Source organism: Crinia signifera, chromosome 6 (genome assembly GCF_055691185.1).
Source record: "Crinia signifera chromosome 6, ASM5569118v1, whole genome shotgun sequence".
In the NCBI taxonomy this organism is placed as follows: Eukaryota; Metazoa; Chordata; class Amphibia; order Anura; family Myobatrachidae; genus Crinia; species Crinia signifera.
Genome location: NC_139222.1, coordinates 285,452,852 through 285,597,030, shown reverse-complemented (window position 1 = coordinate 285,597,030; position 144,179 = coordinate 285,452,852).

Genomic DNA, 144,179 nt, shown 5'->3' with positions numbered 1-144,179 from the left:
GCTGCCAATTGCCCCCTTACTTCTGAGCCAATGGAGTGTGATACAGCCAGGCGAAGCTCTTTATATGCACGTTCTGTTTTCTCTGCTGAGACTGTGTCAGAAACTGGACAGCAAATATGTCATGTAAAGGTGGATGGTTATCCCGGGAGGGCTCTTCTGGACTCTGGGAGTTTAGTTACTCTCATCCATGCCAGCTTGGTAGACCCTGGGACACTCACAGGACATTACATAGGGGTCTTGTGCATACATGGGGACACCAAGGAGTATCCCACAGCTTTAGTCCAGCTAAAGAGTACTTGTGGAACTGTGTCCCATGAAGTGGGCGTGGTAAAGACCCTGATGCATAGTGTGATCCTGGGAAGAGACTTCCCATTGTTCTGGGACTTGTGGAAACAGAGTGTACACTGCACTAGAAATGCTGTTAATAATGAGAATGTGTGCCCTGTGATTAGTCCTGAGCCTTTTGATCAGGATACTGAGGTTCAAACGGTAGGGGTGACCACTATTGAATCTGACCGTTTTCCCCTAGCTGTTCTTGCAGGTGAAGCTGAGGAGCAGGAAGAAGCAGGTGACATGCCTGAGCTAGAGATGTCACATGATAATTTTGGGACTGCTCAACTTAGAGATCCCACCTTATTAAGAGCTAGGGAAAATCCTAAAGTCATAAATGGTGAGCCCCAATACCCCAATGCTGACAAAGAGTTCCCAAAGATGGCCATTAACCAGGATCTACTGTATCGGGTAGATAAAAAAGTGGGAAGTGTAAATTATAAAGTGTATCAACCAGGTAAACGGAAGCCAGAACAGTTGTACCATGTGAACTTAATTAAACCCTGGAAAGACAGAGAGACTCTGACAGCTGTAAGTGCCCCCTCTAGTGATAGCCCAGAGGTGCGGGTGTCAGAGACCCTGTCCAAATCCCAGAAGCAGGAAACTAAAGAGTTAGTACAAAGGAATTATGATGTGTTCTCAGAACTTCCAGGGCGCACCACAGCCATAAAACATGACATTGTCACCGAACCTGGAGTTCGGGTACGCTTAAAACCCTATAGAGTACCAGAAGCGCGTAGACAGGCCATATCTGGGGAGGTCCAAAAACGTTACCTGGGGTATGTTATCGGGAGAGGTATAATAAAGCCACAAATAAATAAAGTGGAGGCTATCCAAGACTGGCCTCGTCCTTCGACAAAAAAACAAGTCAGGGCTTTTTTGGGAATTCTGGGGTATTACCGTAGGTTCATTCCCCAGTTTGCAACCATGGCAGCGCCCCTAACCGATCTTACCAAAGGAGGTAGGGCAGTTATGGTCAGCCGGAACCCAGAGGCTGAAAGGGCATTCCAAGAATTAAAAGTGGCCCTTTGTAATCAACCAGTCCTGATCACTCCAGATTTTAAAAAAGAGTTTGTCGTACAGACTGATGCTTCTGATGTGGGACTAGGTGCTGTCCTCTCCCAAGAAGTTGGTGGAGAGGAACACCCGGTAACATATTTGAGCAGGAAGCTCACACCTACGGAGAGAAACTACAGTATAGTCGAGCGGGAGTGCTTAGCAATCAAGTGGCCCTTGAATCCCTAAAGTACTATCTCTTAGGATGCTCCTTTAGATTAATCACTGACCACTCCCCACTTACATGGATGTACCAAGCCAAAGAGAGAAATGCAAGGGTCATGAGATGGTTTCTCAATTTGCAAAATTTCAAATTTACAGTGGAACACAGAGCAGGAAGGCTTCAGGGTAATGCCGATGCCCTATCCCGAACAAACTGCCAGTTGGCAGACAGTGTCCGACCCCACAGGTTCGAACAGAGGGGGAGGGTATGTAAGACAGTGGCAGGGAAAGTCATAGACGGCAGGTACTTTTCCCCTAGAATCCTGTCTTATGGCATATAGACTGCAGGCTATTTCAATCTGTGTGGTAAGCTCCGGCTTACAAAGGGTGTTCTGTCCTGGGCTGGTAATCAGGAGAGCACCTGATTCTTTAAAAAGGAGTCAGCCCTCTCCATAGTGCTCTCTCTCTCCCTGGGTGTTGGAGGCAGTAAGCTGCTGCTAGAGAGAGACAAGGCTGTAAGTACTGCATTACTTGATCTATATCTGCTGTATGCGTCCAGTGTCACATAGTGTGGCCCTGGTATAGAGAGGGACGTTTATTCTGTTTAGTTAGAGCTCAGACGAGCAGGTTTTTGTTTTCTGTTTTGCCTGAAGTGTAAAGGCTGTTGTTAGTTTCTTGCTCTGAGTGCTGCAATAAAACTCAGGCAAGCCCTGTTTTGGACCCAAGCCGTGATGTCACTGTCTAAGTCTGTGCCAAATCCTCACCTGTGCCTACCCGTTTGATGCTAAAACCCCACAATATCTCCTATATATTTGGCTACATCTGTCACTCAAAGTGGGTGTCTGTGTCTATAACGCTCTGTTCCTGGACTTTCCTCTTAATGTGTGATTGTATTCATCTGTGCTGAACACCTTTCTGAGAAATTAACCTGTTTAAAACAGGTGATGGCAATCATACATTAAGGGGAAGTCTAGAAACAGAGCATTGTTTCCCTCCTGGAGAGGGTCATGTTGGGAGGTATGTGACAGAGAACCAGCCCAGTGAGCCCACAGACAGTGCCAGACACCCTCTGCCTTCCCGTGTTGCCCAGCACTGCTACTCCACAGCCACCAGGTGAGCGCCCCCCCTCCCGCGATTTGCATCAAAACCTCCCCCCCCGCGCGCTGCTCCCGCGATTCGCGGCAAAAACACCCGCTCCCCCGCGACCCCCCCTACCGCGATTCGCAGCAAAAACACCCCCGCGACCCCCCCTCCCGCGATTCGCTGCAAAAAGAACCCCCCCACGACCCCTCCTGCAATTCGCGGCATAACCACCACCCCGCGACCCCCCCCTCCCGTGAATCGCGGCAAACCCTCCCCCGTGACACCACCCACCCCCCCCCCCGATTCGCGAAAAAAGCACCACCCCACCCCCACCCCGCGACCTCCCTCCCGCGATTCGCGGCAAAAAGAACCCCCCCGCGACCCCCCCCCCCTTGCACGATTGGCGGCACCCCCCCCCCCCGCAATTCGCATGAGTTTTTGAAGATTTATTTTTAATTTTTTTAATTTTTTCATATTCATTGTCATGTGTCGACATGGACACCAATGAAGTGCCACACTTATGTCAACATTTACATGTGTTGACCTTTCTGTGTTGATTTTTTTCTTGTGGCGATTCGCGTCACACCCCCCGCAACCCCCCTCCCGCAATTCGCGGCAACCCCCCACCGGAACCCCCATGAACCCCGCTCTCCCGCGATTCGCGGCACCCACCCCCCGCAACCCCCCCCCCTCCCGCAAATCGCGGCACCCCCCCCGCTATTCGCGGCAGCCCCAGGATTAAATGGCACATGCAAAACGCTGGCACGGCTATGGTCGACAATGAAAAAGGTTGACATGAGTTTTTGAAGATTTATTTCATTTTTTGAATGTTTTCATATTCATTGTCATGTGTCAACATGGACACCAATGAAGTGGCACACTTATGTCAACATTTACATGTGTTGACCTTTCTGTGTTGATTTTTTCTTGTGGCGATTCGCGTCACACCCCCCCGCAACCCCCCCTCCCGCGATTCGCGGCACCCCCCGTGACCCCCCACCTCCCGCAATTCGCGGCAACCCCCCACCGGAACCCCTGTGAACCCCGCCCTCCCGCGATTCGCGGCACCCAACCCCGCGACCCCCCCCTCCCGCAATTCGCGGCACCCCCCGTGATTCGCGGCAGCTCCAGAATTAAATTGCACATGGGAAAACACTGACATGGCTATGGTCGACAATGAAAAAGGTTGACATGAGTTTTTGAAGTTTTTTTTTTTCATTTTTTGAATGTTTTCATATTCATTCTCATGTGTCGACATGGACACCAATGAAGTGCCACACTTATGTCAACATTTACATGTGTTGACCTTTCTGTGTTGATTTTTTCTTGTGGCGATTTGCGTCACACTCCCCCCACCCCCACTCCCGCGATTCACGGCACACACACACACACACACACCTCCCCCGCGATTCTCGGCACCCCACCCCGTGACCCCCCCTCCCGTGATTCATGGCACACCCCCGCGACCCCTCCTCCCATGATACGCGGCACCCACCCCCGCGACCCCCCCTCCCGCAATTCGCGGCAGCTCCAGAATTAAATTGCACATGGAAAACACTGACATGGCTATGGTCGACAATGAAAAAGGTTGACATGAGTTTTTGAAGTTTTTTTTTTCATTTTTTTAATGTTTTCATATTCATTCTCATTTGTCGACCTGGACACCAATGAAGTGCCACACTTATGTCAACATTTACATGTGTTGACCTTTCAGTGTTGATTTTTTCTTGTGGCGATTCGCGTCACACCCCCCCCCCCCACTCCCGCGATTCTCGGCACCCCACCCCGTGACCCCCCCCTCCCGTGATTCACGGCATACCCCCCGCGACCCCCCCTACCATGATTCGCCGCAACCCCCGCCCCCGTAACCCCCCTCCCGCGATTTGCGGCAACCCACCCCGCGACCCCCCTCCCGCGATTCTCTGCAATCCCTCCCCTCCCGCGATTCGCAGCATCCACCCCCCCACAACCCCCCCTCCTGCAATTCGCGGCACCCCCCCGCGACCTCCCCTCCTGCAATTCGCGGCACCCTCCGCGACCCCCCCTCCCGCGATTCGCGGACACCTAAGTTGCAATACAGGGCATCTTTCATACAATTCTAACCATATTTCTCATATACAAACGTTCACAAATTAAGGGGGCGCAGCCCCTTACGACGGTGTGAAGAGCGCCCGTAGGGCGCGATGAATCACCTAGTATATATATATATATATATATATATATATATATATATATATATATATATATATATATATATATATACTTTATAACCTTTAAATTCTAACGGCAACACTGAAATGATTGCACACCAACAGAACCTTGTAAAAAATGTATGACAAATGCAGACTAACACAAGAAACCTTTCAAGGACATTGATCAGCCATGGTTAAACCTCATTTCATAGTTACCTCCAGCCCCCTGTTGAATGTTCTTCCTCAACTGCCTTCCTCCTTCCTTCTCAATCTCTGATATTTAAACCTTAATCACATTAATTAATTAATTACTCATAAGCATTGAGTCTTATTGGCAAGCTCTGCTTTCAATCATGATGTCATAATTAACCCAACACCCAACTTCCTTGTTACTAGGCAAAGATTCAGTGGCCTTGGGGTCTACGCATGTGTGGCCCTGTTCCCATATTATTGATACGTTTGTGGAGACTAGCTGGATGTCCTCACTCTCTGTAGTGTCAACACCACATTTTTAAGCTCTAAAACCCAAAACAATTCTCTATAAGAAATCACTTCTAAAGCACTGTTCTGAATCTTCAGCCATCTTATGTTTTTCTGCAAGTCATAATTGACAAAATGGGGTAGGCCTCATACGCCGTGGCTAGTACCTTGTGCAACAAGCTAACGCCACCTGCAGCAAGAAATATTATAGAAGAAAATATTTGAGAAGACGGAGTGTAACAAAAGCATAGAATTATTTATTTATTTATTTATTAACAGTTTCTTATATAGCGCACACAGATTCCGCAGCGCTTTACAGAGCATAGTTATAATTAAAAACACGGTACTCTTTACCTAGCACGGCGCCCACGATCTTGATCGTGGGCATCGTGAGGTAAAAAATCGCGTCGGTCGCGTCGTATGCGGGCTAAAGATGCCCGGACGCGACGCGACTGACGCGATGTCCACGATTTCCCATTGAAAACCATGTTAAACATGGACATCGCGTCGGTCGCGTCGCGACGCGATGCCCACGATTTGCCATAGGAATCAATGTTAAAAGGCCCGATGGACCTGTGCTCGCCACGCTTCGGGCTCGGTGGCTCGCTGCGCTCGCCACACTATTCTATTCTCAACTCCACGCCGACGTGGATAGTGGGGGTATGAAAAGGTCGGAGGACGCGTACCGACGCCCCTCGCGGGCTCGCTGCGCTCGCCACGCTTCGGGTTCACGTTGATCGTGGGGTGGCGGTAACAATTGGGGGGGCCATTTCCCAGTCAAGGTTGCCTATTTGGCCTCTGTGGCCCATTTAACATTGTTTCCTATGGCCACATCGGGTCCATTGAGGCATTTAACAGTAAAATCGCGTCGGTCGGGCCATTTAACATTGATTGCTATGGGAAATCGGGAGCATCGCGTCGCGGGCATCGCGGGTACATTTATGGCCGGCCGCGACGCGACCGACGCGATTTCCATGTTTAACATGGGTTTCAATGGGAAATCGCGGGCATCGCGTCGGTCGCGTCGCGGCCAGACATAAATGTACCCGCGATGGGCGCCGTGATAGGTAAAGAGTACCAAAAACACATAACAAATTACAGTACAAGACAGTTTAGGACAAGTACATCGTTAATATGGATAGTTGCACCAGGGGACAGGACACTGAAGCAATTATCAGGGTGGCAAAGGTTTATATATTCTAAGAAAGGCACATAAGGAGAGAGGGCCCTGCTCGTGAGAGCTTACATTCTAAAGGGGAGGGTTAGACAGACTGGGGTGACACAGAAGGCGAAGAAGTGAGCTTAGACAGGTTAGGTTGAGAGATTGTCAGGTTTTATGCAGGAGGGTGGGAAGAGGTCAGCTTAGTCTTTAATATTTTAAGTCTAAAAAAGTGCTGGGTCATCCAAGAGTAGACAGCAGAGAGACAGTTGGAGATATGAGTGAGGATAGAGGGAGAGAGATCAGGAAAGGATCGGTAGATTTTAGTATTATCAGCATAGAGGTGATAGTGGAAGTTAAGTGAGCAAATAAGCTCACCCAGGGAGGACATGTAGAGATAGAGAAGAAGAGGGCCAAGAATAAAATGTTGGTGGACACCTATTATCAATGGAAGAGCAGGAGAGGTGAGGTCATTAGAGGTACAGCTGTGCATTTTCAAAACAGACAGTGCATAAGCAAGCAGACAGAGTAATATTCAAAGTTTTAGCAGTTAAGAGTTGCACTTATGTTGATTGTAGTTTCCTTCAGTTTCTGTCCAGTTTAAGTCCAGGCTAAGTCTAGGCTGACAGTATGCGGTTGTATATTCCTACTTAGAATCTTCCTACTTTGAATTCTGACTAATTTCTAAAGCCAGCTTTCTATAGCCAGCCAAGGCTTAGTCAGCCTCCAATACTAATAAGTAGAGTATTGATGAGTTATTTCTGTTTTAACAAGATATACAGTAGCACCAACTTTTTTTCACCCAATCAGGCTTGCACTGGCCAACCAGAGTACTGGGGTTTTACCGGTAGGCCCCAGTGTTTTATGACCTGTCCACTATTTAGGTGGGTGGGGTCTGACACAACATTTTCATAAGTTAACCCCTTGAGTGGTATGCCCGGATATTTTCCGGCTCAGCTGCGCTGCCGCAGCGGGCTGTCCTGTAAAATTTCCGGGCATACCACTAACATAGAATAGGTGTGTCCAGGTGTGCACCACTGGCGCAGAACCTCTAGAGTCCCCCCCAATCAACCCCTCCGTCACATCCTTTCAGTCCCGTCCCCCCCAGCCTTTGCTCCGGCGATCGGTGCGCCGGAGCTCCCTGCCCTGACCCGCCCGCCGTCACTCATTTTACAGTGACGTTGGTGGCAGGCTCAGGTATGGTCGGCGCGGCTCGGGGGGACTCCGGAGCGCTGAGGCACCCAATTCCTCCCGAGCCGCCGTGATCATCCCCCAGCCTGCCGCCGACATCACTGCTAAATGTGACAGGCGCCGGCTAAGGCAGCGGGGACACTGTACAATGGCTGCAGGGAAGCTCCGGCGTACTAACGCCGGAGCAAAGGTGAGGGGGGGGGGGTCTTCCAACTTCACGTGGTGGGTTTTGCTGGGGCAGGACAAACCTGCCCTAGTAGGTTTGTCGTGCCCCAGCAAAACCCACCACCCAAGGGGTTAATGCTGCTGGGCAGTCATCCGCTACTGACTAACCCGGCTGATTTCAGCTTTGTTTCCAGGAGCTGTGCATGCAGGCAGGTGGGTAGGCAGATGTCACGTCATGACGTCACTTCCCCCCGGTGTGCCCTTAACGTCCTGCCCAACACTGCACCCAGTTCAAAATATTTTTGCTCCATCCTTTGTGGTGGTCTTGCAGCCTTGCCAGACAGACGTTGGTGGTTCTCGGCAAAGCTTTTCTGTTTGAGAGAATATTTTCTGCAGGTGGAAGTAGACGCTTTTCTAGCTCTGTAATATCTGAGGGTTTTTATTTCCCCGAGAAGCCGCGCTGATCAAGATCCCTCTGACACTTTATGAGCTTCCCAGACAGTCGCTGGGGAGACGTCGTCTCAGATGCCGAGTTCTGTAATTTCTACAGTTTTATAGCTGTATTGTCTCTAGTTAAAATGAGACCGTCATAAAGATGCCACCGGCAGAGTAGTGAATGGTGCAAATTATAAGTACGGAAGATCTGGGTTTTAGCTCATCACAATCAGAGCAGGTCCCCGTGGAATATCTGGGGATTCACATTAGATGTGTTGTGCTGCAGTTCACCCAGCGATGATCACACAGTCATTTTGGAACTTTAAATGCAGTCTATGATAGCATCCCAAACACTTGAGGCCCATACTCACTGGGCGACTTCAGCTGAAAGCAGATCACTGTTATCGTTCCAGCTCTAAAGCCGCCCAGTGTGTATGGCCGGTTGATGAGCGGTGAGCGCTGCTGCGCGCTCCCGCATCATCACCAGTGGCCACCACTCATCCAACAGATGAGCAACGGGGTGGATGGCTTTCCATAGCATCCTGAAATGTAAAGCCATCCACCCCCCGCAAACGTCACTTGGATGGTTGAAAAGTCGTTTAGTGCTCTGAGCGATTTTCAGCCCAGGGACTTTCTCCATCATCGCCATCATCGCTGTGCATACACGTTGGACAAAATCACTCAGCGTGTATGCGCCTTTAGTGTTAGTCATTTTGCTGCAATTAGATTGGTATGAAGTTGAGGTCAAAGTCATGAGCAACAGCTGCGTGCCAGTCCAGCGCCCGCGTCCAGGGTACATCTGTGTTATACTATTGTCACCTTACTAATGCAAATACAAAATGCTGTGCTTGACCGCATGGTGAGGCTTAGTTGCAAAGTCCAGGGCGCATCAATTGGCCAATTTTTTAACACGATTTGAATATGTGTATATGTGTAGTGTTCATGCTATGATGTTTTAGCAACACCCTGCTAGAACAGCCTTCCCGTCCGTCCAGCCGCTGTGAAGCTGAGACGGGGCGAGAGGACGGCAAACAGAATCCATGTTACCCAATCATTACCATGTGCAGCTGAGACGGGGCGAGAGGACGGCAAACAGAATCTATGTTACCCAATCATTACCATGTGCAGCTGAGACGGGGCAAGAGGACGGCAAACAGAATCCATGTTACCCAATCATTACCATGTGCAGCTGAGACGGGGCGAGAGGACGGCAAACAGAATCCATGTTACCCAATCATTACCATGTGCAGCTGAGACGGGGCGAGAGGACGGCAAACAGATACTATGTTACCCAATCATTACCATGTGCAGCTGACACGGGGCGAGAGGACGGCAAACAGATACTATGTTACCCAATCATTACCATGTGCTGCTGAGACGGGGCGAGAGGACGGCAAACAGAATCTATGTTACCCAATCATTACCATGTGCAGCTGAGACGGGGCGAGAGAACGGCAAACAGAATCTATGTTACCCAATCATTACCATGTGCAGCTGAGACGGGGCGAGAGGGCGGCAAACAGAATCTATGTTACCCAATCATTACCATGTGCAGCTGAGACGGGGCGAGAGGACGGCAAACAGAATCTGTGTTACCCAATCATTACCATGTGCTGCTGAGACGGGGCAAGAGGATGGCAAACAGAATCTATGTTACCCAATCATTACCATGTGCAGCTGAGACAGGGCGAGAGGACGGCAAACAGAATCTATGTTACCCAATCATTACCATGTGCAGCTGAGACGGGGCGAGAGGACGGCAAACAGAATCTGTGTTACCCAATCATTACCATGTGCAGCTGAGACGGGGCGAGAGGACGGCAAACAGAATCTATGTTACCCAATCATTACCATGTGCTGCTGAGACGGGGCGAGAGGACGGTTAACAGAATCTATGTTACCCAATCATTACCATGTGCTGCTGAGACGGGGCAAGAGGACGGCAAACAGAATCTATGTTACCCAATCATTACCATGTGCAGCTGTGACAGGGCGAGAGGACGGCAAACAGAATCTATGTTACCCAATCATTACCATGCGCAGCTGAGACGGGGCGAGAGGACGGCAAACAGAATCTATGTTACCCAATCATTACCATGTGCAGCTGAGACGGGGCGAGAGGACGGCAAACAGATACTATGTTACCCAATCATTACCATGTGCAGCTGAGACGGGGCGAGAGGAAGGCAAACAGAATCTATGTTACCCAATCATTACCATGTGCAGCTGAGACGGGGCGAGAGGACGGGGCGAGAGGACGGCCCAATCATTACCATGTGCAGCTCAGAAGTCACATTTCTATCGGCCCCATTCCATTCCGTAGACAAATAGAATTATTTTCATTAGCGCTTGTGAATGTGTAATAGTCTGTTACTCTGATGTAATTGTGTGACCCCTGTCATCAGCGGCTGCATTAATCTATAGGGCAATGGGTGCTGACTCCGGCTACGCCATTATACAGCTGTAGGATCAATGAGGTCAGGGCAGAGTTCTGTGATTGCATCTCACAAGCCGCCATACATCACTACTAATGAGCGCTGATACCGTGTATTGCTACAGCGCTGACCCGGTCCATCTGTCTCTCATGGATCTCATTGATCGAACCCTCAGCATGTATGGGCCAGAGAGGAAGGTTCCCATCATTATAATACAGGTACATAGGTGCCGTCTGTGCAATTGTTACAATTAAAGTGATCATTATGATCAAATTGCTTTATGTTATGCACCCTGCGTCACAACCCCAGAAGAGGCCCCAGGGACCCCAGAGTAAGACCCTTATTTTTACCCGTCCATGAATCCGACACAATGTTACTGGTGTCTGCAAACGCTCTTCCTCAAGGTGGGGACTTCTCTATCTGAGCCCGGCTGTACTGAGGATGCTGCACATGGTTGCCGGAGGCCTGGCACATCCGCAGCTGTTGACCATGTTGGTCTTCATCATGTGATCTGTCAATCTCCATTCCCAGTCAGCCGGATGGTCAGCTGACAGGATCAGCCAATCCAGACTACTCCATAGGTATAAATCCCAAGACCAACAAACTCAAGTTTGCCAATACCACAAATCACGCACTACTCTATGTGTGAGCATTGTATATGTGGTCCTCATAGTTTCCAGTCAGCATTGTTGTATCCTGGATACCTCTCTGTCTCTCATGTAAGATTTCCCGACTCCTCAGACTTCTGCGGATAACATCTACCATTTGTTCCAGTCCGATAACCTATACCATCCGTTCCACTTGTAGAACACTTCCCAACCCTTCTTATCCAAGAAAGAGTTCTTTTTTCTTACTTTTTTTTCCTGGAGGGGGTTTGGTCGTACCTTTTCGATATGGCCATGCCTCCTTAAATACATGACCACCACAGCTGTCTCAACAGTTTTAATCAAGATCAGTTTGAAAACTTCTTTTGAAAATTGAAATGGGGTAACAACATGTGTCTGGTATCCCCAACATCCTTCTTAAAACCTGGTTATATTTTTTGCGTGTACTCTGATATTGTCTATTTGGGGGGGTCTAAAAAATTCCTTTAATAACTATGCCCTTATGTAAATGACAGACAGCCCAGATGATATGCGCAGGGAACGTGCGGTAATTAATGCAACGATGTAATTTGCTTATACTGCAGTCACGTTTAAACGTCTCAAAACGAAAATGATATTTTCTTTAAGACTTCACAAACGCTGCATCTGGGGTTTGCAAATTTCGGTTCCTTCCCCTCCTCTCTGATTGTTAATCTAAACTTGTAATGCACATTAATAACATCTGCAGAGGCGCTGGGATAGTGTCGCCGATGACTATCATTGTTTGTTATTCTGGGAAATGACAGACTGAGAAGTGATTTTCCTGTTGACAGTTTAAACATAAACTTTATTAGTCATACCTAGAATAAATGCTAATTTTCCGACCTGCACTGTGTAATTCACTTTCTCCGCAGTGTGTAAACAATGTGGGGTTATGGAAAGCCATAACTTTAGAGCATTTTATGTAGCGCACATAAGTAATATCAAGACAGTGACACCTAGTGGAGAGGAACCAAAGTGTAACGGGCTGAAGTGGCCTTGAGTAGTGTATTGTGAATTGAGTGAGGTCTGAGAAGTGCTGTAATCATAATCTTTCATAATGTTGACAGTTATGATGATGGCATTGTTGAAATGTCAACATTGGACATGTCGTCGCCTGCAGAATATCAACATGTTCACAGACCAGATGTGGAGGGATAGGTAATAGGGTTAGGTTTGGGCTGCTGGGGGGGGGGGGGGGGGGGGGTATTCTACAGGAAGGGAGGGGATAGTGTTAGACACCAGGGTGAGGGTTAAGGGTTAGGATTTGCTTAGCTGGCCACTGGAGGTCGGGCAGGATCTGCCACAGGTCTCTGATCTGGCAGACACTGCTGCCCCCACGAAACCCATTGTAGCAGGAAGGTTTTATTAACTTCATAATCGTGTCGACATTTTATCTGTGTCCACATAAGGAATGCCGACAAAATATACCACACCTGTTTGAGAAGATTATGAAACAGCCTTATGTTAAAAGTACAATGGAGAAGACCTTAGGTAGGTACAGCAGCAACTCCTTATATGGTCAGTGCTGGGACATGTAGTTCAACAACAGCAGAGTTAATAAAGGAAAGTTCAGCAGATTAGATGTACTGTACCTGTCACAGTGGGGATAACATGACCAGTTCCCTGCCCATCCCAATGATGGAACAACCTAACAGTAATGTTCCATCAGGTGCCATCTAGTGGCCACTGGCGAGCAAAACACTTGCATTCCCCCCACAGAGGTAAGGAGCAGTGTTAGCCTGTTATTACATAGGATTTTTATCCATAATTACAGTATAAAAAGGTTACATTAAAGCAAAACTTGATGACATCTGAATTCAGAGGCAGAACTCTGGAAGGCAATGGAGTCATCTTCCGCTGGAGAGGAGACACTTAAGGCCGGCAAGTATGGTGTGTATGATAATATATGCAGTGTGTGGGTGTATGTATGTATGTATAATGGGGGAAATTGTGTATGCATTTTCTGTGTGTTATGTATGCATGCTGTGTTGTGTATGTATGTTGTGCCAGTGTATTATGTGTGTGTGTATTGTACAGTATGTATGTATGTATGTATGTATGCAGTGTATTTATGTATGTATGTATGATGTGGATTTCATACCTCCCAACAGTCCCGATTTCAGCGGGACAGTCCCGATTATTAGGGCCTGTCCCACTGTCCCACCCGCGGCCGGCAGTGTCCCGCGGTGAGGGGGGGCTGTTGGGAGTCCCCCCTGTCGGCTGCTAAGCAGCGGGGAAGAGACGCTGTGCGCATGCGCACAGCGTCTATTCCCGCAGCCAGGGGGCATGGCTAGAGGCTCACAGAGCCTCTGGGTCATGCCCCCATAGCGGCAAAATGGGGGCGTGGCCTGGCGGGAGAGCAGCTAGTATAGGCCACGCCCTCAGAATTAGGCCACGCCCCCGGAATTTTCGACAGCAACAGTGTCCCGGCTCAGGCACGTCAAAAGTTGGGAGGTATGGGATTTATGTGTGTTGGCTGTATGTATGCTGCATTTGTGTTGTGTATGTATGCATATATGTATGTATGTATGTATGTATGCATGCAGTGTGTTTATGTATGTATGATGTGTATTTATGTGTTTTCCGTGTATGTATGCTGTGTGTGTTGTCTATGTATGCATGTATGGATGTATGGAGGTGTGTTGTGTATGCATACCTCCCAACTTTGGCAGCTCAGCAGGCGGGACGCTGCTGCTGCGCGCCGAAGGCGTGTCAAAATTTTCGGGGCGTGACCTAATTTGGGGGCGTGGCCTATACTCACGGCTCTCTCTCGAGGCCACGCCCCCATTTTGCCGCTATGGGGGCATGACCCAGAGGCTCTGTGAGCCTCTAGCCATGCCCCCAGCCCCCTGGCTGCGTGAATAGGCGCTGTGCGCATGCGCACATCGTTTATTCCCCGCTGCTAAGCAGCTAACAGGGGGGACTCCCAACAGCCCCCCCACACCGCGGGACACTGCCGCCCGCGGGTGGGACAGCGGGACAGGCCCTGACAATGGGGACTGTCCCGATAAAATCTGGACTGTTGGGAGGTATGTGTATGTATGTATGTTTGTATCTATCTGTCTGCAGCAGAACCATGTTAGAGCCAGGAAATTAGCTCCCTCAGATCCCAGAAGGCGAGCTCCAAGATCTGGTGTGCTGTGCCGTTGTCTAGGATAGAACTGCAGAGTCAGGCTACAAAGCTCACTGTCTAGTAGAGATGCTTTTGTTTCTCTTTTCAATTTATGTATTTATTTAGGGGCAGCATACTGTATGTCCTTACTCTTTACAGCTCTCTTTCTCTCACACAACAATATCTTGAGTATACTGTATGACCTAGTGGCCAAAATGACATGACATTGAAAGGTATAAGATAATTGGGGTTGGTGATATCTTATATGCTCATCTCTGGGACTTCTTGGAGGGGTGCACGTGTGAATGGCATGGCATCATGGCACCCAGGCACGCCACCTGCTGCAATATGGATTAATGATGCAATATAACTCAATACTCATACCCAAAGGTTGTCCTACTCTCCAAGGACTCCGGGCCTTATTCTAGTTCACTCTTTCTGACAAAATCCTTCTTAGATGGACAAAACCATGTGCACTGCAGGGGGGCAGATGTAAAATTTGCAGAGAGAATTTGATTTGGGTGGGTTATTTTGTTTCTGTGCAGGGCAAATACTGGCTGCATTATTTTTACACTGCAATATAGATCTCACTTTGAAGTAAAACCCCACCCAAATCTAATTCTCTCTGCACAAGTTACATCTGCCCCACCTGCAGTGCACATGGTTTTGTCCAACAAAGAAGGATTTTGTCAGAAAGAGTGAACTAGAATAAGGCCCTCTGTGTAACTTCCAGAGACTACAGTTTGGACTTTGTGGTAGTGCGAGACAGAGCTAAGCTGCATGCAAAAGTGTATCTCATGCACCCAGTCTTGCGGAAGAAGTAGCAAATAGTGTGAAAGCAAAAAAAAAAGATGGTTTAAAGATGTGTTAGCAGCACCATTAACAGAATTACTTAACCAATCACTAGCTACAGAAGAAATTCCAATGACTGGAAAAGAGAATGTTGTACCACTGCACAAAAGTGGTAGCAAGGAAGATGTAAAAAAAAACTACTATACAGTACATAGTAGGAAAATTGATGAAAATACTCTTAAAAGAAAAAGTTATAGATTATCTCAAATACAACAATTTACAGGATCCCAAACAGCATGGATTTAAACAGGGGAGAACATGCCAAACACATCCAAAAATGGCTTTTCTGGACTTGATGAGTAAAATGATAGAGTGGGGATAAATGTAACATAGTTTATCTAGACTTTAGTAATTAATTTATAGCGCAGACTTGAATTGATAAGAACTTGGTTACAAGATAGAAATAGAGAGTTGTAGTAAATGAAGTGCATTCACAGGAGGGTAATGTTATCAGTGGAGTACCCCAGGGATCTGTACTGGGACCAGTGCTTTACAATATTTTTGTTGTTGACATTGTAAATGGTATTGAAGGGAAAGTATACAGATGACACAACGATATGCAGCAGGGTAGACACACCAGGAGGGGTAAAACAAATGGTTCATGATCTAGGTAGATTAGTGGAATGGGCATGAACATGGCAACTACAGTTTAATGCAAAAAAAAATGCAAAATCATGCACTTGGGTCTCAAAAATCTAAAGGCTAAATATAGTATTAATGGCACTATAATAGAAACTACTGAGGAAGAGAGGGATTTAGGAGTCACTATTTCAGGCAAATTAAAGGTAGGTAGGCAATGTAACAAAGCAATGAGGAGGCTAGTCAGATGCTGGGCGCATAGTGAGAGGAATTAGCAGCAGAAAGTAAGAAGAAATAATGCCACTGTATACTGTAGGTCACTATTACAACCTCATCTAGATCCTACATCCAGTTCTATATAGGTCACTGGTGCGGCCTCATCTAGAGTACTGTGTCCAGTTCTGTATAGGTCATTGGTAAGGACTTAGCTAGGATACTGTGTCCAGTTCTATATAGGTCATTGGTGCGGCCTGAAAATTACCTCGCAGAAAGGGTAGTGGACAAGTGGAATAGCCTCCCATCAGAGGTGGTAGAGGCTGAGACAGTAGAGCAATGTAAACTTGTATGGGATAGGCATATGAATATCCTTACACAGAACTGAGTGTTAAATAGTGTTCGAGGTAACAATATAGTTGCAAAAGCGGCAGACTAGATGGTCCTATGTTTTAGTACGCAACTTGTGCGCAGTGAGGGTTTCCGATGATAATCCTAAATGCTCTGAAGTAAAAACGTCAGCCATTTGCAAAAAAAACCAGCAATGAATCAGGCCCTTTGTCACGTTATAAGAAGGTTTATAAAATCCATTTCCACATTAGATTTAAATGCATTCTTTGAAATGTAAACTAGAGAACTCGAGTCTCACTTTCTATATTGGTAAGGAAACATTGTAAATTAGTTTTGGTTGCCTTCCAAGGGGATCCAGTGCCAGAGTATTGTGTAGCCTGGGGATGTAATGTGAACAATTATATCTGCGTGCTCGGCACACAGTTGTGCAGGGGAGAAAGTTTTGTAAAGTAGAAGATTGCTGCGCTGATTGGTTTAATTACGTGGAAGCTTTCCTGTTGGAAGCGACTTGGCTGGAGTTTGTGTTCGGAGAGTTCTCTCCCAGACACCGCTGGGGTTTGATTTTAAATAACAAAGTTTTGATCTCGATAAGAGTTTTTGAAACTATGTTTGACTCAAATTATGTCCATGAGTCAGTTCTGCAATTTATTGTTCAGTTATTTATTAGTACGATCAACCTTTAAAAATATAACGAGCTATCGACGGGTAGAGATCTCGTGAAGTCAATGGACAACTCCGGTAAACTCCGTTCAGAACCAATCATATTGTTTTCCAGTAGAATTACTGTAGGTGATCTCGACTATAATGTCCCAAACTTTACACACTTGCCCGATCCAATAATTTGAGGGGTCGTAGTGTTTATTCTGGCACCCTGCACCTCTCAGAACTCGTGCAGTTCCTCTTTCCTGCCTGGGTTGTTGGTCTGGTGCTTCTAGACCAGTCTGGTCTGTATCTCAGCACAGCAGAAAATCCTTCCGTCCATATCCAAATTACTGGCAAAGGAGATGTGGCCAGGTGGGAGGTATCTTTCCTGTGTTTTGGAAGTGGCCGCTCCTTTGACCTTTGAGGGAAGAGGTCTTTTCATTGATCGGACTGGTCATTGTACTGTCAGAGTGAGCTGATACTTTTGCTGGTATTTCTTGACTTTTGTCAGTGAGATATAGCATCCATAGTAGGTACAGTATTTTATATCCTCATACAGATGTGACCTCATGCACCAAATAGCCCCTCTCAGCACCTCGGTCTCGCATGCTCAAAATGTGAATGGCCGGTAGACTCCCTAAAATCAACTGGCCCTTCCTGGACAGGCAGACACGTCTTCTGCAGCCCCCTGCACCCTCCCCCTCAGTTGCCCACAAGTGGCTGGTCCGAGGAGACCCGATGACACGTTTCGTGCTGTATCACGTCATCGCAACCCAATCCCACACTCTGCAGTATCTATCTTCTCTGCATTATAGAGCTGGGGGTGGAGCCACAATGATGTGACTGTGTGACCACACCCATGAGCAGCTCACCTGTGTGCTGGCCGTTACCTCAACATGCCGCCCGGGAGAAGCCAAGTATACAAGTATGAGTAGTATTGTATGGAATTATCCTAATGAATATTTGTCATCCGTTATACCACATACATACCAAATTTTTAGTCTAGGCAAGCAGGGCCGGCTGCACCAAAGGCGCGACAGTTCCCAAAAAGGGCAGAGCCTCATATAGAGGGGGAGTGACCGCATATGGAGGGGGTGTGGATGAGTGACATGACCCCATTGCCATCAGCTAAATGGTACCGATAGATGCCGTGATCACCGGTTCCCCTAACTGTACCCCGCACCCAAGGGACACTGCGGCCCGTGAGTGGGACAGGAGGACAGGGTGTGGTAATGCGTGGTACTGTTCCGCTGTACTCGGGACAGTTTGGAGCGATGATACTATCGTTTCTCCATAAAGATTACACACTATAAAACAACCCTATGGCAGACACTCAGATCCACTTTCCATCATTCTTTCCATTTGAGACGCCAAAAATTGTGTTCATGTATGATACACGGTTCTCCCTCCTGCAAACACAGGGGGGAATTTACTGAGATGGGATGTTGCTATGGGCAACAAATCAGAATTTGCTTCCAAATTTTAATAGCACCTTCTAGAAGATACTGTAATAGATAGTATCTGCCCCTGACTCACTTGTATAATTGATCATTAATGTCCCTGGACGCTGTGCTCTAATGACATTGACTGTTATTCTGACTCAGTATAGTTTGTATGATGGATATAGCGGGATCTATAAAGGACACAAATAGAATCGTCAGTGATTGGTGTGAGAGCCGGATATACGGGGTATGGGTAAAAACCGGACCAGGACAAAACCCCCGGACCGCCGGACCAGACATCAAACTCTGCATTTTGGAGCTTGTCCGGGGGTTTCCTGTCTGGGGGTTCTGCCTGTGACACCTGTCACCAGGTAGAGGAGGAGGGGTAGAATAAAGTCTCCCTGTATAGTCCGGGCATGTAGCAAAAAACGGACGGTCCGGACCACAGGGGGAGGCTGTAATCTCCCTCCCCATGTCCCTGATGATAGCTATCACAGGGACCCCCCCGGACAAGACACCCCCCGAACAGGACACCTGCCGGACCGGACCCTATAAGCTCCGGACTGCAGATTTTGATGTCCTGTCCGGCGGTCCGGAGTCTAGTCCGGTCCGGTTTTTACATAGTCCCAGGAATAAGTGCTGCTCACTACAGTACAAGCTGGGGACAGTGCTGCTCACTACAGTACAAACTGGGGACAGTGATGCACACTACAGTACAAGCTGGGGACAGTGCTGCTCACTACAGTACAAGCTGGGGACAGTGCTGCTCACTACAGTACAAGCTGGGGACAGTGCTGCTCACTACAGTACAAGCTGGGGACAGTGCTGCTTACTACAGTACAAGCTGGGGACAGTGCTGCTCACTACAGTACAAGCTGGGGACAGTGCTGCTCACTACAGTACAAGCCGGGGACAGTGCTGCTCACTACAGTACAAGCTGGGGACAGTGCTGCTCACTACAGTACAAGCCGGGGACAGTGCTGCTTACTACAGTACAAGCTGGGGACAGTGCTGCTCACTACAGTACAAGCTGGGGACAGTGCTGCTTACTACAGTACAAGCTGGGGACAGTGCTGCTCACTACAGTACAAGCTGGGGACAGTGCTGCTCACTACAGTACAAGCTGGGGACAGTGCTGCTCACTACAGTACAAGCTGGGGACAGTGCTGCTTACTACAGTACAAGCTGGGGACAGTGCTGCTCACTACAGTACAAGCTGGGGACAGTGCTGCTCACTACAGTACAAGCTGGGGACAGTGCTGCTCACTACAGTACAAGCTGGGGACAGTGCTGCTCACTACAGTACAAGCTGGGGACAGTGCTGCTCACTACAGTACAAGCTGGGGACAGTGCTGCTCACTACAGTACAAGCTGGGGACAGTGCTGCTCACTACAGTACAAGCTGGGGACAGTGCTGCTCACTACAGTATAAGCTGGGGACAGTGCTGCTCACTACAGTACAAGCCGGGGACAGTGCTGCTCTGTACAGTACAAGCCGGGGACAGTGCTGCTCACTACAGTACAAGCCGGGGACAGTGCTGCTCACTACAGTACAAGCCGGGGACAGTGCTGCTCACTACAGTACAAGCCGGGGACAGTGCTGCTCACTACAGTACAAGCCGGGGACAGTGCTGCTCACTACAGTACAAGCCGGGGACAGTGCTGCTCACTACAGTACAAGCCGGGGACAGTGCTGCTCACTACAGTACAAGCCGGGGACTGTGCTGCTCACTACAGTACAAGCCGGGGACTGTGCTGCTCACTACAGTACAAGCTGGGGACAGTGCTGCTCACTACAGTACAAGCTGGGGACCTTGCTGCTTACTACAGTACAAGCTGGGGACAGTGCTGCTCACTACAGTACAAGCTGGGATCTGTGCTGCTCACTATAGTACAAGCCGGGGACAGTGCTGCTCACTACAGTACAAGCCGGGGACAGTGCTGCTCACTACAGTACAAGCCGGGGACAGTGCTGCTCACTACAGTACAAGCTGGGACAGTGCTGCTCACTACAGTACAAGCTGGGGACAGTGCTGCTTACTACAGTACAAGCTGGGGACAGTGCTGCTCACTATAGTACAAGCTGGGGACAGTGCTGCTTACTGCAGTACAAGCTGGGGACAGTGCTGCTCACTACAGTACAAGCTGGGGACAGTGCTGCTCACTACAGTACAAGCTGGGGACAGTGCTGCTCACTACAGTATAAGCTGGGGACAGTGCTGCTCACTACAGTACAAGCTGGGGACAGTGCTGCTCTGTACAGTACAAGCTGGGGACAGTGCTGCTCACTACAGTACAAGCCGGGGACAGTGCTGCTCACTACAGTACAAGCCGGGGACAGTGCTGCTCACTACAGTACAAGCCGGGGACAGTGCTGCTCACTACAGTACAAGCCGGGGACAGTGCTGCTCACTACAGTACAAGCCGGGGACAGTGCTGCTCACTACAGTACAAGCCGGGGACAGTGCTGCTCACTACAGTACAAGCCGGGGACAGTGCTGCTCACTACAGTACAAGCCGGGGACTGTGCTGCTCACTACAGTACAAGCCGGGGACTGTGCTGCTCACTACAGTACAAGCTGGGGACAGTGCTGCTCACTATAGTACAAGCTGGGGACAGTGCTGCTCACTACAGTACAAGCTGGGGACAGTGCTGCTCTGTACTGGACAATTTTTGAAACAATTTGCCCGTTAACGTTATTATCATGCATATCGTCTAGTGTTTACACGCTGTGGGCCTGATTAAGAAAAGACGGGTAGACGGAGGGTGGCAGCCCCCCATGCTGTCCCCCCACCTCCCCTGTGCCCACCGGCTTCCTGACTGATTGGTTTTGTAGTAGCTGGACAATAAAACCCCCAGGTGTCTGCTCTTACTGCAGCTGCGAGAGGTGCACAACAATGTGCTTCCTATAAGCTCTGCTGGCTGTTCCGGGGGAAGGTAAACGTTGGCGCATGCCGGCAGGAATTACTGTTCTGTCCCACTTGCCCACATGACCTACATATTGTCCCAGCGAGTACTGATGTATTTTATTCTGAGCCGTGGTTCTGATGAAATACTGCTGTACAGAGAGTAAGTGCTCGCAACCGGCAGAATCACTGTATCTGGTTGTGTTATGAATGTTGGTTATGGAAACTCTTAACGCCCCATACAATGAGTGCATGCTTGCCTACATGGCTGCAATGGGGGCGGGGCTTAATGACATCATCGTCCACTTCATTCCCAGCACTGAGCGGGGCTAAAATGTCACCATTAGCTTACTTTTAGCCTCACCCCACCCCGAATTGAAGCAAATGCAGGGGAATGCAGGGCCGTGGGCAGAAGCTGTGGGGACCAAGGGAAAATGTGGGTCACTTGCCAAACCTTCTGGGGAGCCGGGTGGTGGTCCCGATTTTCAGGAACCTCCCAGCCATTCCAGGAGGGTAGGCAAGTTTACATTAGTGCTATTTGGTCTGATTTCACCCGATTCTGATGGATTCTGATATATATATATATATATATATATATATATATATATATATATATATATATATATATATATATATAAAATGATATATGATATTGGTGAGGGTAGATGCCTTCAATCATAAAATCTGTTGTTGTATTGATCTGTTTCTTGGCAGGGGGGCTACGTTAGCCCAAGTGTGAGATTTCAGTCTTTGGACCATGAGTAAGAAGTCAGAGGACAAGGGTTGGTGTAGTACAGGGGCATAATTACAGCAGAACAATAGAACAGTTGCCATTGTCCTCGGGCATTTGGGCATGCACTGTACAGAAGTCACCAGTGCCAAGACACCATGCTCATTCATAATGCCTACATAGTCAAAATGCTGACATTTATAATTTCGACATGTCAAAAGGTCGACATGCGTTTTTAATGTTTTTTTTTTTTTTAAACCGACTTGTTCTTACTTCACAATCCAAGTGGGCATAGAGTATAAAAGTACCCGAATTATATGGTATCCGGGATGCAGTCATTTGGTCTACAGCATGATGGTAGACAATTCATTAGGTCGACACCATTATGTCAACATGGGAAAAGGTCGACATGGGTCTAGGTCGACATAGGAAAAGGTTGATATGGTTCTAGGTCGAAAGGTCATTAGTTCGACAGGTCGTTAGTTTGACAGTGCATAGGTCAACAGTAAAAAGGTCAACATGGGGTTTTTCACTGTTTTTTGAGCTGACATGTGCCAACAGGTGGTATTTCATGCCCTATCATACACTAGGGCGTGGTGGGAGAATAAAATTGTGTGTCAAGCACAGCGAGGCACCACACCCAACACATTGCGAGCACAGCGAGGAATGCGAAGGGATGCGGTGCACTTTAAACTGTGTCCATGTCGACTGTGTTGACATTCATGTAAAAAAAAAACTGTGAAAAACCCCATGTCAACCTTTTTACTGTCAACCTAGACATTGACAAAGTAATGACCTGTCAAACTACCGACCTGTCGAACTAATGACCTTTCGACCTAGAACCATGTCGACCTTTTCCCATGTCGACCTAGACCCATGTCGACATTTTCCCATGTCGCTCTAATGGTGTCGACCTAATGACTGTCGACCATGATGCTGTAGACCAAATGATCCCAACCCATGGTATACATGTCTACCTAGACACCCCCCAATGAAAAACATTTGACTTTTTGACATGTAAACATTTTTAATGGTGGCATTTTAACCATGTCGGCATAACTGTTGGCATTTTGACCATGTCTTTATTATAACTGTCTGGAAATGCATGTCGGTATTTTGACCGTCGGTATTTTGAATGTCGGGAAATCTTACTGAACCCCTACATATATAAACTATACAGTGATACTGTAAGATACTACAGCGCCTTGCAAATAAAGGCCCCCATACACTTTTCCTAAGGTCAAGTCGGACCCAATTTACCCTGAGCGTGCCCGGCAGCTCCCCTGGAGGCTCCCATATGATCTTTATGTGCCAGGGAGCTGAAGGCGGGAGGCAGGATAATTCAAAAATATACATTAAAAAGAATGGAAGACGGGGGGCGTGGCCTGCTCGGCGAGGAGACAGGTCGCAAAGCCTTGTGCTCCTGCCGAGTGTACTAATAAACTCCCTTTTAGGGGATACGCACCTGTCTGAGGGGCACCGCTGGCCGTGTGAGCCCCTTTGGGGAGTGTGGAGGTCCCCTGGAATTGTGCTGTGGCTGCCGGCGGGGCTCCGTCTCCTGAGGCCTGGGCGGCCGCCGAGACCGGGGCCTAAAGTAGCGGCTGCCGCAGCTACCGCGTCTTCAACCAGCGTTGCTGCGGGGGTCTGGGGAGCCACCGCTGGTCCTGCAGAGGGTCCCCACGAAAGAGGGAGGGTGCCCAGAGCTCGGGTGCCCCCTCTACAAGCAGCCGCCGTTCTGAGGCCCTACGCGCGGCCGCGATCGCGGGTGCTGCTCAGCCCCGAGGCATCGACTGGGGAACCCCTGGGGCTGCCATCTGGCCAGAAGGGGACCCCCTGTGAAGAGGAGAGTGGCGTGGAGCCTGGGGGCCTTATTAGGAGTCGGGAACAGAGGTGAGGCCTAGTCCGTGGCCGAAGCCGGGACCTAAAGTTTTGATTGCAGCCGAGGACCAAGCTCCTGTCGTCCCTGCAGCCCCTGAGTGCCTTACATCCATTCCTCAAGCTTCTCCTGGGCCTCCCCTGGTGAGTGGGCGCCTGCCCGGACCTCGGTGGACCCTTGGGCCTCTACTATCACCAGGGACCCCATACCCCTCCACCCCTCTTCACCAAGACACCCACAGCAGTCTCCTGGCCATCCCAGGTGCCTATTGGTCCTCAGTCGTCTCACACCTGATGGCCCTCTGAGCTCCCGTATTGCTGATCCTAAACAGGCGCCACCAGACCTCCAGTGTCCTGCACCTGGGGGCCCCCCTGCTTGGCTCAGTTCTGCCTAACCTACAAGCTGCATAACGACCCGAACAGCTATACTGAGACTCCTCATGACAGTGGCGAGTACACTGAGTTATATAAAGCCTACTATGCCTGTCTAGTATTCTAGTGCTATGCGTGGGAGCCCTTCACCTTGACATGCGTACTAAGTGACCTACTACTTGTCACCCTTCTTCTTGCACCCCCCTGTTCTGCTGGACTCTGATCTAGTATTTCATTAGATGTGAGTGCTTCCCGGGCATCCAATATGCCAAGCAAGCGGAGCAAGACGCCCAAACCGGTGTCACAAGTGGACTTCTTCAGGCCCCCATCCGTGGGTTCCAAAAAACACAAAGAACCGGAACCGCATTCTTCTAAACAAACCCCCCCAAGCCCCCTCCGGCCATCTCCATCTCCTTCCCTACAGGAATCTCCCTCATCTGACGCTGCTATGTTGGACGATGGTCAAGCCCTCACAGTAGGATCTATGAGACTCCTCCTCTCTCAGTTCAAGAAAGACGTATCCGAGGAGTTCAAATCCACTCTGCAGGCCTGTCAGAGATCAATAGATGATCTTGGTGATCGAACAGATCATATTGAAACTAAAATGGGAGAATTCGCCAACTCTCACAACGAATTGATCTCCTCTCATGAAACCCTGCAGTCAGAGGTGGCACTCCTACGAGATAAAATTGCCGACATGGAGGACAGGTCTCGGCGGAATAACATAAAAGTCCGGGGTATCCCAGAGTCGATATCAAATAGTAGCCTGAATGACTATGTTACCACTATCTTTCGAAAGCTCCTGCCAAACAGCTCACCCGCAGATTTATTACTCGACCGAATCCACAGACTCCCCAGAAGCAAAGGTTCTCCTGTGGACGCTCCCCGCGATGTCCTTATGAGAGTCCACTTCTACCATATAAAAGAAGCGATCCTTAAAGCTGCCAGACCCTCTGAAGGAACAGCCAATATTCTGGGATCACTACAAATTTTTGGAGATCTTTCCCAGGCTACCTTAGCCAAAAGACGCTCCTTCTACCCCATTACAGCTGTTCTACGGAAGGAAGGGATACTGTACAGATGGGGATTCCCTACAAAATTGCTGATTAATAGAGGCGGATCAACAGTAGTCCTCTCGTCCATGGAAGAAGGGAAGCACTTCCTTTCCACCTTGCATCCAGCAAGCTCCTCTCCATCTCACCAAGCCGCGAGCGGTCTTCAGCCGGACTGGTCCGCTCCGGTGGTGGACCAATAGACATAGTTTCTACAGCTGAGTCCCGGGTTTCGCTTTTCATACCTAGTTTGCTCTGTTAGAAACTTTAGCGAGGCAGCTAATAAGTTACAAGAGAATCTTCAACCTTGCCATCGCTATCATCCCTCGGACACAATGTCGCCGCAAGTATACTTTTCTATTTGGTTATCTACTTGTTAGTAGTAGTCCACTCTAGCGATGTTTGAGGTGTACACCAGAGCAATACCATATTGTATTTCCATTGTTTCTTATGTTACATTGCAAGTACCGTTTAACCTCTTTTCTTAAGATAGGTGCAAGCTATGTTTGTATCTAAGATTGGATACTTAGTTCCTCTGTATCCTCCTTGTGTTTCAATTGTCAGGGTGTATGGGCTCTCCGCCCAATTAACCACTACCCCCCAGTAGTTAACTAGGGCTGCCATGGTTTGGCGACCCACTCCCCCCTGGTTTGGGGGTCAGTATTTCCCCTTCCCTTTTTTCCCTAGTTTTCTTCTATCCCTCGGTTATATTCTCTTAAGCACATGCCATTCTCTCTCATTTGTCTTCCCTACCAAGACTTCCCAATCTTATATCCCACAAAGTGATAATGGTTAACATACTCTCAATAAATGCAAAAGGTCTTAATTCCCCCAACAAAAGGAAGCTGGCCCTAAATTATTTCCGGAAGCTTAAGGCTAACATCGTTGCGGTCCAAGAGACCCACTTTATGGCCTCTTCGCCCCCACTCTTCCACGATAGATTCTTCCCACACTGTTATACGGCCAATGGGCCCGCCAAGAAAGCAGGGGTTGCTATTTTGCTTTCCCAGAATTGCGATTTCTCCCTTTCCTCACAATATTCTGACCCTGAGGGTAGGTTCCTAATACTGACAGGCCTCCTAGATAATAAAGAAGTAACCATTGTATCGAGCTATGCCCCTAATAACAAGCAACTCGCTTACTGTAGGAAACTCCTAAGCAAGGTTCAACAGGTAGCTAGGGGGGCACTTCTAATACTAGGTGACTTTAACCTTACACCGGACCCCTCCTTAGACAGTTCGAGGCCGCTGTCTTTGCACCGACACCGGCCCTCCCCCCCACCTAAAGGCCTCCGATATGTATTAGCGGAGTATGACTTACATGATTTATGGCGGATTAAAAATCCCACGACTAGGGATTATACCTTTTACTCCCACCCCCACGGTACTTACTCGAGAATTGATCTAGCAATCTCGGATAGGTGGTCTATAAACTCCTTTCATGAAGTGGGGATCCTCCCCAGGTCGTGGTCGGATCACTCCCCACTTTTTCTGAAATGGGCTATATCTGACAGAACTTTAAGCCCTGGGCCATGGAGATTGGGATCTCAGAGCCTCACCCTCCCTGAGTCTCGGCAAGCGATCCATAACTCCCTTGAACACTACCTACTTGATAATTCTCCCGAGGAAACTTCAGCATTCACCCACTGGTGTGCGCTGAAAGCAGTGGTACGGGGTTCGGCCATACAATCAGCGGCTAAAATAAAAAGGGATCGTAGACAATCTTTAGAACGGGCAGAAGCCGACCTAGCCTCCCTCGAGGCTGCTCACAAAGCTGACCCTTTGGACAGCACTATCCTTAAGCCCCTAAAGGATGCTAGAGACAAAGTAAATAGTCACTATCTTTCCACAGTACACCGCAATATTGCCAGATTACAACAGAGGTTCTATCTCCTCGGTGACCGGGCGGGAAGAATGCTGGCTAGGAAACTGAGAGGCAAGCGGGCGAAAGAAAAAATTCATATGATCCACTCAGAGCATGGCTCGAAGGTATATGACCCGAGGGAAGTAGCCAATGTCTTTTCGTCTTATTATTCCAAACTTTATAACTTGCGAGATGACCCCGCGACGCCCCAGCCGACAGCCGAGGAGATAAAAGAATTCTTAGACAAGACTCTCCTCCCTTCTCTGTCCCCAGAGGCTTGCCTATCCCTTAATGCTCCATGGACCCCTGTCGAGGTTCAGAGTGCTATAGACTCTCTCCCTTCCGATAAAGCCCCAGGTCCAGATGGATTCCCCTCAAATTTTTATAAAACATTTAAGAATCAATTGTCCCCGGTGCTTGTCAGGATCTTCAACGAGGCCTCTGACACTAAATCTTTTCCCCCTGAAATGCTTGAATCACGAATTGTAACTATAGCCAAACCTGGTAAGTCCCCGGCTTCGGTCCAAAACTATAGGCCCATCGCCCTTCTCAACACTGACTTGAAGCTCTATGCTAAATTAGTCGCCAACCGGATAAGCCCCCTACTCCCATCCCTTATTAAAAACGATCAAGTAGGATTCATATTGAATAGACAGGCCCCAGACAATACAAGAAGAGTTATAGATGTCATCGAGCATTGCTCTCTTGAAAAGGCCCCCCTTCTAGTTCTTTCACTAGATGCAGAGAAGGCCTTTGATAGACTCCACTGGGGCTTCATGCAATCGGCCCTAGAGAAATTCGGCTTTCAAGGCCGGATCTTAGATTCTATCTTGGCCCTGTACTCACGCCCCTCTGCTAAGGTCTATACGAATGGCTGCACCTCAAAGAGCTTTCAAATATCTAATGGTACCCGTCAAGGGTGTCCTCTCTCCCCCCTAATATACGCTTTGGCTATTGAACCCCTAGCGGAACGTATTAGATGTGAGAATTCGATCTTAGGCCCATCAATAGGGAACCTATCCCATAAAATCAATTTATTTGCAGACGATGTACTACTATGCATCCTCAACCCGACTAATTCCCTCCCAGCTCTGCATAAAGTCCTACTCGAATACTCTAAAGCCTCCTACTACAAGCTTAATACCAGCAAGACAGAGGCACTTCCATTAAATATCCCCCCCAACACGGTCAAGGAATTGAAGGAAAAATACAACTACTCTTGGCAGTCTACCTCTATAAAATATCTAGGTACCCAATTAGCGGCTGGGGCTCATATCGTTGAATCCAACTATAAACCCTTACTCAGGGCCTTTTCAGACTTAACTAGTGAGTGGAAGCTACAAGAGGTCTCTTGGCTAGGAAGGATAGCAGCAGCCAAAATGGTCCTTCTGCCAAAATTAATGTATATATTCAGAGCTGTCCCAAGGCACCCCACGAAGGCTATACTACAAAAATTTAACCAAATTTTAGCCAAATATATTTGGAAGGGGTCCAGGCCCAAGATAGCCAAAAAGCGGTTGTCCAGACCCAAGGAAGAGGGAGGAGTAGCCTATCCAGATCTAGAACATTACTTAGATGCATGCATTCTAAACCAACTTAGAGACTGGTTTGCACCTACCGACCAAAAGCCTTGGGTAACTCTAGAAGGCTCCTATGCAAAACCTGTCCCGTTAGCTGATCTATTGTGGCTCCCAGCTGGGGTATCGCGTAAATACGCATCTAAGTGTAAATCTATCCAACTTTCTTTAGATACTTGGCATAAACTAGTAGGAAATACGGAGAGAGCTTCTCTTCCAGCCCCATCTCTCTCGCTCAGGGCTCTCAAGGCGATAATCCCTATCCCTCAACTCAATAGATGGTTTGACCGGGGTATTTCCTCTATAGAAGACTTATACGTAGATGAGCACCTAAGGTCTTTCAATGATCTCCAGGACAAATTTAATATCCCAAGACAGGATTTCTTTATCTACCTGCAACTTAGGAGTTGGCTTCAAGCACACATACCTGTCTCCCAAACATCCCCATCCTTCCCTCGCAACTTTACAAATTTAGTTAAAACCCCCTCCCATAAAGGTGGAATCTCCAGGTGGTACACCACGCTTCTCCCTAACCAGCATAGAGACAAAGCTCCCTTTCAGTTACGATGGGAAAGAGACCTGAATCAAACTCTCTCAGAGGAAGAGTGGGACGGGGTCTTCAAAGCTTGTTTTAAAATCTCCCGTTGTCTGCACCACTCAGAGATGTTCTTCAAGCTCGTACATAGAGCCTATTTCACTCCAGAGAGGCTACATAGGATATGGCCATTAGTCTCAAACCTTTGCTGGAGGAATTGCGGCCATGTGGGGAATATTTTTCACATCTTCTGGGAGTGCCCATCGGTGCAACCCCTGTGGGTAGAGGTGTTTCAGAAATTGAATGACATAGTTAAATGCTCTATTACCCCAGACCCCTCCATAGCGTTACTGCACATCTTCCCTCCCTGGTTAACTGCTGCTGATAAGTATGTGGTGGGCCATGTACTGATCGCCACAAAAGCTGCCATTGCTAAACTCTGGAAATCAGACTCAATCCCCTCCGTAGACGTCATACTAAAGAAAGTCCATAAACATTATCTATTCGAGACTACTGGGGCTAAATACTCTAGCTCCCCCAATTCTATCCTAATAAAATGGTTTGGCTGGTCCCTCTATTGTGATGAGGGGGGCCATCCAAACCTCCTCATCAACACCACCGATGCTGCTTCCCTAAATATATAGTCTCTGGTACTGTACTATATTCCCTTGAGGTTCCTCAGCGCTTATTACATTTTACCGTTAATGATGGTAGGGATCTTATCAACCTGTTTGTTACTGGCATGTCACGTTCTTGATATCTGTTGTTTTGCCTTCTGTTAACTCATATGTGTTTGTTACATTGTAAGCCTTTTTGGCATCCATCAAATATATCCCCCCCTTCCCCCCTTCTCCCTTTTCTTTTCTGTACCCCCTCCCCCCATCCCACTATGGAAAAAATCATTGTCCTTCCTGGACAACTTTTCTTTCAATAAAAATTGAATATTTAAAAAAAAAAAAAGAATGGAAGACCACTGATTGGCTGAGACACCTCTCTCAGCCAATCAGCGGCTGCCCATTCTTTTACTTTTTTTTTTTTAATTCAACTCCTGCCTGCCTCAGAGCAGGAATAGCGCCTCTTCTGCACAGCACTTCCCCGTCGGGGTTCCGATGCGATACATCGCAGGTGCTAAAAAGCGCCCACAATGTGCCGTCCGTCTGACTTCTGAATCCGATGCGCACCCGACACATATGATTTTGGCGCAATCGGGTGAAAGCAGAACCAAATCGGACAAATGTATGGGCACCTTAACAGGATCTGCCCCATCTTGTCCATTTCACACTCTGGTCCTTTGATTTGTTAATGACCCAGTATCAGTGCCAGGCTGTGAACATTTGGCAGAGTGGAGGTGCGAGGTACTAGGGACAGCTGGACTGAAAGCCTCCGGCCTCGGGGTCTGTGGTGTTATTAGGCTGCTAATGGTCTGTAGGGCGCAGCCGGACCTCCGAGGATGTAATTCTGTGCTCTGCTCACAACACAAACTGAAAGAAAGAATAAAATCTGCACTATACGTCCCATAGATTATTTATTGTGCATGTTATCCCTGATATAAATGTGTTCCTCGTCCATGCCGACTCGTCCACCCGTGGCTGACACTTGCTGACTCCCACACTTAATTAAGCTGCCATAATACCTCCGCAATCATCCCCATGTTATCTCCAAACCCGCTCACATCCTTCTGCTGGAGAGCGAAGGGGAATGTCCCTGAATTGTGCAGCCAGGACACGTACTGAATAAGATGCTATCACCGCGGCGGTGAGTAAAAATGAGCTACAGTCGTCTACTTGACAATTCATATAGTCTTCATTTCATATTGGGTTTTGTAAGAGCCTTACAGAGTGATTGATGCTCCGCCACAAACACACAGAAAGGGATACAGCAAAGATGAGAATAGATTTAGCGTTTCAGCGGCCTGGAATATGCTGCTCATTCCGCTGTTACTGGTGTTTAGCAGTCGTGTTTGCAGGTTCCATCCTGCAACGTCTTGGGCGCAGGCCGGTCACACATGCACTGACGTCCTTTACGGAGCACATTCTGGTTGGGAAATGATCGGATAATTCTCCAATTACAGTGTGCACAGAGCAGTTAGTGTCGCATTATCTCTTTACTTATTTACATGTTGCCAACAAATGACTATCTCCAGTAGTGTAACGATATCCCACCACTGCAATCCAGGAGGTGTCTTGGGGGAGCCGGCACCTTGGGGGCACTTGGTATCTGCAGATTCCATGCGGTCTGTCCACTCAGCCTGGAAACTGCTGAAAACGGCCCTCCAAAAATGTCCGCCACCTTGGAGGAGAGAGATTCTACTTGACCTTTAGTGTCTGTCAGGGGAGCGCAGTGCGTACAGACTACCTTAAAATGCAGGATTCCAGGAGCACTGGAAGCCTTGGCAAGAAGCATGTAACCCCTAGCAATGAGCTTGTAACCCCTGGCAATGAGCATGTTGCTCTGGGCAATGAGCATGTAGGTAAAAAGAACTATGTTTAATGTATGATGGGTGTAAATGACAGCTGATAATGGCTCAGTGCCCTGATAAGAGGGTGACAGCCAGACTCAGCTTACTAAGTGTGCCAGGCAGAGCCGGTCCTAACCAATTCCATGCCCTGCAGCCCATAAAACGTTTCAGCATACAGTTGTTGCCTATTCTCCTGCAATTGCTGGGATGCCCACTCTTTTTCAGGTAGGCCCCGCACCCACGGAAGAGTGTCTGCATCTCCCACACCCTGTTTGCTTTCGTGCAGCTTTTGCTGATTAAAATGATATATAGCATGCCTATATTCTGTATTTAATTGTGACTGTATATAAAAATGTTCTACTGAAGTGTCACAATATTTTGTATGCAGATACCGTGCACTAGGTTGACACTGGCAAAAGATCAACACAAGCAAAAGGTCGACATTCCAATGGTTGACAAATAAACAGGTTGACATAAGTTTTTCACATTCTTTCTTCTTTTGTTGGACTTTTTCCTGCTTTCAGATCCACATGGACAACAATTGGAAATAGTAACGTATGAAACAAGTCATTCCAGGGTATGCACTGCACTAAATGGGGGTCCAAGAATAATTAACACCATTAAAAAAAAAAAAAACTTGTGTCAACTTTTCATGTGTCTACATTTTTCTGACTTCCTTTTGCTTGTGCTGGACTTTTTCAATGTTGATATTTTCCATGTCAATCTTTTGTCCATGTCAACATTGTGCCTTTTGGTGTCAACCTACTGACTTCTGACCTAGACACCGTTGTCTCTTTCATCCACACCCACAAGTAACCAACCCAGCAGGTACTGTAGCGCATATTGGGACAGACATGAGGAGGCCGGGATGGATACAGAGTACATGCACTTCTGTGCATGAGATTTCTGCAGCAATACAGGCAAACCCACCTACGACACTCCGCTGCTGCTGCGGAAGATCAGCTTTCCCTCCATGTATAATTTGGCGACCAGACAGCAAAATCTGGGTGGCAGAGGCGGCCTGGTCCTGGGATTTGTTGAGCGCTGTAATAGCATGGTACAGGTTGGGTATCTCTTATCGGAAATGATCGGGACCACAAGCATTTTGGATAAGGGATTTTTACGGATTTTGGAGTATTTAGTTTTTACATACTCACCTGGTCCCCCGGCGGTCCCCTGGCTGTCCCCCAACGTCCATAGTGGCCACGGGTTCATCTTCAGAGGTATCCCCACTCTCAAGGATGATGTCACCAATGCATCCGCCTAATGCATCCTTGGGACCAGGGATGCCTCTAAAGATGCATGTTGCTGAAGTCAGGAAGCCCCCGGGAGACCTGGTGAGTATCAAAATTGTTGAGGGGGGGGGGGGGGGGACAATAATAAAACAAAATATTCTGAAAACCTTTTTAGAATATTTCGGTTTTTCGGTTTTTCGGATATCCAGATAACGGATATTTGACTTGTACCTTCCACAGGCAAACAGTATACTGCTGGTATTTTTTTATATAGTCACAAATGATTTCATTAATAACATTTTTTATAGTAGGGCTTGAATAATTAAAAATAATTTTCTTTACTCTACCTGCAACTCCAATATTATTACTTAATATATATTTAATGTATATTTAGAATTAGTTGAATTCTTAGCCAAGATATGCAACTGTGCTTTAAAAAAAAATATATGCTTCAATTCTCATTTAATTTCATTAACTGTATTAATGAATTGTTCATGAATTTCCTCTGTAATTGCACACGTTATGTTGTATTTCTGGCTGCAAGCGAGGAGCATTTGCCACCAATATGGCGGTCTATATTTATCGCATTGCGCCCTGTAACAGGCAGGAGGTGCGCTAACCCACAGGTTACAGCTTTTTAATTACTGTGGTGTATTTGTATAGAGGAGGAGATGCGTTAAATATTTCATTAGCAACTGCAATTAAACATTAATTCTGATTTCACAATTAATCCATAATACATTTATCTATATCCATGGTGGTTAATAATTTAACACTTCTGCTTTCGCCACTGAAACCTGACTCGAGCGGCTTTCACACAATTCCTGGGAAATAAAAGGTCTGCGGTATTAATTACATTTCTTCACATCTCTCCGGTTTCCATCTTCTTCTTTTTTTGCATAAATATTAATTTTCTTTAAATACTCAATCTCATTACAGAGTGAGTCAGCTCAGATCATTATGTGATAGCAAACAGTCAACAGGAGTATTGGGAAAGCTTAATGACATAATACGCAGGTCAGTTCGTTTTATTCCGTTACCTGCGTGATCAGCTGGAAAGCACCAAACTTTCCCTGAGGTCAAAGTGTTTATTAATGATGATGACTATTTATTTCTAGATTCCGAATGAATATAACTTTTTTTTTTTTCATTTAGAAAGTACTTAAAGTGATGGGTGCACATTAAATACAAATAATAAAGGAAGTATCCTTACATAGTATGATACAAAGTCACTGAATCACATCTGTCCCGTATGGGGGCGGAGCACAATGAGTTTATCATAATTAACCAATCAGTGTGCACTGTGTAAATGGAGTGACTGGAAAGATCACAGCTGGGCTGCACAGCCAGTTACATAGCAAGCAGTGCTGCTGAGAGGCTGGTCGGGCCCTGGGAACATTTTAGGGGCGTGGCCTAATCGCGGGCCCGTTAGCGGAAAATTGATTTTACCATTCAGGTGCATGGGAGGTGGGGTAATACTGAGTAAGTAACAATACATGGTTTCTCCCAGCTGGGAGAAACCATGTATTGTTACTTACTGGGTAGCATACTGTACTGGTTGCATTTCCCTGTCGATCCCAGGTCCTCCAAGAAAACTTGCACACCCGGCTACTAGACATGGGACTAGCCTACAATGGGGGTGAATGCACACCCCAATGACTATCTCTGTAATATGCCACCCAGGAAAAGTCATAGTCCAGGTACTCTGTATCCTTCCACCGGTCACATCGTAATAGAGCAGGGATGGGGAACCTTTGGCCCTCCAGCTGTTGCTGAACTACACATCCCAGCATGCCCTGCAACAGTTTAACATAGCCAAATAGCAAAACTGTAGTAGGGCATGCTGGGATGTGTAGTTCAACAACAGCTGGAGGGCCGAAGGTTCCCCATCCCTGTAAAAGAGGATAGACAGGGTCAGTTTCTGAGGAACTCTGATGTACATTTGACCACGAGAACAGGAATCACTGTTGCTAAAAATGATTAACCCTATCCATGCTCACCTACTCTGCCGGTTAGCCAGTTTCTTGTTATTGCAAGTCATTGACTTGTTATGTGTGCCAGACTCTTAGAGAAATATGACAGCATGCATTAGTCAATTTTAGGAACCGCTTTCACAACGCTGACTCGGGTCGGACCTGGGTTTTTGATCAAGGGTACGACGGGACAGACCCTTTCAAACTGAACCCGGGTCGCCCCTGATACATACTAGGGCAACCCGGGTTTAACCTTTCTTATAACCCCTGTTGAATTGCTGGGTTGGTTGACCCGGGTTATTCACTGATGCTTTCGCGCTGGGTTGGTTGACCCGGGTTATTCACTGATGCTTTCGCACTGCACCTCAACCCGGCAATAACCAATAACCCGAGTTATAAGTGCAGTGTGACAGGATTATAAATGACTCGGTAATGTGTTGACACTAGAAGCAGGAGAATGCAGTTTTTTTTTCCCTTTAAACCATCTCTCAGTTATTTTTAACTTTTATTCATTCATATTAACTAAAGTAGAACTTTCTAAGACTTTTCTGCTAAAAATAAATAAATAAAAAACCAACAACCGGGTGATTTAAGGCGTAATTCCTTCCAGCTTCTCGCTGCAAACCAGGTTGTATTTTTCCAATTCATTTTTTCTCTCATTTTCCCGCTTGTTCAATCTATTTAACTCTACTACAACAACACATTAATAATGGGAAAACTAGATGAAGAGTTACAGGCAGAGAAACATATTAGGAAAACATAGTTACATTAATCACACCATTGGCAGCCTGATCCGGTAACGAGACTGGGACTCCCGACTTGCATTTAAATGAGCCAGAGTTCTCACTGAACAATAACTGAACAGCGAGCAATGTGGCAGCGTGTGCGCCGCGCGTCAGGAAATGGTTTCATTTACGCTAACCTCTGGAGCGAGCAGATAACGGCCACAGTACAACATGGCGGACAAAGCAGCGTCCTCCCTATTCTATGCAAAAATAAACATGGGAGGGGTGTATTAGGAGAGTAAAGTGTAATTAATGTGATGGGTAGGTGACATAAAGGTTCCACGTTGGGACACTGCAGTCCATCGCATTTATCCTTATACCCACACACCCACAGTGGACGCAACTCTAGATTGTTGCCGGGCTCCAGTAAAAACAAGGGTTGCGGTAAATGGGAGAAGAGTGGTGAGGATGCCCAAATTCTGGTAGAGAGTCTGCTGGAGCAATCATCTGGTGGCTTTATCAGAAGTGAGTGATAAAGCCACCAGGTGTGCCGAAACCTTTGAGAAAGCCACGAGGTGTGGCGAAACCTTTGAGAAAGTCACCAGGTGTGTCGAAACCTTTGAGAAAGCCACCAGGTGTGGCGAAACCTTTGAGAAAGCCACCAGGTGTGGCGAAACGCGTCAGGTTCTGCTGGATTAACACTCTCACAGAATGCACATGGATAGAAGCCTGAACCAGCCCCTGGGAAACTTTCAATTAAGTATCTCACTATACTTTGGATATTTTATTTATAGGAGATGTTTTACTGTTGCTTCTCCTACAGTAACTTAATTTTTTAATCATTCAAATGAATATATTGCTACATGTAGAGACATTCCAATGTTTACATTTTTACCAGTTTAATTAGCGCTGCTAGTTCTTTTCTCTTTTTTGGTACACTTCCCATCTACCCCTGGGACCCTGAGAGTGGATTACACCAGCCACTCGATCAGTGGCACAAGCTACTAACTTGTTACAGATGTAACCACTCTAGTTAGAGAGTCTTCCGGCGATTCTATCACCATGCGCTGTCCCCCACCAGCCGCCAGAGTCTGACAGAATGGGGCATGTGCACACGAGGCGTGGAGATGGGCAGGGTAGCACCATGTCCCCGCCGCCTTGCACCATCTGCGCCTGCTGGACCGCACATCGCCACCCTCCGCCAGCGCTCACCAGCTAGGGAGATCAGGCGAGTGCTCAGCAATGCTGAGGGTGGCTCCACCTGTAAGTTCCTAGGGTTGTTTCCAGGTTGCCAAGTGCCTCTCCTGCCACAGTATGTGCCGCAGCACTGAGTTCCCATCACATTGCCAGCCATGCACATGGGGAAATCACTTACCATTCAATAAGTCTAGACTCACTCATCGCTGTGAAGGCCGTGAGGAGGAGGTCGCTGCTGATATCGGTGGCCTTTCCTCCCAACAGCCAGGCAACGTCTGAGTTTTCTGGGGCACTTCCAGAAAATGCTGCTGCCCTCAATTTGCCTGCAGCCATCGATGGCTAGTCTTCATTGGCTACTGACGGACAACTCAGGCATGCGCGTAGGAGTCTGAATAGGGTCCTTGATCTATTGATTTCTGAGTGTGGAGTTAGTGGGTAAATCTTATAGGTGATGACTTATACCCCTTTTACACCAAAAATGCCAGGTCGCACCCAGGTTTTTGATCTCCGCTTCAAGCCGGCTGCGACCCGGCATTTGCTCCCTTTTACATCGCCGAATCCCCCAGCCGCCGCTTGGAGATGACGCCGGGATCTGGATCGCTGCACTTGGGGCGAGCCCAGCACTAAGGTAATCTGCTGGGCTGCCCCCAGCCCCTGTGCAACCCCCCCCCCCCCCCCAGCCCTCGTCTGGGAGGTGAATGGATGCCATACACAGGCATCCATTCACCTCCTCCACTGCCGCAGCTGCTGTCCGCAGGTTAGATGTCCCCCATTCATGTAAACGGGAGCCGGGTTGGGTGAACCGGCGTGACCCATTTATACTGCCGCTGACCCGTGTCTGACCCACAGATGACCTGGGTTTTTGCGGCGGTGTAAAAGGGGTATAAGATATAAGAATACCAGTAAAGTCATATGTCTTTTTTGTCTGATTCTAGTGAGTGATTATGGGAAATAAGACTCGCCTGCTCCCTACACGATTTGCAGAAGATCGGTGGCTCCGAGGGAGGTCCTGGCCCTGTATGATGCTGACACTTCATGAGGACAATGACTGTACCTTTGGTTTTACTACTCCGACCTGTTATCTGAGCAGCCATCAGAGATGGAGCATTTCCTGAGGAAGACTCCTGCGCTCTATGGATAGTGATGTAATGGTGGAGGACGTCAAGAAAGCCATAGACCAGGGCCCTTATTCTGGTTCATTCACAGCAGAGCTTCGTTAGCACGAGGACCAATGTTGTCTTACAGCACATGCGCATTTATACACATGTGCATACGCAGGGTGCGTGCACCCACGGCAAACATACTGTTCATAGGGTGCACGCAGGACAGCGGGTGAGGGGCAGTGGGCTGGCGGCCCCATTAGAATATGGGAATGCCCAGCATTTCATGGGCATTCCCATGATAATGAGGCCATGATGCGGGGGCGGGCAGATGACATCACCAGAAGTCTGCTACCCACCCATTTCCTTCCCATTGTGCACGCATATGTAAGGTTGCATATATATATATATATATATATATATATAGAAAAGTTCTGGTGTCGGCACTCTCCCCTCCAATGATAATATGCGTTAGCCAGGTGCCCTCCAAGGTATCCAGGGAATCTAGCAGACTTGTAGGCGGCGGCACTCACGGCGATAAATAAATCAAGCAACTACAGAGGGATGCTTAACGTTTCAATTCTCAAAGCGGAATTTTCATCAGAATATATATATATATCACCACATAACATTATGTATATATCACCAACCCGGTGACAGAGAATGACACCTTATTGCTGCACAATGCTATTAGTCGTAGGGCGGTATTCAATGAGCCTGATTCGCCATGTTTTTATGGCGATTTTGTGCTGTAAGGCGAATTTTTGACTAAAACGGTGAATCACCCTATTCAATGACCACATGGCGAATACATTTAAAGGTTTTTTTCGCCATGATTCACCGAGTAGCAATCGCTATCTTTTTATGGAGAAGTGGAAGGTGAACTTTTAAAATAAAGTGTTTTGTTTTTTACATTTGGTGTAAAAAAATCAGGAATTTTATTCTGAGGAGGGGCATGCTATTTTTATTCACGTGCTGTAAGCACATTAATATATATTTAATTTAATATTTTTTTTTTTTACACAGCAGCCAGCAGGGGGCGCCGGAGCCGAGCCGCTCATTACATAGTCATATATTCACTGCACCCGATCGTTACGATCGGGTGTAGTGAATATACGCGGTCCCCAGCTGGCACCCCCGGGGGGCAGCCTGTGCTGCCTGGCACCCGGGGAGCCCACCTCCCCCCCACATACGCTCTGGGGCAGGCAGAGAGACTTCCATCTCTCTGCCTGCCACCGTCCTCAGGCTCCCTGCGCAGGAGCTCATATTCGCCGGTCAGGGGCAGCGAGCCCCTGACTCGTTGAATACCGGAGCCGGCGAGGCTCCGGAACATGGCGAATGTGCAGCGAATCCTAAAAAGGATTCGCTGCACCTCGCAGGTATTCACATTGAATACCGCCCTAAGTGGGAGGGGATTCAGACGCGTACAGCCAATCAGAAGCATGTGCAATCATTAGTTCGCCTTTTGCCCCATGGGTCGGACACTTGCTCGTGATCCGCCACTTAACCGGCCCACGTGCGTCCATTTTAGGTTTTGAGCATAGCCCTGTCGACCTTTTGTGGTTGACACATGTATGTATACCTTCATTGAGTCGACCCTTTGACCCATACCCTTATCATTTATGTGAGTTTCCTTTTCTCCCCAAGCTTATATTTCCATGGATGATAAAAAAAACTGGCACAAAAAACCCCCAGTAATAATGGGGTCCCAGAAATGTGACGACGTCTCGGCAGATGCAGATTCCTAATGATAATGAAGCGTCCTGCCGTAAGTGGGTCACACAGAGCCAAAGATAGAACCGCCGTGGAGTATTCCTACCTCCTGCCTAATGCCTCGTTCCCTGCGCCTGTATCACTCAGCAGCCGGCTCTCATTTCTGCTGCTGCTGCTGCTGCACCGCTGGCCATATCCAGCCCCTGTCACACAGCAGCGGGAAGGAGAATGGATCATCGCAGGAACTTAGAGCCCAGGCTGTGATTTATCGCCCGGCTATTTGGGCTCCTTCTGGTGCCAAATCATTTTTTATTAAACTGATCTTCCCTCTGGCACGCGGATCGATAGTTTATTTAAAAACTAAAACATTGGCTGAGGCTGAGCACTTTGTAAACAGCAGCGGTGACAAAGGAGGAAACAAAATCCCAGGATGACAGTGGTGGATGTGAGATGGGAATAGGATGGCTTCTGAAGGTCACGCTGATGGTGATGTATGGCTTCTAGAGCCGCGCGTCGGCAATGGGCCGGAGCCCGTACTAAATTACACCAGGCTGTATTAAGACATATTTAAATTTTCCTGTACAGTACTTTATTTATTTTTTCTATAGGAAAAGCTCTCAGAACAGACCACGAGGAAATGTTTTACGATGACATCACAAGCAGAGAATAAATGTCAACAAAAAAGTAAAGTTGGTACTCTTTACTTAGAACGGCGCCCACGATTTTGATCGTGGGCATCGTTAGTAAAACATCTCGGGCATCTCGAGCATTGAATGCACTAAAAAATCAGGTGCGATGCGACCGACGAGATGCCCGCGATTTCCCATAGGGAACAATGTTAAATGTCTCAATTGACCCAATTTTCCTGTTCAATGCCTCAATTGACCCGATTTTTCCATAGGAAACAATGTTAAATGGGCCACAGAGGCCAAATAGGCACCCTGAAGTGTATAATGGCCACCTGAATTGTTAACGCCACCCCACGATCAACGCCAACCCGAAGCGTGGCGAGCGCAGCGAGCCCGCGAGGGGCGGCGGTACGCGTCCTACGACCTTTTCATACCCCCACTATCCACGTCGGCGTGGAGTTGAGAATAGAAAGTGTGGCGAGCGCAGCGAGCCCGAAGCGTGGCGAGCACAGCGAGTCCCGCGAGGGTACGCGGACAGCTGTGAAGCCCGCGAGGGGACGCGGATACCTGTGAAGGTATCCGCGTCCGCTCGCCATGCTTCGGGCTCGGTGGCTCACTGCGCTCGCCACACTTTCTATTCTCAACTCCACGCCGACGTGGATAGTGGGGGTATGAAAAGGTCGTAGGACGCGTACCGCCGCCCCTCGCAGGCTCGCTGCGCTCGCCACGCTTCGGGTTGACGTTGATCGTAGGGGGCCTTAACAATTCGGGTGGCCATTATTCACTTCAGGGTGCCTATTTGGCCTCTGTGGCCCATTTAACATTGTTTCCTATGGAAAAATTGGGTCAATTGAGGCATTGAACAGGATAATCGGGTCAATTGAGACATTTAACATTGTTCCCTATGGGAAATCTCGGGCATCTCGTCGGTCGCATCGCACCCGATTTTTTAGTGCATTCAATGCCCGAGATGGCCATGATGGGCACCCTTCTAAGTAAAGAGTACCGTAAAGTTAATCAATGGAAGTCTCTAAAGAAACCCATCAGTACTGAAATTCTAATAGAACCCCCACAATACTTAACTAGTTTCACAGATGTTGCGGGAGTCTCCCGATTTCCTGGGTAGTCTCCTGCTCCCCTGGAAGTGTGAGGAAGTCTCCCTCAGGATTGGGATGGATAGCCATACAGTATAATCCTGGAAATCGAGGGTCAGAATGGAGCGGGTGAGGTTAAAATTATATGAGACACTGTCATTTAATTCCTAACAGCTAGAACCCGCAATTTGCAGCAAATTGTAATCATGGGGGTGGGACTTAATAAAGCAGAAGTACTACCCAATCCCCCGAAGTTCCAAGCTGCTCCGGCAGAAGCATGTTGAGAGCATAAAAATGATGGAAAGTATTCCCCTAACATGTGACAGCCGATAGCCAATAAATAAATCCGGGTAAATCCGAACCTGCACATCTCTACTCTCAACTGCCATGTTACAGACTGTTTTTGAAAAGTTAGGAGTTGATTGGTACTTTATCTCTCTCCAGCCTGGCCTATGCCAGCCATACAGTCCCCATTTTGCTGATCCGCCACTAACACCGATTAACAACACGCCGATTGGCAATTGTGGACATAACGTATTAAAATTCCAGATTCTATTTTTGATGACACCAGCGTCGGCAAAATGGGCCCCTTCATGCCACTAATACGCTTTGTTTTAAATGGGGACCATAATATTCAGTGCTGATTGTATGTAAGCGGTTGGCTTTGATGCGTATATTCTCTATAGTCGCTGTGTAATAGGTGTGCGCTATATAAATAACTGTTCATAGATAAATTACAGTATAAACAAATAGCTTTTCTTTCCAGATTTTATTGCCTTTGATAAATGACCCCCAATATGTTCTAAAGATTGTTGCCTTAATTATATTAATTAAAGTGATATCATTTATCAGCTCCGCTGCCATCTCCCTAGGGGTATTTAATGGGCCATGACAGGTAAGTAAGTTCTGAGTGATGCTTCTAATTAGGTGGTTCGGAGGTAACTGGAATTTTATTTGCTGCTGGTTGCGGCATGGAGCGCTGGAACGCAGCTCTGGGTTACTGGAAACGAGATGGAATCATCAAAGGTTAAGGGGAAGCTATAAAACGTGATTATTCTGTATTTATCATCCGTAGTACACCAGCATTCGGCTCAACGCTGCCCCTAGTGGCTGCGACCATAATGCATTAGTGATCAGGGGGTAAAATACAGATACAGGGGGATATGCGGTGTCTTCCTTCTCTTTGTGGCATCATTATGGACCAAAATCTGTGTGACTGCCCCGCTAAGGCGCAGGGTCATATTTACCTATGTTATTTTATAAGACATTCCTGAAAGGTTCGGGTCGTAGGGTCAACTGTATGAATGTTCAACATTGAATGTCAGAAGGTTGACACAAACATTAGGTCGATAATGAGAAGGTCAACAGTCAAAAGGTCGAGTTTTTTACTTTTTTTGTCCCGAATTTTGACGTAAGTCGACATGGACCCCATACACATCCCCTCGCATGTCCCACAGCAGGAGAAATCATTCGATGGTCAGAGAAGTCGGAGCAACGCCACCGCCCCCCCCCCCCGTCCCACCATCCCCTGTGCCAGCGCCACGTCGACAGTGCAGGTTGGCGAGGGTGCTTGCACAGAAACCCTGCACATGCGCACAACCGATTATGCGCATGCACAGGGCACAAACATCGGTCCCCTGTGCGAAAGAAGAGAATCAGGGCCCAAATGTGCTTTGCGAGTGAACCAGAATCAGTCCGTAAGTCCTATTGGAGAAAGAGCACTATATAAATCTAATTATTACTATTATTATTATTATTATCATTTATCCTACCATTTTATAATGCTGACTCTAATACTGCTTTCACATTGCAGAAATGGGTAATGACACGGTATTCTTAAATGGGACTTTAAAACGGGTCTGAGCCTTGAGACCTTTCACATTGCAGGTGAAAACCGTTATAAAAATCATTTAATACCATTCAAACTTTCAACCCGTTTAACCCCCAAGGGACACGATTAAAGCCATTGAAATAGAGCTGTTCAAACTGCCAAAAAAACGGCTTTAAAACGTGTAGGACTCTGCTTTTTAACCGTGTTGAAATACCGGTTAACTTTAACCGGTAAATCAACTTTGGTACTTTCACACTGCAGCCTTAAACATTTTAAAATGGAAAAAAAACGGCAATATACCATTTTAAAAGTGCGATGTGAAAGGGGTATAATAGATCCTAGGATACAAAACGTATGGCGTCATTCCCTTCCCTTCCTCTCTTGTGTTCTCTGTAGAGATGGGTCGTTCGCGAACGAAGCTGGTCTTTTGGACGGATCCCATAAAAGACTGAGGGAGCCGCCGATCCCCAAAAGGTGACCCGTCGTTCTTTTACTTTCAGTTTCGTTTTTCATTACAATGCATTTGCCTGAGCTCAGCACTGCCACCTGTGGCAGCTGAGATGTACTGACTCCGGAGACTGAGTTCAGTGCTGCGACTGCAAGTGAAAGAAAGAATAACAAGGCTGCTGCTGCTAGGGATGGCCATCGGTGCAGACGCCTTTGATGGTTGCCATCGATGGCGATTCTGCACCCAGCCATCGATCAGTGTTTTACTCGGTCATGTATGTTCTGATTTGTTCAGCTCACTGTTTTATTTTAAAAAAAAATGTTGATTTTACCGTTTATTTATTTATTAACAGCTTCTTATATAGCGCACACATATTCCGCAGCGCTTTACAGAGTGTAGTTGAGCATTCACATCCGTCCCTGCCCTAATGGAGCTTACAATCTATATACCCTACCACATGTACAGCGCACAAAGACATTATAGGGTTAATTTTTTGTTGGAAGCCAATTGACCTACCAGCATATTTTTGGAATGTGGAAGGAAGCCGGAGTACCCGGAGAAAGCCACTCAAGCACAGTTGACCTCAGCGCTGTGAAGCAGTGATGCTAACCATTACACCGTCTGTGTTTATGGCAATAAATGATTGTAAAACAAATTACAGTATGCTTCGTTATTATCAAATTACCCCTTTTCCCAAAGCGAGCCGCCGATCCACCTAAAGATCCGCATCTTTTCACGGAATGATCGCTCGATCCCAGCTCTTTTTAGTGACCCGTTTTGCCCATCTCTAGTTCTCTCTAATTCCTCCCAGATTACCGCACCTACTTTGCTAACACATTGTACGGCATGGCTTCTGTTGTACTTACGTACATAGGCGAATCTAGGGGGTGGTCCGGTGCCCATTTTGTAGCTGAGGGATGGGGCTTTCCAACGAGCCCAGCCCTGTGTCTCTAGCCCCCTGGGAACCGGAGATACGGACAGGCAAAGCTGGAACGTTTTCCCTATAGGATAACATGGGACCCGCTAATTCCGACCCCCACCCAGTTCAACAGCTGCCAGTTCCCCCTTCTGCATCACTGAAGCTCAAGGTTGATGTCAGTCAAACCCAAATCGCCGGGCCTTCAATCTGATACCAGATTATTGGGGCTGGATCCATATGGGTTAATTGGTTCCAGGGATATTGAGGTTAAACCGTTTTTTTTTTTTTTATTTCTTAAATGTCATTTCATGACTGTTTATGTTCTTTGAGGGCAGATTTCTCTGGAACCAAACAGCCCAGTTTCACGGGACCAAAAATCATTTGAAGCCAACTCAAAAGTTCTTTAATATGATACTGGTCTCATGTAAATGGGTCAGTTGATTCCGAAGATATAGCTTGTTGGTTAAAAGGGTGTAGGGAGAGGGGATTGTTTGTCTCTCCCCCTCACACCAGAAAATGCATGATCCTGGTACCACATTCCCGGGTAAATCCCTGCATTTTCTGTTGTGAAAGGGGTATTATTTCAAACAGCCGTGACCTGCAGTGCTCTGAATACAGCCGGGCAGCCCCCTGCTCTCTGCCCAGCTGTCAATGACCATCACCCCTGCAGCTTCCGCTCCAATTCTTCTCCCTGCTTTCACCTTAGCCCGCCCCCCTTTAATCATGTGGTGCCGGCGCCTGGTGTGCTCCCCCGACGTCACACACAACAGCGTGCATAATATTTCAAATGTCCACTCGGCTAGAGGGGACACCAGGAGGGGAGTGGGAGCGTGCTCTGTGCTGCGCTCTGCTCCTCTCCCCATAGAAGCAGCTGCACCGATCTCCAACTCTCCCTGCAGCAGCAGCGAAGGCTCATATAAAAATTTACAGTAAGTGGCACTTTTGGGGGCATTGCTTAAGGGACGCTACAAGCGGCAGTATGTGGGGGCATTACGCATAATGTGTGGCTTAATGTGTAAGGGGCATTACGGTGTGCAGCATCATGTGTAAGCGGCATTATGTGTGCAGCATCATGTGTAATGGACATTATGTGTGCAGCATCATGTGTAATGGGTACTATGGTGGGGTGTGGTATGACTCACCGACAGTCGGGATCCCGACAGTCATTATCCCGACGTCGGGATCCCGACTGCCTGGCCTCAGACAGCGTGGCCAGTGCAACAAAGCCCCTTGCGGGCTCGCTGCGCTCGCCACGCTGCGCTCGCCACACTGCGGGCACGGTGGCGAGCTACGCTCACCACCTATTCTATTCTCCCTTTATGGGGGTCGTGGACCCCCACGAGGGAAAATAGCCGCCGGCCATCGGGAACCCGGCCGTCGGTGTTTTAACAGTAGGGATCCCGACGTCGGGTTAATGACTGTCGGGATCCCGACTGTCGGGACCCCGTCCGGCACCCCTATGGTGCGCGGCATCATGTGTAATGGGTACTATGGTGCGCGGTATCATGTATAATGGGTACTATGGTGTGTGGCATCATGTGTAATGGGTACTATGGTGCGCGGTATCATGTGTAATGGGTACTATGGTGTGCGGCATCATGTGTAATAGGTACTATGGTGTGCGGCATCATGTGTAATGGGTACTATGGTGTGCGGCATCATGTGTAATGGGTACTATGGTGTGCGGCATAATGTGTAATGGGTACTATGGTGCGCGGTATCATGTGTAATGGGTACTATGGTGTGCGGCATCATGTGTAATAGGTACTATGGTGTGCGGCATCATGTGTAATGGGTACTATGGTGTGCGGCATCATGTGTAATGGGTACTATGGTGTGCGGCATCATGTGTAATGGGTACTATGGTGCGCGGTATCATGTGTAATGGGTACTATGGTGTGCGGCATCATGTGTAATGGGTACTATGGTGCGCGGTATCATGTGTAATGGGTACTATGGTGTGCGGCATCATGTGTAATGGGTACTATGGTGTGCGGCATCATGTGTAATGGGTACTATGGTGCCATGGTTTGTTATATAGTATGTAATGGGCATCATGATGTGTGGCACAATGTGTAATGGGCATTATGGTATGTGGCCTAATGTGTAATTGGCATTACGGCATGTGGCATTATGTGTAATGGGTATTACGGAGTTTGCTAAAATGTGTAATGGGCATTACCGTGTATGGTCTAAAGCAGGCATGTCCAACGTTGGCCCTCCAGATGTTATGAAACTACACATCTCAGCATGCTTTGCCATGGTTTTGCTATTAGAGAATGCTAAAACTATTGCAAAGCATGCTGGGATGTGTAGTTTCAAAACATCTGGAGGGCCAACGTTGGACATGCCTGGTCTAAAGTGTAATACCACACCCCTTTTTGTGATGCCACGCCTCCTTTCCATGGGGCCACTCCCCCTTTTTGACGCGCGGCTACGCCGCGCAAAGGTCCCCCTACTGTTGTGTCTAGTTCTGGGACCACCCATTACCATAATTCTAGATTCGCCTATGCTTACGTAAATCTGCTGCAGACTATTCTGTGCTTCTCCGGATCCTCGGAATACAAAGCGTGACATGTCTAATTGAAAGACCATCCTCTGAATACAATTGTGGGAAACGTAACTCCTTTGACAGGATTCTCCTGAGCCGGGGCAGCGGCGACGCTTGTGGCGCTGACTTTAACTGCACATTTGATGAGAATTTTTTGAGCTAAACAGCCCTGTAAGCTCTGACAGCGGCTACGAGTCACCGGGGTTCTATTTATTTCCAGCTTTCTACCTTCGCGGGGAGATTTTATAGGACAGGCACCGAGACACTCAGGTAGTTATCTGTTTATCGCACACGGCGGAGCCCGCTGCAAACGTCTTGTTTTTCCGAGTGTTAATAAAATGTATTGCGCATTTTTGTCTCCGCTTCATGTAATGATAACAATGCGCCAACTGCCGCCACCCTGACGGAACAGGCAAAGGGCAGAGAGGTTGTGATTGGGGATATTTGGTCTCGGATGATCCAACAGTATAAGGCTAATTATCTTATATTCCATAATGGTGGAAATCAAAATTGTTGTAAAGATGGAGTGTCGGCCATATTCCAGCCATCTAGACATGCGCAGCGGAGTCTGAGCGCTGTAGTGCACTGTGAAACAGCCAAAAAAAATGGTTGTCATGCCATTTTTTACATAGATTTACGCATGCACTCGCCACTGCGAGGGTCTGTTACATCTGCCCCCAATATAAATGTCCTTATGTCTTTCCCAACATGGTTGTCACCACATCTAGCAACCATGAAAACTGTCTCCTCTAAGGTGGTAGCCATTTTGGGAGGGACATTTTTAATTAAGTGCCGGATGACTGCACAGCAGTTGGGATCCCGACGGTTAGTTCTATATACCGGAACCAGAATTCAGACTGTACAAGTAACCAACAGTTGGGATCCTGACTGACAGTGGCAATTCTCCCTCATGGGGGATTTTTTGTGCTTGACACCCTGTCGGAGTACCAGTGGTCGAGATTCTGATGTCAGTATACTGACCACCGTAGTCCCCGACTATCAGACACACATAACATTCCCTTTTTAATGGAGTTTTTGGTATTATGATTGTTGACTTCTTAAATTTATCCCAACTTATACATCCCAACTTTCATTGGGACCTTCACGAGTGGCCCCAAGTTTTTGGGGTGCAGCCTTCAAATCGCGTCACTCGTGCGAAGCCACGCCCCGTTTTGTCCCTGATGCCCCTCTGACTGCGGGGAATAGACAATGTGCGCACAGCATCTGTTCCCCACTGACAAGCGGTTGGCAGTGGGGACTCCCAACTGCCCCCGCACTGCAGTACACTGCTGGCCCCGGACGGCCTGCAGGAACGTCCCCATAAGCCGGGCCGTTCCCACAGTAAACGGGACAGTTGGAAGGTGTGTAACTTGAACCTAAATTCGATACTTTTGTATATTTGCACACTCACTACAGCATCCTTGCTGTTCATGGAACTGCTCAATGTCACCAAGCACAGTATGATTACACCTCGGACAGGTGTCCATCACACAGCCAGGTGACTTCTCCTGCCGGCTGGCTGAGCTCCGTACTGTACTTACAGTAATGGGGGACTGAATTATTTAGTTTGTTTTCCCTTGGATGACTTGGAGGTTTCCGAGCAGGGCGGAATCCGGCCGCGGATGAGCCGGCTTGTGGTTGTATGGATTTCTGGAACACTAGATTGTTATTGCACAAACACTGATAACGTGTAACCTGGGTTATTTACATCCGCCAGCTCCACGCTCATCTATCATACATGTGCTTCCAAGAAACACGCAATCCCCAGGCGGATTCCGGAGCCCCAAACTAGCCAAAGGGATTATAGAGGTCACGTCACGGTCTAAGCTGCTGGTGATTTATATCCTGCCATCGGTCATACTGTACTATAACGGCTGATATTATCTACCATACGCCTTGTATTTTATCACACAGCTTTCACATTTTATAATATAGTAGATGGGATGCATCAAAGTATATTATGCCGTCAAACCTCAGAGGTTTCAGCGCTTATCGCCGATGCACCAACCTCTGTAATGCGATGCATGCAGTTGGGGCAACGGAAACAGAAGGGTAGGGTACCCCACTTATGATAATGCTGGGGCTGGTCATGTGACTACTTTATACGCAGAATTTATTCATGTTTTATAATGTTATCCTTAAAGTCCATGATTGCCTATTTATGTGAGTCAGCCCCAGTATCTGATTGGTTGCTATGGGCTACAATACCATTTCAGTAAATATACCCTTTATCATTTCTGGAGCTTGATAATTGCGGCTACAGGATATATCTGCTGCGACCCCTAATAATGCATATGGGATGCTATAGAGACGTGCGGGAACCTCAGAGATTTATCTGCACTGGGCCCAGGGATAGGACGTTGTACTTATCCATCTGTGATATAACCAGAGACTGAGACGGAGAGGAGACAGCGGATAACAGTGTCACAACCAGCCGATAAGGTGAGACTGGAAGAGTGACCTTTGTGTTCCGCAATCTGAAGGTCATCAGCGTGTGCAGGGCATCCTGACAGCCCCATCGCAGAGCGTTCTGCAGGCTGACACATCGCTGCTCACCGCAGAGCATCGCTTTTGGGACCCTTTGCGGATGAGCCGCATACGTGCGTTGTTTGTTGCACTGTCCTGGCGGATCTAGGAGGACTACAATCCCCATCATAGCACATTTATACAGAATTCAATTACAAAAATACTTGGGGGGGGGGGGGGGGTTAATAGGATGAGAGATTCGGAAAGTTAGAGATTAGGTAAGAAATCTCCAGGTTTTTTAAAGCGGCAATCATTTACACTAGTCTGATTTTGCAGTGTAAATGATTGCCGCTTTAAAAAAACTGGAGATTTCTTACCAAATCTCTCACTTTCTGATTCTCTCACCTTAATACATTTCACCCAAAGGGGGGTATGCAATCTGCCGCCGCTATTTCCGACGTGGGAAATAGCGGCGGCTCCCTATTCAATACTGTCATTAACGACAGCATTGATGCGAGATAACGGCCGTGGATTGTCATTATCCGGGCCACAGATCGACAATCCACTACCGTTTTCGCGGCCATGCCCCCTTTGGGTCCATCGGCAGCCGGGACATTGAATCCCCTCTGTCGTTATGCGGTCAATCTGACCGCAAATGGGCCCGGATCACGGCTGTCGGCAGGTATTGACAGCCGTGATCCAACATTGCCTACCCCCCAAAGTCTTTATAGTATTTTTCTTCTAGATATTACCTTATAAAGCCCAGACAGCCGGAAAAAGCGGTCACCTAGAGGTGTCTGGCTTATAAGCAGTGTGGAACAATTTACTTATTATTATTATTATTGCCACTTATTTAAATAGCGTAGAGAATATGAGAACATTCACACCTTATATTATTGATTAGCATACAGATGTAAAATGTGACCGTATTTGGCTTGCGGAGAGACGGAGTTGGTGCAATTCCTGGTTTTACCTCACTGAAATAAAGCCCCCAGGCTGCAGTGAACGAATGCCATCTTCAGATGCCGTTATCTGTGGGGAGGGACAGAGCCAGATTAAGGTCTAAATGGGCCTGGAGCTGAAAATTATCAAGGGCCTATTATGTGCAATAATAGGGGTTGTGGCCAGCACCTAATAATGTGGGGGGGTGTGACCAGTGTTCTGGTTGGGTGGTCTGCTCATGGGTGTGTCTGTATTTGTGTAAATACTTTCAACTAATTATATATGCCTGGAAAAGGCAGGGGGCTGGCATAAGAAAAATGCAGGGAGACATATTGGCGGGTACACTCCAAAGGTGCACCCGCAGGACACCGATGTCCTAAGATACTTGCGGGATGAGGCGGCACTCCAGTCATAAAAAAATACTGAAAACCGAAACTTGTTAGACAACATCTCAGCACCTTTTATGTGGTCACCTAAGTTTACCACACCATATACCCCTTATACAAATGATGCAACACAATAGTAACCCCTTATACTATACTTGCCTCTTACACATTATTCCACATGGAATGAGACAAAATTCACACCGATTGAGCAAAAATTCACACTATGGCACACAGATTGAGTCAAAATTCACATTATGCCACACAGATTAAGGCAAAATTCACATTTTACCACATGGATTGAGCCAAAATACACACTATACCCGGCATGTCCAAACAGTGGCCCTCCAGCTGTTGTGAAACTACACGTCCCAGCATGCCTTGACATAGTTTTGGCATTCCCTAATTGCAAAACTGAGGCAATGCATGATGGGACTTGTAGTTTCACAGCTGGAGGGCCATAGTTTGGACATGCCTGCACTATACCAAACAATATGCTTCAATATGCTTCATAAATAGGGGCATTGCGCGCCAAAGGCGCACATTAAAAATTTACACCATAATGCTCATTACATGTTAAGCCTCACACCATAATCTCCATTACGTATTATGCCAAACACCATAATGCCTATTAAAAATGATGCTACAAAGTGTTGCTTACCTACATGTTCATTGCCAGGGGTTCCATGTTCATTGCCAGGGGTTCCATGCTCATTGCCAGGGGTTCCATGCTCATTGCCATGTGGGTTTACATGCTCATTGCCAAGGGGGAATACATGCTCGCGGTAACTGGGGGACAGTCGCCGCCGGGCAGAAATGACAGCCATTAACAGCCGGGCAGAGAGCAGGGGGCTGCCCGGCTGTATTCAGAGCACTGCATGTCCCGGCTATTTGAAATAATAACCCATTCACACCAGAAAATGCAGGGAATATGGTCCCAGGATCATGCAGGGACATTCTCGGACTAGCCCCTTTACACCAGCCTAGTCCCTGCATTTTCTGGTGTGAGGGGGAGAGAAAACCACACCCGCCCCCCTTTAAACAACCAGCTATATCTTCGGAACCAACTGACCCATTTACATGTAGCCTTCGAATGATTTTGGTCCCGTGAAACTGGGCCATTTGGTTCTAGAGAAATCTGTCCTCAAACAACATGAACAGCCATAAAATTACATTTCAGAAATGAAATGAAAAAAAAAAAAAGTTTTAACTGCAATATCTCTAGAACCAATGAACCAGGATATGAACCTCTCTCTCTCTCTAGAACCATATGGACCAGGTATCAGATTGAAGGCCCAGCGATTTGGGTTCGACTGAGATCAACCTCGAGAATCTGTGATGCTGTAGGGGGAACTGGCAGCCGTTGGAACCGGGTGGAGGTCGGAATTAGCGGGTCTATAGGGAAAACGTTCCAGGTTAGCCTGAAAGTATCTCCGGTTCCCAGGGGGCTAGAGACACGGGGCTGGGCTCGTTGGAAAGCTACAAAATGGGCCTATTTGGAGAGTGGGCCTGGAGCTATAGCTCCATCAGGCTCATTGTTAATCCGACTCTGGGGAGGGACATCTGACAGCTTCTATCAGATATGGAGGGACCACGGCAGTCCCTCCATGGTACATTCAGGCGGTTCCAGGGGATATGGTCACTAGGTCCACCCTATTTATGTCGACATTGAGTCGACCACTGAAGGCTGACATGGCTTAGGTTGACACCTGAAATAGGTTGACATGGCTAAGGTTGACTAAGGTCGACAGGGTTGAAAAGATGACACAAGCATTAGGTCAACAATGGGAAGATGGACAGTCAAAAGAGAATTCGTAGCATGGGGACGTGGACACTTAAGGCCCCCTTACATTATGCGATTTGGGCACGATTTTGCCCGATTCGGATGAATCGGGCCGTGAAATCGTCCCAAATCGCATATGGTGACATCCCCTCCGACCCGATGCGCGGCCCCGTGCGCATCGGATTGGAGATTGGAGGTCGGACGGGCTGCACATAAGATTTGCTAAATCTTATGTGCTGCCCGGAGCCGTGCTCCCCCACAACAGGGGACCTACCAGAGTCAGGCGCAGGGAGCCGGGCAGCATCAGCGGGAGCAGGGGGGGCGGCGCAGAGTACCAGGGAGCCGGGCAGGAGAAGACGCTGCAGCAGCAGCACTTCAAAAAAAAAAGGGCCATACAAACGCATAGGAAGCCATTCATTGGCTGAGACCTCTCTCAGCCAATCAGCGATTGGCTGAGACCTCTCTCAGCCAATCGCTCATTGGCTAAGAGAGGTCTCAGCCAATCAATGGCTTCCTATTCGTTTGTATGGGGTTTTTCTTTTTTTTTGGAAGTGCTGCTGCTGCATCGTGTTCTCCTGCCCGGCTCCCTGGTACTCTGCGCCGCCGCCCCCCCCCCTGCTCCCTGCCCAGCGGCTTCCTGCCCGGCTCCCTGCACCCCAACCCCCCCCCCCCCCTGCCCACTCTCTGTTTGCGGGCATATTCCTGCTGCTGTCCCCCGCTCCCATTGTCCCTGCAGCTCCCCGGGAGTGGCATGTGATAAATCGCATGCGATTTATCACATGCAAAACTTGGCACATGAAGTGCCATCGCATGTGATCCCTCCCGGGGAGCTGCTGGGACAATCGGGTCCGACTTGTCGTTATGACAAGTCGGACAAATGTAAGGGGGCCTTTAGGCGGTGTCCATGTTGACTATGTCATCATTCGGGACAAAAAAAGTGGAAAACTCATGATACCTTTTGACTGTGTACCTTCCCATTGTCAACTAAAGCGTGTATGGGCCTTCCAACACTGTCAACCTTAGCCATGTCGACAAGGGGGGGAAGCACAGTTCAAAATTCAAATAGGGGAGCCACACCCACTGGCAGTGAGTCAGTTTGGAATGGCAGTTGGTGGCAATGGGTGTGGCTCCCCTATTTGAACTTTGAAATGTGCTGCACTCACCCCCCCCCCCCCTCGTGGAGCTTCAGCGGGAAACGTTGCAATATGTTTTATCTGTGTTATCGATGAATTTCATTCACCACTAAAATGTAATTAAAATGTATGGCCAGTACAGTACAGCTGAGAGGCGTGGCCCAGGGGCCTAACTCGGGAATGGTAGCTGAAGCAGTGGCATTGGGGAGCCAGCGCCACAAGGACATATTACCTCTGCAGATTCCATGTGTTCTGGCCGCCCCCATAGAGTCTGCTAAAACAGCCCTCCAAAAATGTCTGCCGCCTTGTAGGAAACAAATTCTACTGTATAGGTCCTATTGGACCTCTAGCATCTGTCAGGGGAGTGCAGCGTGCACAGTGCTACACAGAAGTGACCATGTAAAACACTGGCAATGAGCAGGTGAAAGTGGCGTAACTATAGCACCGCAGCCCCCGCGGTCGCGGGGGGGGGGGGGGGCGCCGGAGGGACTGCGGTGCTATAGTAATCCCCCCGCCCCCCATCCCCCACATGCTTACCTGTCCGCGTGTCCCGGCTCCCCTCCTGGCTTCAATCAATGCTATGGAGACGGACCACGATAAAATGGCCGCCCCATAAAGCAGACTGTTCTCTGAAACTGTCTGCGGTAAGGGGCGGCCATTTTATCGTGGTCCGTCTGCATAGAATTTATTGAAGCCAGGAGGGGAGCCGGGATGCGCGGACAGGTAAGCATGCGGCAATGGGGGGAGGGGGCACGGGGGGCAGGCGCGGGGGGGCCGGACGGGTGGGGAGGGGGGGGCGCCCCCTCATTAACGGCGGGGGGGCGCCCCAAACAAAGCTACGCCGCTGGCAGGTGACGTCCAGGGTTTATATGCTTGTTCCCTGGCAACAAGCATATGAACCCTGGAAATGAACAACAAAACCTTGGCAACAAGCAAGAAACCCCAGGCAACGAGCATGTAGGTAAAAAAATTATAATTAATTTATGGGGAGGGCTGATTTTTTTTTTGGCAGGGGGGGTTCAAAATGTCTAGTTACGCCACTTTTATGGCTGTAGGGGTGCGCCACCCATGCCGCCTCCCAGAAAACAATCATTGCCATGATGTCACCTGTTTACGGCACCTGTTTACAGCGCTTGTTGTGTGACATCATCAGGACATCAGGAGCTGCTGAGAGGTACTGTACTCTGATGCCTCAATACATCCAGTGTGCTGGAGAGGTAAGTGTTAGCTTACCCTTTCTCTCTGCCAGTCTACTTGGGCATACCTTAGCCAGTTCAGGCACTCACAGTAGAACTGCCCCCCCCCCCCCCAGATGTGATCTTAGCACAAAATAATAATACCTCCAGCAAAGGCTTCTATTTGTGCCTCATCGTATCAATACCACTGTATGCAATAAGCTACATTACCTCGGTCTACCCAAGGGTAATGATTGCTGTAAAACATTTCCACATGCCACTAACTTGATGCGCTGCTGTAATTAAGCCCTCATTCCTGGAATGTTATTTATAATCCTGTTTAATTCATAAATGTTAAATATAGAATTGCATCACAATACATAAAGTTACAGCGGGTGAAGCAGTGAAGCAGATCGAGTGGAAAACAAGTGTAAATAAATAAACAGCAGATTGGGGCTAATTCAGACCTTTTTGCGTAGGTTCAAATTCGGCCCCTCCAGCAATGGTTGGGATCTGTGTGTGCGCATTGTTGCTATGTGCGGGCTCCGACTGTGTCATCGGCAACTTTTATCTTTGCCGAGGCGCTCGCAGCTTGAGTGACCGGCAGGGGGTGTTCTGGAGTGGACACCTGGCGTTTCATGGGTGTGCCCACAAAAATGCTGGGTGGGCTCCAATGAACGCAGGCTTTCCCCATTAGCGTGCTCGCTTAGCTGTGAGCAGGTTAATGCCAGGAATCAGGCCCATTATACAGTAATATAGTATAGGCAGATGGATACAGGAAGGGTTACATTTACTTGTTATACAAAGTAGCGCCAACATCTTCCGCAGCGCTGCACATGGAACAGCAAAACAATAATATAGCAACATGCAGTGTTAGCAACAGAACCTTATTTAGACTTTGTGGTGCCCTGTGCCAGGAAGAGAACATTGCACTGTATGGTATTAGCTAGTGGATGGGAATAGCTAAATACTGTAAGGTTAATATCTGATGGTGAGGGGAGGGGAGGCTGCTCCTGGGAAAGTGCAACCAAGGAATCTGGAACTGCAGCCACAAAAATGGGAGATTGCATTCTGCCTTATGGGAGCAGCAGATACTGCACATACACAGTACAACAGGAAATACACCCAGGACTGTACAATGATAAATACACCCAGCACTGTACAATGATAAATACACCCAGCACAGTACAATGAGAAATACACCCAGCACAGTACAATGAGAAATACACCCAGCACAGTCCTATGAGAAATACACCCAGCACAGTACAATGAGAAATACACCCAGCACAGTACAATGAGAAATACACCCAGCACAGTACAATGAGAAATACACCCAGCACAGTACAATGAGATATACACCCAGCACAGTACAATGAGAAATACACCCAGCGCAGTACAATGAGACATACACCCAGTGCAGTACAATGACACATACACCCAATGCAGTACAATGAGACATACAACCAGCACAGCACAATGAGAAATACACCCAGCACAGTACAATGAGAAATACACCCAACACTGTACAATGAGAAATACACCCAGCGCAGCACAATGAGAAATACACCCAGCGCAGTACAATGAGAAATACACCCAGCGCAGTACAATGAGAAATACACCCAGCGCAGTACAAGGAGAAATTCATCCAGCGCAGTACAATGAGAAATACACCCAGCACAGTACAATGAGAAATACACCCAGCGCAGTACAAGGAGAAATTCATCCAGCGCAGTACAATGAGAAATACACCCAGCACAATGAGAAATACACCCAGCACAGTACAATGAGAAATACACCCAGTGCAGTACTATGAGAAAGACACGCAGCACAGTACAATGATAAATCCACCCAGCGCAGTACAACAGGAAACACACCCAGCACAATACAATGAGAAACACAACCAGCACAGTACAAGGAGAAATACACCCAGCACAGTACAAGGAGAAATACATCCAGCACAGTACAATGATAAATACACCTAGCACTGTACAAGGAGAAATACACCCAGCACAGTACAATGATAAATACACCTAGCACTGTACAATGAGAAATACACCCAGCACAGTACAACGAGAAATACACCCAACACTGTACAATGAGAAATACACCCAGCACAGTACAATGAGAAATACACCCAGCACAGTACAATGAGAAATACACCCAGCACAGTACAATGAGAAATACACCCAGTGCAGTACAATGAGATATACATCCAGCACAGTACAACTGGAAATACACCCAGCGCAGTACAATGATAAATACACCCAGCACAGTACAATGATAAATACACTTAGCACAGTACAATGAGACATACACCCAGCACAGTACTATGAGAAATACACCCAGCACAGTACAATAAGGAATACACCCAGCGCAGTACAATGAGGAATACACCCAGCACAGTACTATGAAAAATACACCCAGCACAGTACAACAGGAAATACACCCAGCGCAGTGCAATGAGAAATACACCCAGCACAGTACAAGGAGAAATACACCCAGCACAGTACAAGGAGAAATACATCCAGCACAGTACAATGATAAATACACCTAGCACTGTACAAGGAGAAATACACCCAGCACAGTACAATGAGAAATACACCCAGCACAGTACAATGAGAAATACACCCAGCACAGTACAATGAGAAATACACCCAGCACAGTACAATGAGAAATACACCCAGCACAGTACAATGATAAATACACCTAGCACTGTACAATGAGAAATACACCCAGCACAGTACAACGAGAAATACACCCAACACTGTACAATGAGAAATACACCCAGCACAGTACAATGAGAAATACACCCAGCACAGTACAACGAGAAATACACCCAGCACAGTACAATGAGAAATACACCCAGCACAGTACAATGAGACATACACCCAGCACAGTACAATGAGAAATACACCCAGCACAGTACAATGATAAATACACCCAGCACAGTACAATGATAAATACACCTAGCACTGTACAATGAGAAATACACCCAGCACAGTACAATGAGAAATACACCCAACGCTGTACAATGAGAAATACACCCAGCACAGTACAATGAGAAATACACCCAGCGCAGTACAATGAGACATACACCCAACGCTGTACAATGAGAAATACACCCTGCACAGTACAATGAGAAATACACCCTGCACAGTACAATGAGAAATACACCCTGCACAGTACAATGAGAAATACACCCTGCACAGTACAATGAGAAATACTTTCATCACAGACACGTCACTGAGAGATTCTGCTCCTATGTGTAATTAAGTCCATGTTAAATGGAAATAGCTCTTCTGTGACCTGTTTGTTAAATATTCAAATACTCAAAGTAAAATGAACACATAGAAATAAAAGTATTTGTTTTTGTTGTTTTATTTGCTTTTAATGTTTCGCAGACTGCGATAACTGGGCTGATTATACAGGAATTTACGAAACTGAGCAGATGTTTAAGTGCTGTACATGTGTTTGTTATTACAGAAGTATCCATGAAATATAACGTTACAGAGTTGGACATCATTTAGATATTTAAGGAAGGTACAATAAAAAAGGGGAGCTACAGTAGTCGCAGTCCCAGGCCCTGGTCACTGTATGGGCCCATCACATGTGCCTTTTGACAAATGGTTATTGATGATGTTTTTTATCTAGATATATTTATCCCTATATAAATCTAACCTGTATTTCAGTGCTAACGCTGCAGCACATCCTTGTTGTAAATTTCCTGTCCCATCATCACCCATAGGTGCTGCATTGTGCGAGGTCCTGCCAACTCTATGTCTATGTCACCGGGAGGGGACACGTTGCCAGTTTATTTGGGTGGGTATTGTACATGGGGTGTTGTTATGGTGACACAAACACCCAGCCACGCCCCCTGCTGTACAATGTTGAGATTAATGCCATTGGACAGCAGGGGGCACAATGATGCTCGGTAAGTGGGTGGCAGGGAGCGGATGACCTACAAGCATTTTTGTGTGGCCTTTAAGTTCTTTTGCACCCATTCATGACTTCCATGGCATTTTCTATCTTCAAGAGCTGTTCATCTCTACTCCAGTGCCACCGGGCTCAAATTGGCTAAGAGTAGCTGGTACAAGGGGGTGGGGCAATGAAGCAGTGAGCCAAGATTGTCTCCCCGTGTCCAGCTTTGTTCTTCAACAAATGGGAAACCGTGCCACTGCTACTGTATTGCGCACTCATCTGAACTCTGGAAGGCAAGGGGAGGGACCTCTCTCTTCTCCCTCGGCCAGACCGCTTTCTACTTATTTATTAAGGTCAGCAGCCAGTCGTAATAAAAGGCAATGGCGTTCCCTCTGCCAGGCCTGTCATGGCTCCCCGATCTCCCCATCCTTGTTAAGCCACTGCCTGTGAAATGTGGGGCAACTGCACCCACTTGGTTCCACCTCTGCCGTCTCCACAGCAATAAATGATGCTTCCACTGTTTGGAATTATACGGTGAGACTCATAGCAACCATCACTCCGAAGGAATTACACAGCCTGGTACCGAGAGGGACAAATTGAATCTGCTACCCTTCTAGGAACCAAAAGATCTGTATTAGCAGAGGTGTAACGAGACATTTTGCGCCACACTTATCCTTGTGCATTGTTTTTTTTTTTGCTTGTTACCAGTGGGTTACATGCTCATTGCCAGGGGTTTACATGCTCATTGCCATGGGTGATATATATATGTAAATATTAATATTTTTTTCCATGGGCAATATACGCGCTGTATATTGCCCATGGCTGCGGATGATTGCCCCGTGGCAACGGAGCTTCCCCAAGGTCCCTACCGCCTCCCCCGCCCCCGGTCCCCCTCTCCGCCCGCCCCCCCCCAACCCTGCCCATCTCCCTGCAGCGGAGATGGGCAGGATTCCGCTGACGGAGGATTGGGATGCGCGTGCGCATAAGACGCACGCACGTCCCAGTTCAGTGTAGCCCCTGTCCGCCGGCACTCACCAGAGGGGAGGCTCCGGCAAGCCCCGGCCAAAGATGACAGGGGTTACATCTGCAAATATATATCTCACTACCTGGAATTCGTAACTTTCAGGTAGCGATATTCGCTACCCAGTAGGACCTTAAGTATCGATCCATCTGTCCAGTAGGACCTCTAGTCTCCTCCAAGGTGGCAGCCATTTTTGGAGGGACATTTCAGCAGATTCCATACGGATATCCAGACCCATTGGAATCCTTGTCCCCGGACCCGCAGCGCCGGCTCCCCCAAGCCGCTGCTTGGGCTGAAGTGCCATTGTTAAGCCGCTGCTTATTTGCTCTCATTTATCAGTTCTCTCTATCACCCAGGAGGTTGACGGACCATAGAAGAGGACGGGAATGGTACATTACCGACACAAGCAGGACATTGAGAAACAAATTACATTTAATTTGATGCCTGGCTGCGGATGAGAAAAGAATCTATCTGGCTGATACCCATGACACAACTGTAAGTATAACGCGGCAATCACTGCGCCTCATCTGACAGCCACGTTCTGTTCTCCAGACGTTCCATTGTCTAGAAATTATTGTTGACAGCAGCTAATCAGAATGGCGCGCCGTCGCCTCATCGCCATGTCCTCCTCAGCTGTACCTGACATTTTGGCTGACATTTCATAAACGTGGCATTAGTCTGCGCGGCCCTTATCTGTTTTCCCATCCTCGGCCTGTGGTCCACAGTCCCTACGTTAGTAAATTTACCAGCCGCTGCAGCTTCAAGTTTCCACCTGACTTCTTAAAGAATCGTCTTGGACAATTAGTGAGGGACGTAAGAGAAACCGCTGGTGAAATCTCCAATGGATTATCCGGTAATTAATGGCTGAATTCCAAAAGTAGTTTAATACTGATATGGTTCATAATAAGCCCGTGTTGTTACATTGTTATTCTTAAAGTAATGAACAATTTAATTGCATAGTATCCAACGGGGACTTGGAACTCTTTTACCAGCCTGCATGAATGACAAAGTACAAAAAAGGACTTGGGTAAGAATAACAGATATCTTTGTGCTTCGGCAATCAAATGCGGCTCAGATACCGGCTTCCGCATACTGATCAAACACAAGGAGCTTTGTAAAACACCAGTTACGGTAAATATCAATTGCAATTATGCACGATGGGCTCTCATTGTGGTACGTAGTCGGCGGCAACGTATCACATTGTTTATAAGACAAAAGAAACTTATAATGTCGGAGGGGGAATAGAGCCGGGAATAAGTTTTATTCAGTCACAGAAGTAAAATAGGCTAAATCCATTTCAGACCATTCCCAATATAAAAAACAACAACTTCAAAACCCAAATCATCTCAGGGGCTGGAATGGGTAATTGGAGAAGAGATGTCAGGCCAATGTGTAAATGGCCAAGTGATATCTCTTCCCCGGTTTTGTACAGTTGCCCTAATTCATGTCTCAGTTCTCCCTGGTGACGGACAGTAAGACTGTATCTGGGCACTGTATGGAGAGAAACAATAGTGCATTATACACATTATGCCAGGAAGAGACCCTTATACATGTCACACCACAGTAGAGCCTTATACACATTATGCCAAAAAGAGCCCCTTATATTTGTTACACCACTGTAAAGCCCATTATACACACATGCCAGGTAGAGCCTCTCCTTCCTCAATTGCAATTATGTCTCTTAACTGCTCCTCTTGACCTGACAACCCCACTCAGGGCCGGCACCACCACTAGGCAGCTCTAGGCAGTTGCCTAGGGTGCCGGCCACTGGAGGGCACCGCAAACCCCACCCCATGAATATGACAAATAAGTGCCCGGCCGCTCAGCAGCTCAAGCAGGGGCAGCAACGGCAGCTGCGGGCCAGGGCTGAAGAGGAACTGTGACTGTAATTTCCATCACAGGCCACCTATCCCACCCATTACTCCAGGCTCCTGCTGTGCGTGTTGTGACCCGGTCCCGCTTCCCTGGGCTCCTAATCTATTGTTCCGGGACAAGTTGTGTGCAGTTCAGTAGGGACATTTTGCCTGCCGGCCCTAAATGCTTAAAAGGGTACTGGCCTGGAGGGCATATGTCACCCTGACCCCCAGCTCAGCCCGACATTGGCCCATAATGGGAGATCAGACCACAGAGAGAGATAAAGTAACCACAAAGTGACTTTATCTAGTCAGGTCTATAAAATAATACAGTTTGGAGATGATTAGATGCTGTGGGCAGTGACATCACAGTGACACCAAGGAGCCGGCTCCTGCTCAGTGACAGAAGCCACGTGATGCACTGTAACATTACGAGCAACACCAGGCTCCTGTCACTATGGGCAGTATTCAATGAGAAAAATGACGACGTGCAGCGAATCCTGTTTAGGATTCGCTGCACATTCGCCACTGCCCGCCGCGTTCCGGAGCCTGGCCGGCTCCAGTATTCAACGAGTCAGGGGCTCGCTGCCCCTGACCGGCGAATTTTAACTCCTGCGGCGATGCCGCAGGGAGCCTGAGGACAGCGGCAGGCAGGGAGATGGAAGTCTCCCTGCCTGCCCCAGAAGTTTGTGGGGGGGGAGGTGGGCTCCCTGGGTGCCAGGCAGCACAGGCTGCCCCCAGGGAGAGCCAGCAAGGAAACAGATATTCACTGCACCTGATCGTGCATATGTAATGATCGGGTGAAGTGAATATATGAATATCTAATGAGCGGCTCGGCTCCGGCCCCCTGCTGGCTGCTCGTGTAAAAAAAAAAAAATACATTTTTTTTTAAATTAAATATATATTCATATGCTTACAGCACATGAATAAAAATAGCATGCCCCTCCTCAGAATAAAATTCCTGATTTTTTTGACACCAAATGTAAAAAACAAAACACTTTATTTTAAAAGTTCACATTCCACTTTACCGATTGCTACTCGGTGAAGCATGGCGAAAAAAACCTTGAAATGTATTCGCCAGCTGGTCATTGAATAGGGTGATTCACCGTTTTAGTAAAAAATTCGCCTTACAGCACAAAATCGCCATAAAAACCTGGCGAATCAGCCTCATTGAATACTGCCCTATGTAGGAGCCTGCACTGCAACCACAACGCTATCCGGGTGCAGCTCGCACCTCCCAGACCTCCGCAGTGACAAAAAAACAGGGAAGGAAAAATAAAAAAGTATGTAAGTACTGTATGCACCAAAACCTGACCCGGGTAGCTGTTACCATTTTTTTAAAATGTTTTTTTTAGTTGCTGTTTGGGTGTGTTCACACGCTCAGGTGTTCGAGCGAGCTCGGGCGAGTTTGGGCTCTCATGAACTCAGGTGTTCAGCGAGTTTGCGCACTCAGGTGTTTGGGCGTGTTCGCATACTCGGTAGAGTTCGGGTGCAGTCGGGTATTTGGGAGTTCAGGCGCGCTCGGGGGTGTTTGGGTGTTCAGGCATTTGATTCCGTTCGGGCGCACTCGAATTCTCGTTTATTCAGGTGATTGGGTGCATTCCAGAGATCGGGTGTTTGTGCGCGTTGGGTATTCGTGCATGCTCGACCGCTCAGGTATTGGGGCGCACGGGGGTGTTCCGGCACTCAGGTTTTTGGGGGTTCGTGCTTCCAGGCGATCGATGGGGGTTAGCATGCAGTCGACGGGGTGAGCGATGAGTGTGTGTGGGAATGATGATTGCACATGCCTACATGTCAGTGGCAGTGCGGCTCAGCCCAGATGCACAGTGTCTACTCACTGAAACAAAGGGGTTGGGGGCTCTGAGAGCTGCTGACAATGCCCTCACTGTGACAAAATGGGGCGTGACCTCGTGGGAGTGCCTCGGTCATAGGCCATGCCCGATTACCAGGAGGCCACACCCCTTTTCTCAGACACACACAGAGATGTCCATCCATCGCTGCCACCAATGTTGGGAGGTACAGTATGCAGCTCCGACATCCATAACGTTCGCTGCAGGTAAATACACTGCCTCATCTAACATAAGGCTGGGCCTGGATAATAAATCCTCCTCAAAGGGGTCCAAACAGACAATGGATACACCGGCGTATCAACCTTTTGTTTGTGTCAACATTTTTCCAGTGTCGATCTTGTGCATGTCGACATGCTATACCCCACCTGGCGGTGATGAGCTCTGATACTATAACAAATATACATTGTAATGCACAAGCCAAGTAGAGGTGGTTTTTATTCAATTAAACCTCCTGAAATATATATATATATATATATATATATATATATATATATATATATATATATATATATATATATAGATGGTGTACGGGGCCAAGGACACAGCTGTGTGTATTACACCACAAGGCCGCAGGACACTAGACCTGAGGCTGTTACCGCAATGGGGTGACTGCGGATAGGACAAATGTAATCTTTGCCTAAATAACCAGGCTTTAAGAGATCTAATGATATATTAATTAATGGAAGGTTCCCTTGAGCTTTGAACTAAACCTCCTGCTGCTGTGAGTTCTAGCTAGGAATCTCTTCCTCATTAGCGGCACTTCACGTCCGCCACAGATCCGCCAGACACACACCGCGGCCCAGCATACACATTAAGGATTTATGTTTGTTGCTTCAGGTATTGCGATAATTACCCTAAACTTAGGTCAAAGAATAAACTGTATGTTACCGATGCAGCTCCAACAAATGTGTAACACTGGCTGCTATTCCAGGTGCGGGGTAACGGAAAACCAAAACAGAACATTACGGGGTAACGCCTGGCGTGTCGTCCTAGAACGCAAATACTGTAATGATCATTTATAATAACCAAGCGCAAATGTTACATCATGGTGTTGTGCGCACAAGTGTTACAATCCAAGGGCCTAATTCAGACCTGCTCACTCAGAATTATTAAATCTGCTGCCTAGCGAGCAGGGAAAGACCGCCTGCTAATCGCACGCCCATCCCGCCACCCAAATCCCCGCGCTACGCTGCGAGCTGATGTGTACGCTAATCATTCGATGGTTACTTACCATCAAATGATTTTTCCTCTGTCCGTTATAAAAAACCTAGACTTTATTTTCACTTGCGGTGCAATGCCTTAAAAACGGCATTGCACGTTGGGGGGGGGGGGGGGGGGGGGGCGTGGCCAAAACCGTAATCGCTCTGGTCAAGCCCAAAAACAAGTAGCTGCACCCCTTTTCACTCCCAGTGCCCCCCCACCCCACCCCCCACCCCCCTCCTGAGATGACTGCCCTCTCCAGGAAAGAGCAGCCAGAAAGTAGGTAAGTATGCCCCATACTTTTCTTTTCTTGTTTACAAGTATGCCCCACAATCAGGACTCAATCGGCCCCCCAATTTCTCAGTGCGCTTCAGCAAAGCTTAGTTATCACCTTTGGAGGCCGGGGTTCCGGAAGACGATGTAAGCGTATAATCCCATTCATGCTTGTTTACCAATAAGTACTGGCCTCGCTTTCTACCCATTTCAATATTGACGGCATTGTTCTCTAGGTTTGGAGAACTTGAACGCCCATAAAATGACGATCGGAATGTACGGCTTTATCTGCGCTTTCAGCAGAAGATGTTTTTCAAGAGAGATGAACGAGATGTCGGATCGTTCTGCGTGAGCTGAACTACAAGGAACAGGCCTCAGCAGTGCGAAATCGGGAGCACCCGGCCTTTACAGGATTCTGCTGTATCCCTTGCATTTGTGGGGGGAGGGGATAATGTGAGGGTTATCTATAGTATTTTATGTTTACGTTTGTGGCATAGTGACCACTAGACGTCTGCAACATTCTGGTCACTGACGGTCATGAAACTCATGCTGATAATATTTCAGTGGATTGTAAAAAATATTTATCACAATTCGAATTTGGGCGCAATGTTTTAAATTCACATTGTAATATTTGGATACATCGCAGCAATGCAATAACTATCGCATGCAGGGATACAGGCTGAGCTTTGCCGGAGCACATGGCTAACTTGCCCACATGGCTAACTTCCCCACACACACCCCACAACCTTCCCCCCTCTGCCCCAATGATTCCCCCCCCCCCCCCAACACCTGTATCCTGCACCTTAGTTGATCCGAACATCTGATCGTTGGGATTCTGCTCTGTGACCTCAGACTAGATGGGCCAAGTGGTTCTTATCTGCCATCAAATTCTATGTTTCTATGTTTCAGTTCCCCAGACTGTGCGGGTGTGGTATGAGCTGCCAACAGGAGGATGCCTACGGTCATTAGAGCGATGTCGGAGTCTCAACTGTTGGCACTTGGGCAGGATGTGCGATATGAAGCCCCTTGCAGGCGATGTACTTGCCACTGTTTCTATTCTCCATCTATAGGGGTTTTGGACCCCCACAATGGAGAATAGCCCCTCTTAGTCAGGATCCTCACTATCGGCTTTTAACGGTCGGGATTCTGATGTTAGTCTACTGACTGTCGGGATCCTGACCGTCGGGAGGCCAGTGCTGTAAACTGTCAGAACAGAGCCGTAGTATGTTAAGATTGTGTTATTATCACAGGGCTCCCTCAGCTTTTTTTTTTTTACAACTTTATTTAAGCAAATGTAAAGCAAATACAATATACTCATTGAAACAACATTTGCTTTATTTTTCTTGTGAATTCTCTTCCAATTATCCATCGCTTCATTCATGGGATCTTAAAATAGTGTGAAATGGGTGTGTAAACATAATAAATCCCCAAACATAATATTGATAGATACAATCTTTATGGGCCAGATTAAAACCCAAATTTGCACAGCAGTACAAATGCGCAAGGTCAGTCCTGTAATGAAATCTACCAACAACTCTTTCTATACGCACGCCGTACGCAAGATGATTGACGGGAAGTAGACGCCTGGGGGTGGAAACCAGACATTTAGTGGGAGGGCTAATAAAAGCGTAGGTGTGCCAGAAAAAACACAGGGAATGTCTGGGAAAATACAGGCTTGCCCAAATATTTTAGGGGAGAGTGGGTGACATCATCCCAGGCCGGATATGCCTGTATTTTATTAATCGCAGCCGCCATGTCAGTCGCTGGCTACTCGGAGCTCGCAATGGCTGCTAGATCCGATAGTCCCGTCAAACAAGCGTTAGCGACATTTGCTTTATCGCCTTCGATTTTTGCGCCGTCTATGTAGAAGGGCAGCGGCGTAATCTGCCGGAGAATCACGTACAGTATGCTCCATTTCCGATGGTTTCCGCCATCAATGATCCCAGCGCCTGCAGCATTGTGAGAGCCGGTTCTGTACAGAAGGCAGCGTCAGCACTTTCTCTCTGGCCGAGCTATTTATTATCGGCAGAAGACAAACTGCGCATGGAAATGTAGCAGCAGATCATTACCGCGTGCTATATTTAGCCGTGTTTCTCCCCGCATGTATTACGATTATATTTATGTATTTTACAGTATTTGGGTTGGGACGTGAATTTATTCAATGATCCAGGCGACTATTCTGAGTGCTCCCTTACTATAGATTGAGTCATAATTAATCAAGGCTGGCACCTTATTACCGCGCATATAAATATACATAAACAGAGTGTCGCACAATCGATAAACAAATGGGAGTCATTAGCGAGTAATGACAGCGCAATTGCGTGGAGACATTATTCATCGTCCCCGGAGACCGCTGCGCAGAAAGCGACAGTCCTTGTAGTGCACCTTGCAAATAAATCAGTTTATGTATAAATGCTGCGCGACAGATTTAATATTGTGTCCTGTTCACTAAAATACACAAATGAAATGGTATTTAAGGGTTCACAGTACAAACCATTTGTGTTTTGAGCATTGTCACGTCGACCTTTTGACCCTGTCAACCATTTGTACCGCCCTAATGACTGTCGACCATAATATTGTTGATCCATTAATACACATGGGACCTTATTCTGGTTGACTCGCAAGGCTGCAAATTTTCCCCCAGACCCCCCACCTCATGATCATCAGTACGGCTGCGAATCGATGATTTGCATAAATCATTCGATGATGGTGTCTCAGATCTGCGAGCAGCCTGTGCCCCCTACCGCTGCCCCCACCCGCATTGCTAGGTGTGAGCGGGATGGCACACATGCAGTTCGCTGTGCCCGTTTGCACCAAGCGTCTGCACATGCACAGAACTTTGAACATGCGGGGGACCTACTAAATTAGAATAACCCCCATGCACCTCAGAAATGATGCATGGCTCTCGATCCCAGGTCTGACCAGGCTCCAAGCCGGATCCAGCACTTACACAATGGGTCGTCCATTATACCTAGGGCTTAACCCGGGTCGCCCTATGGCTTAACCCGAATTGCTGGGTTGACCAACCCGGGTTGTAAGCTTTGGTGCTTTCACACCGCCCCTCGTCCTGAGTCGAAACATCAGCAACCCAGCAATTACTCGAGCCCGCAAGGGGCTTCATTGCGCTCCCCCCCCGCTGTGCAGTCGGAATCCCGACTGTTGGGGAAATATACCACACCCATGCCCAGTGGGCCCCTATGTCCGGGGAGGGGGGGCACCTCCTCCTCCTCTTGGGATCATGTTCCAGACTGTGCACTCGAATTATACATTATATATTTTCTACAGTGTGCTGCATTATTAATCTGGTACATTATTGTGTACGCACTGGCTGTAATTACACCTGGGCCTTTAAGGACTAAGGGTCCCACTTGTGCTTAGACCAGCAGCTAGCACCTATGTCACCCTGTGTGGTGCCCAAATTATACTATTGCCCCTGGGTCCACCACTCACAAGTTCTGCCACTGATCAGAGCAGTGAGTGGCACGGAGCCTCCCAACTGCCATACTTACCTACTTTCTGGCTGCCCTTTCCCGGAGAAGGCAGCCAGCTCAGGGGGACAGGGCTGTCTGGAGTGCAAAGGGGTGGGACGGGGGCGGAGCAACATGTATGGTTACTTATTTGGGGGTGTGTCCAGAGGGATTGCATCATTTTAACCACGCCCCCCGATGTGCGTTTTCTAAGGCATTGCACTGCGGTGGGCGAGGCTAAAATGGAACAATTCGCGTAATTTGACTCACGGACCCCCACCGCCTGGTGTTTGTGTGTGTGTGGGGGGGGGGGGTGTTTGCAGGAGCCAGGCAGCTTTCCAGGAGGGTTGCCCCTCTTTTCGGGGGGGCCAGGAGGGGATCCAATTTCCGGGACCCTCCCGGCCTTTCCGGGATGGTAGCACACCCACCGTAGGACACTGAGGCCCTCATCTAGGACAGCGGGACAGTGTCTCAAAAACGGGACTGTCCCACCAAAATCAGGACAGTTGGGAGGCATGGTTGGAGACTGACCGCTCACATATCATATACCGTAATCGTGTCATGTTTCACATTCACCCTCTGTATCCAGCACTGTTCCTTTGCTACATTTAAGCCCAGTTTTAATTAGAGATGTGCAGACTCGGATTCCAGAGATCCGAGCCCCCACGGACGTCATCATTCCGAGCCCGGTTCCAAGCAGCGCTCAGAGTTTCCCGCCTGACTCGGGTCCGTCCGCGTGGTCAGAACGTCATCTCCCGGCGCCGGACTTCGCGAGGCTTTAAATAGCGGCTGCTGCGCCCGCCATCTTCACTCCAGTCTAGTAGTGGGTTGAGAGAGGGTGTGTTGGTGCTGCTGCTGGGGCTTAAACTTGAGCTTGACTTAAACACAATATTTTTTATTTATTTATTTATTTTTTATTCGCTGGGGCTGTCTCTCACTGCCTAATACTGCCGTATCTACCGTCTGGTGCCTAGTACTGCCTAGTTCTGCCTTATCTAACGGTCTTGTGCCTAGTACTGCAGTATCTACCGTGTGGTGCCTAGTACTGCCTCATCTACCTGTCTGGTCTGGTGCCCACTGCAGAGAGTCATTCGTATGAGGGACTTGTCTTTTCAATGCATACAACTGATTGCATTCCACTAATGAGAGTAATTTATTGCTGCACCAATCGCCCACTGCTCCTAGGCTGCACTGTGTAAACAGTGCACAATCAAGCCAGATAGGGGTCTTGTTGGATGTTAAACTGATCAAAACAGTTACACACTTGCAGACAAACTCTGTGCTGCACGAAATGCCCACTGCTCCTTGGCTGCACATGGTAAACAGTGCACGATCAAGCCAGATAGGGGTCGTTTTGGGGCCTAGTTTTTTAAACTGCCATCCTGTCTGCCGCTGCAGTGCCACTCTTACATGAGCCACGTGTTTGTGCCGCACACTTGTGTGACTTAGCATAGTTATCCAGCTACCTCGGTGCAACCTTTTGCCCTAAAAACAATATTGTGAGGTGTGAGGTGTTCAGAATAGACTGGAAATGAGTGGAAATGAATGTTATTGAGGTTAATATAGCGTAGGAGCAAAAAAACAAACACCAAATTCTGCGATTTTAGCAGTTTTTATGCGTTTTTAACAAAAAAATCAGAACCCAAAAAATCCAAACACAAAACACATAGGAGGTGTTTTGCCAAAACCCATTAGAACCCAAAACCGCAAGGTAATCAGAACCCAAAACCCGAAAAGTGGCCGGTGCACATCCCTAGTTTTAATTCCGGTGATTTGCAGACTGCTTGTTGTATTATCCGGGTTGTCTCGTGCTGATTGGTCAGAACCGGATTTGGCTCTAGCTCTCCTTGCACCCCCTCCTGTGCTCTGTTACAGGCTGCAGTTAGTCCCCTGATGGGATGGAATTATAACCCGGAGCGCAGAACTGTCTGCAGGCAAGATAAAAGCAGAAGACGTTGAGAGAATGTTCAGGCTGCGCCACCGGCTGCGTTCAGCATTCGCACGGCTGGTAATTCGGCACATACTGTATGACACGATAACTGGAGAGCTGAGCATCCTGCTGCAAACAGCTGATCAATGTCCTGGAAAGCCAGATCCCATCTGGAGGTGCAGATGTTGTAAAGGATCTGACTCCTGTGTCTGCTGGGCGAAAGCCACAGTCCTGTACCTAGCAAGGTCACATTAGCCCGAAGCAGTCACCCTGTGGTACAATATGGCTGTCATGTCGCTCAGTGGGAGATGATGTTCTGTTATCTTATCACTGCTGGTTCCTTACTGACGTTCCACCACCCACCGCCTTTCTCTTCTTTAGGTTTGTTACATTTTTGCTAAATTATCTGCAGATACATTCATGTCGACATTTTGATGTGTCAACCATTTCCATGTCGACATTTTGCTTATGTCGACCTTGTGCATTTCTTCAACCTATTGTCCCCGTCGACCTATTGACTGTCTATCTAGACACTGGCGAGGTTTAGCGGAGTACAAAACCTTGTATAACTATGCAGAATATACATTCTTCCAGGCGTATCCTTTGCACCATGGGAAGGGCTAAAACAACGGTAGGTACTTGTGTATTATAGCGGCGCCCATCGCATCGCATACCATAAGGCAATTGTAAAATTGTATGACATTGTGTATGGCATACAATGCCATACGATGCAATGCGATTAAAAATTGTATAAGCACCCTAATGGGTGCTTACAATGTGAAATGCACCCCCACGCCATCCCCCCCCCACACTATAAATGTGAACCCAAAGCGTGGCGAGCACAGCAAGCCCGCGAGGGGCGGCAGTACGCGTCCTCCGACCTTTTCATACCCCCACTATCCACGTCGGCGTGGAGTTGAGAATAGAAAGTGTGGCGACAGGACTTAAAGTGGTCATGCAGAGGTGGGGGAACTCATTTCTCTATGCCACCTAATTACCCACCCTCCCCTTTCCCCATTAGGCAGAAACAGGGCCAGTGGTAGGGTTTTTGGCATCCCCTGCAAAGTAGAATGCTTTTCTGTTAGAATTACTGTACAGGGCCAATGTGGAGTTTAAAATGTTAATTTCACCTTTAGAGGTGGTGGAACTCAGTTCCACCCCGTTCCCCCTCACTTTAACCCCTGTGTGGCGAGGGGTCGCGGATACCTTCACAGGTATCCGCGTCCCCTCGCGGGCTTCACAGGTATCCGCGTCCCCTCGCGGGCTTCACAGGTATCCGCGTGCGCTCGCCACGCTTTGGGCTCGGTGGCTCGCTGCGCTCGCCACACTTTCTATTCTCCACGCCGACGTGGATAGTAGGGGTATGAAAAGGTCGGAGGACGCGTTCCACCGCCCCTCGTGGGCTCGCTGCGCTCGACACGCTTCGGGTTCGCGTTTATAGTGGGGGGAGGGTGGCGTGGGGGTGCATTTAACATTGTAAGCACCCATTTGGGTGCTTAAAAGCACCCTTTAGGGTGCTTATACAATGTTTCATCGCATAGGGGGGCAAAAATCGCATCGCATCGCATGCCATCGGGTGCATAGCAGACGATGCGATTCGATAAAAACATTGCGCGATGTACATCGGGGGCGCCGCTATAATACACAAGTTCCCAACGGTACACTGATTAAGGGCACCATAGCGGCTACACAGCCTCGCACATGCAAAAATGTGCATTTATTCCGTGCTCTCAGTGCGGACTCATATTCCCCTCTGCTTTGTGAAACAATGACAATAGGCCCCAGTTTTAAAGTGTGACATACAGCTCATGAACAGTTTGGCCATGTCATCATGCTGTCAACCAATCGTACCAAACCAGCCCATGTTACCCTAATTACCCATACCCTGCAAATCCCTAACCCCATGTATACATTAACCAGGTAGCGAGCTTTTCAAAGACTAAAAGGATTTTCCGCCTTCAGATAACTTTTATTTATTGTCTTTTATATTCAGCCTGGTAATGTTATTTTGTGTGTGTCTGCCTTTTATTCCTAATATTAGGCAGTGTTGTATATTTCAGTTAGCACCCATAGAACAGGTCATCGTGATATCCCAAGGTTGCATTCACTGTAAAACTGTTTCCGATGCTGTAAAGACACTGCTGAAACACAGAGACGGAAGTTTAAAAGTCTTCTCCAGCTCGTAAAAGTTGCATACGGACGTGAGCGAACTGTCTTTCCCTTTTCATCAGCTGCATTTGCATCCACAAACACAAGTAAATACGTCTGAGTATAAATATTACTGTATGTCTACAGCAAATGTGAGCGAGGGGAAAATATACGACAGATATAATAAAGTGCCAAACACATAACTTTAAATTCTCAGATAAGTGAGCCGGCCCTGCAGTGTAATATTATTTACAGCCGCGTCTTTCAGTTCGTACAGCACCTTTCTGCGCCTCCATAGATTGCATAAAAGATTATTTCAGTGAAAGTTTCAGGGGTAAGATAAATTGCAGCTGAATTTAACCAGGATTTACATAAAGAAAAGAAAAAAAAAAAAGATTTACCGGTGCAGTTGTTTTCTGGAAGGTTCCGTCCCTCCCTCTGGTTCATTTTGGCTGCAAAACAGATGCAAAAATAAATAAGCAGACAATTTCCTGAAGAAAAAGGCATGTGAGGCGGAAGATGATTATCCCGCCTGCGGAATTCAGCAGATAAGTAATGTGCAGTGCAGGCCTGTCTGCTGTGACAAACTGCGCAACGCTCACAAGATCCAGAGAATCCGATGGCGACAGCGAGGGCTTTACCCGCTGGGCGCTTTGGTCTGTCGCTGGGATCCACATAGTATTAATGGGCAGAGATAGGTAGGTAGATAGCCAGTAGGTGGAAAAAAAAACAGGCCAAATGTTTTTGAAATTCTGCAAAAATTTCAATGGTTCATGAATTTAGGGAATTTGAACCAATCTCCGGAATATAAATAGCCAATCAAAAAGGACAATGAAAGGCCCTTATTCTGATCTGTGCGGCCGGAGCCGCATACGTTGCTCCGGCCGCACAAACCAATCCCCGCCTACAATACGGATCGCCACGGCCGTCCGTACGCGGACGGCTGGCGATCCGCATGAAAATGGTGGGGCGTACGCCTCCACCATGGTGGGAGCTGCCCCCTGCATTCGATGGTCGGCGACCATCGAAGGCAGGGCCGCACGCTCCACCAGCTCCCGCAAGCTTAGACCACACGGACAATCGTCCGTGTGAAAGCTTGTATGGGGGCGGAGAGCTGACATCCGGCGATGTCAGCTTTCCGCCCCCATCACTGGCGTCATAGCCTCATTACCATGCATACGCCCCGCGTTTGCATGGGAACGCCCATGAAACGCTGGGCGTATGCATAGGGTAATGAGGCTATTAAGCCCCTCACGCCCCTATACGCCCCCTTTGCGGCGTATACATTTTTTGTGCGGCGATTTCGCCTGCACATGCGCAGAGTGACCTCTGCGCATGTGCAGAGTGAAAACATCGGCGGTACGGCCGCACGCGGGCCGTACCGCCGAGATCAGAATAAGGGCCAAAGTCACGTTTTCCTGTCGACCTTTGGACCATGTCAACATTGCATGATGACCGTATATAATTGCCTGTCTATCTAAACACGGTCTGCCCAGTGTCTGGAACCCAATCCTGGAGCTCATGTCCAACAGGTGTTATTGTTCTGTCCGTGGAAACAGAAAATGTGCGCCGGTCTCCTGTTTTGGTATTGGATCCGGATTGGAACCCAATGTCTTGGTTTTGTATTCCGTTTTTCAAAATAATCCTCGCATGTTTTTGATTTGGATCCAGATTTTGTTTTTTTTAATGAATAAGGATCAAAACATCTAAATTCATGTTATTTTTGCAATCCAAACCGTATTAAAAAACTAAAATTCAGATTTAAAATACAAATTCTAAACCATATGAGATCCAAACCAGGTTTTGGTACTGTTCGGTTCTACAAAATTCAGGTGAATTGGGATTTCTGGAAAACATGTGTCCTGTGTTAATTAAAAAAAAATAAAAATCCAGAAAACATGACCTGTTGGCGCTGGGGCATTTTAAGAGATGAGTAGGTTCTTGTGCAGCCTTCTCCAGCTGGGCCCCCTCCTCTCTGCCGGGAGCAGCGCACAGTGTGTAGTAGGGTCTAAGTACTAAAGTGCTCAGATTCTACTGTGCATGCGCTGATCTCTGGAATAATGGCGTGGTGGCTATTTTTCTGGCAATTTTTGCATTGTTGCTGCTGCCAGCATCCGCTCAGCATTGTGTGCACTGAGCACTCCACTCACAGATCCTGGAAGCCTCACAAAATGGAATGATGCTACACAACCTGAATGCAAGGCGGTAAGGGGTCACGGTGAAGAAGAGGATGCATCTACGCCACTAGACACTGTCTCCGCACAATGCCAAAGGAGGGCATCAGTGAAGATATTCCGGCCATGCAATAGAGTGCAATGGATTTGAATTGCATTTCATAGATAAGCTAAGCAACACATCAGTGTAAGGAATTGCAGTGAAACAGACACAACGCAAGCATGGCGGCATTTTCTAATTCTGTATGCTTAAAAAAAATCACAAACAACAGATCTCCTAATAAAGCTGTACTACAGCCACCTACACAGGTGCTGAGCATCGGGGCGATGCTGATAGCTCTGAAAGCTCAGCAAGGTCGCTCCGCACACAGCAATGTGTCAGCAATGTGTCAGCGCTGTGTCAGCAATGTGTGCTGAGTGATCTGCTAGGGCCAGTGTTCGGTAAGAAGTGAGAATAGTAGAAAATAGAAAATGCCCTGAAATCGCCCCATATGTAGGCCCCATTAGTGATACAAATTCTTACGGGTTACGACCCGGGCGTCCTTCTGCACAAGAGTCGATTTACCACAGGAAAAACTAAGAGGGATCCGCTTGGATCCGTCCCAGTGTAAATATGGAAAAGAAGTCCGTAGGATACTTTTAGGCAACGTTACCCACAGATGGCATTGCCTACCAGGTAGGCTATGCCATCTGGTATATATGAGAAATGCATCCAAAAACAGCATTATCAGCGATTTGTCTGCATTTTCCCTATAATGCATCCCGCCGTAAGGACAACTGTCTTATTGTCTTATGGTCACGGCATCAAAGGCGGACCCTAATCATCACAAGGTCAGTCTGCAAGAGCCGAGTGCACAGTTTAGGAACCAAAATTCAGTGAAGGATCCAATAATAGAGCCTCAGTGGCCAATTCAGACCTGCAAATTTGCAGCCCTGCCGATTACCAGACAACCGCGCATGAGCACAGTACAGTGTGCACATGCGCAAAGTCCCCCTGGGGACAATGCCATTGCTGGCCGTTCGCAAAATGAGTGACAGGCGGCGTTTTTTGGGGGTGCCGCAGAAAAATGCAGGTGGATTAAGTGGAGTTGAGAAAGAGGGACGATCTCCCCATGACGATTACAGAGCTGAATAATTTGCACTGTATTCACAACTGTGCACATAAACGGGGAGGATGGGCTGCAAAATGTTCAGATCAGGTCCCCTTATTCTTCCCCTTACAGACTGTAGTGCAAGTTAAGTAAGGAAGTATTCCAGAACAGTGTGGAGGCGTCTTTACCACTTGTCAATCGGGCGGTTTAGTGACCAATACAGATTGGGGACATAGCATAATTGTAGAAGTCAGCTGCCACCTTACAGTAGTTTTCCCAACCAGCAGAGAGTACATGGTCTGGGCCCCTTGATTAAGATATGTATAATAAAAATGACTACTGCATGCATGATAATGTACCAGATTAATACCATTAATGCACTGTAGAAAATACACCATAGTCCTGTGCAAGATAAGTTAAACTGTATGAGGTATAATTCAATTGCACAGGGAACCTGATCCCAAGGTAAGGCGATGGGGCCCCAGGCAGCATGGCCCACTAGGGGTTCCCCCTGTACCCCTGTTGACCAGTCCAACCCTGGATGTAGGTGCCTACAGGAGGTTGTGACAGTATGGAGAGAGTTTATCAGTGAAGCGGATCATGGTTGCACCTGAATTGAGCTCACTGTGTGAAATGCTTTGCGAGTATCTCTTATGTAAAATAAAAAATAAATTAATAAACAATTTAATAATTAATTACTGTATAGTCTGCTGATGATGAAATTAAAATTATCTTAAGCTGCCAGTGCTCCTTAGCTGTATTCAAACTCCTGTAACTGTTCAGTTCTAATGTGTACCGAATTTGAGTACAAGTTCCATCAGGCATTCAGCAGGGGCAATCAGCAGGAGCCGCAACAGACTTCATTTACAGCTTGACGCATGTGCAGTTCAGGAAAAGCGACATCTGATGTAATTACACTCTCTGGCTCTTCTAGTGCTTTGTTACATTACAGTGCAACTTAATAAAACATTACGTGACTTACAACGCCAAGATACAATATGGCACCGCACAAAATGCAGGGCTCGTCAGGAGGTGTATGGACGCTAGTTGTAAGAGGACACAACTGCAACAACCTCCACTGCTGGATATTTCAGAAAAAGGGTAAGCGCACAGCAGGATGGAGACCCCACATTCTGTGCCTGCGTTTCTAAAGATGTAACAGTATACTTAGAAATTTCTTTCAACTTTTCTTTGACTGTTCAAGGGAATGACTCAGAACCAAGGTGTCCAGTAACTACTGTAGTTGTCACTATTATTTTTTTATTCACTTACTGCAGATCTCAGAAACAAGATAACTCCCTAGCTCGCAAGCTCTGTGATGTGCACAGCAGAACATTGCCCATGGGATGACCAAACCAAAAACTGTGAATGGCTAGTTGGAAATACATTTTATTTTTCCAGTGTGCTTTTTTTTTATTTGCTAATAAACCTGAACTGGGCCACTGATCTCTAGATTTGCAGAAAAATACTACCATTGTAACTGGTTGCTTCATTTACAATGCATCACCATTGTGCTCTGGAAAATATGACAGATGGTGAACCCTCCCTGTGCTTCTGTTGGGTGATCTTCTGAGTGGTTTGGATACTGTGACAGTTATTTGCAGCAACCCATTAAGCAGAAATATTTCCAAATTTGGCTAATAAAGTGGTGAAAAGGGGTCAAATGTTCCGCCCAGCAAACCTAGCCCCCTGTTGAAACAGGAACATCAGCTAGTTTGTACGATAACTGTTTTTTATGTTTTTATTGTCAAACACTATTTTCTGACATTTCTGGCAACTGACTGCTCATGGTCTTAAATAAAATGTGTCCTTGTGCTCTTCCTTTACCTGTTTTGTACCCGTCCGTTGTGTCTTTTGTTGTGATGAATCCTTGAGGAAGCAGCAGCAGCCTTACACAAAGGACACATACCACAAGCTCTTTTGTACAGAATATACTGTACAACCTTATTATACTGATGAGATTACTGGGATGGCAACAGTCCCTCTCTGTCAGTCCTATGAGAATTACAATACTTTAGGGATTATTGCTTAAGCATTCCTCTCAACTTTTTGCCCTGTGTAGTGGGGAATTTAGGGAGGGGGGGGTGGGTGACCTCGAGACTAGGAGGAGCATGATACCCCTAGCAACAAGCATGAAACCACTGGTAATGAGTATGTTACCTCTGGCAATGAGCAACAACCCCCTGGTAGTGAGCATAAAATATTTTCTGAAGAAGGAGTTACCTCCGAAACATGTCACGCTGGATGCCAATACACTGACGGGAGACTATCCAACTGGGATCGTTATTGATTAAGCCTGTGCGGTGGTGCAAACCCGTTGCTTCCCTGGGACTTACCATCATTTTACAAGCACCAAGCCCACCGCACCCACCAATGACGGTGAGATCAATAATTTTGTTATCCACCCCCGTCGCCATATATGGTATTTTATTTCATATGAATTGTACATTGTATTTTGTGGTATTTATTGTTATACCGTGTTCATATGAATTTTATGCAACTGCACTTTATTGCACTTGCACTTTTAAAAACTGTGTATATGTACAATAAAAATTCTACTGGTTAATCAATCCCTTCACGGGTCCAGATTATTTATATCAGCCGTGCTGCTCTTGCGCCATCTCTGTGGACCTACACAAACTTCTTGAGCATAAAATATTTGGCAAAGAGCATGTAACCCCTGGCAACGTGCATGAAATTACAAACATGAAAATCCAAGCATGTAACCCCTGGCAACAAGCATGAAATTCCTTGGTAATGGAACATATAAGTAAAAATTATAATTACTGTGTTTTGGGGGATTTTTTCTTTTTTTTTGGGGGGGGGGGGCATAAACTGTTTTTGCAGTGGGGTGTGCAATTGCTGATTACACCACTAACCGCATGTCTTCAATAATACATTGACATACATGAAGGGTGGTATGTACTAAACCAGAAAAAACTGTCTCTCTCCCCTCAGCACACAGCACTGAGCAGTGTGTGCTGAGCAGGGGAGAGAGGCTGTGCTGCGATGGCGGCCTGTCATCTGTCTCTCTCCACTGCCCCGCTAACTGCAACGTTGGAGAGGGGTACGGAACCTGGGCCTGGGTAAAAATTACCTGCCCCTTCCCCTCTCAACGCCACTGACTCCAAGGTCCACAAAACAGAATTGTAGGAGACATTAAAAGGGCCAGTAATTTATTAGGCATTTATAAAATACATTTCCTCCATCCCGGAAGGTCAGCGACTCACAACGCATTACACCCCGCCCAGTATTTGCATTTTTTTTCCCTTGCTGATTTTTTTACTGTATTTCCATGGAAAACATTTCCTCTGTCCAGCATACAAACCGACCAATTTACATAGAGTCATTTGCGTCATTTGCATTCAGCGCAGTTTCTGGAGTATTTAAGCCATAATGAAGTCGCTGGTAACTCATGGTAACAGCAGAGACAGAAGACAGGAGAATTACAGCATTGGGATAAACATCAGGGCTCGCTAACTAGGAAAGGAAATCACAAATCTTATTCCCGGCAAATTGCACACTTCAATTTATGCGGAACACTGAGGGGGAAAATGGAAAGTAAATTGTGTTGTGCTTTTTTTTTTATTTAAGCGATAAATGGAGTGTTATAAGAAGGAGGTAGTTACTTCTTCTGCTCCCCCCGCGCTGGGTAAAGTACAATGTCATATCCTTTGGAGAGATTGTTCCGTTTCCATTAACCCTTGGGGCACATTCACATATGTGCTTTATAATGGTATCAGATTGGCACGTTGTGCATAGAATATATGGAGTGAGGTGGGGGGCTTAGACTGCATGCCTTAATAATGAGGGGCTACCATGCATAGACTTGTAATTCCACACACCGAATCAGAGAAAATGCAGACGCACACTCTGAAGTTCTAATTCAGACTTAGGGCCTTATTTTGGTTCATTCTTTCTGACAAAATCCTTCTTAGATGGGCAAAACCATGTGCACTGCAGGTGGGGCAGATGTAACATGTGCAGAGAAAATTAGATTTGGGTGGGGTTTTACTTCAAAGTGAGATCTATATTGCAGTGTAAAAATAAAGCAGTCAGTATTTTCCCTGCACAGAAACAAAATTACTCACCCAAATCTAATTCTCTCTGCACATGTTACATCTGCCCCCCTGCAGTGCACATGGTTTTGTCCATCTAAGAAGGATTTTGTCAGAAAGAATGAACCAAAATAAGGCCCTTAATCACATAGGTGAGATGTAAGAATTTGGGTGTAAATAAAGTGTTACATTAGTAAGAGTGATACATAGGTGAGATGTAAGAATTGGGGTGTTAATAAAGTGCTACATTAGTAAGAGTGTTACATAGGTGAGATGTAAGAATTGGGGTGTAAATAAAGTGTTACATTAGTAAGAATGTTACATAGGTGAGATGTAAGGATTGGGGTGTAAATAAAGTGTTACATTAGTAAGAGTGATACATAGGTGAGATGTAAGGATTGGGGTGTAAATAAAGTGTTACATTAGTAAGAGTGTTACATAGGTGAGATGTAAGAATTGGGGTGTAAATAAAGTGTTACATTAGTAAGAGTGATACATAGGTGAGATGTAAGAATTGGGTTGTAAATAAAGTGCTACATTAGTAAGAGTGATACATAGGTGAGATCTAAGACTTGGGGTGTAAATAAAGTGCTACATTAGTAAGAGTGTTACATAGGTGAGATGTAAGAATTGGGGTGTTAATAAAGTGTTACATTAGTAAGAGTGATACATAGGTGAGATGTAAGATTTGCAGTGTAAATAAAGTGTTACATTAGTAAGAGTGATACATAGGTGAGATGTAAGAATTGGGGTGTTAATAAAGTGTTACATTAGTAAGAGTGATACATAGGTGAGATGTAAGAATTGGGGTGTTAATAAAGTGTTACATTAGTAAGAGTGATACAAAGGTGAGATGTAAGAATTGGGGTGTTAATAAAGTGCTACATTAGTAAGAGTGATACATAGGTGAGATGTAAGGATTTGGGTGTAAATAAAGTGTTACATTAGTAAGAGAGTGTTACATAGGTTAGAAGTAATTATAGAGTGTAAATAAAGTGTTACATTAGTAAGAGTGTTACATAGGTGATATGTAAGAATTGGGGTGTTAATAAAGTGTTAAATTGGTAAGAGTGATACATAGGTGAGATGTAAGAATTGGGGTGTTAATAAAGTGCTACATTAGTAAGAGAATGTTACATAGGTGAGATGTAAGAATTGGGGTGTAAATAAAGTGTTACATTAGTAAGAATGTTACATAGATGAGATGTAAGGATTGGGTTGTAAATAAAGTGTTACATTAGTAAGAGTGATACATAGGTGAGATGTAAGGATTGGGGTGTAAATAAAGTGAAACATTAGTAAGAGTGTTACATAGGTGAGATTTAAGAATTGGGTTGTAAATAAAGTGTTACATTAGTAAGAGTGATACATAGGTTGAGATGTAAGAATTGGGGTGTAAATAAAGTGTTACATTAGTAAGAGTGTTACATAGGCGAGATGTAAGAATCAGGGTGTAAATAAAGTGTTACGTTAGTAATAGAGTGTTACAAAGGTTAGAAGTAATTATAGAGTGTAAATAAAGTGTTACATTACAAGAAGTGTTACATTAGTGAGAGGTAATAATTAGAATGTTAATTAGGTCTTACATTAGTAAGCGAGAGCTACATAGTTGAGCAGTAAAAATTAGAGTGTTAATATAGTGTTACATACGCTAGAAGTAATTATGGAGTGTTAATAAAGTGTTACATTAGTAAGAGTGATACATAGGTAAGATGTAAGAATTGGGGGTGTAAATAAAGTCTTACATTAGTGAGGTAATAATTAGAATGTTAATTAGGTCTTAGATTAGTAAGAGAGTGCGACTTAGGTGAGCAGTAATAATTAGAGTGTTATTAAAGTGTTATATTAATAAGAGAGTGTTACATAGGTGAGAAGTAATCATTGGGGTGTTAATAAAGTGATACATTATTAAAAGAGTTAAAAAGGTGAGAGGTAATTATAGAGTGTTAATAAAGTGCTACATTAGTAAGAGAGTATTACTTTAGTGAGAGGTAATTATTAGAGAAGTAATCATTGGGGTATTAATAAATTGTTACATTAGTAAGAGAGTGTTACATAGGAGAGAGGTGATAATTAGAGTGTTAGTAAAGAGTTACATTAGAAAGAGAGTGTTCATCGGTGAGCAGTAACAATTAGAGCATTCCAATCACTTGGAAGTTTGCAGAATGTAGGAGAGTGGGGGTTGACCACTCTTTCTGGGGTGCAGAGAGTTCCCACTGGGCACCTGCTTTGCCCTATTGTTAATCCTTCACTGTACGCCTTTCTGGGCATGTACCTACCTCAAGCCCTTGCTTGTGCCCCTACTGGCACCCTTACCAGTTTAGGAAAGGAGATACATCTCTATTTTGTAGGGAGCCAGCGCATGTTTTTAGCTTGCACTCATTAAGGTACATTCCAGGCACCATTTAACGTCAGGCTGGGAAGAATTTAGGGGTCAGGCTGCCCCTAGGCACAACATTATAGTTACACCCCCATCATGTCACTGTCACCTTCTTGTTGGGGCCTTAACATTTCAAAAGCGGCACCAACCTCACCACTCCTCCACCACTACCACCACCTTTAACGGACTATTGCCCACTCCTCCCCCACCAGCTGCAAAAAAATAACAACAATGGAGAAGGGAAGTCACACTATGTACCTTCCTCAGGGTCTTTTTCTTTCTCTGCTCAGAAAATGTTAACTCTTCATGGACAGATGCCATGGAATAATAATAAAATGAATACAAGTATTTTTAATTAAGCCCTATACCTGCGGTATGATGTTATATTGCATGCATTCTCCCCAGGAAGTTAATTTGTCCATATATATATACATATATATATATATATATATATATATATATATATATATATATATATATATATATATAATATATGTGTGAGGGAAACCATTTTTGGCCTTTGCTCCGCCACTGTAAATATAATGAGCAATACAGAATGCATGCACATTACAGCAACATCAGTGACTAAATAAATTCATTTCTGACCTTGCCCTGCATAAATCAGTGTTTATAGCATTTGCACAGATTTTATTTTAATATGAGAACCTAATGAATCGGAGTCGCAGGGAAGCGGCGCGGGAGGCGAGTCGGATGAGACGTCATCTTTGTCTTTTCTAAACTTATTACAACTAAATAGAAGCTAAACCATTGTATTGCGGTAATATAAGCAAATGGCGCGGTGGCGAGATACCGCACTTATTCCGGACACAATATTGAAATATACATTTAAAAAAATACGTATTTGGTGTTTTAAAGACTTCTTAAAGAAAATGTTTTTGGTTTTTAAGTCAACTGTAATATCTGCACAATTTATTATTGAGTGAATGTAATTCCGTTTATGTATTCAGGCCTGGGAAAGTCATGCCGGAGATGGGAATCCATAGTGATATTTTGTGGCAATAGAATATTCAATTTAGAATTGTATTGGTATTGATTAGTTTCCAGCTGACACAGTCCCTGGCTTGCAAAGAGCTTCAGCTGATCTCTATAACTCGTAATTCTGATGTTTATTTGGCAAATGAGAGTTCATGAAAACAAGGCAAGTGTTTGTTTCCTGTAAAGCACAGGTTCTCAAACTCGGTCCGCAGTGAGCACCCCACACAGTGCATGGTTTGCAGGTCTCCTCGCAGAATTGCAAGATAAATAATTAGCTCCACCTGTAAATCTTTTCAAATGTGTCAATGAGTTATGAATGCACCTGTGCACCTGCCAGGTGACCTAGGAAACGTGAACTGTTGTCCTGAGGACCGAGTTTGAGAACCCCAGCTGTAAAGAAATACTCCAGGCCATGGTGTGATTATTGCAGCTATTTGGGTTTTGTTGCTATTGTAATTTTTGGGGACCTGCCCCTTCACCCTTACTGTAGGCCCCACACCACACGGTAATTAGATGCTGCGCACATACATACAATATCTATACAGTGGGGAAGAAAGTCCAGCATCTACAGGAGTGGTGGACACGCCCCTGAAGTGAACAAAATGGGTGTGCCACAAGGCCGTACCCCCTTTGGCGGTGCACACTTAGGCTGTTATTTAATATGCAAATGTTGGGAGGCGTGGCTTCTATATGGTAAATGTCTGTACCGCCTGCTGAACTTACACCCACAAAATCCGCCTCCTATCTGTGTCCATACAAGACAAACATGGAAGTCGGTCTACAGGCCCATGACAGACCTTTGACATGCCCTCAATACCGATTCGTTTTGCCCCTAAAACAAGTAATGTACGGATCAATCCATCCACACAGCCGGCCATCGCCTGATATGTTGTATGCGCAGTTTGCAGATATCAGCGGGATCTGGTGCAATTTTGCATAATTTAGCCCTGGCCATCTAAATAGAGCCCAAAATCCTCGGCATAGTCTCCTTAACCTGCCCAATTCACTAGGAAGCTGGCTCCTGCTGGAGATCCGTCTACTGTCTCAGGGGTGCAGGGAAATACCTGAAAAATTGGGAGCCTCCCCAATGATTTACCCTCAGTTATTTGAGAGGCCTGGTAGAGACTTGGGTCACCTGCTGATGGACAAATGTCCCCCTTATCAGCATGCAGCCCCACCCATAGTATTTTTTCATTTTACTTTTGAAGGTGGATGTCATGCCTTCTGGTTTTGAACACCCACCACTGTACCCGAGCCCTGTTCAACTCTCAGCTGCCCTTTACAGTGGTCGTGCCATCATATGATGCACTTGTTGTAATAATATAATATAATCTCTTCTGCTTTGCCACTTAGACCACTTCCAAAGCCAATGAGGATGTGGCACCGAACCTGAATGTTTGAGATATTTTGCTATAACACTACCACACCATGCCCGGTGATTTATATGCCATGGAACTGGCACTGATTTACAGCACATTAGAAAATCTAATTATAATACATAAATGTACGGCAGTTCCTCTATCTCAGACCGGTGCTGTTCCCCAGCCAGGAATAAATTAGACGGCAGAGAAATGACATCTAAAATTGAGTAGGACGTACATTGACCAACGGGCGGAAATGTTGCGTCTTTCCATGTTACTAATGTTTATACACGCGGCCTTTTAACACCCAGTGGCAAATAAAACACTGCGACTCTTGAAAATGGGTCTCGTTTGAATGCTGAATCTCAGAGACAAGTCTCAGCTTGGGGTCGTTTAAATTTCTTCCCTTTAAACGCTGCGGACTGGATCATTTGGATTTCGGCTATAAATAATTCTATCCTTTGCTAAACATCAAGAAAGCCATGAATTATGAGCGTTTCATCAGAAGTCGTGAAGGGATCAATAGAAGAAAGGGTATCAAGATAAGCACATTTAGTAATTACCGCTTAGAAGTCCATCAATCACTTTAAAAGCACTTCACAAAAGTTTTTAAAAAATGTATCCCCCTTTTTTTTTTTCTCTCTCTCTCTCTCTTGGATTTATTAGCGTAATGGCAGCGCGGCAGAAAAATTCTCATCTCTTTTTATTATAATCTTTTTAAGAAAATTTAATTTCATCTTCAAAAGGAGTTATATAAATATCAATTTAGCATAAGCGACTCTGGCACATTCAATTTTAAGGAGGTATGAATCAATCATTCGCTTACCGTTCATTCATCTTAGTCTAATTGTGCGCGAAGCCTTTGGAATAATCAATGTACGGTGACAGACTGTGAACAAACACAGGTTTAAGCATTGCGTTTTGCAGCCTAATTCAGTCTAATGAGTATGAAATGAACAGTCTAAGCCGCCTTGGTCGGTTTTATTTTTATTTGCTTTCTCCGTTATAATATTGGGAAAGTGCGTTCACAATTTTGTGTTTTTTTTATTTCTTGCAAATTAAACAAATGTGCGGCAATTCACAAAAATGATTGAAGGAAATTCAAATACTATTTGCTTTTAATTGCAAATTCAAATAGATTGCAGAAAGTTGGCTGCGACTGTTGCGTAGTGGTGTAGCAATGCCACCGCAGTACAAACGGTAACTTGGGGGAGCCGGTGCTGCGCCTGTTTTATTCCATATGTCCTGGCTGATCGCATGGAACCTGCTGAAAATATCCTTTAAAAATGGCCGCAGCCTTGGAGGACACTGATGATAGAGGTCCTACTGGACCTGTAGGGTCTGTCAGAGAATTGCTGGATTCCGAGAGTGCTTGTGCACCTATGAGCAGTAATCCGCTGGCAGCGAGCATGAAACCACTGGCAACGAGCATGTAACCCCTGGCAATGAGCATGTAACCCCTGGCTAGGGTGACCAACTCATCTCTTTAATCTGGGACACATATTAATTACACAGGTTCTGTGGCAGTTTAAAACCAGGTGAAATGGAGTCTTAAGGTGTGGCAGCCACAGAACCTGTGTAATTAATATGTGTCCCGGATTAAAGGGATGAGTTGGTCACCCTACCCCTGGCAATGAGCATGCAACTTCTGGCAATGAGCGTGTAAGCCCTGACAACAAGCATGCATTCCCTGGCAACAAGCATTTACTGTTGGTAAAAAAATAGAATTAATGTACAGGGGAGGAATCTTTTTTGGCTGTGGCGGGGCAAACAATTTCTAGTTATGTCACTGCTGCTGCGATATATTAAATAATGGGCTATGGTAAAAAGTTTGATTATTTAAGCTCTAAGCGGCTCAGTAGTGGCCACAGATGATGTCACAGCCCGTTCTGATGCATTGTGGCGTATTTACAGGCATGGTCCCACAACAAACCATCCTCTGTGATAGCCATCTCAGGGCATATTGCCTCTGATTGTCCTGGTGAAGTGTTAATGCTCTGGTTCATTATCGCCCAGGCGGCTGAGGACAGATATTATGGGAACCAAGCGTTATAAAGCTCAATGTGATTGTTAGCAACAATAGGTAGTCTGTAATTCTGAGATGTTCTGGTGATATAAAGAACAGACACAGAGGCATAACATTGGGAGGCAATGGAGTCATCTGCCGTCGGGCTCCTGCTCCCAAGGGGGCACCTCTCTCCCCTGTAAGTTTGAATCAGTTAATTGAAAGCCGTCGATATTGCTTCCATGGCTGATTCCCCCTCCTAACATCATTTTTGTAAGTGTGACACCGATTGTTAGTACCCATGACCTTATATACTGCAGACAGACACCTTACTGATTGAGCTATTTGGGGGGGCACCAATATTTATCTTGTCTCCGGGCAGCTGGGACGAACTTACGCCACTGAACAGACGCCTTTCTCTGTCCGTCATCCACGTGGACCTTTGTTGCCATTGGCACTCTTCGTAGTCGCAGCTTTAGTTACAGCAATGTGTTGTGGCATTGTGTGTATCCAGGACTTACTAGGACTTGGGACCAGGGCTTACTAACTGAGCTTACTTCTACCTATTGCAATTATACTTGCATACGGCACATTAATAACCACTACCGGACCGGATGTGCAGTATTGCATTCAAAATGCGATGCTTGATAAAACCCACCATAGATAAAGTAAAGAGGTTGCCCATAGCAACCAATTATCCTCTTTCATTTAAAAAACTGTGCTAGATAAATGACATTTACAAACGGACGGGTGGCCTTGGGAAACATTCACTTCTATCTCTATACAGAAAAGAACATGAAGAGAATCAGCAGACTAATGTATACTGAGATAATGCAACCAGCAGACTGGACGGAGATAAGGGCTTCGCTAAGCACCGATCTGCAGACATAATACCCAGACTATATGCTGGTTTATTAACCAGAACACTGTACATAAGTCACAGAGCAGTGCGTTATAGAAAATTCAGAATAATAAGCCCACTCCACTATACACCCCTCCTCTGCATATTACACATCCTCTACCACCCTGGAAGTTATGTATCAGGGCCCCTTCATTCAGCCCAATGCCCCTTCTCCGACCTCATCTCCCACCATCTGTGCAGTAAAGGGGTAATTAGTGGAAATTACTCATCCAGGCCCTACATGCTGAGCGGTTGATATAATACCCCCTACCACCCGCGGGACATCAAAGCTTCCCCCACCCCTACCGCTGGAGGATCGGCAGGGGCCCCAATACATTGCTATGCCCAGGGGTCTACACTGCTGTTGACGCCCCTGTATGTATGTATGTATGTATATATATATATACTTTTTCACTTATGATTATTTATATACATTTGGTCTATCTATAATACTTTAACTGACCCGGCATATACTGGGTCACCTATGTGTCCATCTCCGTGCTTTGCTCCGCCCCTCTGGAAACCCCCTTCTGAAAATCCTGCGTTTGCCCCTGGCGCACACTCCAGAATCATTCAAGCCTCTCAATTCTGACTTAGAAATGCTGCTTGTTTACTTTACTGTAGTAGGGTATGGGTCATTAGTCCGACCCCATGTAGGTCGACATGCATCGGGTCGACACCTGAAATAGGTCTACAGGTTCAGGAAGTTGACACAAGCATTAGGTCGACAATGGAAAGGTCGACAGTAAAAAGGTCATATTTTTTGTGCAGAATGTCAACACAGTCGACATGGACACTGACTAAGGGCCAGATGTACTAAGCTTGAAAAGTGATAAAATAGAAAGTGATTAACCACCAGCCAATCAGTTGCTATCTGTCATGTCAAAGACTGTGTTTGAAAAATGACAGACAGGAGCTGATTGGTTGGTGGTTTATCACTCTCCATTTTATCACTTTCAAGGCTTCGTACATCTCGCCCTAAGTGAGAAGTTTGGGGGGGGGGGTGTCTGTGTGTGTGTGTGTGTGGGGGGGGTCATATATGTAGTCACTAACTGGCATTTGGATCCTTGACCCTCTGCCCTGAACAGACATTTAGAGCACAGCGCAGGTGTTGTTGATTAGCCGTACTACAACAGCTTTTGTTGGAGCGGCTCCCGGTGCGACTACCGCCATAGACCAGGTCTGCCATCCGCCAAGTATGTGGCTTGTGCGCACAAGACTCCTGCCTTCTCGGCAATGGGACGCACAAGTGTGTGAGACGTTCGCGCATCCCCGTCTCGTCCGTCTGCCAACTCCACCAGCTTTTCCGATATGGCGAGCTGGCTGGAACAATAAGATTGTACTTTATGATTCACATCAGATCTTAGGAAAAACATGGACCAGGGCCGTCTTTTCGTATGGGCTTAATGGGCACTTGCCCAGGGGCCCCAGGTGTATAAGGGCCCTATGCTGATAGCTGAGGATCCCCTTTTTCCAGTGATACCAGAATTTTGAAAATCGGCACTGGGAAACTGGAGATATCCAACTTCAAAGCAGCAGTCCACATCCAACCTGTTAATTGCTATTCACAGTCATATTTATCAGGTTCTCTCTGACCTTGAGATTTTCTCAGCATATATTCCAAAAACCGGGACTCTCCCCTTTCTGTTGTCACTAGCGGCTTGTCTCTATCATGCCCAGAACCAGAGATATCAGCCTTCCAGTAGCCGGTCCCTGCTCCAGCTCCAAACGTCTGGTGGACAGTTTTATATTTTCGTCAGTGGATTGCTCTGGCTCCTGATCTCTGATCCCCAAGTCCCCAGCACCTCCTGAAAGTTGTGACTCTAGGTTTTTATACTATTAAAGGTTAAGAAATCTATTTCCAGATAATGGTGATATCTGCAGTCAAACAAGCTGCACTTCCACCGGAAAATGAAGAATATTAAGCCCACTCCATTATCCAACCCTCCCCTGCATATAAAACACTTCCTATCTCCCTGGAATTCATTTACAAGAGACCCTTCATTCAGCTCAGTGCCCCCTTCCACATGTTAGTGTTCTCCCTCCCACCACCTGTGCAGTAAAGGAGTAATTAGCAGAAGTTACTGCTCCAGGTCCTACGCGTTGAATGGAAGATAGAGAACCCACTGCCACCCATGGGACATCAAAGCTGCTGCTGATAGCACCCTTCACCCCTAGGAGGGGAAAATGGGTAAGGGCCCCAGTGCATTGCTTTGCCCAGGGGCCCACACTGCTGTTAAGACAGCCCTGACATGGACTGGATCTAATCAGTCCTGCTGCTGCTGCTCTAAACCTGAGATATCCTGCTGACCCACATCAACCTTGTGTGGAACTATAGCGTGCATGCCACACTTGTTCTCATCTACCGATGTGTCCTCATACAACTAGCCTCAATGCACTAACAAGAAACACCTGGCGCGAGTGAGCCGCCAGTTCCTGTGCAACTCTGTCACTGGCATCTTGTTCGTGTGGTTATACCTAAAAGCGAATCTTTGAGCAGTTGTAATGTGATATGACAGCGACGCACCATCAGGGTGTGCCGATTAACTTGATATGTGTATATCTGTGTACTCAGCAAAACAGGACTCAGCACAGCGCTAAAACATGGCCGCTGCATCGCAACACTGAGTTTTAGACTCAGTCGCATACAGAAGTGCCGCATATCACATTAAGGCGTCTACTGCATTATTGCGATGAACCTTTTCTTTCAACTTAAACCTTGATTGCCCCTAGCAGTAAATCACACGGACACATGACCTGAAATAACTCACACGGACACGTGACCTGAAATAACGACACGGACAACCACTGCATAAGTTTAAAAGGTCAAGGGTATTTATTGTAGTATGACCCTATTGAAAAGGGATTGCCTGGAGAGCGCTTGGAGACCAGCCAGTCATAAAACGTTAACAATGGCGGCGACTACAACGCCCCAACTTGTAACCAGGGCGATGAACCGCCCCCATTGAATTCAAAGCCAGCCTGCGCTGTGACTGTCTTGCCGCCCCTCCTAGGGCATGATGAGGACAGTTCTAAAAGTGTCCTGCGTCCCCCCTCGGGGGCGGGACTCACCAGCCTTCCTGGCAGAGGGTGGCAATACCTCACAGTGACCACCTGTACTTCAAACTGGACTGCTGATCGAGAGCGCCCTCCCGCCAATTGAGATTGAATTAATGAGAGACAAATTTGGGTGAAGGCCGAAAGGCCAGGAGGTAGATTAGCACAAGGGAGGGAGGGTGGGAATCCAGACTCAAGAGGAAGATGGATCATCTGACTACCTCTTATATACCTCCACCTAAGCTACCACCCCTTCTACACCTGATTGGCTACCCCATCTACACTGCACTTCTATGGGTAAGTGACACTCTGATTTCTATCTTTGTCATACCATCCCAAACTGCACCGACTCTTATATTCCCTCATGCCTAGGCAGCCCTCGCTTTCTCTAATCAGCACAGTGACCTGTTGCATCCTTATCACAACATATTGCGACTAAGAAGCATTCTTGAGAAAAGATGCAGAAAAAAGAAGCTCGCCACGCAGAGCAGCACGGGACCTGGTGCGCTGAGAGGGGCTATTTGGCGCAACTGCGCCAATAATGTACAAGGTAGCATCAGTCAAGAATTAAATGATTCCCAACATCACGGAAATATAAGAATGTGCCCATTCCTTGTAGTGAAACGTCTGGGATATGAAGGGGTAGAGGGCAATATTGGAGAAAGTACTGCTCATGAATGTTGTTCACCCAGTAACGTAAGCCGCAGACGCCTTCTCGTGCGCACAAACCTCGGCCTTGCGGTAGATTTCATTTTCTGATTTATAATTTGGCTCTGGAAGCAGCAGGGTCACAACACTGGTGTCAGAAGCTAAGCAGATTTTGACAAGCCACATCGGCAGATAACAGATATTTCATGCTCTCTGTGTTTCCCCTTTGGGATTTCCAAAGACTGAGCATCTACATATGTAGCGCAGTGCGCGGCTCTCATTGCACGCACCGCCAACACGGGATATTTATCAGTGTTGTGCTTTATCTCTCATATTGTGAGTCCGCTCCAGTGATCCGGAATCATTTACCGCTTCTGCAGAATAAAAGTGTTGATTACACAATAGCTGACCATGAAATAACCAATTTGTGCTCGTGTAGAGGTCCTGCCAGTTTGGGGAAGGTGGATGAGCTCCTATGACATTTCAGAAACAGACTCTTGTACAGATGAGTGCACAGCCCATCGTTTGCCAATATCATGACATTCAGCGCTGCGGAGGGGAAAGGATGGATTCACGCGGCCCCAGGGACTGTTTCTGAAAATAATCCTCAATAGGATTTTGGAGTAACATTTATCTGTGATAAAGGATTTAAGGACTATGGGATGGGCAGTAGAGGAAACTCTGTACATATAACAGAGAGGGGAAGTGCTGGATAAAATAAATCCCCTATTGAGGATATTACTGATCACGTGATTCCACTCGAATGTCGACAGTTTCTATATGTTGGCAGCCAGAATGTTGACAGGTAAAAATGTCAACATTCACATGTGTTGACACGTTTAGAAAGTTGAAAATGAACATGTCGACAACAGACATTCTGTTGTGAAAATGTTAAATGCCAAGATACTGTAATAAAAATGTTGACATTTTGACCAAGTCATCATTTGTGAATATCAGTATTTTACGTGCCGACATTCTGACTGTCGAAATCCAGCTCTGTAATTCCATTGTGGCTGAACCTTTCTGAGGTCCAACCTGGCTTTCCAATGTAAATGATTGGCGCTTTAAAAAAACTATCTGAGATAAGCTGGAATCTCGCCCCTCCAGAAAACTTGGATCCTTTTACATATGCCCCTGTATATTTATAGGTGCCGGATGGCTGCCCGACAGACAATATACTGACATCAGAATCCAGACTGTTTAAATACCTGACAGGATCCACGACCCCCATTTCTGCAAGTTTCTTCACATTCTGCCACTAAGGAGTTTATTAACTTATTAAGGACAGTGATTTAATAAAGTAATTGTGATTTGCTTCATCTGCTCAGGAGACCCTGCTGACCACTCATTATTCTCCCTTGTTGGAACACCTGACAGAAGAGACAAACAGCAACACATGATCACACAGGGTCTTGTTATCTGTGCTGGTGTGCACTCATCCATAGCCTGCTGCTGTTATCTGTAAGGGTAAGAATTTTTGCTAGTAATCTTTAAGTTAAAATTTTTATTATCTAATTAGAGTATTGGGTGTGCATAATGATTTGGCTATGCAATAATGGTAAGTGACACAGCACATCCAATAAATATTCTGTAGTGTAGTGCCTACAAATTGCAGACAGTCAGTGTTCACAATAAAGTAACATTTAATATACCGAAAACATAGTTATATGCTTAGGAATGAATTCACACAAGGTCAAATACCGCCCATCAGATATTGGACCTCATTCCAGTCCACACGCAGCGCTGCGTGTGGTTTTAACGCTGCCCGCCACTCGTTCATCTGCCAGCTCCCCCACCACCACCACCACCCCCACCCCCCCTTCGCTCGCCCAGTTCTCTGCATGGATACGAATGGAGGTTTTGCATAAACATCCATTTGCAGCCTTGGGTGCGGAGACCAATTAATTCGAGGGTCGCCAACCATTGAATGATTTGGTACCTACACGCAAAACGAAGGCCTTATTTTTGCGTGCTCCCTGTATAGCAACAGGACATCTGGTGATGTCAGCTGCCTTCCCACGACAGCCACCTCACTGCCGAATTTCCATGGGAATACCCAAGAAACTCTGGGTGTTCCCATGGACAAGTCCATCCGCCACCGCCACCCCCCACCCCGCCCACCATGCGAATGGGACGGCAAACCAGAAGTTCGCCATACTCGCTCGCACCCGGGATGCGGCATGCGCAGACGCCAAACATCGCTCCCCCGCGCGAACCCGTGGGCGAGAGATGGGATTAGAATCAGGCCCGTTATGAATGTAATGGATTATGTTGATACCCGGGGGATAGATGTTTACACCGCTGCACCTAAACAGTTCTTATAGTGTCAATTCCACCAATCAAAAAGCCCCTCTCAACATCCCGCGCCACAGCTGTGTTTACACACGACGGACTATAGATTTTCTTTTAGGCTCGCGCTTTGTTTAATTTTCCATTGAAGAAACATTGAAGTATCCAAGGTTTATCATGCTCCATTGTCTTGAAAAATAAACAGCGGAACGATTTCTCGTGCAGGTCATTTCTGAGTTTCCAGCTCGTATAGCATCGTAGCGCTCTGAATGAGACGATTAACATATGTTCTTGGCAAGAAAGCAGCAATCAGCTTCTCCCAGGGACATATACTGTTTGTTAAAAGACCACAGTGAGATTTTCAAGGCAGCCGAGCAAAACCGTGGACCTGCTTATTGCCCACATACCGGGACAATTTATAGCGAGCGGACAGTCATTCGCTCTTTATTTAGATGCGTTTAAGGACGCTTGGGGCTGTGCGTGATTAGGCTGGGAAATGACAGCAGAGGTTGGAGCGCCAATGTACAGTGCTGACAACCTAAGCGTGGATGTAGAACAGAAGGCCTATACCGTACTCTTAATAAAATCGTTGGCGGCAGCATTCAGGCTTGTACGAGACGCAGCAATCCGTGATGACATATGCCCAGCTATTCAAGGACGAGTAAACGTGTGGTGGGCTGCGGTTTATTTTGCCATACCAGTGGAAAGTGGAAGAAGTGTTCGATGAAATGTCCGGGATGCTGCTGAGCAGAGGTGACTGCTTGAGACCCTGCGGGCAGGTCATCCGCATGGAATCTGCTGAAAGCAGCCCTCTGAAAATGGCCGCCGCCTTGGAGGGGACAGATGCTACAGGGCCTACTGGACCTCTTGCTGTTGTCAGGGGAGCAAAGCATATACAGTAATACCAAGAAGGGCTGGAGCTCCGTGAACACCTACCCCCTGGTACAGAGCATGTAACTCCCTGGCAACAAGCAAGAAACCCCTGACAATAAGCACGTAACCCCAGGCAACAAGCATGGAACACCTGGCAATGAGCATGTAACACCCTTATAAAGAGTATGTAACCCCCTGGTAACAAGCATGTAACCCCTGGCAACAAGCATGAAACACCTGACAAAGAGCATGTAACCCCTGGCACCGAGCATGAAAAACTGGCAATGAGCATGAAACACCTGAGAGCATGGTAACAAGCATGTAACCCCCTGGCAACAAGCATGAAACACCTGACAAAGAGCATTTAAACCCTGGCAACAATCATGTTACCGCTAGCAATGAGCATGAAACACCTGGCAATGAGCATATAGGTAAAAATAAAATATAATGTATGAGGGGAGGGGATGCCAGAAACAGTTTTTCAACTGGTCGCAAAATTTCTAGTTCCACCACTCTAGTTCTACATGTATTTATTATCCAGAGCTGTGTCCGAGGATGTATCGTTGGATCACTCGACTCCATTGGGCGGCCACTACAAATCCTACCAATAGACCGGGACATATCCTTCAGAGACGGATACCATGGCAACCACTAAACTGAGATGGTGCAGCAGATGGCTGCAAACACTTGACGTCTGAAGCTATTCTGCCACCGATGACCCAGGACCCATACCCCGCACATGCAGTACAGGCTCGGCGTGTCGGCACATGTGTAACACGGGATCTGACAAAGGCCCACAAACCATTTAGTTATCTCACATCTCAGTCCTCGAGGCTTTGTACCGTTTACTGGGACCTGCAGAGGTTCCATATAAAAGTCACCTGACCACTCCAATGAACCTATAGAATCTCTGCGTCCTCGGACCGCCCCTTTTCCACACCAGGAGGGAGCAGCCAGAGTTGGCAGATATGACTTAGGGTCGACACTATGTCTAGGGCAAACCGCTTAAGAAAAGTAGTTTTCCATAACGTGAGTTACTGTATTTCTGCGCAATTATATTTGTATTTTCATACTTGGCTTTATATTTTTGTATATTTTGTGACATTTTTCCTCCAATTAGTTTCAGAATTTGCTCGCACCTATCATCTGTTAATGCACTATTGAACCGAGAACACTCGGCGCCCTCATTAGACGCGGGATGACTGTACTCTCGCTGACACAACATCACTATTGCAAACTACAATTTTAACAGAGTGTTTAAAATGTTAAAATACATTGAGACTAATTTGTGATGTGTTCGCAGGCGCCAGTGATGCAGGGAAATGTGCTAAATCTCATCACTGCGATGCTGCTGTTATTATTGTTCTCTTCTGGTTATAAGGCAACACGGGGCCCTTGTAGTGCTGGGCGTATGGGGGGGGGGGGGGTGACAGTGCGCGCTACAGCATTGTAACAAATAACACACAAAACAGTAATACTGCGAACAAACAGCAAAGAGATTACAAACCACACAGACGACTCTGCATAAGACAGAACTGGAACAGTATACAGTCACCACTGCAGGTCAACATGCCTTCGGTCAACGCATGCAAAAGGTCGACATGGCTAATGTCGACAGGGTCAAAAGGTAGACACAAGCATTAGGTCGACAATGGGAAGTTCGTCATGAGTTTTTCACTTTCTTTTTGAGCCGACATATGCCGACAGGCGGTATTTCATGCCGTACCATCCACTAGGGCGTGGAGCAGTGGCAAACGCAGGATTTTTATAGGGGGGTTTCCAAATGTTACCCATAATTAGGGAAGCCAATCCCGGGATTCGGGATTGAAAAATGCACAATCCCGGGATTCCCGGGATCCCGGGATTGGCTTTCCTAATAGAAAAATGCCCTGGCTGCCCCCGCAATTACTTACATCCATGCAGGGGCAGCTGGGTTGCCGGGTGGGTGGATGGGCGGTCATCTTAAGGAGCCAGGCTGGGGGACGGGTAGTTAATGCTTCTGCTGGCTGACTAGTTGGGCGGGTGGGTGAGCGGCGCGGTGCGGCTTCTTCATGCTGCCGCCCGTGACGTGAGTGACCTGCTTGCGCAGCGTGACCTCGTCACGCTGAGAGGTCACGCTGCGCGGTATGCTCCTGCTGGCTGGCTAGTTGGGCGGGCGGGCGAGCGGCGTGGTGCTGCCGGGCGTGACGTGAATGACCTGCCTGCCCTGCCTGCGCAGCGTGACCTCGTCACGCTGAGAGGTCACGCTGCGCAGTATGCTCTGCCGGGTGCCGGGAGAAGCCAGGCAGCGTCTGAGCAGGTGCTCAGACGCTGCCTGGCATTAGACTGCGCATGCGCAGTCTAATCCCGAAATCCCGGGATTGGAAACTCCAATCCCGGGATTGAAATCCCGGCCTTTTGGGGGCAAAATCCCGGGATCCCGCCGATCCCGATCCCGGGATTGGCCACCCTACCCATAATCTCCCACTCTGCAGCACATTGGAGTAAGTACAGGAGTCAATATTTAACAGTACAGATGGTCTATAGCAGTGATTTTCAACCTTTTTACCTTGCGGCACACTAAATAAGATTTTAAAATTGCCAAGGCACACCATGAGATCCCCACAGGGCAAAACACATTGGACCTACAGGAAAAAAACAAACCTATTGCCCCCATATGAAAAAACAATCACACTGGTCCCCACAGGTAACACAAATAAAATACATGAAAAGAAGAGACCAGTAAATAACCCTTGAACTGGTGGTGGCTGTAAACTGGTTTGGGCATCTCTAGATCTGGGGGCACACTTGAGAACAGCTCAAGGCACACTAGTGTAACACGGCACAGTGGTTGAAAAACACTGGTCTATAGTATAGGCTGTTTCAAACATATAAATAACATAAGTGGTCAGGAAAAGGTTAAACATATAATAAATAAATACACAAACATAACAGAACCAGTACTGCACTTTCTAAGCTCACAATCTCCCACCACATGGTAAGGCTCCTGTCTCTTCCTCCTGGCAGCTACTCTCTGGTCCAATGCAATGTTTGAGGGCTCAGATACACACATACAGTAAATGTGGTAGAAGAAGCTGGTACACTGGGCATGTGAAGCAGCTCTGTCCCTTACACTGTATGATGTGGTGGCAGCTCCGCACTGTCCCTTACACTGCATGATGTGGTGCCAGCTCTACTGATCATATTATATACCAGTGCTATTGTTGTCATAATATAAGGCACTTGTCAAGAGGAGGGGGGTTTCCGGGCAACCAGAACCCCCCCCCCTGCGTTTGCCTATGTGGCAGGAGAATATAATAGTGTCCCGAGCATAGCGAGGCACCGTGCCTGAAGCATGGCGAGCGGAGTGGTGCCCCGATACGGGTCCCGGACGGGGTCCCGACAGTCGGGATCCCGACAGTCATTTACCCGACGTCGGGATCCTGACTGTTAAAACACTGACAGCCGGGTTCCCGACGGCCACCAGCTATTCTCCCTCGTGGGGGTCCACGACCCCCACAAGGGAGAATAAAATAGGTGGTAAGCGTAGCGAGCAACCGTGCCTGCAGCATAATACATACCTCCCAAATATCTCGCTTTACGCATCCTGCCCGGGGCCAGTTGTGCGCATACACAAAGGGAAATAGCAATAGAAGAAACAGAGATCGTAAATGCAATGTAGCCACAGTTTGACTGGCAGGAAGCCGGCATTTGGGGGTGGAGACTGGTCATTTTCTGGGTGTGCCATAAAAAATGTAGGGGTGGCTCCACTTTTCTGGGGCACTCCTAGAAAACACTGGGTTATCGCCTCCAACCAGTTGTAGGGTATCAATCGCCAATCGTCATGCAGACAGGACACCATGCACTTGCACAATCATCCGATAATCGTCAGGACTGGGAATTCGCAGCCATACGCGCAGGTATGAATCAGGCCATATGTGCACTGCAGGTGGGGCAGATCTAACATGTGCAGAGAGAGTTAGATTTGGGAGAGTTATTTTGTTTTGCAGTGTAATTACTGTCTGCATTATTACACTGCAATTTAGATGTCAGTTTGAACACATCCCACCCAAATCTAACTCACTGCACATGTTACATCTGCCCACCTGCAGTGCAGCATGGCTTTGTCCATTTTAAGAAAAAATTTGCCCGAAAGTTAGAAAGTCAGACACGAAACAGCTCTACAAAGTCGGACGTACTGTAACTAGAGCTGTTTTTGGGGGTGAGTTGTATTTGGCAATGTTGGACATAAATAACAATTACAGCACTTTTACAACTAATAAACATTGTAAAAATAATTTCTTACAAATTAAAAATATACTTCAACCTCTTAAAATAGCCATGTACTGTACTGTAATTGTTAAACATTTCCCCCTTAGAATGCACATTATTCACAAGCATTGCTATGTGAATAGGACGCAGAAGCATCTTCTGCTGATTACAATATACCTATATTCTCTGTGTATCTGCATACAAAATATTAGTCTACAGTGTTTTCCTGCCAAATGCAATTTGGTATTCTCTGTTGTCCTGCATGTACAGATGACGGAGGACATCGTTAAGACTGGCGTGAGCGTGCACGATTAACGATATAGTGAGTACACACTAGACAATATACACAATACTGTCATTACGATATTTCACTATCCTGTATATCGTTTAAAAAAAATCATGTAGTGTGTCTCTCACCTTCAGGATTACCCTGATATTCCGGCCCTCAGCAGAGCAGGTATAGGCCTATATCACATGTTTAATTAAACAGGCACAGCAATATAAAGGCTGGTCAGGAGTTTACAACTGATTGCAATTAAGTTAAGCTAACAGTCACTTGATTTAAAAAAGGCTGTTGCTGAAATATTAATGACGATTTATCTTATATACTGTATTTTACATAACCGTCCATTGCCAAACTACACACTGCAGCTCTTACACAATGATTGTGTGCTTCGGAAGTGGGACAAGGGGTCCACAAGAAAAAGGTTGACAACCATTATTTTGACACAATTAGGATGACAAACAAGAAGGTCAACAAGCAAAAAGGTTGACATACAAATAAGTCGACACACGCATTAGGGCAACAGTGTCTATGTCGACAGTCAAAAGGTCGACATGGGGTTTTTCACTGTTTTTTTTAACTAAAAGTTAATACAGCCGACATGGACACAGTTTGAAGTGCACCGCCTCCCCTCGCATGGCTCGCTGCATTCGCTATGCTTGGGCACGGTGCCACGCTGCGCTCGGCACATTATTTTATTCTCCCACCACGCCCTAGTGGATGGTAGGGCATGAAATACCCCCCGTCGGCTCAAAAAACCTCATGTCGACCTTTTGACTGTCAACCTAGACACTGTCGACCTAATGTTTGTGTCGACTATTTTGAATGTCGACCTTTTGCGTGTCAACATTTTTACATGTTGACCTTTTTGCAAGTCAACCTTTTTGCTTGTCGACCTTCTTGTTTGTCAACCTAATGGTTGTCGAGCTTTTTGCTGTAGACCCGTTGTCCGGACCCCGTGTGCTTCATATGGAAGAAGAGAATATACAATCAATTGTGCAGGCAGTAAAATATGAATAAAATAAATAGAAAATAGAAAAACTGTTTAATTGCAGTGTATTTGCGCTTTCAGTTACGCACCCATGACAAGATACAAAACAGCACCTATGCAATTTCCTAAATACTCGCCATAGCCAACTGCACCCCCCTCCTGCAGCCATGTCCCCTCCCCAAAAGGGGCATAACTATATCATAGGTGCCCCCTGCCCAAAAAGTTTCAGGCAACTGGCCACCCCCAAACCCCTTGGTAACTGCTCCTTGTCAGGGTATACCCCCTGGCCTCTGCCACGGGTCTGCGATGGTTCCTATCGTTGTTGAGGGGATTCCCCACTTCGGCCACTGTTGTTGAGGGTCTGTTGTACTTGCCCCAATACTAATGTCTCTTCCAAATAACGGCCATTTTGGGTAGGACATTTCCAATGGGGGCACACACTTTGCATTGCTTTCACATTCATTTATGTCATTATCCATGGCCACCATCGCGGGGGGGGGGGGGGGGGGGTTGGGGACTACGCCGCCATTTTGATGGGCTTCTAACCAGTCAGGTATAATTTGTCATACACAAAGTTCACATTTCCCTTGAAGCAATGATGATCCTGAGTAGTAATGTCTGTGCTGCAGACACACCACACATGCTGGGGGTTCGAGAAGGAGAAGGGGGGCCCTGCTGTGTTTTGCCAGTCCCGAGCCCCCCAATTTTTGATGGCAGCCCTGTCACTATCCATGCAAGTCGCGGTCTCTTATGCTGAACGCTGACATACATAATAATATGAGCCCCTTCTATTTAAAGAAAAAAAAAAACTGAGCTTCATTATTTGTTAATGTTATTTTTTTCCTGTTTCCTGAATCATGACATTTTATTTTGATATATACACAGCTCCCCCTGCCTGTCACAGTCAGAATTACACGCAAACTACAGCACTGTCTCATAAGGCTCACTCCATTATTCTGAATTGTGTTCTTTTGGTGAATTACAGCGTGGAAACATCTGGGTACACTAAAAGCCTCGCTCAGATATTCGCTGTCTCATGCAATTACTCACAAGATAAATAAAATCTGTATGACTGCACATCTTTCCTTCTTCATCAATTACATGGGCATGGAAAGACATTCTGGACTTTAAATATAATGGAGGGCAGGCACAGGGGGCGGGGGGGGGGGATCTGGGGTACGGTGCATTCAGTGGCGTTTTCGCAGCCCTGTACTCCTGTGCGTAAAGGTTACATTCGCAGCATTGGTCAGTAGGGTGGGCGTGGCTATGCTGATGTAAAAACATAAGGTCACATGATCGCACCTGAGATGAGGTTCACACTTCATGGGAGTAAAGTGGCCTCTGCAAAGCAAGAACCAGCAATGTCCCCATCGCAGTCAGACTAGCAATGTACTAAGCATGGGTCTGGGTCATTAGGTCGACAGGGCTACGATCGACAGGGTTGGACGCTCCACACAAGCATTCGGACGTCAACAGCAAGGACGGCAGTCAAAGGTCAACATGATTTTTTCACTTTTTTTGTCCTGAATGTTGACGTAGTCGACATGGACACTGTCAAAGTGTACCGCGTCCCCTCGCTGTGCCTGCCGTGCTTTGGGCATGATGCCTCGCCGCGCTTACTTATAGAAGCAAAGTCGAATCTCAATGGAATGGGCATCGAATGCTTTCAGTGGTGCAGATTCGATCCCAATGCGCGACCAGGCTTATGTGAAAATCTAAAAGAAATATAGACTTGCCAAGCAAGACTGAATAGTAGAAATCAAATCAAACCGAATGCCAGATTGAATCGATAGGCTTATCAAATTGAAATCGAATCAAATTCACATTGAACCGTGTGTACCCACTAGAAGAGCCAATGGCATGAATGCACAAGTAGCACTGAAATCAGCAGATCTCTGCTTGTGAATAACTGGGTGCAGCTGGGTTTCAGTGGGTCATATGCACACAGAACAAGCTTGCCGTGTGTCATACTTGCCCACTTTTAAATACTCCTCTCCCAGAGAAGCCCAGAGAGGAGACTGTCAGCATCACGTTTGGGGGCAGGGGTCTGATGTAGACGTCATCAAGCCCCACCCCCAACACTGGAAATCCCCCCGATTTGCGGGGCTAAACTGTGCTATTTGCATATTTAGCCCCTTTCCCCTCCTGGCGAATAGCCACGAATCGCGGTGATTCAACTATGCGGCCGTGCAACTGATGGGGAGATCGGGAGGGTGAGGCAGAATCCGGGAGGATTGCCCACCTTTCCGGGGGGCCGGGAGGGGACCCAATTTCTGGGACCCTCCCGGCCAATCCGGGTCAGCAACCCTGCCATGGGTGTGTCAGGGGTATATGCAGTGACGTAACTTGTGCAAGGCAGCCCCCGCCACTGCTTGGAGGAGCGGGGGCTGCGTGGGCGCTGGCTCCCACCCGGCACACTGAGTGCCAAAGTGAGCTGCTGCTTTTGCTAGTATGTGTTGCTGAAGGCCACAGCCATGACAGTCTGACAGACTCACTGTCAGACTGTCACATTGCCCTTACTTGATGGGCGGGCGGCTATCCAATAGCAGGATGGGTGTGCCAGTGGCTGTCGAATGAGAGGGCGGGGGGCGGGCAGGTGCGCGGCCTGGAACAGTGACAGAGGAAGCAGCAGTGACTGCTGGTCCCTGCCTCAGCTTCTCCTATGCGTGTGACGTCATCACGTCACACGCTGGAGAGGGCAAACAGAGCAGAGGAGCCGGGAAGATACAAGCTGACAGGGCCGGTGCTAGGGTGTCCGGCGCCCTCCTGCAAACCATACATTTTGCGCCTTTTCACATTGCCATTGCAGTGCCATATATACATATGCCCCCAATAGTGCCAGATACACATATGCCCCCCCACGGTGCCAGGTATGCACCACACGGTGCCGGGTATGTCCCCACAGTGCCAAAAAGCTGGTATGCCCCCACAGTGCCACAAACTGCTATGCCCCCACAGTGCCACAAACTACTATGCCCCCACAGTGCAAATTTCCCAGCAGCAGCACTCCCCGTTGTTGCTGCTGCTGCCAGGCAGGGAGAGGACAGTCTGGTGTCCCCCTGCAGTCCTCCTGTCATGTCACCGATGGGAGGAGAGCACAGCACACCATGCGTCTCCTTCCCCCTCACTTCCCTGTGACTGGGCTGCCCACCAATCAAAGCTCACTGGCCGGCTCCTGATTGGCTGCTGGCCCACAAGCTCTGATTGGCGGATGGCCCAGTCACAAGGATGCACAGTAAGGGGTAGGAGAGATGCGCAATGCGCACTCTCCTCCCCTCAGAAGGAGAAGGGATTCAGGGAACTGGCAGCAGGGGGCACTGGGACAGACGGTGGGTGGCGGGCAGCAGTGGGAGCAGGAGCCGCACTTTACAAGGGGGAGAGCCGCATGAGGCTCAAGAACCACAGGTTGGCCACCACTGCTATGGAGGATCTCGGGTGCATGTAAATGTATGCATACACCATCTCAGTGCTGTGTCCGCAAAATGTTGCAGGCACTAAAGGTGCCCATACATGCTGCGAGAATCACATACGTTATGGGCTAGATCGCATCGCATCACACGTCATGCATGCAATGTGTGTGCGATGCGATCCGAAAGCAGTACAAAAAGTATGTGCGGCACTCGTGAGTGAGGGGGAAAGGAGGGGAGAGAAGGAGGAGATGGAAGAAGAGGGGAGGAGATAGAGGGGGCGGAGTGTTGATTACTGGCAGCGGCACTGGCACAGCCCACTGAGAAGAGGGAAGGAAGGGGAGGTGGCGCTGCTGATTTGATTGACAGCTGACAGGCGCAGGGAGCAATGGTTAGGGGGTGGATCCGGACATGACATGTCATCCAGGCATTCACAGACAGTGCTACATGCCTCAGCGCAAGTGTCCGTGAGGAAGAGGGGGCAGGTCGCAGGAGGAGAACAGTGTGTGTGCGATGCAGGGAGCTGCTCAGCCTCTCCTTACTGCCACCCACTGTCAGGCAGGCGCTGCGGGCGGCATGCAGGAGGCAATGACATTGAGGGCTGAGGCAGCTTTAGCAGAGCAGGGAGGGAGACAGCGCCTTTTCACCATGGCGCCTACCTGCTTTGCAGGAGCTGCTGAGTGGGTAGCGCCGGCCCTGCAAGCTGAGCATGGAGGGAGCCTCAGGGAGCAGAGAAAACAGTGTCCCAATCCACCCAGTCCTAGTCCCGGGAGCGCAGGAAGTCTCTCTCTCTAACCTGCATATCTGAGGTGAGGTCCGTCCTGTCTCTCCCCCCCTTCCTCCCAGCAGCAGCACACTGGTAGGAAGTTCAGAACTGTTTCTGTGCACACTCGCAACCTCCTTCTGTCCGCGCAGGCTGGGCAGCTGCAGCATCGTCCCTCTCCCTGCTTTCTGTTCCTGACCATCCTGCGTCCTGCTCCAGCGGCTGCCTTCTCTTCCGCTGCACTCTGCACTCCGGTTACAGAGCCCTCCCCTTCTACAGGCTTCAGCACAGGAGCTGAACACAACAATAAGGTTAACCCTTTCAAACCCTGGTTTTCTACAGTGGGATGCAAAACAGTCAGTGTCTGTGTCATCACATGTCAGCATATTTGTGTCTGGGTGTCTGTGTTATGTCTCTAGATGTCCGCGTCTGTCAGGATCAGTGTCTCTATGTCATACCTCCCAACTTCAGTCCGAAGGAAATAGGGACACTCGCGCGCGTCCGAAAAGGGGGCGGGGTGTATGCAAATGAGGGCACGGTTTATGCTAATTAGCCGCGACCTCATTTTCATACGAGAATAGACGCTGTGCGCATGCGCACAGCGTCTATTCTACTAGATTGGGGGGTCTCCCAACTGCCACCCCCCGCAGCGGGACAATGCCTGCCGCGGGTGGGACGTCGGGACAGGACCCGAAAATCGGGACTGTCCCGACGGAATCGTGACAGTTGGGAGGTATGCTATGTGCAGTCCGTGTGTCAGCGTATCCCTGTGTATAGTCAGTGTCCATGTGTCAACATGTGTGTCTGTGTCAGCGTCCATGTATCAGCTTGTCAGCGCCAGTGTTTTAGGATCTGTCCATTTTTCAGCATATGTCTGTTTGTCGGCGTCTGCGTGTCCAAGCGTTAACATATGTCAGCATACAGTACTTCCCATCTGTACCGATTTTCATGCGACAGGGATTTTTTGTCTGTCCCATGACATTTTGCGCCTACACAGAGCATCTATTCACGGAAGACAGAGGGGCTGGGGGCATGCCAGAAGCTCACAGAGCGCTTAGCATGCCTCCATAGTGATGAAAACGGGAGGCATGGCTTGTGGGAGCATTATTCCCAATAATCCTTGCCCCCTCTCAGTGCAGTCACACACTTTTTCTGGCGGCGGTGCGGCTTCGTCGCACAGAAGTCTTAATTATAGAGAAAGAAGCATAAGGATGTGTGACATACAGTATAGGGTGGAATTTAATGCCGCCTGAGTTCAGTGCAGTGCAAGATGTCTGCTAAATTATGACGTTTTTTAAAGGGGCATTAACTTACAAGGCAAAACCAAGCCTGTTAAGTTAATTCCCCTTTAAAAAACGTCAGAATTCAGCAGACATCTCGCACTGCACTGAACTCAGGCGGCATTAAATTCCGGCCATAGTGACTTAGGTGTGTGGAGTGTAAGGTTAATGACAGCATGTGGCATATAGTGCAAGGGGCATTATGATGTGTGACGTAATGTTTAAGGGGGGCGCCAGAATCTTTTTTGGCTGGGGGGAGCAAAATTTATAGTTACGCCACTGGGTATATGGGTTAATCTGCAGGCTATCCAGATGCGAGAATACAAAAAATGTCTGCATATCCAACTCTGAATGTACAGTAGGAAAGATTCTTACAGCAGTGTCTTAGGGAAATGAGTACTCAGTCAGTGCACTGGACTGGAGAGCAGCTGCCAGGAAGAAGAGACAGACGCCTTACTATGAGGTGGGAGAATGTTTGCTTAGACTGTGCAGTACTGGTTATACTGTGTTTTTGTTTAACCTCTCCTGAACCACTTTTTAATATTATTTAAGTGTCTGAAACAGCCTATACTATAGACCCACTATTGTGTTAGATATTAATACTGTGTTTCATACAGGATCCAGTGTATACAAAGACCAATATGTATATACAGTATGTCCAGGATCATTATCAGGTTCTTCTCCCCCAGACTTCCGCACTTGCTCGAATGTTCCGCAGATGGGGAGATTATGGATGGCGTTCGGAAACCCCCGTCTATAGATCCTGCGTGCAGCATTACTGTGCGCGTTCCCAGAAGACAATGTAATAATTCCCATATTTGTATAGCAGCTGTATTACCGCAAGGTTTGTTTCTACATAAAATGATTGCAGACGCTGACAAAAATATAAAAATAATGAAATGTGTGCTGACAAGCCGGGAACTTGTTATCAGAATCCCAGATGCGGGAGCTGAGACACAAAGGGATTACGTGGTTTGTCCAATGTTGCAAACAGCTGACAAAGGGATTAGAGCGCAGGACTTTGGGAGATCGTCTTCATTCTCCTTCTGCCACCGGGGTATTTACTCTGCAAGTGAAACATCGCTGTAGCTCTCATAAAACAAATACGATCCGCAGAGGTCTGAAGAGGTGGGTGAGAGGTTAAGTGCTGCAATTCTAGAACACAGGACCTGCGTCAGAGCCGGCTGTAAGGCCCATAAAATAGTTTGTTAGAGTAACTTGCACTTGGTGCCCTTTGTGCCTTGACAGGCACCCGAGGGGTTGCAAATTGAGAGCCGCAGGTAGCGCGGTCACCAGTAACCGCGCTCCCAAATACACCTCTTACTAGACATATTATTGCCAGATTACCCGCTCATGACAGCGACATGTTAACTGTGTTCACAAATATAACATAGGGCTGATTCAGAAATGCTGGCACAGGTCCGAATTTGGCCTCGATGGTGGAGAACTGAACATGTGCATTTTAATTTGCCAGGGCACTCGCTGCCTGATTGACATGCAGGGGGCATGGACACCTGGCGTTTTGTGGGCGTGCCCATAAAACCGGTGGGCGCGCCCATAGAAACGCCGGTGTTCACCTGCCCGCTTGGGGTGGGCGTCACTTGCCATCAGCGCCCGCCCTCAATTTGGCCATCATGGTGCAGCATAAATGTAAGTCCCGGGCTACTCTTCTGCTGCCGACAGAGGAAAACCGATGTCTCTCTGTGCGGGTGATTTCAAGTGATCGTGTAAGCGTCTGAGGGGATCCGCCGGTGAGGGAGGTTTTCTGGGAGGGTCGCAGGTGGGCCCGTCTGACAACAGCAGCGGCCTCCATCTTCCCACGATGTCCGCCACACTGAGTACGTCTAGATACGACTACATAGTTACCTCCCCTCCTGCATTCTGCAGGAGACTCCCTGACATAGCAGCAATCTCCCTCTCTCCCTCATTAGTCTAGCAATCTCCCTCATGTCACCTAGCCCACATTACACTGTTGCATCATAGTTACCTCCCCTCCTGCATTCTACAGGAGACTCCCTGACATAGCAGCAATCTCCCTCTCTCCCTTATTAGTCTATAAATCTCCCTCATGTCACCTAGCCCTCATTACACTGTTTTTTTTAATTGTGTAAATTTGTATTGAAACACATGAAAATGGGTGTACAGCTTTACATTTCAATGTACAAATATAGTAAAACAGCACTGGGAGGATCCAATACATGGAATGTTAATAGACAATAAAGTATTTAGGATAAAGAACAATATAGACTATGTCCATTTTTTGAGTAATGTCCATTCCAAATACCGTGGTCTCATTGGGTAGATTGTTTACTAACCAAAGCAGGTACACATATGAAGCGCTCGGATTTGATATTTTAAACCTTAGCAAACAAGTAACAGATAAACTTAACCCGGTACTCTCAAGATGGAGTACCATCCTACCGCCCCCCAACTAACAAAAGGAAAGAAAAGAAAGAAAAAAAAAGGGAAAAGAAGAGAACAAATAATCAATATTAGACCGTGAAGACTTGGATGTGCATGTAGGCACTGAGGTGAGTTTCAGGTATTTCAGTAAGGTATGTTGTGGATTAATTGATGGACCGCATCGCAATACAGGGGGGAAAGGGGAGCGGGCACCCACCAGGCCCCAGAGTTGCATAGTAGTAGGGCCTATAGCCCTCATTGTGGATCAGTGGCCAGGGCCAGTCTAGAAGCATTCCAGTTGCCCCATTTAGCAGCGTATGGACCAAGCGAGCCACGTGATCTATAGGTGAACCTCTCGTGGCTCACCACCTCAATGACAAGCGCCCTCCAATGGTGTACATTCGGATACGTTACATCAAACCACTTCCTAGCTATTAGTACCTTAGCAATGGCCGTAAGACTTAGCACATATTTATAAACTGGAGGAGATCGGGACTCTTGTAGGCCCAGAGCGAACATGCAATATTTGGGGTCAAAGGGAGGAAGAGAGGGGTCAGTGATGAGTACATCGGTCCAGACCATCTCCCAAAAGTCATGAATCGGTGGGCAGGTCCACATCATATGCCAGAAGTCAGCACCAGACGATGCGCATCTGGGGCATTTATCATCCGATCTCAACCCCGCTCGCATCAGGGAGACCGGGGATTTGTAAGCCCTGTGCAGTACATAGTATGACACTTGCTGGTATTTCAGACATGAAGTGGCGTATCTAACTGAGTCTAGAATCTCGGCCCATTGCTCCGCATCCAGTGCTCCTATGGTCGATTCCCATTTATCCCTGAGGGGGGTGAGACTATCAGTGTCAACCCGGCCGACGATGTCCTTATAGATGGTAGAGACTTGTTTTGTGGTAGGTAGGCTCCGGAGGAGGGTCTTTAGAGGGGAGTCAGCAGTGAGGGGGGGGGGATCCTTAAACTGGGTTTGGGCTGCATGTCTAAGTTGCAGATAGCGGTAGAAGGAGCTATTGGGGATTTGCAGTTCCTCTGAGATCTGTTGGAACGTCTTAATTACTCCCGAGGTGAATAGTTGGGCTACTGATATGAGACCCGCCCCCAACCAGAAACCGTCTAATGAGAGCTGTTCAAACTCCGGGTATGTTTTGTTAAACCATAGGGGAGTATCCCCATCCACACCTCCCCAGCCGCACACCCTGTGGGACTGTCGCCAAACCAGCACCGCCTGCCTGAAAAGAGGGGATAGGGTAGGCTTGATGGGAGAGGAAAGAAGAAACTGGAGAGGGAGGAGGCGGGACCCCACACACTCGGTAAATGATCCCTCAAAGGTGGGGCCAGATCTTCCCAAGATCCAATCCGAGATATGTGCCAATTGTGCTGCAAAGTAATAGAGTCGAAAGTCAGGTAGTCCCAGACCTCCATCCGCTCGTGGTTTAGTAAGGGTTTTAAGCGCTATCCTAGGCGGTCTGTTTGCCCATATAAAAGAAGAGAGGAGGGTATTAATGGTTGTGAATATATGTTTAGGTATGTAGATCGGGGAGTGCTGGAGTAAGTACAAGTATTTAGGGAGGATAGACATTTTGATGAGATTAATTCTGCCCATGACTATCAGGGGAGTTTCTTCCATACATGTATTTTAGCTTTAAGGTCTTTAGTGACCGCGTTGATATTGAGGTCTATAAAATCTGGGATTTTAGGGGTAAATCCAGACCCCCAAGTATTTAAACCTGAGGACCCACTGGAGTGGAGAGGTAATTGGCAGCCTCTCTGGTATTTTGCCCGAGAGGGGGAGGATACTAGATTTCCCCCAGTTGACCAGGAGACCCGAGAAGACTCCAAAGGACTGGACTATCTGTAGCATCCCCTCCAAGGAGGTTCCAGCGTCTCTTAGAAAGAGAAGGGTGTCATCGGCGTATAGTGCAACAACATCCTCCCGCCCTCCCAGAGGGATGCCCCTGACAACCGGGGAGTCACGAAGCATGATGGCCATGGGTTCAATGGCAAGAGCAAAAAGGGCAGGTGATAGCGGGCAGCCCTGCCTAGTACCTCTACCAAGGGGAATGTCTCCGTCACATACCCGTTAACTGAGATGCGAGCTACTGGGGATGAGTATAGCAGGCGTACCCATTGTATGAAATTAGGACCAAAGGCAAATCTCCGCAGGACCCCCCACAAATAGTCCCACTCCACAGAGTCGAAGGCCTTGGCAGCGTCCAGAGACACCACCACTGCCCCGACCCATCCAAGTCGCTTCCCTGCAGGTGACAGTACAGTCTCCTGAGGTTCCGGGTGGTTGATCGACCCGGCATGAAGCCAGATTGGTCCTCGTCTATAACGGTGGCTACCACTAAGTTGAGTCTAGTTGCCAAGATTTTGGCGAGTATTTTCACGTCTGTTGAGAGAAGTGATATGGGGCGGTAAGAGTCTGGGAGGGAGGGGTCCTTACCCGGTTGGGGATAACAACAATAATCGCCTCTGCCATAGACGGAGGTAGGGCGCCCCCCTGTTTTAGATCCGCGTAGAGCTGGAGAAGATAGGGTACAAAATATTCCTTATGTTTTTTATATACCTCTATTGGTATACCATCGCCACCAGGGCTTTATTGTTGGGGAACGAGGATATGGCAGCATCGATCTCACTGGAGGTGATATCTGATTCAAGCATGGCTATAGACTGCTGGGATAAGGACGTTATTGTTAATGTCCAGGAGGAATTGTTCTAACTGATATGGTGTATATGTCACCCGGGACGAGTATAGTGAGGTATAGAAAGCTAGAAAGGTCTGTGCGATCTCTGGTGTTGTGAAGTGTTCCCTGCCTTGCGTGTCACATATTTTTTGAACGGAGCAAGCGGACCTCTCGTCACGGGCGAGATATGACATATAGCTACCTCCTACATCAGACTGGGAATATCTAGCATGGGCCGAGAAGAGAAGCTTGCGTTTAGATTTGTCAAACAAGTGGTCGGTCCACATTTTACGTGCCACCTCCCACCGTATTCTATCTTCAGGGAGACCAGAGCGTAGGTATTCGGTCTCACCCACTGAGCACGCCTCCTCAAGTTTAGCCTCCTCCTCCCGACCCGCCCTCTTGACATTCGCTATTCTTTTTAGAAGGGAACCGCGAATGATTGTTTTAAATGTTTCGTGCTTAATAACCGGATCCCGGCATGAAGCATTGTCCTCATGGAACGCAGACCACTCCCCCACCAGTCCACCGCCGTCAGTCAATAGTGTGAGCCAGAAGGGATTAAGCCTCCAGGTGCTAGCACCTCGGGAGGGTAGCATATCCAACGTAATAGGGGAGTGGTCTGAGATCCCCCTGCGGAGATACTCCACCGTAATGATTTTGGGTAGTAGGTCTGGGGATACCAACGCAAGGTCTATCCTAGAGAACGATTGATGACCCGTGGAGAAACATGGGAATTGTCTCTGCGTGGGGTTTCTATGTCTCCAGGCGTCAACCAAGTCCAGCTCATTAACTAACCTAGCAAACGGGGTGGGTGTGGGGACAGGGGGGGAGGGCGGCCCGCGACCGTCCATCTGTCCAGCGATTTATCTAGAATATTGTTGAAGTCCCCTATGCATAGCGTAGGGGCTAAGGGGAAAGAGGTAAGGAATGTCACAGCCTTCTTAAGGACCTCATTGCTATAGGGGGGGGGGGGTATATATACCGCAAGGATGTTTAAGGTGATATGGTTAACAGTTGCCCTTAGGAAAACATAACGACCATATTGGTCAATTTGATGGTGGGTGAGATGGAAGTTAATAGATTTTTTAATTAGGATTGTAACTCCTCTGGCGTTATTGGAGAAGGTGGAGTGGAACATATGTCCCACCCAGGTTTTTTTTAGGGACATAGTTTTAGTACCAGTCAGGTGGGTCTCAGATAGGCAGGCTATGTCTGCTCCATGTTTTTTTTTATCTCAGCAAGCACAAGCGAGCGTTTAACCCTGTCATTAAGACCCCTCGCATTCCAACCGAGTGTGCGGAGCCCCGCCGCTGTATTAGGGGGAGGCATAGGTGAGGAACAGAGTAGGTGAGAAGGAAGGAGGGCTCTCATCGCCCGGGCGGGGGCTAAATAGGCATAGCATTGGCCATAGTAAGAGGGTGCAGTCTGGTTGGCTCTGGCACTTAGTAAAAACCTGGTACGCCCACGACCCACATGTATGATGGTAAGTCCCATGGGGCCCCCGGATACCCGGCCCCACCCCCAGAACGCAACGGTCACTATGCAGACACTTACTTATGCGAGAGTACATTGGCCACATACACATCTTCACTTTTAAGGAAATTAAGGAAACTAAAAAAAGAAAAAACAGTGGAAACAGTAATAAAACAATCGTCCCAATAACCCTAGCCCACCCTGTATACCTACCGAACATTAGATATACCTTGGATCCCAGTAACAGCTAGAACTAAACTTTCCCAACCAGAATGCTAACTGTACTAACTAAGGGGTATAGGTGATAGTAATCACCTATAGACAAATAACAATTTCCTAACATGCTTTGAGCTCCTTAGAATGGAGTACATCCTGAGCTAGATAGACAGGGTTATTAAACAGTATGAGTAATCAGATTCCCCAAGTGCCCCACTTATGGGGTATTAGATCAGTTATGCTCACAGTTCGTGTGTCAGTTCTGGTGCCGTGGCCTGCGGTCCAGCCACTGCTCGGCCTCCTGTGGAGAATTGAAGAAGTGGGTGACACCATCCGCCACCACTCTAAGCCGTGCCGGGAACAGCATGGAATACTGCACCTGCCGGTCTCGTAGCTTGCGTTTAATTTGCAGGAATTGTGCCTGTGTTTTCTGGACATCTGCTGCAAAGTCGGGGAACGCCGCCACCACCTGGTTGTCGATTTTGAGGGGACCTCTCTCTCGAGCCAGCCTGAGGACAGCGTCTCTGTCCCTGTAGTGTAGGAATCTGGCTATGAAGGTGCGTGGGGGGGCTCCCGGTGGTGGGGCTCCAGCGGGTAGTCGGTGGGCCCTTTCAACTGGGAATTGCCGGCTGAAGTCATCAGGGGAGAATGTCTCTAGTAGCCACCTCTCTAGGAATTTCTCCGGGGAGGAGCCCTCCGTCCTTTCAGGTAGACCAACAAATCGCACATTGTTGCGACGAAGGCGCCCCTCCATGTCTGATATCTTGGACTTAACGGCCGCCATTTGCGTAGTGAGATCCGCCACTGCTGTTTAAAGGGGATTAGTCAAATCCTCCAAGTCTGATATCCTATGCTCGGCCTCCCCCACCCGCTCCCGGACCTTCTGCATGTCATGGCGAATGAGGGAGATGTCAGATTGCACTTGACCGATTCTGTCCATAACTCTCTGCTCGGTAGCCGATATGGCTAGGAGGATCTGCTGCGTGGACTGGGCAGCCGTCTCAGTGGGGGGAGAGTCCTCATCCGCACTTGGGGATTTTGGAGATTCAGCTCGGCTCGTTGACTGCGCTGGAGGGGGGGGGGGGGGGGGGGGCTGGGAGCCCCGAGCATACTTCTCCAACCTAGTCGCTGCGGAGGGGCCTCCCGTTTTCCCCATGGCACAAGGGGACCCAGAACTTAGATCAAAGGAGGCTTATTGACAGAGTTATATGATAATGCGGTCGCTCTGGGCGGGTGGTCTGTTAATTGGTGGGGAGACAGTCACCCCTGTCCCAGGGAGGGCCGTAGCACTGAGGTTAGGAGGGGGTAGTAGATGACGAGGTCAGCAGAGGTCAAAGGAGAAAAAAATAAAAAATAAAAAAAGGGGTGGTTGGAGAGGGGAGGCCAGAGTGCAATATCAGAGAGTTCAGAGTCACTGCAGTGTGTAGCCAGCCCTCCGGACACAGCCTCCCGGGGGGACGGAGTCCCTAATGTAATAACAGAGAGGTCAAAGGCACTGTGTTGAAGTATATGATGCAGGTATAGGGTGGCAATATTGATGTATGGAGCAGGATGAGACCTTTAGGTAGTATGTACAGCAGCAGGAGGGAGCACACAGGTTTAGTGCCAAAGGACAATATGCTGAATTTTGCTTTGTAGCGAGGGCTCTGCACTTTTCACAGGCTGCTTATAGTGGGGTCTGGGGGGGAGGCAGAGGGAAGGAGGCAGCTTGCTTCAGTGAGGGAAGTGGGTATTCTGTTAGGTCACTGGCCCCCATATATCACCCCCCTTCTTGAGATGATGAGGTGGGCTAGGGCAGATCACAGAGGGCGTAAGGAGTGTCACCCAGATTAAGGCATCATCGTGCAGACTTCCACAGGGCTCCAAAATGGCGCCGTCTCCCTTCCCCCGGCGCCCGTTTGGCGCGAATTAATATGTTGGGCGCTCCTGCCCGACTCACCCTTGAAGGGGACTTCAGTAGGGGTCCCTCGCCTCCCGATGGATGTAGGTCTGGGAGGCGTCAGGACTCCACGTCCAGCCGGCCGCCTCCTAGCTCTGTGTGCCGGGCGGGGGGACGAGGTCTCAGGCGGGCGTCAGAGTCAGGCGCCGGGTCACCAGCGCTGACGCGGGGAGGAGGTCGGGAGCCAGCGGTGATGTGCTGGCGGCGTCTGCAGCCCTATGTCGCCCGCGAGGCGTGCAGGAAGGCTCGCGAGCTCCGGCGTCTGCAGGTCCAAGATGGCGGCGGGGTCACTTGCGGTGAGCGAAGCGTTGGAGGACGCTCTCGCAGCCAGGCACCCGGTGGGAGTCAGCGCCGGCACACTGTAGGCAATGCCGGGGAATGCTCTGGGCAAAGTGGTGGGGCAGCCAGGTCTCTGTCAGGGCACAGGATGCAGGATTTTCAGAGGATTTTTGCGGAGCTCAGTGAGAACACGTCTTCTCACATGCTCAGCCAAGACACGCACCCCCTCATTACACTGTTACATCATAGTTACCTCCCCTCCTGCATTCTGCAGGAGACTCCCTGACATAGCAGCAATCTCCCTCTCTCCCTCATTAGTCTAGCAATCTCCCTCATGTCACCTAGCCCACATTACACTGTTACACCATAGTTACCTCCCCTCCTGCATTCTGGAGGAGACTCCCTGACATAGCAGCAATCTCCCTCTCTCCCTCATTAGTCTAGCAATCTCCCTCATGTCACCTTGCCCACATTACACTGTTGCATCATAGTTACCTCCCCTCCTGCATTCTTCAGGAGTCTCCCTGACATAGCAGCAATCTCCCTCTCTCCCTCATTAGTCTAGAAATCTCCCTCATGTCACCTAGCCCTCATTACACTGTTACATCATAGTTACCTCCCCTCCTGCATTCTGCAGGAAACTCCCTGACATAGCAGCAATCTCCCTCTCTCCCTCATTAGTCTAGCAATCTCCCTCATGTCACCTAGCCCACATTACACTGTTACACCATAGTTACCTCCCCTCCTGCATTCTGCAGGAGACTCCCTGACATAGCAGCAATCTCCCTCTCTCCCTCATTAGTCTAGCAATCTCCCTCATGTCACCTAGCCCACATTACACTGTTACATCATAGTTACCTCCCCTCCTATATTCTGCAGGAGACTCCCTGACATAGCAGCAATCTCCCTCTCTCCCTCATTAGTCTGGCAATCTCCCTCATGTCACCTAGCCCACATTACACTTACACTATAGTTACCTCCCCTCCTGCATTCTGCAGGAGACTCCCTGACATAGCAGCAATCTCCCTCTCTCCCTCATTAGTCTGGCAATCTACCTTATGTCACCTAGCCCACATTACACTGTTACATCATAGTTACCTCCCCTCCTGCATTCTGCAGGAGACTCCCTGACATAGCAGCAATCTCCCTCTCTCCCTCATTAGTCTAGCAATCACCCTCATGTTACCTAGCCCACATTACACTGTTACATCATAGTTACCTCCACTCCTGCAATCTGCAGGAGACTCCCTGACATAGCAGCAATCACCCACATTAGTCTAGCAATCTCCCTCATGTCACCTAGCCCACATTACACTGTTACATCATAGTACCACCCCTCCTGCATTCTGCAGGAGACTCCCTGACATAACAGCAATTTTCCTCTCTCCCTCATTAGTCTAGCAATCTTCCTCATTCCACCTAGCCCACATTACACTGTTACATCATAGTTACCTCCCCTCCTGCATTCTGCAGGAGACTCCCTGACTTAACAGCAATCTCCCTCTCTCCCTCATTAGTCGAGTAATCTCCCTCATTTCACCTAGCCACATTACACTTTTACATCATAGTTACCTCCCCTCCTGCATTCTGCAGGAGACTCCCTGACATAGCAGCAATCTCCCTCTCTCCCTCATTAGTCTAGCAATCACCCTCATGTCACCTAGCCCACATTACACTGTTACATCATAGTTACCTCCACTCCTGCAATCTGCAGGAGACTCCCTGACATAGCAGCAATCACCCACATTAGTCTAGCAATCTCCCTCATGTCACCTAGCCCACATTACACTGTTACATCATAGTACCACCCCTCCTGCATTCTGCAGGAGACTCCCTGACATAACAGCAATCTCCCTCTCTCCCTCATTAGTCTAGCAATCTTCCTCATTTCACCTAGCCCACATTACACTGTTACATCATAGTTACCTCCCCTCCTGCATTCTGCAGGAGACTCCCTGACTTAACAGCAATCTCCCTTTCTCCCTCATTAGTCGAGTAATCTCCCTAATTTCACCTAGCCACATTACACTGTTACATCATAGTTACCTCCCCTCCTGCATTCTGCAGGAGACTCCCTGACATAACAGCAATCTCCCTCTCTCCCTCATTAGTCGAGTAATCTCCCTCATGTCACCTAGCCCACATTACACTGTTACATCATAGTTACCTCCCCTCTTGCATTCTGCAGGAGACTCCCTTACATAGCAGCAATCTCCCTCTCTCCCTCATTAGTCTAGCGATCTCCCTCATGTCACCTAGCCCACATTACACTGTTACACCATAGTTACCTCCCCTCCTTCATTCTGCAGGAGACTCCCTGACATAGCAGCAATCTCCCGCTCTCCCTCATTAGTCTAGCAATCTCCCTCATGTCACCTTGCCCACATTACACTGTTACACCATAGTTACCTCCCCTCCTGCATTCTGCAGGAGACTCCCTGACATAGCAGCAATCTCCCTCTCTCCCTCATTAGTCTAGCAATCACCCTCATGTCACCTATCCCACATTACACTGTTACCCCATAGTTACCTCCCCTCCTGCATTATGCAGGAGACTCCCTGACATAGCAGCAATCTCCCTCTCTCCCTCATTAGTCTAGCAATCTCCCTCATGTCACCTAGCCCACATTACACTGTTACACCATAGTTACCTCCCCTCCTGCATTCTGCAGGAGACTCCCTGACATAGCAGCAATCTCCCTCTCTCCCTCATTAGTCTAGCAATCTCCCTCATGTCACCTAGCCCACATTACACTGTTACACCATAGTTACCTCCCCTCCTGCATTCTGCAGGAGACTCCCTGACATAGCAGCAATCTCCCTCTCTCCCTCATTAGTCTAGCAATCACCCTCATGTCACCTAGCCCACATTACACTGTTACATTTTTTGGGGGAAAAGGAATGAGAGATAGATACATTTACATTGAATCATCAGCGCCATTTCCCAGCACTTTACCAAGTATAGTATCTCTTACTAACTGCTCTGGGGCTCATCTACATTTGGATATAAGTCATTTTGCAAGATTCCCCTCAGATGTAGCAGTGCACACCCACGCTTCTAGGGGCCATGTTCCCAATCTCTTTTCACAATCTCTCCATATATGTAACTAGACACGCCCTTTAGGTGGAGCATGAGACGCCCCCTCAATAGGGCGCTGTGCAAAATTCTGCTACCAACTATAATCTCCCTGAAACTAGTTTTCAAAAGTAGGCAAGTATGCGACTATCACCCAAAAACCTAATGTGCAGCTTTACTCAAGTAACCGAGAAATTCCTTGAAGCCCAGTGACAAAAGTCTATTTCAGGGACCGTACCAATTATTTCAGGACAGGGAGTGGAAAACGCAATCTCAGACCTGGAATGGAAACTGAAAGCAAATGGGGTATTTAAAGGATTAAGCAATCGCTCCAGATTATAGGCTGCATGCATAAAAGGCACTCAGCGGAGTCACACAATTTGGGGGTTTGTTAGATCCCTTGTCATTACTCTTGTAAGCGTGCAGAATGTTAAATTGTATCACAGTTTCTATGCGTGATGGGAAGCGAATGGCGGTGAGAGCGTCACATGTTTTCTGGTAACACCCGCGGGGAGATTGTAGCAGGCCCAGCAGACAGAACAGTACATTACATAGAGCAGCTCCTTCCCCCTGGCTATCGTAGCAATGCTGCTGCTTGTGTCTCCGACAGACCGCGGTTATTTCTGTCACAGAAGATAAAGACTCGTTATCAGACATCGTTATCAGACATCCTCCTCATTACGGTATACAGCAGTCGCCCATTATATTACATGGGGGAAACCAAATAACTGCAGACCCACAATCCCATAACAGAAACCCAGGATTAGGTGATTTGTTATACATGTTATCAAACTTGCAAAAAGGGAATATACAAACAAGCTGACACACAACCTCACAGCAAAGGACCCTGCGGCAGTATGGAAGGGCATGCAAAACATAACAAATTACAAGAAAGCCCAAACACAGTCTGAAACCAGCCATGAACTTGCAGAAGACCTGAACAAGTTCTACTGCAGATTTGAGCAGGCCGTACCTCCCCCACTCCATCCCAAAGACCACCAAACCCAGGCCCTCCACTTGGACCAAGGCGAGGTAGAAGCAGTACTCAAAAGAATAAAACCTAAGAAGGCTGCAGGACCGGATGGTGTGTCACCATCCAGCCTTAGGACCTGTGCAGCTCAGCTCGCCCCCATCTTCACAACGATATTCAACTCCTCCCTGGACTTGTGCAAGGTTCCTGCCTGCTTCAAATGCTCTATCATCATCCCGGTCCCTAAGAAAACACCCACGAAGGACCTAAATGACTTCAGGCCAATTGCACTAACCTCAGTGGCCATGAAAGCATTTGAAAGACTAGTACTGAAGCACCTGAAAGAAGTGACAAACTCTCACCTTGACCCCATGCAGTTTGCCTACCGGGCGAACAGAAGTGTAGAGGATGCGGTCAACCTCGGGCTGCACCATATTTTACAACACCTCGACCACCAAGGCACCTATGCAAGAGTCCTATTCGTGGACTTCAGCTCAGCATTTAATACTATCGTTCCCAGCATCCTGCAGCCAAAACTCCTCTCCTTAGGAGTCCCAGGATCAACATGCTCATGGATAGTGGACTTTCTAACAGCAAGGGAACAGGTGGTCAAAGCCGGCGCCTTCTCGTCCAGCACACGAACAATCAGTACTGGAGCCCCCCAAGGATGCGTCCTCTCCCCTCTGCTCTTCTCTCTCTACACGAATGACTGCACCTCAGCTGAGCAGTCAGTGAAAATCATCAAATTCGCAGATGACACCACTATCATCGGCCTAATCAAGGATAGTGACGAGACCGCGTACAGGCATGCAGTGGAGAAGCTGACACAGTGGTGCAGCAGCAACAACCTCGATCTAAACCCCACCAAAACAGTTGAGATGGTGGTCAACTACAGGAAAAAAACAAATGCACTAGCCCCGCTAACAATAGCCAACGCAGTGGTGTCGCGGGTTGATTCCTTCAAATTCCTAGGGACAACCATGTCCAGTGACCTAAGATGGGGATTAAACATAACCACAAACATCAAAAAGGCCCAACAGCGCCTGTTCTTCCTGAGGCAACTCAGGAAATTCAACATCCCAAAGGAGCTGCTGTGCGTATTTTACACCGCCATCGTGGAGTCTGTCTTATGTTCCTCGATCACAATCTGGTACGGTGGCGCAAGCGAGAACGACAAACAAAAACTGCAGAGGGTAGTGAAGACTGCGGAAAGGATCATAGGGACCGACCTCCCCCCGATAAGGGATCTGTTCTCATCCAGGGTAAGGAAACGTGCTGAGAAGATTGCAAACGACAAGCTGCATCCCGGTCACAACCTGTTCGACATCCTACCATCCAGAAGACGGTTCAGGTCCATCCCCGTCAAAACGTCCAGATCAGCAAGAAGCTTCTTTCCGTTAGCCGTCCATCACCTGAACAATCCAACCAAAGCGAATGCAATCCCAATATCAACAGCCAAACAACGTGTCACTACTTGGCGACCTGACCACCATAGTCGTAGCTAGAAATGAAATGCTTGTAATGTCTTTATGTAATATATGTAATGTCTCCCTCCCCCCCTTTTCATCCCTGCTTGATGCTGCACTGTAATCCACAAAAAATTCCTAGTGTGCGCAAGCACACATGGCCAATAAAGTTGATTCTATTCTATTCTATTCTATTCTATGAGGTGGTAGCACAGTAGTTAGTAGTGCTACCTCACAGTTCAAGCCAATGGGATCGATCCCTGTAAAGGTCAGTATCCGTTTGGAGTTTGTATGTTCTCACAATGGAGAATATGTTTTCATTCATACTGGATCTTTCATTTGTGTGCAAAATGCCTTACAGTGACACACAGACACAAGTGTGCGTCACGTTTAATTAAGTGCAAACATCTCGTTTGTCTTCCACTTTAAAAAACTAATTTGAATATTCCTAATTACCGAAGTAAGAATGCAGATATTAATTAAGTAATGGAAATAAATGGCAGCCTCGATATTGATTTACATAGAGTGGAAGGGTCCGGATGCAGTCAGCCGACCAGTAATAACTGGGGATTGTAAGAGACGTCCCTACTGACAGCAGCTGATGCTTCTGTGTCCACGTCATCCTCTGTTTCCCTTTCCTATTCAGGATGTGGTCGGTAGGTCGACACAATTAAGCGAGCGAAGGAAGCCAAATAATTAGAATAAACGATTGTTTAATACTGTGGAACTATGAGTCCCAGCAAGCCTTCCCTGCATGCTGGGACTTGGAGAACCACAAGTCCCAGCATGCGGGGCATTAAAGGGCCCGCTGGCACTTGTAGTTCCACAGTATTAAAAACAGTAAAATAAAACACACTGACACATGAAAAATAAAACTTTAATACAGATGGAGCCGGCCTTAACTTTGCAGGGCTGGCGTTTCTAATACCAGCCCCGCCATTGGCCGGCTCCAGCCAGGGGCGCGCACAAGACGCTCCTGCGCTCCATGGCAATGGACCTTATCCCGGGTCCTGCCGCCTCCCCTGCCACCTCCCCCCGGTGCCCCTTGCCGCCTTGCCGTCCCCCCTAACCCTGCCCATCTCCCTGAAGCGGAGAAGGGCAGGGACCCACATCGCCACCGTCGAGAGACTGGGACGCACCTGCGTGTGAGACGCACGCGCGTCCCAGTCTCTGGCGCTCGCCGGCCAAAGATGAGACATGCTCCATCTGTACATCCAAAGCCCTTTCATACAGATACTTACCTATCTTGAGCCCGTAGGTAGGTCCCAGGTCCGGGGCTCCAGGGTCCGTGGTCCGGGGGTCCAGGGTCTGGGGTCCAGGATCCGAAGAAATCCATAGGGGTACCTGTGGAAGAAAATCCTACTCACCAAGGTCCTCCGGCGAAGATCACATCATCTTCTTTCCGACGTAGTCCAGGTCTAACTATTCCAGCCGGTACCCGCTCATGGACTGAGGAGAGACGTTGATGTTTCATCTTCTGCACCTCTTCTCAAAATGATCAGGAGATGCAAAATTTGGCTCCTGATTGGCCGCTAGGCGGCCAACAGAATAATTCAGAGGAGAAGCGCTGAAGATGAACCTTCAGCACTTCTCCTGTGCGATGGTACCGGGTGGTCATTTTTATTTTTGCCGAGTACCGGAGGACTACTGCAGGAGAGAAGAGGACAGATCTGCACTGGAGGAGACCCATGAGTAGATTTTCCTTCCACAGGTCCCCTATGGATTTCGGCAGACCCCTCGACACCGGAGCCGGACACCTCGACATCAGGACATCAAACCCGGGGACCTAACTACAGGCTCAAGATAGGTAAGTATCTGTATGAAAGGGCTTTGGATGAAAAAAAGTTTTATTTATAGTGTGTGTTAGTGTGTTTATTCGACTATTTTTAATACTGTGGAACTACAAGTGCCAGCGGGCCCTTTAATGCCCCGCATGCTGGGACGTGTGGTTCTCCAAGTCCCAGCAGGCATGGGAGGCTTGCTGGGTCTCATAGTTCCACAGTAATAAACAACAGTTTATTCTATTTTTTACACTTTAATTAGCACCAGGCTTCAGCATGGCCAGGTAAGTCCTAGAGGGGGGAAGGGGGGCCTTTGGCCAGGCTGACTGGTCGGTAGGGTTAATGTTTTGGCCGCGGGACCTTTTGTATTAAGTGTCCCCCAGCTGTGACATTACCCTGCTGGCTGGTTGGGCCTGGGGCTGGTTCTTAAAATACGGGGGACCCCTAGTCATTTTGTCCCCCCGTATTTTGGGAACCAGCTCCGGCCCTGGGGCTGGTTTTAAAAAATCAGGGAACCCCTCTTTGCCGGGTTTCCTGATTTTTTATTACCAGCCCGGCTCTTTCAGCCTGGCGCTGGTTACGGCTGTGGGGGGGGGACCCCACGCCGTTTTATTTTAAATTCATTTATTTATTTTTCTATTTTTTTTACACTGAAGCCTGATGGATCTGACTGATCCGTGCAGGCTAAATGAAGTGTATTTTCCTGGCGTATTTGCCCGGCCATTTGCGGCCTTTTTATTCCAATTAGCGGCCGTATTTTCAATATGGCTGCTTAGTAAATCAGGAATCACCATTCTTTTGATTGGCGATTTCTGTCATATTGTATCAATGGTGTAATCATTTGTATTTGTAAATACAAATACAAATGTCCCATCAATACGAAAAATCTTATTTTTGGCATAGCAAGTGCCAAAAATACTAATGCGAATTACGAATTCATCTTAGTAAATTTCCCCCTGTATGTTAATTGCAATTCTATAATTACCCAAGTAACTGAGTTAAAATACATTTGGTTGGTCTTTGTGTGAGACCCCTGGCTAGTGCTGGGTATGGGAGTGGAAGTAAAAATGGTACAACAGGCCATCTCATCACAAACAGCAAGCAGTTTATTTACAGTTTAGACAGGGTTGTCACTGAAATAACATTAAATAGTCGTTCTTCTCCTCTAGCACAACATTTGTGTAGATTACATTAGACTACATCAGTCCAGAAATTTCTTCCAGCAGCATAAACAATGATGGGACAGCAATATATTATCAGGGTATCCTGGGACCAGTAGTGCCACAACAGCTTACTAGGACTGTCCTTTTTGATGTGTTCTCCTCCTACTCGCTGGGGATTCTCTGCAGTCTATCTAACCAGGATCTCTCCTGGACTCGTCACTGGGGGCTTCTCGCCTCACGTGGTTTCCTACCACTCACCCCGTTAGTCCTCTCCCGAGACTCACATCTCTCATCCTGCTGCTAAGGTGCCCCTGGAGGTGGGGATCCCCCTTGTTCCATCCATTGATCTCTCCTGCTGCCGTCACACTTTAAATATGGAATCTCTTGCTCTTCATAGCAGCAGCCAAATGTTACTTGATAATGTCATAGACTGGGAGCTTGTCCATGGTCCCAGGTCTGGCTTCTCTCTCCTATACACTAGCCATGTGTCTTCCATTCTCAATACTCTGCTTACACTGAACTACTGCATGTCCTTTGTCCTTTGTTGTAAAACTTCTTGTCCATCCCCCTGTATGTCCAATAAACAAGAACAACTGGTTTGGGCCATAAAGTCCCCCACTCATTGATAATTCTGCATTGATTTTGGTAAAACCTTTTCTCTGTTAATTTCTGCAGTGCCTGCAGCTCAGCTAAAGTCTGGGATAACACATTTGTTCCTCCCAGGTTGTAAAATAATGTGTGCTTACTATACACAGCAGGAGGTCATGTCACTATGTTACGGGTTTTGTGGACACTTTTAACATACAGTATACAGTATGTTGTAACTTCTCTGGAGACCCTGCTAGTTTGACATGGTGGAAGACCCAGGGGTGGTGGTGTATCCATAAAAAGTATTGCCATTCAACAATAAATGTATATTCCTTTGGGGAGCAGCTAACTTCATATTCTTGTACTCCCCCCCCCCCCCCCCCCGTTCATATATTTTATGTTGCACTGTAAATCCTGGATTACCTAAAGTTATTCCTTTTTATTTTACGTCTGATATTATTCTGCAATTCTGCAAGAAATTTTTCCCCACCTACCAGCATCAAGGCTAATTTGTTTCTCTGGTGGGTCCCTAATATTAAGTTTGAATCTGGGGGGCATGGGACGCCCAAAAAAGCTTGCAAAAGCCATCCACCCCAGGGCAGCATACAAGTGAAAAATGTAAGGTAAGCCACCCTGAGGCTTCACAGCCACACCAACCCAAGGTGCACCACCCCAAGGCAACTCAGCCACACCAACCCAAGGTAAGCCACCCTGAGGCAACTCAGCCACACCAACCCAAGGTAAGCCATCCGAGGCATCTCAGCAACACCCATCCAAGGTGCTCCACCCCAAGGCAACTCAGCCACACCAACTCAAGGTACAGTAAGCCACTCCAAGACAACTCAGCCACACCAACCAAAGGTGAGCCACCCCAAGGCAACTCAGGCATACCAACCCAAGGTGTGCCACCCCAAGGCAACTCAGCCACACCAACCCAAGGCAAGCCACCCTGAGTCAACTCAGCCACAACAACCCAAGGCAAGCCACCGAAGGCAACTCATCCACCTCAACCCAAGGTGTGCTCCAAGTCAACTCAGCCACACCAACCCAAGGTAAGCCACCCTGAGGCAACTCAGCCACACCAACTTAAAGTAAGCCACCCTGAGGCAACTCAGCCACACCAACCCAAGGTGCGCCACCCCAAGGCAACTCAGCCACACCAACTTAAAGTAAGCCACCCTGTGGCATCTCAGCCACACATACCCAAGGTGCACCACCCCAAGGCAACTCAGCCACACCAACCCAAGGTGCACCACCCCAAGGCAACTCAGCCACACCAACCCAAAGTAAGCCACCCCGAGGCAACTCAGCCACACCAACCCAAGGTAAGCCACCCTGAGGCAACTCAGCCACACCAACCCAAGGTAAGCCATCCGAGGCATCTCAGCAACACCCATCCAAGGAGCTCCACCCCAAGGCAACTCAGCCACACCAACCCAAGGTACAGAAAGCCACTGGAGGCATCACAGCCACACCGACCCAAGGTAAGAAACCTGAGACAACTCATCCACACCAACCCAAGGTGCACCACCCCGAGGCAATTCAGCCATACCAAGGCAAGCCACCAGAGGCAACTCAGCCACACCAACCCAAGGTGCGCCACCCCAAGGCAACACAGCCACACCAACTTAAAGTAAGCCACCCCGTGGCATCTCAGCCACACATACCCAAGGTGCACCACCCCAAGGCAACTCAGCCACACCAACCCAAAGTAAGCCACCCGAGGCAACTCAGCCACACCAAACCAAGGTGCGCCACCTCAAGGCAACACAGCCACACCAACTTAAGGTAAGCCACCCGAGGCATCTCAGCCACACCAACCCAAGGTGCACCACCCAAAGGCACCTCAGCCACACCAAACCAAGGTGCGTCACCTCAAGGCAACACAGCCACACCAACTTAAGGTAAGCCACCCTGAGGCTTCTCAGCCACACCAACCCAAGGCAACTCAGACACACCAAACCAAGGTGCACCACCCCAAGGCAACTCAGCCACACCAACCCAAGGTAAGCCACCCTGAGGCAACTCAGCCACACCAACCCAAGGTAAGCCATCCGAGGCATCTCAGTAACACCCATCCAAGGTGCTCCACCCCAAGGCAACTCAGCCACATCAACTCAAGGTACAGTAAGCCACTCCAAGACAACTCAGCCACACCAACCAAAGGTGAGCCACCCCAAGGCAACTCAGCCACACCAACACAAGGTGTGCCACCCAGAGGCAACTCAGCCACACCAACCCAAGGCAAGCCACCCAAGGCAACTCAGCCACCTCAACCCAAGGTGTGCTCCAAGTCAACTCAGCCACACAACCCAAGGTAAGCCACCCTGAGGCAACTCAGCCACACCAAACCAAGGCAAGCCACCCCAAGGCATCTCAACCACACCAACCCAAGGTGCACCACCCCAAGGCAACTCAGCCACACCAACCCAAGGTACAGAAAGCCACCCGAAGCACCTCAGCCACACCAACCCAATGTAAGAAACCCAAGGCAACTCATCCACACCAACCCAAGGTGCGCCACCCCTAGGCAATTCAGCCACACCAACCCAAGGCAAGCCACTCGATGCAATTCAGCCACACCAACCCAAGGTGCGCCACCCCAAGGCAATTCAGCCACATCAACCCAAGTCAATCCTCACCGAAGCAACTCAGCCACACCAACTCAAGGTGAGCCACCCCCAGGCAATTCAGCCACACCAACCCAAGGGGAGCCATGCCCCAAATCCATCCCCAACACTAGCTAATAGTGTACATTTTTAGGTCTTACCTTCATTGTGCCTTCAGATGTTCAGATCAGGTAAGACCACGATAATGCAATCCCACCACCTTGCCCCTACTGCTGCCGCCTATGCCGCACCATATCCCGTGTTGAGTTGGCTGCTCCCATTTTATCAAAATACCACCCACCCCCTCCAACTTGTTGAAGCCAATGAAAGTAATAGTACTGAATCCATCACTCCCAAGAAGCGTTCCCTGCTCTGTCTCTACCCTAATTTATCTCTCCCTGTATTCCAGATTTTGCCATTACAAAGAGAGTAATGAGCCAGACTTCCCCGATACTAATTAAGAAAATTTATTATATTGATATTTTCTAGTCCACAGATGCCTTTAACGAGTTATCCTATAGACAGATGTATGCAAATTCCTTGATGAATTTACAGTAAAACATTCATATTAAATGTAGAGCAGAATTAATGGGCTCTGTTTAGTAAAACGATAAATAACCGCCGTCTTCTCCGACATCCACATTTCATTACGCCAGATACTAGTGACTGAAACCAATTGTGTCGCAACAGATAGTGTCATTTGTTTTGTTCTTAGGTAAATGAGGCACGGCCTTCCCTGGGAGATAGGACCTTCCGCGCTGAGCGTCCGCGGATGGAAAGTGACCAGCAAATGGGAAAATACATTTACCTCCATCTGTCATTGGCAGACAAAGTTCTTACTTTACCAGCACTTGGCTGAAAACTGTGTTCTGTTCACCTGAGAGTGGAATCAGATGATGGGAGATAAAAGTGTGTTCTGCAATTGTGGGCCTGCGCCGGCAGCGCTTCAATCCATTCGCAAATACCGCAACTGAGATGACGCTGGCAGATGCAGTATCCTGGTAGGGGGAGTCAGCCACAGAAACCATATCAACAGTTTTTAATTAACTGACTCAAACCTGCAGGGGAGTAAAGGTGTCCCCTTGGGAGCATGAGCCCAGCGACAGATTTCATTGTCTCCCAGACTTACTCCTCTGGTATGGACCTTAAGAGCAATCTCCCCAGCAGACAAGTGCAACTTCTCAGAATAACGATGCACGCTAAATTAGGCCCATGGTTTGGCATGGGGGAGGAGGGTGACACTGGGTAGGGGTGGAGCAAGGGGGTGTGTCCACGACAACCGGGAGGATCCTCACAGCCAATCCGGGAGCGAAGGCAGCTATGATACACATTAATTTTAATTGTTCCAGGTTACACGCATGTGGGGCCACTGCAGGAGGCTAGGAACCAGGCAGAACCTCTGCACCACACCATGATCTAGCACTGTATATGCACAGTACTGTTTATTCCGCACACATTATAAATGTGTATATGATTGACAGACACCAGGTGACTGGAATAAGAAAGTGGTTATGAAAATAATGTGTCGGCAATCCCCAAATCATCCATTACTCAACACATTTTCCCATCTCCGGCCAAATGACTTTAACTTTTGCTGACAATTTCAGCAGCCTGATGGTGCTTAATGATGACTGAATGACTTCTAACGCCGTTTGATGATCCTCCAAATACTACAGGATGGTCTTTAAATTAATCTTGTCTGACATGGTAAAGGACACACTCAGAAATAGGTCACCGGCTGGATATAAAGGCTGGTTCCGTCTTATCTGCGAGAGATCTGAGAGCAGCGCACTTGTGAATCTCCCAGAAGGCCGGACCTCAGTGTCTGGACGAGACGCCTCTGGATGTATCAGAGTCAGAGGTGGCTCTGGCGGTTACTGGGCCCTTATCTTCCCCCCTACACGGTTTCAATGACATCTCCTGGAATCAGCAGAGCTCAGTTTTGAGGTTTATCTCTTCCTCTTATTGCATAAGATAATGTATTATTTGTGATTAACTCCCTTGTGTTGCATTAGGCTAATGATATGAATCCTAAGAATTAAACATGCAGCATTAATTAGCTCCTGTGTTTCTTAGCCAGACTGATAAGGTTCTGCGTATTCCCCATTGCAGGCTCACTCTGTGCTGCGTTCCCTGATCTCTGCTTCTATACAGGAGTCTTGTTATGCTGTTTGCAACTGACCACCTTGAGGTGCGTTGCGTCGACCATTAAAGGTCGACAGGGCTGAGGTCAACACCATATATAGGTGAGCATAGCTAAGGTCGAGAGGGTTGAATGACTTTTATTACCGAAAAACCTGTCTAGACCAACTTCTATTCTGGCTGCTATCTGCCGAATTCGGGGAAGGTCGCTGATGTCATGTGACAGTCCCGTGTTCTCAGGGGAACCCACTATTTTTGTGGGCATGTCCATGAAACGATTGCCATACCCCTAAAGGTGCCCATACACGGTGCGATTATCGCATGCGTTATGGGCAAGATCGCATCTCATCGCATGCATTTTGCATGCGATTTGCATGCAATGCGATCAGAAGGCAGTACAAAAAGTGTATGCAGCACATACTTTTTGTACTGTGCGATGAGATGTCCGCGGCAGCGCGCATCGTATCGCGCGGTGCGTACGCACCGTGTATGGGCACCTATAGTCCACCCCCTGCCTGCCCCCAGTCCTCCCTTCCCGGAGCAAACGGCTCAGCGTATGATCGCACATCGTAAAACCCGAACATCGGGAACGGGGTTTGAATTGACCCATTAATCAGAGCCTTTCCAGATGGTGATAAGGTTGAAGAAGAGATGTTTTACAGTAAGTGTCTGGGTTCCTGTATTCACCACTGTGCCAACCACCCATCTGAGATGCCAAGGCTGGCACACACTCAGGGTGCAATGGGTAAATTTACACATTATAGTTCTACTGAAGAAGGGGTGTTGCTATGGGCAACCAATCAGATTCTATTATCTTCTAGAACTGGGGTAGCCAACCCTAGTCCTCGAGAGCTACCAACAGTGCATGTTTTGCAGGTCTCCTCACAGAATCACAAGTGAGCTAATTAGCTCCATCTGTGTATCTTTTAAAATGTGTCAGTGAGTAATGAGTGCACCTGTGCAGCGGCTAGGTTGTCTGGAAAATGTGCACTGTTGGTAGCTCTCGAGGGCTAGGGTTGGCTACCACTGTTCTAGAAGGTTTTAAATAAATAAGAAGTAGAATCTTACTGGTTGCCCATAGCAACATCACATCTTCAATTCTCCCATCTTAGTAAGTTTGGCCCTGAGTGTCAGTCGGGCGTTTGAACCCGGAGCTTCATGCCCTCCGCAGACAGTCACAGCCCCTAATGGGTACCGATAGTGGCATCTGATGTTTGACTTTCATGAGTGAGAGAATAGCGAGACGATACCCGCGACAGGCCGCTCTCTGCGTCCCCCTCTTCCGCGGATGACAAGCCGGCGGCTGCAGAATAAAGCCTTACTAGATTAATGTTGTTGTTTTTCCATTTCATTTATACTTCGGGTTTCCCCTTGAAAGAAGCCAACGTTTTATCAGAATGAATTGTACAAAGTGTGTTTGTAGCAGGGATCGCGCTGCGTCCAGTTCCATTTGCTTTACTTAGTCGGCCAGTGATGCAGATAAGACGCGTCTCAGCCTCACATCCCGCTCTGCGCTCGCAGACTCAGCCAAGATCAAAATGTTCCTTTCACCTTCATCCATCAACAAGGAGCCAGATATATGATTAAAGGAGAGTAAAACGCTGCAGTCGGAATGTGCGAGATGAGAAGCACACTGTCGTCCAGTCCCCCCCCCCCCCTGTACTTCCACAGATAAAAGTTATTTATTTGTCGGCCTTCTGCTGTTGCTGAGCACACACTTATTACATGTCAGCCACATGCTTATTACATGTCAGCCACACGCTTATTACATGTCAGGCAGCCCTGAGAAGTTTAATTTTAAGGGAAACATTTGGGGACATGTATCAAAACCACTTAGACACCCCCCACCCTAATGGTTAATTAAGCACTTGTAAGTATTCAATTATCTTAAATGGGTGAATATTGGGGTTAAAAAAATAAAGGGCCTCATATTATCCCGCAATCAACTTTTTCATTATATTATGCACCCAAAATATACAGTATTTAACGTATTGATTTCAGTGAAAAATAATTGTTTCTGATCATTTTTCTGAGAGAAAAAAACATACAGCAGCCCCCTCAAATTACTCCAAAAACAGTTTTACTTTCACTTTTTTTTTGTAATAAAACAAAATTCCGGCTTTTTACATTATTTTACTTAAAAAAAAAAATGCAAATATTGTATCAAGAGATTTTAGATACTGTACTGTATAATTATTGGCACTTCCTTTTTCCTTCCTCAAAGTGGATAAATCAATGGGGCCAGATGGGATACATCCAAGGATACTAAAAGAGCTTAAAGGGGAGCTGGTAAAACCAATAACAGAATTATTCAACCAGTCACCAGCTACTGGAGTAATCCCAGAGGACAGGAAAACAGCGAATGTAGTCCCACTGCACAAAAGTGGAAGAAAGGAAGAGGTAAGCAACTATCGACCAGTGAGCCTTAAATCAGTAGTAGCGAAATTGATGGAAACACTCTTAAAACAAAGAGTTGTAGAATATCTCAAAACCAGCAATTTACAGGATCCGAAACAGCATGGGTTTACTGGGGGAAGATCATGTCAAACAAATCTTATTGACTTTTTTGACTGGGTGACTAAAGTAATAGATCAAGGTGGGGCTGTAGATGTAGCTTATCTAGACTTTATTAAGTCTTTTGACACTATCCCACATTGTTAAACTTAAAAAGTTGAATGGATAAGAGCGTGGTTGCAGGACAGAAAACAGAGTTGTAGTAAACGGAGTACAGTCAAAGGAGGGAAAGGTTACAAGTGGAGTACCCCAGGGATCTGTACTTGGACCGGTGCTTTTTAACATCTTTATTGGTGATATTGCAGATGGAATTGAGGGTAAAATGTGCCTTTTTGCAGATGACACAGAAGGTATGCAACAGGGTAGACACACCAGGAGGGTTAAAACAAATGATTGAGGATCTAGGTAGATTAGAGGAATGGTCAAGAGCATGGCAACTACAGTTTAATGCCAAAAAATGCAAAATCATGCACTTGGGTCTCAAAAATCCAAAGACTAAATATAGTATAAATGGCACTATAATGGAAACTACTGAGGAAGAGAGGGATCTAGGAGTCACTATTTCAGGGGACTTAAAGGCAGGTAGGCAATGTAACAAAGCAATGAAGAAGGCAAGTCAGATGCTTGGTTGCATAGGGAGAGGTATCAGCAGTAGAAAGAAAGAAGTAATAATGCCACTGTATAGGTCATTGGCACGACCTCACCTAGAGTATTGTGTTCAGTTCTGGAGGCCATATCTCCAGAAGGATATAACTACATTAGAGACTGTACAAAGAAGAGCAACTAAAGTGGTGCATGGCCTAGATTGGGGGGAGATATGTCAATCGCACAGGTAAGTACAGTAATTTATTTTGAAGAGGACCCTCCTGAGTACTGATGATTCTTTGGTGATTTATACAGTAAATGAGGGTGTGCTACCACAGGCATTAAGATTTACAAGAGTTTGAAGAAAGAAAGAATGCCTTTTGTTGGTGCACCAAAGAATTAACTCATAATATATAACGTTTATTGGGTATACGTTAAAATCTTAGCGAAATAAAACCAAAACATACAACAATCACAAACATTTATTAAAAGGGGGGGGGGACGTTCCCCTGACTCAGTGTGACCCCTGATCACCACAGCCCCTGTGTATGCGTGTTTTTATACAGTATGCAGCAGCGATGAGAGTAAATGCTCTCAGTTGGAGAGAGCTGATGGTACAGTCTCTCTCACAATCAATAGTATATCTCACCGTGAGATAACTATAATGCTTTATGTGACAGAAATGAGAGTGAGTGTTCTCAAACAGAGAGGACTAGCGGCACAGTCTCTCTCGCGAGCCAGGTGAGGCGTGCACCCGTCCCAGTCCGTCCTCTAATGCTGCTACCGTGAGGCTCCAAGTAGCCACTCTCACTTCTCAAGGTTGAGCGCTGGTGAACTGCGTGTGAGGTGTGCAGGCTTGCACTTGCCTCGTTCACCCAGACGGCTCAGGGAACGCTAAGTCTGGCGACAGACTAACGTGTGGTCACGGTGTAGACCAGTGACCGTGATCGCGCTGCCGTACAGTTCAAAATATATACATTGTATGTGGGGAGGGGAAGAGGGGGATTTAGAACACACTGAGTGTGTTTAAGTCGGTCAGCGTACGCTTCGCTGTGAACGCTTCCTCAGGACCACCCGGTGGGCGCCCGGAAGCTCCTTTTATTCCCCTTATCTCATACATATTCATTAGGTGATTCAGGGTGTGTGTTTTCATGTCCCAGGATCATTGGTCGGACAATAGTATGACGCTCGTGTTTCCTGACCTATGCCGGTTCCCGGTTTCCTGATAGCCTAAATTCCCTTGCTATCTGTTAATTCCAGTATCTGACAAGGGATATGATCGTATTTAGAAAAGGGGATAAAATAATTCTGGGGTATGTATTAGAGAAAGGAAACATTGACTCTCAGTAGTACTACTGAGAGTCAATGTTTCCTTTCTCTAATACATACCCCAGAATTATTTTATCCCCTTTTCTAAATACGATCATATCCCTTGTCAGATACTGGAATTAACAGATAGCAAGGGAATTTAGGCTATCAGGAAACCGGGAACCGGCATAGGTCAGGAAACACGAGCGTCATACTATTGTCCGACCAATGATCCTGGGACATGAAAACACACACCCTGAATCACCTAATGAATATGTATGAGATAAGGGGAATAAAAGGAGCTTCCGGGCGCCCACCGGGTGGTCCTGAGGAAGCGTTCACAGCGAAGCGTACGCTGACCGACTTAAACACACTCAGTGTGTTCTAAATCCCCCTCTTCCCCTCCCCACATACAATGTATATATTTTGAACTGTACAGCAGCGCGATCACGGTCACTGGTCTACACCGTGACCACACGTTAGTCTGGCGCCAGACTTAGCGTTCCCTGAGCCATCTGGGTGAACGAGGCAAGTGCAAGCCTGCACACCTCACACGCAGTTCACCAGCGCTCAACCTTGAGAAGTGAGAGTGGCTACTTGGAGCCTCACGGTAGCAGCATTAGAGGACGGACTGGGACGGGTGCACGCCTCACCTGGCTCGCGAGAGAGACTGTACCGCTAGTCCTCTCTGTTTGAGAACACTCACGCTCATTGCTGTCACATAAAGCATTATAGTTATCTCACGGTGAGATATACTATTGATTGTGAGAGAGACTGTACCATCAGCTCTCTCCAACTGAGAGCATTTACTCTCATCGCTGCTGCATACTGTATAAAAACACGCATACACAGGGGCTGTGGTGATCAGGGGGTCACACTGAGTCAGGGGAACGTCCCCCCTTTTTAATAAATGTTTGTGATTGTTGTATGTTTTGGTTTTATTTCGCTAAGATTTTAACGTATACCCAATAAACGTTATATATTATGAGTTAATTCTTTGGTGCACCAACAAAAGGCATTCTTTCTTTCTTCAAACTCTGGTGCATGGCCTACATCACAAAACGTACCAGGAAAGACTAAAATATCTTAATATGTATAGTTTAGAGCAGAGAAGGGAAAGGGGGGACATGATAGAAACTTTCACATATATCAGGGGTTATAACAAGGTACAGATGGGAGACATTCTTCACAGGAAGAGGAGCAGCAGAACACAAGGACATGCACTGACACTAGAGGGAGGACGGTACAGGTGGGAGACATTCCTCACAGGAAGAGGAGCAGCAGAACACGAGGACATGCACTGACACTAGGGGGAGGAAGGTACAGGTGGGAAACATTAGTCACAGGAAGAGGAGCAGCAGAACACGGGGACATGCACTGACACTAGGGGGAGGAAGGTACAGGTGGGAGAAATTCTTCACAGGAAGAGGAGCAGCAGAACACGAGGACATGCACTGACACTAGAGGGAGGAATGTGCAGGTGGGAGACATTAGTCACAAGAAGAGGAGCAACAGAACACGAGGACATGCACTGACACAAGAGGGAGGAAGGTACAGGTGGGAGACATTCTTCACAGGAAGTGGAGCAGCAGAACACGCGGACACGCACTGACACTAGAGGGAGGAAGGTACAGGTGGGAGACATTAGTCACAGAGGAGCAGCAGAACACGAGGACATGCACTGACCCTAGGGGGAGGAAGGTACAGGTGGGAGACATTAGTCACAGGAAGAGGAGCAGCAGAACACGAGGACATGCACTGACACTAGAGGGAGGAAGGTGCAGGTGGGAGACATTAGTCACAGGAAGAGGAGCAACAGAACACGAGGACATGCACTGACACAAGAGGGAGGAAGGTACAGGTGGGAGACATTCTTCACAGGAAGTGGAGCAGCAGGACACGCACTGACACTAGAGGGAGGAAGGTACAGGTGGGAGACATTAGTCACAGAGGAGCAGCAGAACACGAGGACATGCACTGACACTAGGCGGAGGAAGGTACAGGTGGGAGACATTAGTCACAGGAAGAGGAGCAGCAGAACACGAGGACATGCACTGACACTAGGGGGGGGGAGGTACAGGTGGAGACATTAGTCACAGGAAGAGGAGCAGCAGAACACGAGGACATGCACTGACACTAGAGGGAGGAAGGTACAGGTGGGAGACATTCCTCACAGGAAGAGGAGCAGCAGAACACGAGGACATGCACTGACACTAGGGGGAGGAAGGTACAGGTGGGAAACATTAGTCACAGGAAAAGGAGCAGCAGAACACGGGGACATGCACTGACACTAGGGGGAGGAAGGTACAGGTGGGAGAAATTCTTCACAGGAAGAGGAGCAGCAGAACACGAGGACATGCACTGACACTAGAGGGAGGAAGGTGCAGGTGGGAGACATTAGTCACAGGAAGAGGAGCAGCAGAACACGGGGACATGCACTGACACTAGGGGGAGGAAGGTACAGGTGGGAGAAATTCTTCACAGGAAGAGGAGCAGCAGAACACGAGGACATGCACTGACACTAGGGGGAGGAAGGTACAGGTGGGAGACATTAGTCACAGGAAGAGGAGCAACAGAACACGAGGACATGCACTGACACTAGAGGGAGGAAGATTCAGGGGACATTTGAGGAAGAATTACTTCACAGAAAGAGTAGTAGATAAGTGGAATAGCCTACCATCAGAGGTGGTAGAGGCAAATACAGTAGTACAATGTAAACATGCTTGGGATAAGCATATTGATATCCTTACAAAAAAAATAGGGATCAGATATGGTTTGAGATAACATGTTTAAAAAAGGGGCAGACTAGATGGGCCAAGAGGTTCTTATCTGCCGTCACATTCTATAAGGCATCGGTCACATGGGGCATAAGTGGTCATTGAGGGGCACCTCACCTTTTCAAGGACGGCTCATTAGGTCCAGACCCCTTGTAGGTAAGTATATTAGCCCACGCACCCCCACAGCCTAACCCTAACCAGCCTCCCTTAGTGCCTAGCCCTTGTGCATATCTATAACTCTCCCCCCTAACCCCTTCTAGTGCCTAAACCCAACCCCCAGCCCCAAACCTCCATGCAGCTAAGACCTCGGCATATTTACTGGATGTTGGCTCTCAGGATTCTGGCATTATCTTCTCCAGTGATGTCGGGATATTATCGCCGGTCATACTTCCCAACCCTCCCGTAATGGCTGGCAAGGTCCCAAAAATTGAGTACGCCTCCTGTTTCCCCCGGTAAGGTGGGCAATTCCCCCAGAATCCCCCAAATCTTCCACATTCATCCCTTGGCAAGATGTCAGCGGGGACCTGATGACGCAGATTGAATCATCGTGGCGCCGCCCACGCTATGAAATGCGATCGCAATGGCCTCACCCCGAACTGGTCTCATTATGTTAGCCCTGCCTCAGGCCCCACCCCTTTCTTGGCAAGGCCACCAGCCCCGCCCCCTTCTTTTTTATAGGTCTATTTTCGCCCGGAGGGGACAGCCCAAAAGTAGGCAACCCTGGCGTCGGTATTGTGGCTGCTGGTCGGGTTTCTGGTGCAGGGTTTCTGACTACCATCACCTGTATCACCAGGAGGCTGAACGCATCACCACCAGCCCACTCTGGCAGTACCTACAGGTGGGGGGCAGGGAAGTATGTTCTTACGCCATTAGAACACATGCCCTGCCAGGAATGAGGGGACTTGTCCTCAGTAGAGGTGTACGCTGATTACCAGTCCCACACATACAGTATACGGTAACAATATAATGCTAAGTTACCATTTATTTTATTCTATGTGCAGTCGAGAAATCATTTCTCCAGGAGTGGCTGAAGGACAGAGTGAGAGGACATCTATATCACAGGAGACACAAGGACAGGACTGGTGTATGGAATTATAACAGTGTAGGGTTCTCCGAGACAGAGACACACAGAGAGATGCTTGTACAAAGAGATAAGGAACGGCCTAGATAAGTGGAATAGAAGTTCCATTTAACATCACACAGATAATATCATCTTTCATAGATAGAGCAACAATATTTCCAATTGCTTTGTATATAAAATAAACTCAGAGTTTGTCTCTCTCTCTCTCTCTCTTCATCTCCCTGTCTTTGTCCCCATCTCTCTATTTCTCTCTCTTCCTCTCCCTGTATCTGTCTCTGTCCCCTCCATCTCTCTATCTATCTCTTCCTCTCCCTGTCTCTGTCCCCCTCCCTTTCTCTTCCTGTCTCTGTCCCCCTCCATCTCTCTCTCTTTCTCTCCCTGTCTCTGTCTTCCCCCTCTCTCTCTCTCTTCCTCTCCCTGTCTTTGTCCCTCTCCCTCTATCTTCCTGTCTCTGCCCCCCTCCCTCTCTCTCTCTTCCTGTCTCTGTCCCTCTCCCTCTCTCTATCTATCTCTTCCTCTCCCTGTCTCTGTCCCTCTCCCTCTATCTTACTGTCTCTGTCCCCCTCCCTCTCTATCTCTTCCTGTCTCTGTCCCTCTCCCTCTCTCTATCTATCTCTTCCTCTCCCTGTCTCTGTCCCTCTCCCTCTATCTTCCTGTCTCTGTCCCCCTCCCTCTCTATCTCTTCCTGTCTCTGTCCCTCTCCCTCTCTCTATCTATCTCTCCCTGTCTCTGTCCCTCTCCCTCTCTCTCTCTCTTCCTGTCTCTTTCCCCCTCCCTCTCTCTTCCTGTCTCTGTCCCCCTCCCTCTCTCTTCCTGTCTCTGTCCCCCTCCCTCTCTCTTCCTCTACCTGTGTTTGTCCCCATCTCTCTATTTCTCTCTCTTCCTCTCCCTGTATCTGTCTCTACCCCCTCCCTCTCTCTATCTCTTCCTCTCGCTGTCTCTGTCCCTCTCCCTCACTTTCTTCCTGTCTCTGTACCCTCCCTCTGCCCCCTCCCTTCCTCTCTGTCTCTTTCTCTGTCCCCTCCCTCTCTCTTTCTCTCTTCCTCTCCCTGTGTCTGCCCCCCTCCCTCTCTATCTGCCTCACCCTGTCTCTGTCTCTATCCCTCTCTCTATCTCGCTTCCTCTCCCTGTCTCGGCCCCCTCCCTCTGGGTACTCGGAAACCCCCCTGCGTGCGCTACTGCCTATGACTGTGGGCTCACTGGGCTGGTTCTCTGTCATGTGAGTCAGAGGCTCCACCCAGCGTTAGAGGGTCAGACACACTTTGAGTGACAGATGTAGCCAAATATATAAGAGATATATGAATAAGCCCCCAAGCCAGTCATCAAGGCTCAGCGACAGGAGCCTCAGGGGTAGATTTATCAATTGTTCCCTAACGTTCCTTATGGGCGCAGGTTCGCTTCACCACTTTATCGTGGTGAAGCTCCCCTGCAATTCGCCCAAATTTATCATTAGAGTGTGCTTCGTTATGGGAGTGCGTTATCCCCTGCTGCCGGGCATACGCTGCCTCCCATAACGTTTCCTGCGCTGCCGTCCGCCTGTTATCTGCGCATGCGCAGGATACTTTTTTCTTGCAATACGTACCCGGCGCATGCGCAGTTTTTCATGTTAGGTGCCGCTTGTTGGTCTCCGGCGTCTTCAGTTTAATACTGCGCATGCACCGGGTAATGTTCGCCGGGGATGTTGTGTACCCGGCGCATGCGCAGTTTGAATTTGCAAACGCCGAACACCAGCAAGCGGCAGGAGAGACCTGCAGCGCCAGATATTTCTGGCTATAAGGACAGCGCCTCAGAGGCGCATAAAGAACTTTGATAAATGAGGTAAGCAATAAGCGCCCTGTACTGAAAAAAGTACATGCGCTATCTCTCCGCCCCCGCACCGCCGCCGATATTTTACCTGTCAAGCAGGATTGATAAATGAGGGGAAGCGCTATCCCCTGCTTTAGCGCAGGGGGATAGCGCAAAAACCCCTCTGCGCACAATCGTAAATCTACCCCTCAGTCCCCAGTCCAGCACATGGGCGAAAATATGTGCAGATGCTTTCAGCAAGAATCCCACTTGTCACAAGGCCAGGAAGGGGGGGGGGGGGGGGGGAGACAGTGTCCCCATGAAAAAGCTGGGTGTTAATAATGCAGGTGGGCTGATGCCTGCTCGGGGCGTGCAGCTGAAGTCGCATGATGCCAGCGCCCCCCCTCTGTTCGTCCGTCTCCGGCCCACATAAAACTCAGCTCAGGCAGACCAATCTGTGAACAAGCAAAAAAATCCTTCGATGATCGGCGGTCATCAAATGACTTTTGTCCCGTATGCCCACATGCGCATGGATGTGTCAGCGTACCTATCCATTCGCCTTCGCACGGTGAAGGGGGCAGGCATTCGCTCGCCCAGCGGGGGGCGTTTCAGCACTCGGTAAGCAGTGATTTCAGAATCAGGCCCTGGGTGCGTGTACACGAGCAGAAGATGCGCTGGCCTCCTAATACCACGCCGATTACTGTGCTCGTGATTCCTCGCATCTCCGCTTCCCAAACTAACCCAGACACACGTCCCACTCTGCACCTCTACCCTAAGGCCACGCAGTCCCGTTCCTGCCCGGCTGGGGATTAGCCGTCTCCCTTTATTCCAGGAATATAACTCCATCCTCCCTACTCTAATATGTGTGGATATAGATCCAAAGCTCTTAATGGTTTCAGGGATTATGGATCTTTAAATATTGAATATGAGATAACGCTGGAATCAAAGGGAAATAAATGAAAGTTTCCATAACGGTAAATTGGAACGCTGAGGGCTGGAGCTGTATAACAAAGGACGCGACGCGGGAATTGAAACCACATTTTCCCCTCCAGCATCCCGATAACAATGTTCTCTTTCGTACAGTTATTCCAAGTGAATTACATACACAGTGATGACACCTGTTACATGAGTCTGTCTAAGAATAATGATAAATAGTCATTCCCGGCTAAATAAAGCAGTGTTTGCCCCTAGAAATGTTTTATTTAATTAATATACTGTAAGGGGATATTACAAATTGGAGCAGCGATTCTATCCTCATGCGCCTTCCCCCGCCCATCTGACAGAGTGGGGCGTGCAGACGAGAAGCTTACACACCCATTCTGTTGGAAGGCCCTGCAGCGGTCTGCCACTGCGGCCCGTCTCCCCCGCTCACTGCCTGCTCCCTGCCTGTCTCTCTGAAGTGGAGACGGGCAGGGAAGCACCCAGTCCCCACTCCCTGCCGCCTTGCTGATGGTCCCTGTCCACTGGCCACGCCCCCACCAGCCTCTGCAATATAGAGCAGCCAGTATTTACCCTGCACAGAAACAATGTCACTCATTCAAATCTAACTCTCTCTCTACATCTGCCCCACCTGCGGTGCAGCCAGGTGTTGCCCATTTTGAGAACAAATTTGCCCTTCAATCAGGTCTGAATTAGACCGATTGGTCCAAGCTTATTGATGACTGTGATAACGTGATAAAAGCTCAGCCAATAAGCTCATAACTGCCATTTTCAAACATGACAGTTATGAGCTGATTGGCTGGAGATTTATCACTTTTTTTATCACCCTCACGGTTATCTTTTTTTTTAAAGGCTTATTACACCGGCCCTGGTGTTTGAAAAATTACCGTTAGGAGCTGACTGGCCATCACTTTATTTCTCTCCAATTCTTAAGACAGTATGGGGTATATACTGTAGATCTAGGTTAGCTTCTATTTCCCTCCCACAGGGCGACCTATATTCTAGGCCCAGCGCTCGGAGTATTGTGCCCAGAGCGGAAACCTGCGTTTCTAGATAACTAACAGACAATACAGCAGCAGTAATACAGTTATCAAAGTAAATGATAAAGCTGCACATTACTGAATCAGCATATGCTCATTTCTCCCCCTGCAATTGTGGAACCTTCTTTTTCTTTAGAAAGCCCAAATTGCTATATGGTGCCTCTCTCCTGACAAATCTCCCCAATTATTCCGCAACATTAACTCAATCTCCATGCCGCCGTATGTGGATGAAATAAAGAGATCTCTGAATATAGCCGGGCCGAGAGGAGGGAACACAATAACACTCATTTATTTTATAATGAAGACTGCAGAACACAAAGGCAAATGGATTAAGCCAGACATATGATGAAATGAAAGTCATTCCCTTTTTTCTTTGGAAAAACCATAATTCTTCATGTTGCTCCTGGATACGGTGCTTACTGCGGAGTTACAAATGAACAGACTGGATAAGTGAAGAGAACTCTGCAGCCGGTGCGTTTATCATTCTCCTATAGAACATCAGCCGCGGGGCCCTCTCGTTTATTGAATATGATACATACGGTAGCTTCCCTCCAGTGGCGTAACTATAGCGCCGCAGCCACCGTGACGGCGGGGAGGTGCCGGGGGGTCTGCGGGTGTTATTGTTACTCCCCCAGCTCCCCCCTCCTTGTGTGTGCAGCGGGGAGCGAGCAGGGGGGTCCGTGCGGCGCGGGGGTACCTGCGGTCAGGGAGAGTCTGGAGTCAGGGAGTCAGTCTGCAGTCAGGGAGAGTTTGGAGGTCCCTGCGACGCTGACTATGACGTGGAAACAACGCAACTAAATCTCAGCCAATCAGCGTGCGGCCAGTGTTTTCAAAGTCAGAAGCGCTTCCTGCGCCACCGGGTGGCGGATAGCGCGTTGTTTCCAGGTCAATGCAGGGACCTCTCCCTGAACGCAGGTACCCTCGTGCCGCACGGACCCCCCCTGCCAACTCCCCTGGGGGGGTCTTGTCTTTTAACTGGGGGGGGGGCTGAAATTATCGCGGCCGGGGGGTGCAAATGTTTCTGTTACGCCACTGCTTATCTCTAATTGCAAGTGTGTGTGGGGGGGGGGGGAGACAGATACAAAATAACAACGCTAATATACATGTGTAATTAATCAGGTGTATGAAGGGTACGATGCTTCTGTAGATTGCGCAAGCCCATGTTAGCCCAAATGACTGTTTGCCATGGCGGCTCAAGATACCGCTACATCCTGGTATAATATTGGGGGCATTTTCAAGAAAGAAGAAGCCTCAGGGCCGGTGTAAGACTCCTTGGAACCCTACCCACTTTCCAGCCCGTCAAATGTAGATGTGGAGGTGGCGTCTTAGTAGTTCCACAGTATTTATTTATTTATTATTTATTAACAGTTTCTTATATAGCGCATACAAATTCCGCAGCGCTTTACAGAGCATAGTTATGAGCAAACACAAAACAAATTACATTACAAGACAGTTTAGGACAAGTACATGGTTAATACAGATAGTTGCATCAGGGGACAGGACACTGAAGCAATTATCAGGGTGGCAGAGGTTTATATATTCTAAGAAAGGCACATGAGGAGAGAGGGCCCTGCCCGTGAGAGCTTACATTCTAAAGGGGAGGGTTAGACAGACTGGGGTGACACAGAAGGGGTAGAGGTGAGCATAAACAGGTTAGGATGAGAGATGGTCGGGTTTTATGCAGGAGGGTCGGAAGAGGTCAGAATGAACCTGCATTAAGTACAACAAGGAGGTCTTACTCATAGACAGCCTTAATTGCAGACCCAGCGGAGTCTCCTCAGGCTTCCAAACTTGGGTCCAAATGCTAACATCAATCTAATCTATAGGCTGCATTTACTTACTTCTTCTGTGTCGGAGAAGGGGCTTCAGATCTATCACTTTACCTCTTAAGGTTCCTCGGGATTGCCTTAATAGGGTCCAAGTTTGTTGGAGATGCTGGATGCCGATCTCTGGTGTTTTTTTAAAGCTGCAATCCTTTAGGGGTACCGGACATGGTCCCGACAGTTGGGATCCCGACAGTCATTTACCCAATGTCGGGATCCCGACAGTCATTTACTCGACGTCAGGATCCCGACTGTCAAAGCGCCGACAGACAGGTGCCCGACGGCCCGCTATTTTCCCTCCCGGGGGTCCACGACCCCCATAGAGGGAGAATAGAATAGGTGGCGAGCACAGCGAGCCACCGTGCCCGCAGCATGGCGAGGGCAGTGAGCCCGCAAGGGGCTTTGTTGCGCTCACCATGCTGTCTGAGTCCGGGCAGTCGGTATCCCGACGTCGGGCTAATGACTGTCGGGATCCCGACTGTCGGAACCCTATACCACACCCATCATTTACATGGCAAAACCATGCCTCGCAAACGATTGCTGCGCCCCAGGTTCAAACTTAGTATTAGGGACCACCAGAAAATTTGAGGTTACCTTGACGCGGTTGGTGGGCTAGTATTTCTTGGGCAATAGATATTCCTCAATTTATTGCTCTATATGAGATAGCAGAGCTTATTATTATAGAGTGTGCATCAGGCACCGCATGTCTTTCTCTGTAGAACTACAGGTCCCAGCGTGATGGCACCTCATGATATATGTATATTATTAGGGTGTGCATTTCAAGATCCCCCCCCATATGTTTTATAAACCCAGATCGTCCGGCATCCAGCACCTCACATGGGAACACGAAAAGGAATAATATTAAGGGCGGGCGGGAGGGCTTCCACAAGATGGCAAGAGAAAGAGGGTCATGTGACCTGGATATTATACCCCCCATACTGGCTACACCCAACACTTCCTAATAGGCTACACGTATCACCTGATTGTGTTGACCAAACTTCCTATGGCTGACACTAGCATGATACACTGCTTCTACAGTGTCACAAATGTGTAGGGCTCTTGTCTATTTGGCGCTCATGCAGCTAAAACACAATTAATACATGTTACATCACATGGAACAATAGAACGTATTGATCACGAGTGTCCTATGGAGGTAACAATCTGTCCTATTGATAATGCTGCCAGCTAATAGCAGCGAAATGCGCCAGTGCTCGAACCACTTCCCACCTTTCAGAATAATCTATTGGAGAAAACGTGACCTACAGTATGTTGAGATCTAACCACCTGGACACAGGACACTGCTTCACCAGTAAGGACTCAATAGGATACTTGTGGAGAACAAGCGCAGGACTCCTACCTACAGCGGTGACCAGTATGGTAATTATACATATCTGCTGGACAGATTCCTAAATCCCAAGGACACTCATGATTAATACAGTATGTTTGGGACAGTCCTACACAAATAGGAATGAGACAAGCATCTACAGTAGTGTATAAATGTGAATCCTTTATGTGAGTTTTCATTGTTACTTGTGATGTCACCATATTTAAATTGAGTTTTGACTGCCAAATCTATGTCTCCATGTCTGTAATTCATTGTTATCAGTATAGCTAGTGGTGTATTATAGCGATGGGCAGATAAGACACACACACACACCAAACACCCCCCACCCCCCACCCCCATCGGATTTCCTTCCTACAATGAAGGGCTAAGAGAGCGGCATGGACATTACCAGCAGGAGACAAGCATTATTCCCCTACTCATGAATACAGAATTCCATGTCCTCCGCTGTTATATCTGATGACACCTGTCATGTATTTCCAGCATGAGAGAAAGCTCCCAGCTGTCCCCCTGCTCATCATTTCTCTATCTCCTCCT